We start from the raw sequence: 144,179 nt of genomic DNA on the forward strand, positions 1-144,179 counted from the left end.
ACACACACCAAGGAAGGAAAAGATGCACTATGTCCGTTGGACTTCAGAAACTGACTTTACATGCAACAAATCATACAACTTGTTCTACTCGAGCACCAAAAACATTTGCAATAACCGACAACAAAAGGGCAGATTCTAAAATCCAACTAAAAGGTTGGATGGTAAAAGGCTCAAACTGAAAAGATAGAATGTTTCACCTGTTGGTTCAGACATCAAATTTAACTTTAATTTATAAAAAGGTTTCAGAGGCTTGCTTTATTTAAGAAACAATTACAGAACATACTCACATATAATGAACACGCAGTTAACCACAGTCACTTCTTTGCTGAGGGAAGAGATTCCAAACTGACAAGTTACATGCACAGCATCATCAGAAAAACACAACTACATGTCAGAGTCACTTCTTTGTAAAAAATAGTCTTGGGAGACTCAAACAGGCACATTTGTCAAGTTTAGTGCATGGTTCGTATATAACAGGAATGTTTTCGTTTTGTCTGCACAAAAGCGTACAAATCCTTTAATCAAACAGGTCGAAGTGGCAGTGCACTGATGAGAGGATAATTATCTTCATTTGTAAAACAAGTCGCAACATTTCTCGGACTCTCATGGAAAATACAAATAGGAGAATTAATCCTTCTGTGAAGCTCCACGCCTCAGCTTCATAATGTCGAAATTGTATTTTCAGTACTTATTCAGTTCTTCCTCGGCGACTAAAGGGCTTCTAATGCATGACTGGAATCAGCACACAGTAGACAGTGGAGGAAACGGATTTTGCTTGCTGACAACAAGCTTTTGATGCTGATGAGATATATATCCTTTAATATGACCCTGAAAAATATAAAGAGTTAATAAAAGCTAACAAACAAATATTATTTTTGTATCTCAAATACTGCACTCTGCTTAAGTAACATTGTGGAGTGGAAGGTCAGAAATATATTCAGAAAGGGTAACATCTGTTCATAATACTAATATTTAGCATTGTTCAAGATATTTGCTTTTGTTTTAAATACGCACTATTGTCACAGAAGAATTTATGGTCCACAAGTTGTGGATAAACTAATTTTCGTCCACATACATCTTGAACTAATTTTTACATATAGGGTACCTTGCTTATAAACATTCATCAATCATATTGCAGAGGCAATGGCTGCTGTACAGACCGCAGCTCCCCTCCAGTTATGTGTGCGCTTTATCGGTATCATGAGTTACATTCGCTGATGTTCCATGGGCAGTCTGAAAATGCTTTCCTACCTCTGGAGTTTTCAAATATTTTGTCACACTTTGCTTTGATCACAAGTGCTGAAAAAACTCTAGCCAGTCGCTAGCACCCAGCCAAGAGCAAATGTAGGGCAGAAAACATTCTTGGGTGAAAACAGGATTTAAAGGAGTTTTGATAATCTGCTAAAAAGACTATGGTGCAATTTAAGAAATGCATTTATTTCTCCTCCAAGTACGGTCAATGTTGCTATTTACTGTAATAGCACTTGGCATATGCCCCAGGGCAAAAATTAGGGTGATCATTATTGAACAGGGAACACAGAGAGGGCAAAACTCACACACTGACTTCAGAGACCTTTTTTGTGAAAATCCATTTTTTTACATTGCTATCTCATTCTAATCATTCTCTTTCGTAGTTACCTCACTCCCCTTGTTGAGTAACTGAGTGCATATGAAAGGGTCAAGATGGAAAGTCTTGAGAATATTTAACAGGTGATGTTTGTAGGGTTGACGGTAACAATCTGCTAACAGTGTACAGCCCCCACCCGCCCACCAGATTATAATCATCACTATTAATATTGAAAATCCGTTATCAAATTTTGTTCATCATCCACTCTTTATTAGCTATCAACAACCAGAGTTTTGGCTTAAACAAATTAATCTCACTTTATTACTTAACGTTTTCCGTGACTGACTAGCAGTTTTTCAGGAGCATTTGAAACTGCGTTGCCTCTAGGACTGGATAGTAATGTCGACTTTGGAGGGTGCCAAGACAGAATGACTTCCTAGTATTCACCTTGATCATTTGAAGGGCATCATCCATGTGTTTACCAAACAGGTGCTGCTTATCAAAAGGCATTTTAAAAACCTTGGATTGGACTTCCAGGTGAGAACAGGTGCCTCTCAGCCAACCCTAGCTCTGCAGCAATACTCCAGTGGCAATCTGGCTGAAACCTCTGACGGAGGTTTCAAAAGAGGTAGCGATTAACACAGGAGGACACAATATACCCTTCTTGGAGGACGATTTTCGATTGATCTCTGCAGTCCTATGGAAGATTATTGAAAAAAAAAGTGTGGCATGTTTTACCATAGCTACCTGTCGCACCTGAGCAGGATTGAGCAGGTGTCGGCAATTTCGGACCAGGTGGTGGGAAAGGTGGTAATTAGTTTGCCCGTCATGTCTTCTTTAGTTTTAACATTTTCATTCTATGAGGATAATTTAGGGTACAGATCGGATTAGTAACCACCAGAGAAGCTAATTCAGTCTTAACATAGCTTTGGAGGTAAGTTTGGTACTTTACATTTCTTTTCAAGGTATGCCAGGGCGTGACTCTAAATACGTACTGGCCTAACAGATCACCTGGATATATCCTTGAAATTTAACTCAAACAAATTATTTTTTTGGAGTAGAAGCCCACATATGAAACTTTGGCAAGGTTTTGTCAATTAGGCCAAGTAGATGTGGATGCTGTCCAGTGAGGGAGTCGATAGTGGTAGGCTCCATACTTTGGACTCGGGTAGGTACAGTCATTCTGGGGCAGTGCCCATTTGTCATGCATCTCCATGATCGTCCCCACTGTTATCACTGTCATCACCCTGCCCAAGTGAAGCCTCTAGCTGAGCTGATGGATACAGTTATGACTCCTGTTGCTGGAGACGTGGAGAGGAAACAGCCCCAGTGGCACATGTAAGAGCATGGCATGTAATAAATACTGACGCAGAGTCGGCTGTCCATAAAGGTTCTACATCGTGTGCTTAAAGTGTTCAGGCAATCAGCTGACACATGAGCCAATGAGGGTAGCTGAAAAACACCCAGTTAATCTCAATAAGGCCTAGGGTGCTGCAACCAGTCGTGAACATCATCAGAATCGTCTGGCATGAAGTGAATGTCCAGTTTAGCAGAGGTTAACTGACTGGGAGTCATCGTGGCAGTTAGTCATCATCTGAATCTACTGGTATCAGGTTTCTCAGCTCAACCTACACCATCAGTCTCATTGCTGAATTCTTCATCCTCCTGGTTCAACGAAGGACTCTCCAAGATTATGGTGGAAACAACGGTGTGATATGAACAGAAGATATCTTTGGCAGCAAAGGCAATAGGCTGTGATTTGACTGTAGCAAGTGACCTTACTATCCAATTGTGGAGCAAAGAATCATGCAGGCAGCTGTTCTGCTTCCTGGGACTTCGAATCTTTTTTCCTCAGGACGAGCCAATTTTTACTTACTAACTGAAACTATTTTCTGCCTTGTTTGCCCCTTTTGTAATACCTATTTTTTTCATTTCTTTCTTTTTTGCTCAGAAGGAGCAAGGATCTCCTAATAATTCTTGGCAATTAATATTAGGAGGGCATTTATCACCTAGGAGGATTTCTCTTAAAATACCAATTCAATTTATTTAACGGTCATCACCTGCAGATATCTAAGTGCTACTAAAATAGCAATGGGTCTCTATTAAATACAGATGGGATTTCAATGTGTCCTGGAAAGACACCAGTTGGTTAATAGGTCTTAACGCATCAGGTAACAGATTCCTTCATCTGCTTGACATTGTTAACAAGGTCTGTTGTACCCTGGCACGTTATAAAACGTAGCAACACTAAATCTAAAATGTAAAATTCGGCCCAATAATTCAGTATAGATGGAAATAAATAAAATAAATCAGTACCATGTATATAAGATTGGCTATGATACACTGGACTTCATCAATATCAACATCGTCGACCTGCATGAATTTCAAGGCAATCAGAAAGGCATCAAGTGATAACTGGTGAGTTTTTAGTATCAAGTATCTGCAAAGAAAAAAGAAAGAAGTTACATAAGAATAAGAGGTTGAACACATTCTTGCACTGAAATCAGCCAAGTATGCTATGTGTGTCTAAATATGACTCGGACAGCTTTATAACACTCCCAAGTCATCTACCTGGTAATGGGCAGCCCTGTTGTGGGGTAGTAGTGACTTGGATCATTAGGTTCTGAAAAGGCTTATTTCTAACAGTGGAGTGGGCATTGCCTGTTTTAATGAAGAAGCAACCAATAAATCACCAGTGATCTAGGACGATGACCTGCACCATTAGTGAATGTATTACTGGTATAATATGTGAAGCAACCACTGTGCAGCATCAACAGTGCAGTTCAAAGGCTTTATTGACTTCAAGAGGGATGTTCCTCAGTCAATAGTCACTGGCAGAAAATGAAAATATGCCAGAGGACAACATATGACTAAGTGGTTTGAAATAAGGACTAATATGCAAGCTATATTTACAGATGTGATTATGTTATGCCAGTATGTTATTTTTAACCTGCATAATATCATTGGAATGAAGCAATAGGTATTCTTTGCTGGACATTTTTTCACCTCCATGTCTTTCTGTTGCCCTTTGCCTTCCAAGCAGTGTTGTTTCAATATTTTCAAAGCTAAAGTGCACTAAGAAGCTATGTGGGAAGGGCTGTTTCCCTGAAATTGGGTACACATTTAGTTTTTTTGCTGCAAGCTGCTTTAAACTTAGCCAACTTATCAAACATGGATACATCACCACACATAATTGTAAATTCTGGAACTACATTGAATAACAGAACCTAACGTGATAGGTCTTGCTTTTAAAAATATCTGTCTGGTTTATTAATAAATTGTGTACCATAATCTCTTATTGATGCTGAAGAAGAGACCAGATCATCATATGCTTCGCAAAGCCGAACACTAGAATGTTCAGTTTAATGTGAGTGGGCTCCTAAACATATTGTTTGGGTCAGAGAACCCCACGTGGTTAATAAAATATGTTACATGAGCGAGGATTGGAGGGACAACATAGAGCAAGGTTGCATATAATACAAGTTTTAGACAGCCGTAGTTACTAAATGAGAGTTTGACTGAAGCTCTATAAATTTGCTATCACAAAGTGAGAAAGGGGGAAAAACTCAAAACAACCAGGCTTGTTTTTAACTAAATGAACACAGATGAGGTTTGATCATAATTCTCCTTAAAGTATTTGCTATTATTCCTGAGACTGGATTCCTTGTTAAAAAAAAACAATCAAACAGGTTCCAGGTAAGGTTTAATCAAGTTCTTCATTTCAAATAGGAAGGGCCTTTTACTGTATGCCAAGATGCACATTAATGGGAGCATATGATGCTATAAATATGGTTAATACCACCGCTAGTCATTAGGATTATCTATGATGCACCAGATCAGGGATTAGGGTTGGAGCTAAACACATTGCACCCAACATACTGCTGTATCACAGCGAAATGTCAAGCCTTAAAAAATAAAAATAAAAAAAAACTCACTCTGCGGTTAATAGATATCGAAACCTGGCAATGTTGCCATGCTTGATACACTTTAGCTCTAGCTAAATAGCGATTGTAGCTGCCGACAGAAATACACAAACATCTGGGGATTTAAAATGGTGTGTCAAAAACCAAATCTTTCAGCTGTATTTAGATGAAAATGTATTTTACCAAAACTCCAGGTTTTGATGAAGACATTGAAAATAAAATGCAGTAATGGTACACTGCATTGTCGCAACGGAGCTGTGTATGTGCATGTTGCTAAAACCTAAGTTGTTTGTCATTTTTGGGGTTATGAGCTAGAAATTACTGTTTGAGGCAGGAGATGATCACTGACCAATTATCAGTTGACCAACAGCAAAATGCAGGCTTGATTTGAGGGAACAAGAAAGGGCAGATAAGCTGGAGTGAATGTACAGGCTATGGAAAGTTCACAGCTTTCGCGGTAACATCAGTCAGCGTATGCATGGAATAACACAATTAATTTTACTATACTTTGAAGGAATGTTGAAGAAATATATATAGTCCACGTTAGTCTATGGATCCTACTGCTATCACTGTGTAGACCAACAGCTTGCGTTTTGGTATTTCCTGAGCTAAAGACCTGTTGCAATGGTGACATATAAATTAGCTGGTTTCCTTCTTGTCATTGTAGCTGGCTTTTGTGTGGTTAAAGAAATAGACACAGTACCTGAACACTGTTTAATTAGGAAGCATTTTAGTCATTCCAGTTTCTATTAAATTGCAAATCAAAGATCCACAAGACAACTGTCTTAAGAACACTATTAAAAGGGTGATTAAGGTTGTATTAGCAATGATGTTTTGTTTGAAGTGTTGATTAACTGTGATATAAACCCTGTGTTTGAAAGCACCAGCCACAGTGTTACTTTTGTAGGTGCACATTTCTTGAGTTGAGGACTGCTTTTTCTTCCTGCCTACCACATCACCAGTGATGCTAAGTTATTAAATGTACTTCAGTGAGCCAAGATTGAACCCCCAGGACAAATGTAATTTATAGTTCAGCAGCAGCAGCAAAGCTTTTTCATTTTAACAATGTTTTATTTCAGGGAAAGAAGTGGACGAACACCGAATTTCAACACAGGACATTGATCGGGACTTGGATCACCTGTAAAGTTAGATACGTTAACCATTTGCCAGAATGTATCCTTCCATTTATTTGTTTTTTCAATCCTTTACTTCCTCCTTCCCGGGCTTCCCTCTCCCTCTCCCATACTATTTTCCCACATAACATAACTCTGAAACCATGTAAACCATAGTAGGTACAGACAGCATTCAAGGGGACCTGGCATTGATCATCAGCATGTAGTTCTCAAATGCACGTCTCTTAACATTTGAAATCAGGGTAAAACTTTAAACTAAGAATATAATATTAACTTTGTTATGCTTGTAAATTGTTTTTCCAAAAGCAGCATCCTGTGCGATCAGCCTTCTCTCCTGCTTCCATCACCCATGGCACCTTGACTGAAGTAACCGAGCAATGTTTTGTTTTTAATGTATTTTTATTTTTTTGCGAAGCATGACTATTTAATATGTAATTAAGAGTCAGGCTTCAGAAACAATTAGCTATTTATTTATATGCTATCTATTTGCCAGATTATGGGTGGTCTTCTTAAGATCAAACATCGAAAGGGTCATCCATAACATGACTTTGCCATACAAATAGATGACAGCCTCTCAGGTTTACCAAATCCATGTGCGAGTAGCTTATTCGGTTCAACCTGGTTTTTCCCTTTGCATTTTGGTGTTTTTATTCCTGAATTCATAACGGAATAAGCAGGATGACTGAAAATACCCTAATATGAAGTCCAGACTAGACAAGTTACTCACGCTTGAAATCAGAAAACTTGACAGCACTGCCAAGTATATGCAGAAATACGACTCCAAGAATTGCACATTCTCAAGAGTCAGACTTTGCAAAAAACCACAGGCATTTATTTCTTGCTGGAAAACAAATTACCGCTACTAGGCACAGTTTGAGTGGCCTGATGGATAAATGCATGCAAGACTAAGTGAGAATTCAAACATCAAATAAAAAGAAACTAGGAAATATTAACTTTTCAGTTACATATGAATTACAGATTTAGGGGGTCATTCTGACCCTGGCGGTAATTACCGCCATGGCGGAGGTCGGCGGTAGCACCGCCAACAGGCTGGCGGTGCACCGCTGGGCATTCTGACCGCGGCGGTTCAGCCGCGGCCAGAAACGGAAAGTTCCCGCTGCCCTTGAGAATCCTCCATGGCGGCGGAGCGCGCTCCGCTGCCATGGGGATTCTGACACCCCCTACCGCCATCCTGTTCCTGGCGGGTCTCCCGCCAGGAACAGGATGGCGGTAGGGGGTGCCGCGGGGCCCCTGGGGGCCCCTGCAGTGCCCATGCCAATGGCATGGGCACTGCAGGGGCCCCCGTAAGAGGGCCCCACAAAGAATTTCAGTGTCTGCTTTGCAGACACTGAAATTCGCGACGGGTGCAACTGCACCCGTCGCACCTTCCCACTCTGCCGGCTCCATTCTGAGCCGGCGTCCTCGCGGGTAGGGTGTTTCCCGCTGGGCTGGCGGGCGGACTTTCGGCGGTCGCCCGCCAGCCCAGTGGGAAACCCAGAATGACCGCCGCGGTCTTTTGACCGCGGTACGGTCTTCTGGCGGTTCCCACTTGGCGGGCGGCTACCGCCGCCAGCCAAGCTTAGAATCACCCCCTTAGTCCTCTGATACATATGTAAAATGCTAGAACTTACACTTTCTTGAAAAGGTTCCTGTAAGTGATAATTTTCAGCTTCTCGAGGATAAGGAAGATACCACAGCGAATAAAAAAGGTTTCGTGTTTTGTTAGGGCATCATTCAATAATAGCAAGTTCCCTTCACTGTTTGGGGTTTAAAAATATAAAACATAGTTAGAGAATATAGTGCACAAAAATTACTAGTATTCATCTCACACATGCAAGCATCCAGGCTAATTTCCACAGTACCTCACAGCTTTGGTTACTTCAGAAAACTGCATGAGGTCATACTTTTTCAAAAGCTGAATGGCTGGCATGTGACCCTGGAACAGCAAACAAAAGTAGACATTAATGCTTTATCACTTGTTCAGTTATTTTGCTGCAATCACTTTTTATGAGAAGTCACTTTTAATACTTGCTTTTTCTACACAATGATAAAAAGCACAAATACAGAATAAAAAAACTAGAGTAACGTTTGGAAATGTTGACCACTTACACACTATTTCTCCATTTTTAGTCCTCAGCCTTTTTCATGTACTAAATATGTATGAATTAAAATGGTTACAATGTTTAAAATGTACCCTAAACTACCTAATACAGGAGGGGCTGCCTACGTAGCTTTTCACAAGTGTGTATTGAAACTATCAATGGTGAGAATGTAACCTCTATTTTCATGATGTTGAAGTTCAGCTCACAATTAATACTCTGAATGTGACGAAGCAAGTTGTGTTTTTTTTTTTTTTTTTACATTAGCTTCAGGAGATAATGGATAGTCTAGACTGCTGCTATAGTGGCATTCTTTTGCGCATGTGTGCAGTGTTTTACTGCCACGGAAGCGAGCACACACACAGAGATGAAAATACTGTGCAACTCTAGTAATGTTGCTACAGCCATTCTCTCAGAAATCAACATTTCTTTATTTTAAACGTCTTTATCTTTTATCTTGAAACAACTGCACTCTATTAGTTACAGTTTTTTCCACCTATCAGTCTGAATATGAACTCACCTAATGTTATCCTTTTTTCCCCTCTCCAGTAACACCCCAGTACTCTCACATGTAAACACTTTTAGTCTTCCATTCAAAATCCTACTGGACTCTTTACTCAAGCACTGCTCGACAATCATTTAATATATACACTTTATTTGATGAGTTTCTGTACTGTATACACCAAAGCACTGTGTGAAAATGTAATGAAATACTACAAATAGATCAGCAAGTAAACCAAGATGCGAATGAGTACAACAATGTCCTATAATAGTCACAATAATAATGTGTTTAAAACAACCATCTCATCTCTCCACCAAGCTGGACAATGAGGATAGAGCTTAGTCCATATCATCGACCCTTTCTGTAGAAAGTTTACTTTCTGAACCAGTTCCCAAACCTAAAATTAGTAGGAAAATGTATTCAGATTGGTAAAGACAGATTTCCCTCATCTGGGCTTCTTTTTAATAATTTACTAAGAAAATAGAAAGATTTTACTCGAACCTAGTGGGATACAGGTTCAAACAAGCTAAGCAACAATATTTTAAATTTAAAACAGGATTTGCATTTTTTCATTTAGCAGTTGACGACTACTCTATTTAAAATGAAGCAAATGACCACAAGGAAACATGCAGTTACTTCAGTTGTCTCCCTTTTGCTTCAAACAGGGGTCACATGTATATATAACTCAAGAAAACAGACAAGACAATGTGCTATTAAAGGAGAAAAACACATCAAAAGCAAGGTAGGAGCAGGGAAATAAAAAAGAACCGACTTAATCATAAAAATATTGAAATACTTTCCCTGATCAGTTGAATTTGTATGTGTGCTTTTGACAAGTTAATTCTTCCTCCGTTGTCATTGTGCTCTTAGGTCCTCAAGCCCTTTTCAATAGGAGGTTTGCATGCTGTATTACATGTCATCAAAATAACTTTCTACGTTTTCCAAGTAAAATCTTGCCATTCAAAAACCACTCTTGATTTCAAAAAGATGACATTTCATTATTTTATTCTTGGTGTGCTGCTGTAATATGTTCTGGTTAACTCACAAAGTCTTTTTGCCTTATGATTGTATTGTTTTTGGTGTATACCATTTTACAGAATTCTTTAGGATGCATTGCTGTTCTACGTGCAGCATTCGGGCACATTACAATTAGGATCAACTTTATGAGTGAAAAATTAATACTGCAATCAGGGACATATTGAATTGTGAAATACAATTTGTGATCAATGATTTCCCTGTTGCTTAAGTCTGCAATGTTGGTTTCATGGAACATATACCGGAGAAGGCTCATTACCATATTTAACTAATTCTACCCAAACTATCTAGACAACTACGATACATGAAGACTTTCCCTTTTAAGTAGCACTCATTTAAACTGGTTAAGGTCTATGTTGCTGCTTTAATAATAAACTTAGAGGAGGACTGTATAAAGCTGTACCTGCTAATAGGCATAATTTGTCTATAAAATGCATTTTTATCTTAAAAAGAAAATCAAGTTTATCCTTTTTTGCCCAGTCCAATTGCAGTCACTTCCAGACTACGCAAAACTTCCTTTTACAGTTCCAGATTTGCCACTGTACTCTTACTGTATAAGGCTGCGTAAAGCGGACATAAAATGCTCAACTTCTATGAAATTATTTGCAGACGATTAAGTAAAATCAGCAAAAGCAACTGACTAAACCGAATAAAAAAAAGAAGACAAAAACCATTTATAATAAACATTGTTTTCCATAAAAAGTTTTTAGAAGGAAACATTACCACATATGGACATTAAGAACTCCTATCACATTCTGAATCATGCAAAAAAAAATAAAAAAATGAGTAGAATAAAGTTTTAATGAGGCGCATTATCAATGTCTAAACTCACCAACAACATTTTCACTGGAAGCAAGTAAATGAGAATCATCCTTTTGTTCCTTTGACTGGAGCGGTGACAGTGCTCAAAAGCAAACGTCAAATATTCTTCAGCTACGTGGTAACAAAAAAACTACTTTAGTAAAACAATGTAAGTAAAACCGGCTAACACAATCTGTGAACAAAGTACTATTTACAGCAAACTAAAAACGTTTGTTCTGGTATAAAGGCTTCTAACATGCTTGAAAAAGTTGGCACCACCATTGTATCTCAGATAGGATCCTTCATTAACCTTCTCTGCACCTGATCCTTCAAAGACCTTTTGACTAACAGAACACCGCAGTCACTTTCTGAAGATGTGTGGTCTGCAAGTGTAGGATGCCAGCATCCCCAACTTACTACTCAGTCAACCTGACTCTGTTTTAACAAAACTCCTTAAAACCACTTTCTGACAAATTATTTGATTTAAGTTTTTTCTCCACTGTCCATTGCTGAAGGATTTCAGTTAGTGGTGTTTACCTCTCTAATTTCAGGGCTTTGAAGGTGGAGTCTGTGTCCACGGGCAATGTGAATTTCAGGGGTTATGATCATGCTATGTGTTGCAATTGAAACAGAAACTATGTGGGGAAGGAAAAGAAGCTGTAATTTAACAAATCTAGCACTTGGGGCCAGATGTAGGAAACCTTTTGCACCTCGCAAACTGCTAAAAACGCAGTTTGAGAGGCGCAAAAGGCTGAACGCGATGCACAACCTCAAATTGCGAGTCGGTACTGATTCGCAATTTGAGGCTGCGACTCGCAAATAGGAAGGGGTGTTCCCTTCTTATTTGCGACCGCATCGCCATGCAGAGTTGGTTTGTGACCGCGAATGCGGTCGCAAACCAACTCGCAGTTACCATCCACTTGAAGTGGATGGTAACACATTCGCAAAAGGGAAGGGGTCCCCATGGGACCTTTCCCCTTTGTGAATGCCCCAAAAAAAAGTTTTTCAGAGCAGGCAGTGGTCCTATGGACCTATGGACCACTGCCTACTCTGAAAAAACCGAAACCAAATGGTTTCGGTATTTTTTCTTTTTGCAGCTCGTTTTCCTTTAAGGAAAACGGGCTGCAAAAAAAACCAAAAAACTGCTTTATTCAAAAAGCAGTCACAGACATGGCGGTCTGCTGTCTCCAGCAGGCCACCATCCCTGTGAGTGCCTAGACTCGCTATGGGGTCGCAAACAGCGACCCACCTCATTAATATTCATGAGGTGGGTCTTTGTGACCCCATAGCGAGTCGCAGAAGGTGTCCGAGACACATTTCTGCATCTCGTATTGCGAGTTGCTATGACTCGCAAATTGCAAGCCGCAATTTAATACCTACCTACATCTGGCCCTAAATGCCTTTTCAGTAAAGTAAGAAGAAAAGTACGCAAACATTTAAAACAAACATTATTAAAATATTTTGCCTGTATTTTTGTACTCGAAGGTAGCAGATGCACAACTTGTGGGGGGGGGGGGCACGAAGTATTAAGCTAATCAGAACATGCTGGCTACCCAGGACAACCAATGGAAAGATAGCATAAGATATGGACTTTCACTTGTTGTGGATGTTACTGCACATGTGAACAGTAAGCACATTAGTAAAATATCTTTTGATTGGTGTTTTAAATACTCTTCTGTGCTTTCACAGTTCCAGGATAATGATACCAATAATACTACATTAGAATTTTCCAACCAAGTAGTTGACATATAGTCATTATGCCATTCTGTGAAGCATCTGTTACCTCCGCATCTGTTACCTCCGAATCTGTCACCTCACAGTGCCCCAGCAATAGTGCAGATAAGTAAACAGAGAAAACTCTCTGTGAGGGAGTCAGCCACCCTATCAATTTCCAACGTACACCGAAGAATCTGTCCCCATAGGCAGAAAAGCAGATAAAATAAAGTATGAAGAATACAATAGCAGGTGCAGCCTAGTCTTTATGCCTGTCTTGAATTTCAAAATTTGGGGGCTTCTATCTGAAGGAGTGAAAGAGAAGCTGGTCATACAGGGAGAAGCTGCATCAACTGAGGGGTGCCTTCAACCCATCTGTATCTGATGGAAGAGAAGAAAATCACAGACATGGAGAACAAGAAAGAGGAGAGATCCCTTGTGACCTTATATTTGGTTCCTGGAAAACAAGATTTCAGTTTTCAACACGCTTTATTTTATCAATCTTTGTTAATCCAGTCATGGATGGCTATTAAACAGATACCAAATGTGAGAGTATCAATATGCATATTTAGATTTAGTCTAGTGACAATGTGCAAGTTGTCCATATAATGGTAGAGCCTAGGACGCAAACAACTAAATCGGTTGGTGGTAAAACTAAGTTCAATCTGAAACAACTAGGACATGGGGGAGGCTACATATTAGGTTTATGACATTTAATAATCATGGGAAATTCTGTATACTTACAGCAAGAACTGAAATCAAATCAATTAAGTTCATTGCCTGAAAAGCTCAGTGAGATGCTACAGCAGAACTTCATGGTCAACAAAATGAACACATATTACAGGGGTGAAAGGACAAATACAATGACATCTTAACCACAAATGACCATAGATCTTTGAGAACAGCGACCAGCAATGACCCTTTACTGTGCCCTGGGCTATATGCAGCCTAATGGGTACAGAAGATATTGTTTATCATTATGTATTCGTACAACTGAGTTGTGTAAAGCCCTTTCCAGCAGCTTAGCTGAGAACAGCAATATACTATATATTAGGAAAACAGTTGTTGAAATTACATTAGTAAGTCCAGGGTTTATCAGGGCTAACTAGGATATAAATAGGTCAATGTATGTATTAAGGTTTGCAGTTGTAATGGGCAAAAAAGAGAGTTTAGCAGTGGACTGACCTGGAACCTGAACATTTACAGGCAACTATGAGCTGTTCTGTTTGTGATAGGGAGAGCAGGCTTTTAAGTTGAGTTAATTGGCATGTTATGCTCACAAATTTAGGTTAGTGGCCAGTGAGATATTGCTAAACATACTTTAATAACAGACAGCTGCAAGTCCATCAGCGAGCCTGGGGTGAACCATGGCTTTCCCTTCATTGGAAGTGGCCATAGTTGCCTTGGATTAGATAGAGGTGGTCCTCACATTTCTGATGCTAAAATAAAATAGTGGTATGTGAGATTTAATGAAACTCTTACACCCATTATTTTTAAGGTAGCTAAATTGTAGGAGGTTATCCAGGGTTGAAATGGTTGGGTGAAAAAGAATTATGGATCAAACTCATCAAAGCTCTTGATGGGGATTGGTAAAGCTACAAGAGTGATACTTACAGCGTGCACTAGCAAAAGCTGGCTCCAATTGCTGGTAACAACTGAGATAAAGGATGGACTTCAGCTGGTTGGGTCCAGACCCAAGTAAATCCACTTTATCTACATAAAAAAAAGTTTATTGATCTGAATGCTACCTCAGGGAATGCATTTGAAGCTGAAGAAATTAACTTAGTACTTGTAACACTAGGGTTCTACCCTTCCTGTATCCTATGAAACTGCTTTGCTCACTGGTATGTGAAAAAACACCTTATGTCTTTTGTAGAACAGATGGCCTAATTTTCTAAAGTAGGCAAGCCTACTTTCTAAATGCAACATACTCTTTTTTTAATTCCCTTATAGCTAGCAGGAGATTTCTGGGATTTTTTCAATTGGTGAAACTGATTCTGGTGAAAGGATCTTCCTACTTATGATTATGACTGTTCCAAGAAAATAAGAGGGGAATAATAATAATAACAAAATGAGATGAATAAGAAATATGCTTCAGAAACCACTTGTGTGCAGTTATTTTCTCGCCAATAAAAGCTAGAACTCTCCATCTCCCTCAAACTTTATTCACCCAGTCCTACATTGGGGGCGTTGAACATGAAGGAAACAGATAAAGTCAGAATAACTTTCAATGAGTAGCTGTAGAATGTCTTTTGAAGATGTCCCAGAGACCATCCTACTTTTCAAAAGGTTTGGTTAGCAGTTTTATCTTTGCTAATGGACTCAATAAAAAAAAAAACAGAGGCAACGGTAGGGGTGTACAGTGTGTATAATTTCCACTTTTCATTTCTCATTCTGGTGGCACTGGAAAATCTTCCCTGAAGGTCTACTTACTTCTGAAATTTCTGCTTTTATCTCCTTTTTCCTATTCTCACCCCAATAATAACTAGCTTACGGTGGTTGCCCATTGAAACAGGAGTCAAATTCAAATAGGGTTGCCAAGCCAATAAAGCTTATGAACCTACAAAAGTTCACGTACCTACCCAGTCTTCTCACTATCTTTGGTTGAGAAAGGGGACTTGAAAGCAGAAACTCTCTTTAGAAGTGCCCAGATCAAGCCCAAGATCAAACATTGTCAGGAGCAGCAACTGCTCTAAGGAAGTCTATGCCTGCTGAGGTAAAGACCAAACCACAACCTATGTTCTTCAGAAGTCATTTAAAATCCCTTTTTGTTTTTATTTGACCTAAGATGCCTCCTGTTCATTACATCATTTACCCTATCTTAATCCTTTGCTTCCAGTTTATTGCATATGATATGCCTATTATGTTCTATTTGCCTGAATGCTTTGAATGTGTTCAAATTTAAAGTGCTCTAATGCGGTCAGTGGAGGAACACTATATACAACTATTAAATAAAGTACACCTGTAAGTACATCTGTGACCGCAAATATAAACCTGGGTTTTGTCTGAAATATTTTCATTTTGCTGGCTGAGGTTTAATTCCATCAACAGAATGTTAACAGAGAGTATTGTGTTGCTGTATAAAAGACAAATTGGCTTAAGGTGCCACACTACAGGGCACACTAGGCAGCTAAGTTCATGCACAAATTCACACATGTAAAAATGGATATGAAATTTACAGAAGACATACACATTAACTCTTTACAATGGCAAATTGATTTATTTTTGTTTTGCTTCTTCTCTGGTATATGTGCAGTTTAGGAACGAAATAGTGAAGCTGTTTAATTATTCCACATGTTAGGCTCTGAACTTTAAATTAGCTTGAATTTATTCTACACTGCAGACAATCAATTTCGCGAATAAAATCTTTGTACCATGACAATGTGGGTTTTGTGTTACAGCTTAGATAGCATAAAGCACAAACACTAAAAAGGCACACAGAATGCTTATGCAGTTAATGCTTTTTTGTGACTTTTAGAACGACTGGGTTTCTTCTAACTGCACTCCCAATTACCATATTAGATGCTGTATTATAATTGGTGAGAAGGCTAAATTTAGCTTCGGAGGAGTTAGAGTGAACCTTGCATTACTCTCTACGCCCAGACTTTAACAAAGCTTTCAACACTGCTTTCTTGTAATTGTATCTCCAAAGGGTTTTGTACAAAACTCTGGTGATGGCCTCATTTTTTACTTCAAAAGAGTACACAAAATAAAATTACTGATTACTTGCCATGAAATTATATGACCAAAAATGAAAAAACAAAGATCGGCAAAGCCAATAGGGCTTGCCTTTGTGACCTATTGGCTTTGGCAATGTTTTCCCTAGATGATGCGTAGCACATCTAAAGTTTAAAAACAAAAAAAGTATTCGACACAGTGACCCACGTTATACTGTAAGTGTGCACCACATGTGCACATGTATACAAAAGTACAGTGGGGCTTTTTTATTTTTATTTTTAAATGGGTGGGTGCGTAAAGCAAACACAGAGGAGAGCGGGGGTGAACGTCAAAGCACCATGGGACGTGAAAGCAATGAAGGGAAGACTGAACAGGATGTGAAAGCAATGCGGTGAAGGTTGAAGCAAAAGCAGCAGAGAGGAGCCAGGGTAGGAAGCACTGGGAAGGAGCACGGGCGTGCACAAGGAGGAGGGTGGGGAGAAACAGTCGGGCAACAGAGAGCAGTGCAGGGGAGAAAGGTATACAAGGGAGATGGATCAGAAACACATGCTCTCTAATGAAGTGCCTCACACCAAACAAAAAAGTAGTGATTACAAAACCAAGCAGCAGAAGCAGCAATGCCAGCAAATCAAAGTGCTTGTAAAAGGCAACGTTCTATGGTAGGGACAAGCACAATTTTGACAAGACATGAATAAGAAGCTTGCAAATGAGACAGGCAAGGAAAGCAAACCAATGGTAAGCAATGAGCATGCTCCAAGCTCCTCTATGTTCTTGGTAATCCACAATATGCCTCACAAAAGACAGTAGATTCTCTGTCTACTAGGCTTGACCTAGAAAGAGAAATGTTGAAGACTACTGGCATATCAATAAAATGTATACCCAACACATATAAAACCACGAATTACGTTAGCATTCCATGGCAGCATGGGAAAAGTACATTACAACTATGTTCTGTTTTCTTTTTAAAAGAATGTCTGGCATCTTGTGCTCAAAAACAATAAAGCTATACTGATGATGCTGAGCAACCCAAACTAAGTGGTTTGGGTAGTCTTTTGGCAAAAAGTGAAATCGTGAGCTAGTAAGTCTGCAGAAGATCTCAAGAAGCCTTTTTCAAACTGCAGTGAGAGAAATTTTTACTGCATTCCAACACAAGATGGAGCTGAAGTAAAACAGTTCAAGGCAACTCATGTGAAGATCGCACAAGAACACAGTAAGCAGTTGGTGGAAGTTATATTTTCCAACTCACTCTTGGATTGCTAATAAGTTAGAGGTAATGTTAGTTTTGCATATACATATACGTTTGTGTGTGATAGAGGATGTGCTCTTTTGAATTTGGAATATGAACTGTGCCACCTAATTTCAGTAAGACAGCACCCTATAATATATTTTATACCAAAAGGCTTAATGAGTGTTTTCCTAGTTCACATACCTTGTTTAAAATCACTGTCAAACATAGCCTTCCGTCCAACATAGTACTTGAATGTCAATCTCTGTGCCATAGTGTAATCATCTTTCAAATTTGAGCTGTCAATCGCTCTAATTAAAGGCTTACACAAGTGAAGCTTATTGATCTGCAAGAACAGAAATGTTGAGGTTTGAGTGGAGTATTTAACAAGTGAAAAAATACTACAAATGTGTAAAAAAGACGAGACAGTCACTCTAAATAGGATCACACCTTAAAGTAAATCTTGAAAAGCTGATTCACCAGGAACAACATTCCCCACTTTTTGGAGTCGTCGATGCCAGCTCGGCTGTTAGAAAAAAACATAACACTTAATTATGAGACATATTTCATATTTTAAGAGAACACAGATCATACAGTACTAATAGCAACTGAGGAAAGCAACCTTAATAATTGAGCGCCTTTTAATCCCCATTAGACTAACATTTATTCATTCCATACATATTTATTTAGAATACACGGGAGGCTGCACTTTTTGTGTAATAACCTTCCTCTTATTTTTTATTAGCATCTAGTTGTAGTACACTAGTTATCTGCTATATAAAAAAAGAGAAGTGCATTCTACATTAATAAACTGCTACAGTTGAGTTATGACATTACAATGCCTTTTGCTAAAGCCAGTAAGAAAGGCAGGTCAAGGCACAGGGTAACAACTACTGTGAGGGCCAACTTTTTGGATCTTCTGAACTAGGTTCCCTGAAATAACTAGTCATTATTATAAAGGAGATATTTGTGAAATATACATCTATTTTTTTTTCCCCCATCGCAAGAATTAAATACATGCAAGCAGGAATCCCGCCTGCATGTTAGAACACATTCTGAACTACAGCTGTTTTTCGAAGAATTTACATTAAATTGTTTTTTGCAACAAAGCAGTAGTTGCATATTAGTGTGCTTAATATTGCACCACAACTTTCTGCCTCTACCCTACTTGTCTAAATCAGCAATACCTATTCCATATGACAAACCTAGAGATCAAAGTTTTTTGTTTTTTTTTCTTTTTTTTTTAATTATTTTTTTCATCAGTACAAAATAGGATACATTGTCACTTTCAGAGAATAAAACGAGAAAAAAATAGAAAGAAAAGAAGAGTCAATCAGGCTTATCCAAGAAATAATTTCCCCAGATTAGAGAGAACTTTTTGACATTGCCTATTCTCCTAGCATATCTCATCTCCTGAAGTCTAACTTGAATCATTTTATTGTACCATCCTTGACTAGTAGGAGATAATTCAGACCGCCAGTTTCTCAGCAACAGTGACCTAGCCACCGCCATGGCTATAAATACGAGCTTCTCCAGCCGAGGGGAGAGTCTTGCCTCGGGCTCATAGCCCAGACTCAGCAGGCGAACACTCAGAGATATGGGAACCAACACAATGGATGTTAACGTTGCAAAGACCTCTTCCCAGTATCGCTGTATACATTTACATGTCGCTATCGGGGTTCGATATAGCAGCCATTTGCTAAAAAATATAATTCTATGCCAATTAGCCCCTCGTAGCACAGAGAAATTTAGGCGGTTAATAGTCTCCCAGTATTCACTTGAGAGCATCATGCCCTCCTGACTAACCCATTTCTTCTGAGCTCTTATCCCCAAATCTACTTTAAACTTATCTGCCAAGAGCCTTCTCCATGCCCCTGCATTCCTTACCCGCAAAGGAGTAACTAATTCTGATACCAGTGATTGGATATTAATGATAGAATTAGTATCTTAAAAACCCTCATCAATATATTGTAGGATCTGACCAGCAAAAGATCATTATTAACTGTAGTCATGATTTTCCATGGGGCTTCCCAGTTACCCTCAACCCAGAAATCTCCAATTTTACTATATCCAGCGCGCTCCCACCTTTTCACCGTGATTTCGTTAAGCTGTGTCCCTGAACCTAGAGAAATCTGTGAGAGTGGGGTGTGAAAATGTACAGAGGGAACTGAATATTTTCTAGCGAAATCCACTCTTCTCTTAAGAAACCATTTAAGAATTTTATAACAAACTTTTTTAGGCGATTTGGTCAAAAGGGCTGGGTTACGAATGTTATGCTCTTGGCATATTAGTACCCGAAAATCAATAAAAAACTTGGAGCCCACGGAGTATTCTAACTTAAAGCTAGCATAATAGTGTGCAAAGAAAGCATAATAATAATCTTTGAAATTGGGTAAGGCCAGTCCCCCCTTCTCCTTATCGGCATACAGTATGCTCAAAGCGGCTCAGGCTTTTCGGTTCTGCCAGATAAAGGAGCGAAATAGGGATTCCAGTTTTTTTAAAAAGGGTTGTGTTAAGACACATGGAATGGCTGCAAACAAGAAATTAAAAAGTGGTAGGATTGACATTTTAATTAATGCAGTGCGGCCTAATATTGAGAGAGGAAGAGGCCTCTAACAGGTGAGTAAAGCCTGAGTTTTCTGAAGTAGAGGAGCGAAATTCAGTTCATAAAGATCACTTATATTGGCCGAATAGAAAACCCCCAAGTATCTCTTTGGGTTGAGGTTTACACATCCTCTTAATTCAGGAAGAAGACAATTAGGAGTAGTGCCACAAAGAATGATGTCGGTCTTGGTCCTATTAATCTTATAGCCACCGATTTGCTGAAATTCTTTAAATATATTAAAGGCCGCTTCCTGAGAGGAGTATTTTGTGTCCAAAAACAAAATAATATCATCTGCATAAAGTTTAATTTTCCCCATTGATTTTAGCAGTGCCTGCACCTGAGTGTTCTGTCTGATTTTGATAGCAAGTGGTTCAATAAAAAGGGCAAATAAAATAGGGGATAGTGGGCACCCTTGTCTAGTGCCTCGTTGTATTTGAAGCTGTCCCACAGACCTTGAGTTTACAACAATATTAGCCTCAGCATTTGAGTACAATTTTTGAATTAGAGAGATCACTTGAGTGGGTACCTTGTAGCTGGATAAAATTAAATAAAGCGTGTCCGAGACTACCAAATCAAAAGCTTTCTCTGCATCCAGCAGAAGAATAATGGCGGGGATTTTATTAGTCGTAAAATAATCAAGAGCTTCTGCTAAATAGTGAGTGTTTGTAGCCAATTGTCGACCAGCCACAAAACCATTTTGATCAGGATGCACCAGTTTATTAATTACCCTATTAAGCCTATTAGCCAATAGTTTTGTCATAATTTTGTAGTCTGTGTTTAACAATGAGATTGGACGGTAAGCATTTGGATCCTCCCTATCTTTATTTTTCTTAGGGAAGCTAACCACATTCCCTGTGTGCCAAGTTCTGGGTATTTCCTCGCCTTGTAGTATACCATTTAAGAGGGCTAAGAACTCCTCAACAAATACATTTATGAAAGTCTTATAGAACTCAGCCGGAAAGCCATCCGGGCCACAGGTTTTCCCTGTGGGAAGATCCTGGACTACGTCTAGAAGTTCAAACTTTGTAAATGGTTGAGACAATCCCCTACGTTCCTCCTCTGAAAGAGAGGGAATATTATGGCCCGACAGGAATATCTCGGTGGTCCTGGAATCTATAACTGAAACATCACTATAGATTTGTTTATAGTGCTCCAGCATGATTTGATCAAGGTCCCGAGGCTCAGTGCACCTGGCCCCAGTAATCGGGCATCTTAAAGCGTGTATAACATTGCCAGCGATACGATCTCTAGCTTGCCATGCCAAGAATTTTCCCGTAAAATTGCTTTCTTCATAACTTTTCTGTTTATAAGATCCATATTCTATATCAGCTTTTTTTTTTTAAATCCCGCTAACGCTTTCTTGGCGGCTTCGAACGCCTTTCTATTAATATCCGAAGGGGCCTTCAGATAAGAGATTAAACACTTGTGAACTACATCTTCCAATGCCGCCGTTTGTTGTTTCAGAGCCCGTCTATCAGCTACCTCTTTAACGATCACCCGGCCCCTAAAGTAGGCCTTAAATGCCTCCCAGACTATTGCTGGGGTTGACGACCCCTGATTGTGTTGAAAAAATTCCCTTATTTCAGCCTGTGATGTTTGTATCCACCCTTCTTCCATCAAAAAGCGGAGATTGAAAATCCACCTTTTAATCTGCGGTGGTTTATTTGTAGAGTGGAATGAAATTTCCAACAGTAGAAGGGCATGATCTGAAAGACCAGAATGCAGGACATATTGAGATTGATAACACAGAGTTTCAGAAATCAAAAAAAAAAAAAATCTATACGCGAGGAGCTTTTAAATCGAGAGGAAATACAGGTATATTCCCTTACGTCGGGGGTGTTTATCCTCCAAGGATCACATAATGCCAGCACCTTAACATAATCTCTAAACATCTTGGCTACTTTAGGTTTATACTGTCTCCTACCTTTTACGGTAGAGTCTAGAGCTGGGTCCTCAAGAAAGTTGAAATCCCCCCCCAATAATAATTTTCCCCGTCAACTGGAGAAGGGAGTGAAACAAGTCTATATACGGGGCCGGATCATCCGTCAGAGGAGCATAAAAGCTAACAAAAATGAATCTCTCCATTGCAATAGTACACTGAACCCAGCACCAACGCCCTTCAGGGTCGGAGAGAAAATCCAGCGGTTGTGCATTCAGGGTTTTGGCTAGAAAAACTGCCACCCCTCTATGAGCCGCTGAGGCTGCTGCAAGAACTTTAAAATCGACCATTCTTTTAAACATTTGAAAACCTGAAACTTTATGAAATGGAATATGGGTTTCTTGAAGAAATATAACTGAGGGATTAAGATCAATTACCCTTTTTTCGATAGCGGACTTCTTCCTATGATTGTTTAATCCATTAATATTCCAGGATATGAGTCTCAATGGAAAAAACGATTGTGTCATTTAATTAAATTTTGGGCTAGTGTACCTGTAGCCTCACTAAATCTGGGGACAAAACTCCTAATCAATCGTGACGATCCTTTACATTGACTAAAACAAATCTTAATATCCATACCCCCTTTCCCCCCCCCTCCTTTTAGTGGCCCACCCCTGGAGCCCTCCCGCCTGGACGAACCGGGGCCACATCCCTCCCCCACCCTTTGTCCCACTTCTTTCCTAACAAGGTGCCTTGTCATAGCACCCTGGGCTAGAGGCTAGAGACTAGAGAGAGACATTTTAGAATAGTCTGTCTATAAACTGCGGCAAAAAAAAAAAAAAAAACACCAGAAACACCAGAAACCCAAACACAAACCAAACAACAAAAACAAAACAAAAAAAAGGGGGGGAAACAAAAACTAACCAAAAAGGAGGTCAGGCCTCTGCTATGAGACTGACATTTCTAGTATTCAATAGATCCTTATAGTCTATCTTGCGTTCTTCCCCCGCCCCCGCTTTCTTGTGCCGACTGTTCGGAGTTTTGAATTGCATGCAACAAGGATTTAGCAGCATCCACCGTATGAATAAAGTTTGAATGGCCCTTAAAAAACACTTTAAGTTTTGATTGTTGCACGAGGCCTGCCTGCGCCCCTGCTTTTTGGAAAGCTGGAATCATATATTTTAGCTCTCTCCTTCGATGCGCTGCCGCCACTGACATATCTGAGAAAATCTTGAATGAATAGTCCCCGGGAATCTGAAAAGTTTTAGTTCTAATTGCTTTCTGGAAAATCTGATCCTTAATACGAAAGTCCCCAAAGTTCACCAATATAGTTCGAGGATACTTAGAGTTGGATGATTGAACCGCAGGGACCCGATGGGCTCTCATGATTGTTAGGTCCGGATACTTATCCTCTGACCCTGCTAAAACATGACTTTTTATAAGATCTGTCACCAACTCCATGACCGTCTGAGCGTTTTCGCGCCCTTCAGGGACTCCCGTAAAACGCAAATTGGATCTACGTGATTGATTCTCAGCATCGTCCAGACGAATTTGTAAATCTAGCAGGTCAGCTTGGCATTTTGCCAGAGAGGGTTCTACCGTCAGCCGAGTATTCTCCAGAGCAGAGACTCGTTGTTCAATACCTGAAACTCGCGAGTTAAGTTGCTGGATGTTACTGCAGATCAGGTTCAGTTGAGATTCTGTTCTCTGATTCGCATCGTCCTGGGAGATTTTTAATGCTTTCAACTCACTTAGAATCTGCAGAAGTAAGTTGTCAGCAGGAGCACCGGTGTCTGACATAACTATCATTCCTTGTGCAGAGGCTTCCCTTAGCACCTTAGGCCTGGCCGAATCAATGGAAGAAGCAATAGAGGAGGAAGTGTGGGTAGAAGCTTCAGTTACTGCGTTTGGCCCTGCTTTGTTGATCAATTCTTGTGCTGATAGTGAAGCCGAGTCAACCGGCTGGCCAGAGGAAGTGTGGGTAATGCTGAATAGCAGATGATCTTCCTTACGATTCCTTCCACTTTCAAACAAAAGAAAAAGGGGTCTAGAAGCAGATCCAGTGTTCACTGTTGGATCAGGAGCTATCTCAGAGCCGCTGCCTGCGATCGGCTGAGTCAGAAATGACGAGCCCTTGTTTAACCCTGAACTAGAATCCAGATCCGATGGGGGGGCCCTTGAGTCATCAGACGGACAATCCAGACTAAGGGGGTGCTGGATAAATTGGTTTCTAAGGGTAGAGGGCTATTAGGGAGAGGTGCATGCAGACTAGAGACTGAGTCCATAGCTGAAATTGAAGGAGGGGGGGCAGAGACCAGAGCCTTGTGCAGGTGGTTATCCGAAGGGGCTGGTCGCTTCTGTTTAGTTATGCGGGTCGTCCTAGGAACTCTGGCAGCGGAAGTGCAAAATGTGGGGACTGCCGCAATTCTCCCTCTCTCCCCGAAAAAAAAAAGAAAAAAGGGGGGAGGGGGGGGGGGGTGAGGTAAGACCTCTATCCCAAGAAAAAAGGGAAGGGAAGGAGGGGATTTTTCCCCCCCTCCCATTTCCTCCCCCCCTTCTATCCCCTACTTATCCCCTTATTTCCCCCCCCCCCCCCCAGAATGTATCAACGAAATAAGCCTTGAGCCTTAAGTACTAGGCGATTCCTGGGGGGGTTCGGAAAGCAGACCCACCAAACAAAAATCAAAAGGGGGGGGGGAGAGAGAAAAAATAACTAAAAGGGGGGAAAAGAAGGAAAGGAATCTTGAGTTGGGGATACACGAATATGCGGGAATATAACTCCCTGCTTCTCTCTGCCTTAGACAGTCTATACGAGCCGCAACCTCTCCCAAAAAAGAAAAAAGCCCTGAGAACGTCACCTCTTCTCCGTGTCTTCAATGAAAATTTCTTGCTGTTTCTCCTCTTCTCCTCGTGGACTGGATAGGGTCCTCTGACAGAGAGCCAGAGATATGCGCCTCCAGCAGGCCGTAAAAACGGCAGAAAGATCTTTGGGGGGCCCCCCCACGCTGACACAGCTAGAGAATGCCTGTCTCGGCGTCCCTAGCAACCTTGTCGTCCGACCGGCTTCCCGCTCCAAGGCTTCCATGACCTGACTACAATTAGCGTTCCAGGGCGGCTTTCCGATTTCGAGCCGGCATCCCTAGCAACGGCTCTGAACTGGCTTCCGCGTTCCTCCGACAGCCTGACTTCAGCCCGGCTTCAATCATTATCCTGGGGCAGCTTCCGCATTCCTCATTGCTTCGGACGCGGCGAGTCTAGTCTCAGCGCGCTCTCCCTTGTACTGCCTCCTGCCTTCAGCCGCGGAGCATGACGGGAGCTCTCGCAGCTGCCATCACCAAAGTTTTATTTTTTTATTGAGATTTTGATACAAGTATATAGAACAAACAGTACAGTTTCTTAGGTGCATACAGTGATTTTTACATTTACAGTTATGTTGTGATACTATGCATCTGCTTTGCAAGCATTGCAATTTCAATGGCTTCAATCGATCTGCAACTTATACCTCTTGTCTCTGACCACATCTCATTTTACTCTTTATCCAGTACTCATCTGGGGCTACATATCTACCCATGTCAAGGAAATTCTCCAGAGACATGGTGCCCCAGAATCAGCTATCTCAAGCACAGTTCGAACAATAGCTATCTCAGTGTCTCTCCCATTCTGCAGTGGGTTATTTACAGCACGCGTCCCTCTTAGCTTGCAATTCCAGGTATTTGGAAAGCGTGTCACAAGAGATCAAGGATTTAAGATTATTTTGGTAAGAGTACTGGTTGATGAGGAATAAAATACTCTAGCGTACATTAAAAGGATATTCCAAGTAACCTCCCTCAGAATTCTGTGCTTTCTAAGGGAGCTACTTGGTAACGTGCAACAGCTATATAAAGTACAGTAGAGAGTACTCTATTCAATACACAAGGGTCAAAACCACAACTAAATATAGTATATTTACGTGCACTTTATTACAGTTCTTTACATTACAGGAGCACTCAAAAGGCACATTTTGCAGTTTTCCTATGGGTGAGAGGGTGAGTGAGGGTGAGTGAAAGCGTGGTTCCGAGTTGTTACAGGGTACATGTGGCCAATGTTTTAGGTATTTATTTGCTGCAAACAATTATACATAGTGGTCTAAGAGAGCATGGTACCTATATGTGCAGCAAGTAAGAAAAATAAATCTGCGTTTCACCTATTGGACCAATGTAACCAAAAATGTGTGTGCCAATCCTGGTGGTCAGCATACCCACTACAAATTTGATTTTGATGGCAATAAAAGCTAGACATCCAAGACAGATGAATTGTGGATCATGCACAGCAAATCTTCCAAAGATTCCTCAGAAAATCCAATATTATATCACACTGTGATAGCTCAAGTGTTCTGTCTGACATTCTTAGGAAAACGTATACTCCCATTATAATGAATGATGCAACTTTATGTTATCAGTGTTTGTACAGACCTTTTAATCTATTTCAATGGCCCTGCCTTAGAAAAGGTTGTCAATGGATACTGTTTGGTGTTTGTTGGAGGCTGGCCTGGTTTCTAGTGGGTACCAAAGGTGCTTACAGCTTATACCAGGTCCAGTTATTCCTTATTAGTGAAATGTAGTCAGTGTCTAGAAGCCAGGCTGTCTAGAGGTAGCTGTAGGCAGACCAGCCAAGGCTGAACTAGGAGACATGCAAAGCTCTTGCAATACCACTGCAGTCACACAGTACTTACACATACAAAAGACAATACTCAGTGTTACAAAAATGAAGGTACTTTATTTTAGTCACACAATGCCAAAAATACTTTGTAGGCTATACTCCCTTAGGACGTAAGTAAATAACACAATATACTCACCAGAAACAGGTAAGTACACTGTAGGAAAACAGTGAAAATAGTGAAAAACATTATAGGTTGCAATGGGCATAGGGGGAACACAAACCATATACTAAAATAGTGGAATGCAAAAGTCGGTTTCCCACCTAGGCAAATGTAGTGTTTAGAAGGGCGCTGGGAGTGTAAGAAAACATCAAACGTAAGTAATGTATCTCACCCCAGAGCCCAGGAAACCAGGAGTAAAACACAGCAAGTTTCCTAAAACACACTAGAGGTTGTGATAGAAGATAATGCAAGAACCAGAAGAGACTGCAAGACACCAACACTGGATTCCTGGACCGGAAGACCTGTGGAAGAAGGGGACCAGGTCCAAGAAGCACTAAAGAGTCCAGGGAGAACAGGAGCCCCTGCCAACCAGGATGAAGGTGCAAAAGTGGAACCACCGGTGAGAAGACAAAGTCAGTATTGCACCAAAGAAGACAGATGCGGGTTCCTGGTTGGTGCAGAAGATGTTCCACGCCGGATGGATGAATGCAGTCTGGTTTGCGTCGCTGGATTCTGCCAACAAGCCTTGGCACACGCAAAGCTTGCAGTTACCGGAAAAAGGCGCTGCCCGGGACCAGGAGGGACCTGGTGGCCTCTACCTAGGAGGGGGAGACAGAGGGGGCTCTCAGCAACTCAGAAAGCCTTCAGAAGATTAGGAAGCACGCACAGGAGTCCCACACCACAGGGACAAAGAGGTGCAAATGGAGGCCCACGCAGCACGACACAAAGGATTCCAACGCCGCCGGTGAACCACTCAGGAAGCTGTGTGTCGCAGGATGGAATGCTGAGGGTCTAAGCTGTGCTGTGCACGAAAAACGTCTTGGAAGGTCGCACACAAGCCTTAGCAACTGCAAGGTGCACGGGGGTACTGTCTTGCGTGGGAAGGCAAGCCCTTACCTCCACTAAAGTAGGACAGCTGGACTGTGGGACTGCCGGATTCACTTTAGTCCACCACCCGTGTTGCTGGATCCACATCCGTCTTCTTGAGAGGGGGTCTAAACCACAGGGGGAAGTGACTCTGTCACTCCACAGGAGATTCCTTCAGTTCTTCTGGTGAAAGCTGAAGGCAGGCAGCCCTCGGAGGATACACAACCTGGAAACTGTTGCAGTTGCTGGCAGGAGCTGAAGTTACAATGTTGCAGAAGTCGACTTTGCTTCTTTGTTGCAGTTTTGTAGAGTTCCTGGAGAAGTCAGGGGTTGATCCGTCGGTAGAAGATGAAGTAAAGGATGTAGAGGATTCCTGCTGGAGTCTTGCAATCCAAATCTGAAGAAACACCCAGAGGAGAGACCCTAAATAGCCCTGAGAGGGGGATTGGTCACCGAAGCAGGTAAGCACCTATCAGGAGGGGTCTCTGACATCACCTGCTGGCACTGGCCACTCAGATGCTCCCAGAGTGCCCCGCCAACTTGGAATCCAAGATGGCAAAACCCAGGGACACTCTGGAGGAGCTCTGGGCACCACCCCTGAGGTGGTGTTTGACAGGGATGTGATCACTCCCCTTTCCTTTGTCCAGTTTCGCACCAGAGCACGGACTGGGGGTGGTCTCTGAACCGGTGTAGACTGAATTATGCAAGAGGGCACCATCTGTGCCCTTCACAGCATTTACAGAGGCTCTGGGAGGATAACCCTCCCATGGCTGTAACACCTATTGCCAAAGGGAGAGGGTGTAACACCCCTCTCCTAAAGGAAATGCATTATTCTACCTTCCTGGGATTGAGCTGCTCAAGCCCCAGGGGGGCAGAAACCGCCTGTGAGGTGGCAGCTGCTGGGGCTGCAGTGAAATCCTCAGAAGACTGGTATGGCAGTGCTGGGGGCCATGAGGAGACCCCAGAGTGCATGGGATTGTGCAACCAATACTAGAATCAGTATTGGGGTACAATTCCCAGTTGTTAGACATGTTACATGGCCATATAGGTGACAGCTGCTATCATGTGTGATCCGGAGCAGATCCTGAGGACTTTACACTGGCTTCCGATCAGAAACCGTGCCGTTTTCAAGATCTGCTGCTTTACTCCTAAGGCTCTGATGGCTGGCACCCCGGTCTACCTGCAGGACAACCTGAGGTACTACAGTCCTGTTAGAACACTTAGATCTAGTGATAAGGCACTTCTGACCATTCCTCGAATTCGAGCTTCCAAGTTCGGCGGCAGGGCTTTCCCCTTTATCGCCACGTCGGCCAGAAATCAACTCTCATACCACCTTCACTGCTGTTCCAACTGACAAGTTTAAAAACGTTTTGAAGACTTGGCTGTTTTAGGGTGTTGTGGTGATTCTGTATGGGCTTCGCAACGAAATATACCTTCAAGTATGAGTCGCTGTACTATATCAAGTGGAAATAACATAACATGAAGCCTGTTTGAAATACAAGCAGTTGTATGACCACAGTGTATTATATTATCAGTAATAGTGAAGGTCAGGAGCATTCTGTATGAATTTACATTACTATATAATATTCAGGTTAGACGCAGGTCGGCCCTTCAAAAAACTTAACTGGAAATAAAAAGTTGTTAAGGCGTTTGCACACAAGGAGTGCTCACTAGCAGAGATGTAGCATATCGGTGGAATGTAAATTGTACTTAAGGAACAATTACTGTTTGGGGTTCTAACTTGAAAACAGCTATGTTTTAAGTTCTCTTAGAAACTGTATGCTTCAAATCTTGGCTAATATGGAGTTCCAAGGTTTGGTGGCTTGATCTGTAAAAACAGTGCCTTCTATGAATTCTTTTATAGTAAGGAAGTTGGAAGATCCAATGTTGCTTACCTGAAGTGCAGAATACTATTTTGTTAGCACTGCTTGAGTTTAACTTGCAGGTAAGATGGTCCATTTTCTTTGGGAGGCTCTGTGGACGATGCAAAGTGCCTTGAACATTGCTGACCTAGATACAAGTAGTCAGTGGATTGCTTGCTGAACTGGTGTCATACGTTCTCTGGGGTGAAAGAGTATTGCAGCAGTGTTTTGATTAGTTTTTTTTTTTGTGTATGATGAAATTGGGAGCACAAAGGTACAATCTGTTGACAAAGTCGAGCTTGGTGATTACAAGTGTGAGCACAGCCCGAAGCTTTTGTTAGCATCCAATGTATGGGGAGATGTAGTGCAGTCTTCATTCTGTAGAGGGTGCTCTCTGTGACTTCGTTGATTTGGTGTGTTAAAAAGCCATTTAAGAGCCATCATGTACAATAAGGTACAACATTTTGTCAAGAGTTTTAAGTCCCTTAACAGTATAAAATTTAATTTGGACATGACAAGAACAAATTACTTGCCTTTGGTAATGCTCTTTCTGGTGGATACTGTAGCTAAATGTAAATTACTCACCTTGTGAATTATCCCCTGGTGTCAGACTAGCACCAGAAACCTTCAGAGCTGTTCTCCTGCATGCTGGTAAGTGGTGTTGCATCGCTCTGCGTCGGCATGGGCTGCAATCCAGAACTGATGAGAAGAGCTGCATATAAGTACTAGGCATGTGTGCGGAAGTTAGTTTCTTTCAGAGTCAGAGCCCATCGGCAGACTGGTATGACCAGTGTGCAGATCTCTAGACTGGGACCTTTTTAAATGGAAGAGTGCTGTTCACAGAATGGTGAGGTGGGAGGGCCAGTGAGGAATCTGGATAGAGTATCCAACAGAAAGTTAGTTAACTAAGGTAAGTAACTTGTTTGCAAATTCCTCACCTTGTAAACAGATACCACAGCAGTACCTCCCAAGGTAGAGGGTATAAACGGACTCGGACTAAAACATCCTGTAGGACCGAGCAGGCAAAATGCCCCTCTTGAAGGACCTGTAGAGGCAGTAGCACTCTCTAAACATGTGTACCTAAATCCATGTGGCTGCTTGACAGATGTCCAGGACAGGCACTTCTAGTGCCAACACAGTTTATAGCAACTTTGGCCCTGGTGGAAAAAGACGACAAGCTTTTAGCGGCTTCTTTTTCACCAGTGGGTAGAATATTTTTATCTTGAGAACAGTCTATCAGGAGATGGCCCATATTTGTACTTCTTCACCCTTCTTTGCAGCGGAAAACCCTGCAAAGAGCTTCTCGTCCACTTCTTGTTCCATGGTACAATCAATATATAAATGTAATTATAAACCATACTATAAAAACTTTAAAATTCAAATGATTGAGTCTCTCTTCCTCAGAGATACGAGGTGGTGCCAAGAATACTGGAAAGGTGATGGTTTGGTTGACAAGAAAGGGATTAAACACTTTCGCAAGAAAGGAAGATCAGGTCTCAAAACCAAATTATCAGGGAAGAAGATGGTGTAAGATGGATTTACACAGAGAGCCTGACATTTGGTCACATATCTAGCCAATATTATGGGGATGTGAAAGGCGGTTTTTAAGTTAAGAAGTCTTAAGAAACAAAGACAACTGTGCAATGTGTCAAACTGTGAGCACATCTAGAATGTGAGGACTAAATTCAAATCCCATGGGGCATCACAAAGGGCTTTGGTGCAAACAAATGTTATGAACCTTTCAAAACTTGCGTCACTAACAGTGATTTAAAAAAACACAAAGGCTGATCCAGCACCTGCAAGAAGGCCAAAAAAATCTGATAAACAGCCCTTAACAGTGCTCAAGGCAAGACCTTACCAGGCCAGAGAAAGAACAAACAAAACTTCTGACAATATCGTCAATTAGTTGCATGCCACACCAATCCACCAATGTGTCCCAATTACTGGTGTACACTGATTTTGTGGAGGAACGTCTCACCACCAAGATGACATTGACAGCCTTGGGATGCAGGCTGAAGGAGGTCAACGGTCACTGCTCAAACCCCAAGCATGGAGATGCAAAATTTGAAGGCTGGGCACAACACCTTGCCCTGTTGGTGCAACAGAAGATCCTCCTGAAGTGACAACTTGATCAGAGGACAAAGACTCATGGCTAAAGTTCCAGGTACCGCACTCTTCTAGCCCAATTCTTTGCCATAAGGATGACTTGGGTCAGGTCGTTCCTGATCTTCTTCAACATTCGAGGCAGGTGACCTAGTAGTAGGAAGGCATACAGGAGTCCTGAACTCCACTCTAGATAAAAAGGCGCCTCCTAGCGAGAGCTGCATTGGAAACTCCAGTTTGCTGAAATGAAGACATTGCACGTTCTCAGCAATGGTTCTCCCTACTGCTGGAAAACAACCTGTTCTACCTTCGGATGCAAAGCCATTTATGATCTGCTAGGAGCCTGTGGTTGAGTTGGTCTGTCTTGGCATTTAAAATCCCACCACGTCATTCATTACTAGAGCAATCCCCTGGTGGTCTAGCCAGTTCCAGAGGTAAAAGGCCTTACTGCTTGCTGCAGAGCTACATGGGGATGGTGTTCTACATGAGCCCATTGCATAGCTTTCCCTTTTTGACTGGCAGGAAAGCCTTCAGTGCCACATCAATCACCCTCATCTCCAAGTTGATGAGCAGTCAAGTCTCTGCCTGAGACCAGTGTCCTCTCATATCCACCTCTCTGATATGGCCTCCCTAACTCAGCAGTGATGCACTGTAACCGCCGTCTGCTTTGAGTGAGCGGGTAAGGAGAGGAGCTTGCCGCCGATCCAAATGCGACCCAATAACCACCATTGATGATCTTTTGCCGTCTCCTCTGAAATCTGGATTAAATCCAAAAGATGCAATCCAACAGATTTCTCCGATGCAGTAGCAACTGGAATTTCAGATCCCACTGCAGAGACCGCATGTATTGACAAACCAGCAGGAGGGCAACAATCCTAGCGGCCTCAGTGATCTGCATGGAGATCCAGGACAGAAGCTGAAATATTGGAATTTTAGCCCAAATATCCTCTAGTCTGAATTCCACAGGAAAGGAAAGGAATTGTACCGTAACCAGAATGGCATAGATGAAAGGGAGCATCTGCCAAAGGCGTATGGTGTGACTTCGGTGCATTGATAGTGAATCCCAGCAACTTTAAGAGGTTCGCCTTTGTCTGCAGGTGGTTAACAACAGCCTGGGGTGAGCATACCTTTAAAAGCCAGCCATCGAGGATGGACGATGAATGGTACCCTGACTTTCGTAGATGTGCTGCGACCACCCAAATCAATTTTGTGAAAACCCGAGGGGTACTGGTGAGGCCAGAGGAAGAAGTGCAACATGAAAATGTTCCTGGCCCTACGTCAACAGCAGGTACCAACTGTGGGTCTGCAGGAGGAGGAAGTGAAATTAAGCATCCCGCAGGACCAGCACCACCATCCACTCTCCAGGGTCCAGAGCAAACAGGAACTGGGCTAGTATTAGCATCTTGAATTTGTCCTTCTGCATAAAGGCGATGAAAGGGTGAATGAATATCTAAAAAAGGACAAAGACATCTGTCTTTGTTCAACAACTCAAAGAGGTAGTAGGATCAACACTCAGTCCCTCATTATGAGTTTGGCGGGTGGCGGAGGCTGCGTGTCAAACTTGTACTGTCATCTGACTGCCAGACACCGCCGGCCCTATTACAAGATTCCCACTGGGCCGGCTGCCCGCCAGCCCAGCGGGAAACAGGGCCTTAACATTGGCGTGATCGAGCCGGCGGCAATGTGGCAGTGCAGCAGCAACCACCGCACTTTCCATTGCTCATAATTCGGGCAGTGGAAAGCATGACGGACTGTCCATGGGGGCCCATCCACTGCATGGGCAGTGCACGGGCCCCCAACACCACCATTCAGCCAGTTTTTCCATGGCGGTCCAAGTGCCATGAAAAGGCTGGCAGATTGGGGAGTCGTGATCCCCAGGGCGGCGCGGCATGCAGCGCCACCCTGGCGGATTACAACCGCCAAGACCACCAGGCTGTCGACTGCTGGTAACCTTGCGGTGTCGCCACTGCTAGTCTGTGGGTCGTAAAACCGCCAGACTCCTACTTCCAAAGCTGTAACCCTCTCTATGGCCCCTTTAGCCAAAAGGTCCTGTATTTCCTGCTGTAAGACGGACAGATGGTCCCTCGTCAGCCATCACAAAGGAGGTGAACGGTGGGTAAAAAGGAAGGGAAGGGCATAGCCTGGGATGACAATTTTAAAGATCCACTTGTCCATCACAATGGCCTGCCACCCATGGAGGAAATATCGGATACACAGAGGCGCTTTACTCTGCAGCAGGGCCCTCAGATAAGGAACCAACGTCATCCTGAAGTTTTTTATATCAAGTGTCCTCATCATAATGGAGAACATAACCGCCCCAGTCATAATTGTTGTCATTGTCAGGCTGTGCAAATAAGCTATGTAGAGTTTGGACCCATCATGCGGTGAGGGAAAAGTATCAGGAGTTAGAGGGATTGCAAGAGGTTCTGAGCTAGTCGGCACCTGGTGCGACTTCGGTCGAGGTTGTGGCGGAACTAGTTCGGAACTGGATGGCACTCTAGGGTGTACATGTTCATCAGGCGTCAATGTGAGCAGGACCGCCACCAGGTGATGGTGCCGGAAAGGAAGCAGGCACTGAAGTGAGTGTTGGACCTGGAATGGATCTAAAGGTAAAGACCATGCAGAGGGCAGACCCACTGGCAGAAGTCCGACAGGAGGCCCCCCCTGTGTGGTTCTTTGGGGTCCACAGTGTTACAGCATAGTTTCTTTGAAGGAATCCACTTGCTGGGACATCACCGACAGATATGGAAAGTCAGAGCGTTGGTACCAGAGATGGAAACGGCTCCGACAGAGATCGGGAATGCAACAAAGAGGCATGCTGATGCCCTCTCAAGCTCCCTGGAGTTTGTGATATGTAGGAAAGGGCTCTTTCCCATTTGGACTTCTTATGTTTCTTCTTCGACTTGCCCGAAGACTTTGAACACGATGAGAACCTGACGTGGGAATGACTTTGGGCGGGATGAGGGCGTTTCTTTAGAATTCTTGTGCTTGGCGACATAGTTTGGCTTCATATTCCAGTACAGCTTTCAGGTTCATCTAAGCACAGACACCAGAGGCCTTGGATTAGTGGTCTGACCTCCCACTAAAAAAGTGTGCAGGCCCATCATGGACATTTGTTCGCGACAGTTCCTGCACGGCTTAAACTCTGAGGTTTTAGAGTGTCACATTTACCTTGCATACAGGATAATTTGTTCACAAAAAATAGGAACTGATGTCAGCATGGACAGATGGCACGTACATGTGATTCCATTTGCCATTTCCAGAATGGTGCGACATTGGCGCAGACCCACGATTCCACCTAGCAGCGCACAGGAGACCTAGTCTGAAAGTTTCCAGATCCAGTCTGACACCCGGGTTTAATCATAAGGTAAGGAATCTAAAGTTAAAAGTATCCATCAGAAAGACTTTGATATCAAAGACTGAGACACTCCAGCTAGTACAAATAACTGCTGTACTAATTAAAAATACTGGAGGAAAAGTTATGGTCACAATCGAAGCTGGTATCACAGTCAGTTTTTGGTCATTCAATTGTTATAATGTGACACATAATGGCAGTTCAAAACCTGGTCACAGGCAGAACCACCAGGAAACATGCAGGTATGTATGCTCTTGCAGGTGATCACCTTTAAGTTGTTTAATAGAACAGCATATATTGGAACTAACAAGTTGTACTGCTAATAACGAACAAAATAACCTTCCACTTAGCAATGTCTCAATTTCTATCTGCTCCCCCACAGGCACCCCGATAACTTGGCTAACACATGGTGTAAGGAAATGCCTCCTTGGCATGGTTACCCCCTGACTTTTTGCATTTGCTGATGCTAAGTTTTGATTTGAAAGTGTGCTGAGGCCTGCTATCCAGGCCCCAGCACCAGTGTTCTTTCCCTAACCTGTACTTTTGTTTTCACAATTGGCACACCCTGGCATCCAGGTAAGTCCCTTGTAATTGGTACCCCTGGTACCAAGGGCCCTGATGCCAGTGAAGGTCTCTAAGGGCTGCAGCATGTCTTATGCCACCCTGGGGACCCCTCACTCAGCACAGACACACTGCTTGTCAGCTTGTGTGTGCTAGTGAGGACAAAACGAGTAAGTCGACATGGCACCCCTCTCAGGGTGCCATGCCAACCTCACACTGCCTATGCAGTATAGATAAGTCACCCCTCTAGCAGGCCTTACAGCCCTAAGGCAGGGTGCACTATACCATAGGTGAGGGCACAAGTGCATGAGCACTGTGCCCCTACAGTGTCTAAGCAAAACCTTAGACATTGTAAGTGCAGGGTAGCCATAAGAGTATATGGTCTGGGAGTCTGTCATGCACGAACTCCACAGCACCATAATGGCTACACTGAAAACTGTGAAGTTTGGTATCAAACTTCTCAGCACAATAAATGCACACTGATGCCAGTGTACATTTTATTGTAACATACACCCCAGAGGGCACCTTAGAGGTGCCCCCTGAAACCTAAACCGACTATCTGTGTAGGCTGACTAGTTCAAGCAGCCTGCCACACACCAGACATGTTGCTGGCCACATGGGGAGAGGGCCTTTGCCACTCTGTGGCTAGTAACAAAGCCTGTACTGGGTGGAGGTGCTTCACACCTCTCCCTGCAGGAACTGTAACACCTGGCGGTGAGCCTCAAAGGCTCACCCCCTTTGTTACAGCACCACAGGGGACTCCAGCTAGTGGAGTTGCCCGCCCCCTCCGGCCACAGCCCCACTTTTGGCAGCAAGGCCGGAGGAGATAATGAGAATAACAAGGAGGAGTCACTGGCCAGTCAGGACAGCCCCTAAGGTGTCCTAAGCTGAGGTGACTCTGACTTTTAGAAATCCTTCATCTTGCAGATAAAGGATTCCCCTAATAGGGATAGGAATGTGACCCCCTCCCCTTGGGAGGAGGCACAAAGAGGGTGTACCCACCCTCAGGGCTAGTAGCCATTGGCTACTGACCCCCCGACCTAAACACGCCCTTAAATTTAGTATTTAAGAGCTCCCCAGAACCTAGGAACTCAGATTCCTGCAACCTAAGAAGAAGAGGACTGCTAAGCTGAAAAACCCTGCAGAGAAGACGGAGACACCAACTGCTTTGGCCCCAGCTCTACCGGCCTGTCTCCCCCCCTTCTGAAGACACTGCTCCAGCGACGCTTTCCCCAGGGACCAGTGACCTCTGAATCCTCAGAGGACTGCCCTGCTCTAGAAGGACCAAGAAACTCCAGAGGACAGCGGCCCTGTTCACCCAAGACTGCAACTTTGTTTCAAAGGAGCAACTTTAAAACAACTGCGTTTCTCGCCGGAAGCGTGAGACCTGCTACTCTGTACCCGACGCCCCCGGCTCGACTTGTGGAGAAACAACACTTCAGGGAGGACTACCCGGCGACTACGAGACCGTGAGTAGCCAGAGCTGCCCCCCCCTGAGCCCCCACAGCGACGCCTGCAGAAGGAATCCCGAGGCTCCCCCTGACCGCGACTGCCTGACGCCCAGATCCCGATGCCTGGAAAAGACTCTGCACCCGCAGCCCCCAGGACCTGAAAGATTGGAAATCATGTGCAGAAGTGACCCCCAGGAGGCCCTCTCCCTTGCCCAGGTGGTGGCTACCCCGAGGAGCCCCCCCCTTGCCTGCCTGTATCGCTGAAGAGACCCCTGGGTCTCCCATTGATTTTCATTGGAAACCCGACGTGCGTTTGCACACTGCACCCGGCCGCCCCGTGCTGCTGAGGGTGTACTTTCTGTGCTAATTTGTGTCCCCCCCAGTGCCCTACAAAACCCCCCTGGTCTGCCCTCCGAAGACGCGGGTACTTACCTGCTGGCAGACTGGAACCGGGGCACCCCCTTCTCCATTGCAGCCTATGCGTTTTGGGCACCACTTTGAACTCTGCACCTGACCGGCCCTGAGCTGCTGGTGTGGTAACTTTGGGGTTGCTCTGAACCCCCAACGGTGGGCTACCTTGGACCCAAACTTGAACCCCGTAGGTGGTTTACTTACCTGCAAAAACTAACAAACACTTACTCCCCCTAGGAACTGTGAAAATTGCACAGTGTCTAGTTTTAAAATAGCTATATGTGATTTATTTGAAAGGTGTATATGCTATGCTGATTATTCAAAGTTCCTAAAGTACCTACCTGCAATACCTTTCATTTAAAGTATTACATGTAAAATTTGAACCTGTGGTTCTTAAAATAAACTAAGAAAATATATTTTTCTATACAAAAACCTATTGGCCTGGAATTGTCTTTGAGTGTGTGTTCCTCATTTATTGCTTGTGTGGGTACAACAAATGCTTAACACTACTCCTTCGATAAGCCTACTGCTCGACCACACTACCACAAAATAGAGCATTAGAATTATCTCTTTTTGCCACTATCTTACCTCTAAGGGGAACCCTTGGACCCTGTGCATACTATTCCTTACTTTGAAATAGTGCATACAGAGCCAACTTCCTACAGATGGCAACTAATACAGCAGCATCCCTTGATAATAAGAACAATAATGGGCTCATTTCAAGATATTTATCAGACAAAATAGTTAAGAAAAAAAAAGAAAACACTACTGCTCTTAAAAAAAGAACATGCTCAATATTAAGAAAAACAAGAAAATATGCATGCACAATGGACTGAGCGTTTGAAAGCAAATACATTGGAGACATGCTACTAGATGGTGAGGCTGAATACGTAAACATCAAAATACATCAATATTTTCTTAACAAGCCCCCAGCAAGATAGATGACCCTCCAAAAATCTACCTAAGCCAGACAAAGGTCTCTTTTCTCATGCACAACATATATGAGATTAGAACAGCATTTGGATGGCTTATAATTAGTGATAATAAAGAAAAAAATAGAAGAAGAAAGGCAAATACAGAAGTTGGTAGTAAGGGCTGGGACAGTGCAAGCAGAAATTTTAAATATATAAAAGAAAAATGAAACTGCTGCAAAAAAATCTGCATCAAAATTTACGATGATTAGAAAATCTCCAAATAATAACATCCTGAATTCTGAAAAGATAGAAGGGCATAACTATATTAAGTATATTTTTCATTAACATTGACTTCATCAACAACGTAAATATAGAAATAAATAAATATTACATTTTTTAAATCTTCAGCTTTCAAGGTCTAGGTATCATTTTTGTAATTCATTTTATTTTGTGGTGGACCCTGGGTTGCTATTTGGTGCTTTACATTTAAAAACAGAGGCATAAACATCAATTACTGTTATCATTTTACAGTGAGTTTTTCTGTCTCCTGATTCTTTAGGAATGCCTTGTAAAGCACAGACCATGATCTCTAGTACATCTATTCTCTGTTGAACTCCAACTTCATCATATTTTCTTATTTTTAAACCATGTATATTACTTGAGTTATTACCGTTTTTAATAAACCACCAAATGTTAATTTCCACTTTCCTCAGTATCCTGCATTTAATACATATTTCAGTGTGTTTCCTAGAGCAAGAGTTCAGCCGAAATGGATTAACAGCGAATGTGCAATGGGGTCACTGCATAAACATTTTAAACATTTTGCAGTTGCAACTTTTTTGAATACATAAACATTTTTAAATAGTATGTTTATTTCTCGGACACTATTTAACTTTTCTTTTTAGGCATAGCATCAGTTAAAAAATAATTATAAAAAAACTCTGGTTTTGCAAATAATGAATCACGAAAAAAGAAAATTCTCACGTGTCACTGGCGCAGACTCTGAAGCAACTCATCAGGATTTCTGCTGCCTTTTCCAACATATCCCCGAGTTTGCCTTTTCCTTTCTTTACTAACTGTTGATCAGCCTAGTGAGAAATTAAAACAACATTTACCCTAGACAAGCTATTATAAAGACCTCATTCTATATTTCCAGCACAACAAACTGTAAGATTCTAGGAAGTGCACACCGCATCTTGAAAAAAGCATTTGCAAAGCCAAGAGATCTGGCACTGGCCAACAGCCGAGTGGCTTTGTCAATGCCTGTTTTGTTTTGTTTTGCCATAACTGCAAAACTTTACTGTTGAGGAAGCTGTCGGACCCTCATCTTTCTCACTGAACACCACTAGCTAAAAGCAAAATTATTTTGCTGGTCTCAAAAAACACGTTGTCATTTTATTCCCTTTCACTTATGAGAACTATTTTGTGTGGACATGTGCTCCTTGTGAAGGGGAAGAATCAGTCACTCACAGTGAAGTAAGCCCTTGCTGTATGTTGTAATGGGCTTAAGGAAAATGTGAATGATTTAGTAACATGCCCATGGATGAAAAGGGCCGCTTGAAACTCCCTGTTAGTATATTATACATATAATTTTATTAAATTCAAAAGGTCGTGGCCAACGCCAGACCTAAAAACACCTGGTCAAAATGAACTCTGGAAATTAATAAATACATTTGGTTGCCAGATAACAGTAACAGTAGAGCCAAGAAATTGGAAAAACATCTCCTTTATGGGAAATCATCGGTTTGGGCATGGTTATGCATCTCCCAAAGCAATCTTAATACATTTCAAGGCACATGGCAAGACATAGGTTGAAGACCCCTATTCTGAGCAACTTTGAATTTATTGCCCACTCCCAGCTAATTCAAGCCCTTATGGTGGCAATCAAGATTCAAGTATGTGCTATATGTTAAGAAACAGAGACACACAAAAACAGCTGAAAGCTCAGAGTGCTCAGCAGACAACAGCCAAGAAAGTTTGAACAAGCATTGATGGCCTTTTGTTTACCCCTGAATCTACATTTATGATCTTGGAACAAACAATTGCGTGATTCACTGTCTAACCAACCAGGTCTTCTCATTGTTGGGAACACGCCAAGAGTCAACTGGTGGAAATTTAGTAGTCTACTTGAAATTGTAATTTTAATTGTTGAATATTCCTAACCACATTAATTCCCCTTTACAGCTAGCATTCTCACTGCAGCAATCAAATCATTACTCAGGGGATTTTGAAACCTGATAGTTTTCTCCTAAATGCCTTCCCCCTGACTTCTTTTTTCCTGCGTTCTAGTCTTAGTTAGACTGATCAGCAGTCTTCTTTACTTTCAATAATGTTAGAGTGTAGCAAGGATTCTTGAGCATGCCTTCCAGGATCATCCCTATCATGCCTTCTTTTCAATATTTATGTGTATATTTTTGCTCTATTTGCAAGAGCTATTTCTACTGTACAGGGTGAACTTCCAAATGTAAGCAGACAACACACATATCCATGTCCTCTTGGAAAATGGTCCGGAGAATCCCAAAATTATATCCTTGTGTTCCACTGGATGAAGGAGTGCTTCTTGTGCCTGAACAGTGCTATGGCTGAAATCAGTCCTCTGACACTGAACCCAACTCACTACCCTTTGGCTGGCCATTAAGCTTTAGGATCCCCCTTCCAACTCTCTTAAAGTAAGGAATTAGAGATTGTTTTGATGCTGACATATTTTGCTGCCTACTGCAACCCTATTGCTAAGGGTGTGAATATGAGGCTCTCATGTCTGTGAAAAATCCTCCTGCTTCTCCAAATCAACCAGAGTTGAGCTTACTAGAATCCTCCAACTAGCACTTCATCTATTGCATTATCATGTGTTCTGGTATTTTTAGAACAACTCATTGTCAAGCTCCAAAGACTTCAGAACCATCATACCAGCCATGCCCCACTCTGTACTAGTGATTTCAAATAAAACTCGACCTTAAAGCACTCTGCTGGCTCCCAGTCAATGCCAAGATCAAATGTAAAGTTCTGTGCAATGTCCACAAAACATTCTGGGGCAATTGCTGTGTGAATTTGCAGTAACCTGTTCCTCCCTATGCCCCCAGACTTTGTGATCAATGTCTGCCTGCCAGATCAACTTGACACCTGTTTAAGAGAATGGAACACATATATATTACTGGATGTGCAAGAACCGGGAAACTGAAATGCCTTTAGCAAGAGACCAGAAACCAATTACATTAGGTTCAGGAACCATCTAAAAACTCAACTTTTCAGATTGGCCCTAACTAATCTCAATGAAGTAAAAAGGTTCCAATGAAAGAATTTCAGAAATGGTTTCTCACATGTCAAAGTCTACACTACGAGGCCCTTCCTGCCAACTTTACACATAGTTCTGGGCTTTGTTAAGCATGCTGACGCTGCTTAAAGGAGAAAGGCATGCAATTTAATTCTTGCACTTGCAGGATGGCACTAACCTGTTGCTTTACGTCCCTTCTCCTTCTATATTCACAGGTGGTTGCGCTAGGAAGAGTGTAAAGCCACAATTATCAGTGGTGTACAACCACACAAAGCAAATGATCCACAACTTTGATTTTATTTTCACCCCTATTCTTAAAATGCATTTCTGGTTAGGGCTGAATTCTTCAACAGAATGTGCAGGTGTCTGTTCACTCTGATCAATTCTTGTATTAGAATCATTTGGCCTCAACTTCACGTTGACATGTTTGGAAATATCCTGAATGCAAGCTCATGTTGCATCAGATGAGAACACCGAATGCAGCAGCTCATATGTAGAGATTCCCTTTGGTTTTGTAAGTAACACCCCTCTACACAGACCCCGAGAAGAGATTATCCATAATCTTCTGAATCAAAATCCATAATAAGTTTCATAATACTCTTTACAGCTTTGGAATATATGGGGCATCTGTATTTGTGGCCATACATGGTGACAACCTAGGACCATCAGACTACGTGACCCTGAACTCTGTGTTGGAAAAGGCCTTTCTGCAGTGTCATCCCCAGACGTTTTGCCTTCCTCCTTCTCTTTTTCTGACTTCACTGTTGCTGGCTTTAGGACTCTGCGCACTTTCCCACTGCTAATCAGTGATAAAGTGCATATGCTCTCTCCTTAAAACATGGTAACATTGGATCATACACAATTGGACTATTTAATTTACTTATAAGTCCCTAGTAGAGTGCACTATATATGCTTATGCCCTGTAGATTAAATGCTACTAGTGTGCCTGCAGCACTGATTGAGCCATCCACTTAAGTAACTCCTTAACCTTGTCTTAGGCCTGTCATTGCAAGGCTTGTGTGTGCAGTTTCAATGCCAATTCGACTTGGCATTTAAAAGTACTTACCAAGCCTAAAACTCCCCTTTTGCTACATATAAGACACCCCTAAGGTATGCTCTAGGTACCCCATAGGGCAGGGTACTGTGTAGGCAAAAGGCAGAACATGTACCTGTGTAGCTTACATGTCCTAGTAGTGTAAAACTCCTAAATTCGTTTTACACTGCTGTGAGGCCTGCTCCCTTCATAGACTAACATTGGGGCTGCCCTCATACATTGTGTGAGTGGCAGCTGCTAATCTGAAATGAGTAGGAAGGTCATATTTAGTATGGCCATAATGGTGATACAAAATCCTGCTGACTAATGAAGTTGGATTTTATATTACTATTTTAGAAATGCTACTTTTAGAAAGTGAGCATTTCTCTACACTTAAATCCTTCTGTGCCTTCCAATCCACATCTGTCTAAGTTTAGTTGACAGCTCCTTTGTGCATTCACTCAGACACACCCCAAACACAGGATACTCAGCCTCACTTGCATACATCTGGATTTTGAATGGGTCTTCCTGGGCTGGAAGGGTGGAGGGCTTGATACTTACATGTCAAAGGACAGTAGCCTGCCCTCACACAAAGGACTACCACACCCCCTACTGGGTCCCTGGCAGACAGGATGGAACTGAAAGTGGACCTTGTGCACTTTTAAGAGACTGTTTGAAGTCTTCCCCACTTCAGAGGCACATTTGGGTATTTAAGCAGGGTCTCTGACCCTACCAACTCAGACACTTCTTGGGGTAGACACTCTACCTCACAGACGCTTCTGGACAAGAAACTTGCTGGTGAAGAATCCCTGAACCAGACCTGCCAAGAGGAACTGCCTGGCTGCCCAAAGGACTCACTGGGACTGCTTTTCTGACAAGAACTGCTGACTTGCTGTTGCCATGCTGCCTTGATGCTCCCAGGCTGTGCTGAGAAGTGCTCTCCAAGGGCTTGGGTAGGGCTTGCCTCCTATTCCCTGAAGTCTCAGGACCAAAAAGACTTCACTCCTGCAACTGGACTCCTTGTGCGGCGAAAAATAGACGCACAGCCTGCTAAAAACGACGCACAGCCTGCCCCGCAGTGAGAAATTCACTGCACGCTGAACCGGAATGACGCAGCCCAACTTTGTGAGGAGAAGATCGACGTAGCGTCTGCGTTGTGACCGGAACTTAGACGCACAGCCTGCTAAAAACGACACACAGCCGACCCGGGATGATGCAGTCCAATTTCCAGAGAAGAATCGACGCAGCGCCTGCCGTGCGGGAGAAATTTCCACACAACGCCCACTGGATCGACGCAGCGCTTGTGACTTCGCTCCGCAAGCCCAGGATTCCACGCACAGTCCCCGGGGTGCCAGAAAACCCCGAAACCCAAAGAGGAACCAAGTCCGCACACCGGAAAATAACGACGCAAGTCAGTGTTCGAAGGGGCGAAACCGACGCACACCTCCCTGTTTTCCACACATCGCTTCCTCTGTGGTCCCTTGCGGAGATTTTGAACGCGAACTAGGTACTTTGAGCTTGCAAGAGACCTTTATTGTTTTTAAGAGACATTTACTTGTTTTGCAAAGACTTAAGACACTTTATATTAATTTTATAGTGATATCTCAACATCTACTTATTGCATTTTAATCGTTTTGACCTGCATCTTATCAGATAAATATTATATATTTTTCTAAACACAGTGTGGTGTATTTATGTGGTGTTATATGGTGGTATTGTATGATTTTTTGCACAAATACTTTACACATTGCCTTCCAAGTTAAGCCTGACTGTTCAGTGCCAAGCTACCAGAGAGTAGGCACAGGATAATTTGGATTGTGTGCGACTTACCCTGACTGAAGTGAGGGTCCTTGCTTGGCCTGGGGGTAACCTGCCTGCCAACCAAAGACCCCATTTCTAACACTCTGGCACTAGCAACCACAATAACAGGAACGTCTGGTTGAACCTTTTCAGCTGAATACTGAACCTCTTCAAGTTTGAGCAAATATGCTCTGTAGGAAATGGCATGGTACTACACAGCAGAGCATCATTTTCAACTTCTATTTATGGCTCGCAGTAGAGAGCACTATTCAATTCAATCTATTAATAAACATCACTCCACTAACCAAGCATAATAACACACTACCTTGACTTTGGTAGGACTAGGGCACAATAAAAGCGGTAAAGGTATGCAACAGAAATGATAGTAATATAACATAAGGATAGAGCCAGCTGTCTGACATAAGGAGTAGAATAGGCGGAAATCTACTGAGAGAATTTGGATCCCACTCACAAGCATGTGTATGAAAAATACATACTTTTTTAAAGAAAGTACTGAAGTTCTCTTTGGATCTGTATTTCTCGGCATAGGTACTAAACATTAAATTATATGAATAAGGCCAGTCTGCGCAAAGTTATGAAAATGAGGCAAAAAGGCCCAACTAGTCTAGAAGCCATTTATTTTGCCAGAAATTTGTGGCAGCATTCATTACTCCCAAATGTTTATAGGAGACGCTGCAAATATTCTCAAGTGAGAGAAATTAAATTGTGCTTGTTTTTTTGTAATAGATAAATATTAGAGGAAATACGTTTGTGAAGCCACAGCAGTGCAATTTAATGGGTTAATTTATTTTTCGATGATAGTGATTGTGATTGTTTTTTTAAGATATAAGAAGTCAGCACCTGAATGAGTCAACAAATAGATGCAAAAGGCCATCTAATTGGAAGATGAAGGCAGAGGTAGCTGGTATGCCTGGAGCAAGTCCACCATAATAAATATATTAAAGATAAGGTTTCCCTGCTGTATAGTTTATTGAAAACACCGACTTCGTGTTTTGACTGGGGGACAATGACTCAGTGTTGCACCACAATAGAAATGTTACAAATATATTTCCTGACTCAGGTGAAAATCAGGAATTAAATTTGTAAATTTAGGCTGGTGTAAGGCCATTTGCCATGTTATCAATGTAAAAAGCATGTGTGGTTTTGAGAAAGAGAAATAGCTTGAAATCAATGGCACTTCTTGTCCCACTGATGGAAAAGGGAAGGTAGCCTTAACATAATTACTCTTGGGTTAAAGGAGGGTAAGAATATTTGGTGTTTTATACAAGGGGTTCCCTGGGATTGACTTCCAAGGATGTATTCAATACTTCTCTACTCAAAACAGATGAATGCAGCATATATGTAGAGCCTTAATTAAACGTAGCAAGATGTCTACACAATAAATCCCATGTTAAAACCTGCTAATAGTGAGAAGATGAAAAGAACTGTGTAAGTGCATGTCTTAATAAATGCCATTTAAAGTTGAATGTTAGTGTGCAATAATCTAAATCAAATTCTGTTTAAAAATAGAAGTAAATCATTACACTGTCAATTACTTACACTATTTGCAAATATTCGAAGGTCCAGTGTGACGGCATACAGAATTGGCAAAGCCCTGTGAAGTCAAAAACAGATACATTTATTTTAACTGCATAAGAGTCTAGGCAGGTTTGCAAACGCTGTACTTGAACACAGTAGAATGATTACTGACAAAGCCAATAAAGGTGTCTCTAAATTCTTCTTTAACGTATTTTCAGAATCCATGACGAAAGTCCTAAACTTAGATCTCATCATGCATGACTGGTTGAAAATTGGGAACTCTGAATGTCTCTCTCAGATGTTTGTAGCTTGGCCTCATTCATTTTAGGACCCTAGCATTTGTTTTATTTTTATGACTTCGACTATGAGATAAAGCACATAGATGTTTCTCTAATTATATGGCTTAATACAATCAGAATATTTGTGTTAACTCAATTTCTGTGTCACACACTGGGGCCCCCATCGCAAGTTTGGCGGGCGGACTCGAACCGCCATCAGGCCACCTGTGCGGCCTGAACACCGTCGGCCATATTAGGAGTTCACCACAGGGCTTTAATATTGACATTGGCTCGTAATTGAGCCGTCGCCAATGTGGCGGTGTGGCGGGTGCAGCACCCCCCCTTGCGCTTTCCACTGCCAGTAATTCGGGCAGTGGAAGGCGCGACAAGGTTGTCCATGGTGGCCCCTTCACTGCCTATGGCAATTGCCTGAGCAGTTCAGGGGCAACCATGGGCCCCCGGCAACCTCTTTCCACCAGCCTTTGCATGGCGGGGCAACGGCCATGCAAAGGCTGGCGGAAAGGGGACTCGTAATCCCCAGGGCAGCACTGCCCTGGAGGATTACAACTGCTGAGATCACCAGGCTGTCTGCTGGTGGCAACCTGGCGGTTTTGGCAGTTCAACAGTGGCGGTCAGGCCGCCTATTTGGCAGTGGTCCGTCCGTGACCCTGGCAGTCTGGTGACCGCCAGGGTATAATGAGGCAAAAGGTGTTCTATTTTTAGCTTAGGTGCTTATTATTTCCATGAGTTGCTCGCATTGTCTATGACTCTGGCAATTTTTATTTGGGTATATGCTACTACTTACCTCAGCCCGATGGACATCGATTAATCACATTTTAAGTTTTAGATTCTTGAGTGACTGCTGGAAATGGTTCTACAATGACTTTGCAGGGGCCACTGCTGCACAGCAACCTTCCATAGCTATACTCTGGGCTGATAAGAGACTGCCACACTGACTCTAGTTCAACATTTCTGGCTCATTGATTTTAAACAGGGATAGGGGATTTTTTTAATTGTATTATTCTTTTTTTTGTTTACAGACGTTTTTAATAAACCTGCTCTCCAGAAGAGGTTCTAAGGCTCAAAAAGGGCTCTGCCATAAAAAGTTGAAGGCAATCTTTCAGTACTTAAGAACTGAGATTTAAAGATGCTTTTTTGCTTTTCTTGCATGCGTGTTTCTGCGGTCTCAGAAAATATGACATAAGGAGTGGCAAGGAGTTTGTACTAGCCTTTCCACATAGTATCTTGTACATATATTTCAAGTCTGTAATCCAAAGAATTATAACACATGGTAGTCATCCTGTTTATTACAGTGGATTCAGTTGCTCATTAAGTGATTTAATTATTTTTGAATGCTAAAATACCTGCAATCTCTATATAATGAAATCTTTCATACTAGTTGCATTATACAATTTATATAGCACTTCATACTGCTGTGGAGCCTATAAAGCAAAATTAATTCACATTCGCATTTTCAGAGCTCATGACAGATAGGCTGTTGTCTGTAGCTACGATTATACGGATGGTGTTGGGTGATGTTCTCAATACATGCTGTGTCGAACTTCTAGCTGTGCATAAGCAGGAGGTGCTGCAAAAAAATGTGCGACTTAATGCAATTGTGTGGGCAGATTCCTACCATTCCTATGTTCATTAATTTTTAGTGATCTGTGCCACAGAATTAAGGTGAGAGGAGCCCGTTTTGAATGCTCTCCGGAATCTGAAGTGGTTGTCAATTCGTATTCCAGCCAGACTTTACTTGCATTTTCAGACATTTAAACTGACAAGTCAGTTAGTGACTGACAATAAGTACTGTGTTTGTGTTGGAGGAAGAGGGGACCAGTGCTGCGGACGGATCCATTTGCGATGCACATGTCTTTAAAGATAATAGTCAGGCAGTGACTGCAATGGGTTGATGAAATATGGATTCCAAAGAGTAAATTAACAATTTGCTTTACAGGTGGGTTTTGGAATCTCTACAGGCTGCAAATCAGGTGGAGAGGAGCTCAGAGATATATATATTCATATACTGTTGCGTAGTCTAGAAGGCAATGTGGTAAAGCAAGGTTGACTTTTATTCTTTGAAGGAAACACAGCTGCCCATGCTGGGTAAACTGGTGTGCCCAACTCCATGTGAAAATAGTATCCAGACCCTGGCATTACATAAATCTAGGCCTGCCCATGCTAATGTGAGGTCCAGGACCTGGTCTGTGACATGGAAGGTTGCACAAAGAGTGCCCTCATAGTGGCACTGGACCACTGTCCATGCCAATGGTGGTATCATACAATGATGTGGTAGAAGCCTACCTTGTTTTGGGAATCTGTACTGTGGCCAGACCATTTTTCCAGTATCAGTGAAAACTTAATCTACTGACCCCCTCTTGTTATGTGAAACCCAGAACTTTGCAATGCATTCCGTGTCATGTTGAGAGTGTGTAAGTCCAGTAACTGTGTGTGGTCAGTATGTGAGTGGGATCTATTTTGGATACTCTTGAATTAGCAAGGCACAAGATGGAAGATAAGGACAGCTTCCCCAGACAGTGGAAGTATATTGCCTGCATTTCTGTGGCTGAGGATGGAGAGCCAGAACTTTTAGTGAAGGAAGAGAGAGACACGGCTTCCCTTGAAAATTAAATGATGGCCTTTTAGAAAAGGACTGCTCAGTGGCGGCTCACCCAATATGGCGGAGGAGTGGCACCCCCGCCAGCAGCAGCAAAACTTGAACAAAAAAAAAGAAAACGATAATAAACCACGTTTATTATTGTTTTATTTTTCAAGGGGGCGGGCCATGGCGGATGACAGGCATGAGGGGGGAGTGGTGTGCACTCCCCTCAGTGCGCATGTGGATTTGGCCGGCTGTCTCAGGACGGCCAAACCCCCATGAGCACTGAGCTCTCCCAAACCCGAACTGTGTTGCAGGGTTGGAGACAGCAGGCACAGGCTCCCAAGTCTACCTGGGAGCGCAAATCAAGGGCGCTCAGGCCAATTCTGACGCTGCTCTCACGCTGCCAGCAGCAGGAGAGCAGTTTTATGACTGGCCGCAGGGCAGGCTGGGAGTCTGTGCCTGATGAGCGGTGATTCATGATGGGCATTTAAGTTTTTTTTTTCCTGTTTTGTCTCCCCCCGCCACTTTACCCCTACACCAGCCGTGACTTGGACTGCTAACTAGTTCTTCTTGATCACTGCCATTTGGTAGATGGCAAGGGTAAGCGGTGTAGCTGTAGTTTCTGTTGTTCAAGGTTTGGAAGTTTATAGGCATGCCCTTCCCTTTTTTCTGTCTGATTACTCCTTTATGAAGGCCGATGCCAGCATGGTGCAAAGATCTCACACTTCACTGCGCCCACGTTTGGGATATTCTGCTTGGGGCCAGTCCCAATTCTATTCGCTATAAGTCTTTGAACAAAGACTGTGTCTCAGGTGCACCCTGAAAATTACATTTCAAAATAAAATTTGAAAGAGAACTATACAAATGAGATTCAAGTCATTCCACTTTGTTTCAGTCTCACACTCTTCTTGACTAAAGAAATGAGTGCTCCACAGGGCACTCAGAGCTTCTGTGTAACCAGGGTAGGTGTATGGCAGATGGCCAGTCTACCAGAGGTGAGGGGACATCATCGGAATTGTTCACTTTCTGCTTGAAGAGCTGAGGATCTATCTCAAGTGCCTAAAAGCCTGCCTGTTGAGAGAGGGTAGAAGTGTCCTGGCCCAGCAGATTGACAGGTTGACCAGGGGAAGTCATGTTGTTCCCAGCATGAGGAGCACCCAGAGAAAGACGACCCAGAGAAAGACGACCCAGAGAGCAAAGTTAAGAGTGGCCAGTATCATAAATCTGTCCCCCGCGCTCTCCGTGCGGTTCCCATGTGAGTTCTATTACTATTTTCAAAACTCAAGGACCAGCGCATTACCCAATAGTACACTGAGGGCTTAAAATACTGGTGCTGCTGACACTGCAGACAGCCACCAAAATGGGATCCCGATTGGCCCGGAGGCTGCAACTGCACAAGCTGGGCACCTGTGTGTAACCAACCGCTAAGTTCATTGCTGTGTAAGAAGAGTGCCACTGCACAGACCCGCATCACTGATTTAATACCACAATCACTATCCTGAAGCACAGCAGTTGCCACAGCTACGTCCAGAGGAAAGGTATTGCCATCATGGGGCAGGGGTATGAACAGTTTCCCTCCGCAGTGTTAAAACTGCAACAATAAATTGGAGGCAAATGTAGCGCTTAGGCTGATCCTTTGATGAGAGACCAGCACATGCAGACTAGCCTGCTGCATACGCTTGGGACTTTTGCTACAGCAGTAAGAGACACTGAAATGAGTTACATATCTGACTAGTGATAGTATTTGAAGGTTATTTGCATCTGATCGATGCCTAAACCTTTAGAGTGCTGTGGATTGTACTCACAGAATCTGCACCCTGCAAGATTAGAAGTTAAATGTAGACTTTATAGGGATATGGGGCAACGGTTAGTCATAAAGGCAACAGAGGAGTCAAGACTGTTCTGTTAGAGAAAAAAAGTAATCTAACACAGGACAGAGCCTGGGACTCCTGTGTTTTTGAGTCTGCAGCAATACAGTAACAGTTTCACTACATGTATTGCTTTGGCATTGGTGGCTAAATGCTGCAGCAGGAGAAGATGTTGTATATGCTATGGGCAGTGTACATCGACACTGCCTTGTTTAACCACCTCATTAACCTTTTTTTTCTAGTCCAGATTGAGGGTCTTAACATCAAACAAAGTTACAATTATGCCAAACCTATGGTCATGCTGTACTTAGACGGTTGTTGATAATTTGGTTGGATGACTTTTATAACCAAATGTTGTTAGCTCCTTGCTATTTCAGAGTAGTCAGGAGATAAGTAATAAATGTTTTATGCAACCAGGTAAACCTCATCTTCATGAAGAAATGTCTACTTACCAATTTTCCTCTTTGTGTGCTTGAAATGCTTTGAGGAAAGATGTATTGTGCTAAGGAAAACATTTCATGAATCATTACATGAATACAGCATAGCAATCTGTATGATCACAAATCAGTAATCATTAAAAACGACTGCAGTTAAAGCCAATAGTTCAGGATGCCTATCGATAGTGATATGTTTAGTATCTGGGTAGCATGTAAAGCTTCATCTCCAGTCTAAACAGCCATGCAGACTGCACTTCAACTATTCCATTCTTTCAACCTTACAAAACGTCTTTAAAATGTGCACGCCACCTTTTTTTTTTACTGTATTTCATGCTTCTCTTTTAAGTGAAAATGTTTGGAACTATATTGCTTGACTCTGTCCATACACTTATAGATAGCAAACTTGCCCTGTCATCTTGTAACTTTCTTCTACTTGACTGTAAAAAAAAAAACTAACCACATTTAGAAAGTCAGTCCTCCAAGTGATAATCTAGTTATCACCTTGCTTTCAATTAATAATACTGACTGTGTCAAACCTGTGTAAAACCATCATACAAATCCCAACTTCAATAAGAAAACCTACAAATTGAAATGCTCAAGCAAATCATCAAATTGTAAAGAATTTGGCACACTATCAAAATGATTATGCACTTGACAAAACATTATCTAAGTATTTGCATACATGATCACCTCCCAAATCAAACATATAAGATAGATAGACATAACAAAATTATCTCATGGCTTAATCAAAAGGGCTTCTGGAGCTTACGACAGAAGGCAAAATATTTAAACACAATTGGGAAACTGCAAGCTCACACCAAACAATAATGAGCACCATTCTACAATATAAAATTAGTCATGCTTTAGATATTCCACAAAAGGGAGACAAACTGAATACAGAATAACTCAAACAGCAAAGGGTCTTGTAACTTTAAAACTCTGCAAGTAATACTACTCTATCAGGATGTTATAACACTTATGTGAACCACAGAGACTGGAGTCAAGGTAGCAACACTTTAGTAAATTTCCACTGGACGGTTCCCTGCTTGGCTTGGTCCTGCCACACCTGGATGGCTGTGGAACATTTCTTGGATATATACACTGTGGACAGATGCAGAGGTGATTCAGCTGAATCTCTTGTATTATGTTATTCTATAGGTCATTTATTATGCGCAAGTACGCCCCAAGGGGTCTCTTGGCACTAGTAAGAGAAAAACTGACAGAAACAAGGAATCAAGATTTAAAAAAACAAAGGTTTCATTTACTTCTGAAACATGGAAGGTGAGTGGTTGTATGTGATGGAAGCAGAGAGGATTAGGAAGTACTTGTGTAATCATCTCCCTAACCTGTTTTTGAATTATGATGGTGGCCATGGGGGTCCAACCCATCATATAAGCCCATTTCTGAACTAAACAGCATTGGCAAAACTAGTATGTCTCACCTTTTGGCTTTGCCAATGCAGTTATATTTATTTTGGCAATGGTTTTTGGCAATCTCACTCAGCATTGGCAAAAGATTTAAAAAAAAAAAAAAAGGTATCTGCCAATGCTGAATAGTTGATGGCCAACCTCATCCTACTTGCCATACAAAAACCTGTGCATCCTTAGAAACTAAAACACAGTGGCAACTGATGTGAACCTGCTGCGCACTGATCAGTGATCAGTGACTGACAGTGACCACAAAGGAAACAACTCAATTGTAAATGCCTCCTGAAACTGGAGAGCTGGACAATCTCTATAAAAGGATGTAATAAAAAGTATGCAATACCTGAAGTTCTCGGCAGAAGGCACTGTAGGCAGGGCTTGGAGAAATAACATTATAACAGTAGGCCTACCAGAAGGAATAGAAGACCAGAATACTGATCTGCTCCCAGAAGACTTGCTCAACTCCATAGTAGTCCCCATTGACTTTACCAAATACCACTCTGTAGAGAGGGTACACAGAGCTCCAATTCCTCCTCCTTCGCCAGGTGCCCCTTCCTCGCCAATAATAGCCAAATGGATCAACTATCATGACAGACATTACAATTCAAAAAACACATCAGCACAGCTCCTATGCATTTGAAGGTACAGCTGTCTCGATTATCCCCAGAATTCAAGGTGGCAGTACCACAGAGAAAATCCTTCCTTGCAGTCAAGAAAAGACTCCATGAACTACAAAGCATGTACATACTGCTGCTCCCAGCCAAACTCGAGATAAAAGTCAAGATAACGGCTGATGAGAAAACCCACTTTTTCATCGATGTGCAAGATGTCTGGGAATTGCTTGAACAACATGGTAATTATGAAGAGGTCTCTTTTTGATCTTGACCAAAGACCACCTAACTCTGCCCAAGATATATCAGACAGACCAGAGAGCCTGGAAAGTCATCCCCTGACAACCAGATTACAAGAATATTCATCAAGTTAACTCAGGGCAAAGCAGCCTCTTTTTATTACAGTGATTATAGGCTTGTGTGTATACGTATATAGTAAACCACTGTGGGCTCTCTCTCAGGAGTAAAGGCTGTGGTCAAAACAGTGCCTACGCATTCAGTTTCTGAATATACTACAATTAGGAATTTGGTTGACTGAAGATAAACAATATTATTGCAAACATTTAAGATATCGATTGGCTGTGTGAATATGGACATTAATACATGCAAGAATACCCATCAACTTACATGAGCACACAATCGACTTGTTTGTACAGTGATTCTAAGCATGCCTGTTTGTGTATGTAGAAGGCCACTGTGGGCTCTTTCGCAAGAGTAAAGGCTTTTTCCAGGACAGTGCTGACAGATTGCAGTTTCTGAATAGACTACAACTAACAATTCTTTGTACTGAAGCAAAACTGTAGTTCATGAAGGTTGTTTGAAGGTCTACAGTTCAACACACTAGATAGGCAATGTCCAGGCCAGTCAATTACCTAAGCAGTGAGAGATGCATTTTTTTAATGGGTGTTGTGCTATTGCAGGCCACTTCAGTCATCATTCTTATGCAATAATTGTGACATGAGCAGCAATGGTTAATAAAATTTAAACATAAATGCTGTGTACAGTTCAAAATGTTGGGGGCACCCGGGTTTTATTTTCTACACCAGCATCGGGCTTTTTATCAAGAGCATCACAGCCATCCCCTGACAACAAGCAGAAGTTAGCAGAGTTAGCTGTGGAGGAAGCACTGAAAGACAGCAGGTCACTGCTGAAATCAAGCAAAACATGAGGGGTGACATGTAGGCTTGAAGATGACACAGAAAACTCCACAGCCAACACTCAACTGGACAGAGTGCTGACCTAAGGGATACAGATACAATTATTTTATCCTAGCACGGATACACAAGATGCAAGTGATGTGAAATAGGAATGCATGACACTAGCGGCACATAAGCAGTCAAGCTAGCGCTGGGTTGCGTTTCTTGTTTTGATAAGCCAACATCATTAGATGTGCAGATTCTCATTCATTACAAGGACATGTTTAGTAGGCAGTGGATCTGAGCAGGTAGCCTCCACACCCTTCCTGTTTTTCAAATTTCCTTTCAACACCATATGACTCTAAAACCTAGGGGTTTATCCTTCTTGACTAATGACAATGACATACACTGATTACCACCAACTTGAACACTACTGGGCATAGTTTGCTACAAAGGATACTGCTCACTGGGCTTCCTACTAGCAAGGAGTGAGCGAGACCACTAATACTTATATCCAACTAGGGACGTTCTTCTTTTTTTGGAGCTGTTTACTGAGTTAACACTTTGGATGCCGAAATTATTTGGTTTAGACCTTGCATTTTTTAAGCTGGGTCCTAGACGGGGAGTTCAACTAGATGATGCAGATGTCAAGAGGAGAGGGCTGGGATCCCTGAATTGGGTTGGCCGTTAGATTCCCAAGCAACAACTGGGGAGAAAGTCACTCCATGACTAAAATAGAACAGTTGCTTGAAGAATAAACACAAAAGATTCAATGTGATAGAGTGGGAACACACTGGGCAAAACACTCCCCCCTCTGAGATTTATTCAAATTAGGCAGGAGTGGTACAAGACAAAAAACAAACACAACACAGAACGTGAGAGAAATGGCATCCAGGAAAATGTGATTAATAGTGCTTTCAAACTTGGAGAGCATAGGCACACACAGAGCTTTCCACCAACAGATGACTCTCCAGATTAGAGCATGTTATATTACAAAAAATAATGGGGAGAATATTTGTCAACAATTACTCCTCCTATGCCGGAGGGGTTCTCATCTGGGTCAGACCAGGACGACAGATAGAGAAACAAGTAAGTCACTGTGCAGGAAATATTTAATGGCTAGTATTAATTTGTATATATGCATCCAATGTCTTCACTGCTGACTTTCTACAAACAGTGATGCAGCGAGTGATTGACTTTGAAGGAACACAGTTGCGACTGGTGACTTTTGAAAATGGTGGGGTATAAAAAAGATGTTGATGAGTATCATGGAGTGGATGAGTTAAATGTGGCATAAAACTGCCAGTAGTGGGTGCAGTGGGGTTCCAACTGTTCCCTACTCCCATGAGAAAATGCTGAAAAATAAAGGACACATTTTACAATAAATTTTGATAAAGAATTTGGTCAAAAAGCTAAACGGGGAAAAGACATCTCTGAATCAGCACTCTTAAAACATTTTAAAACGTGAACGAGTAATGGATGGAAAGCTGTAATTAGAAAACATCAAAACAGTCAAAAGGACATAACCATGTAAATGTAAAGTCCAGGAAGCAGCACACACTATTTTTATATTCTTAAATGAGGATTGCTTAAAGCTCAGCTCTAAACAAACTTGACCGAACTAGACCACAGAGAAAGTCGTTTTTTTTATCATTTACTGATGGACGACACTGGCAAAAACACAATAAGTTATCATCTCAGTTGACTTTTTGAGGAGACAGCTAATTTTAAGTAGCAAGTGTGGAGGTCTTGGCTCTGACTGTACAGTAGGGTGAACATGCCTGTTAGACCTGGCAGCTTTTTGGCGTGTCTCCCCTGTCTTTTTGCCTTCTGACCTCCTGGTTTTGGACTCTGTTTTTGCTGGTTTATTGTCTCTGCGCACTTTACCACTGCTAATCAGTGCTAAAGTGCAAGTGCTCCCCATATAAATTGTACTGTGGATGGGTTTATCCATAATTGGCATATTTGATTTACTAATAGTAACTTGCCCTAGAGGTGCCCAGGGCCTGTGACTCAAATGCTACTAGTGGGCCTGCAGCACTGGCTGTGCCACCCACATTAGTAGCCCTGTAAACATGACTCAGACCTGCCATTGTGTGTGCAGTTTTAAACTGTCAATCGACTTGGCCAGGCCTCAACCTTCCCTTTTACTATATGTAAGGCACTCCTAAGTTAGGCCCTAGGTAGCCCCAGGGGCAGGGTGCAGTGTATGTCTAAGGTAGGACAAATACTAGTGTGTTTTATATGTCCTAACAGTGAAATACTGCCAAATTCGGTTTTCACTGTGAAAGGCCGATCTCTCTCATAGGTTAACATGGTGGCTGCCATTTAAAGGCGCTCCAAAAGATATTTATCTTTTGGAGCGCAGATTCTCTTTGAGAGCAGATAAAAATGTGGAGTTTAGGGCCTCTGAGCTAACAATTTAAAAATACATCTTTTAGTGAAGTTGGTTTTTAGATTGTTAGTTTGAAAATGCCACTTTTAGAAAGTAGGCATTTTCTTGCTTAATCCATTCTGTGACTCTGCCTGTTTGTGGATTCCCCGTCTGGGTCAGTTTGACAGTTGGGCTGTTCACACCTCTCCTCTAGACAGTGACACAAAGGGGCCTGGGGCGTAGTCTGCATATCTTGATTAGCCATCTGTGCTGGAGGGGAAGAGTGGTCAATTACACCTGAAAGGACTATGCCTGCCCTCACACAATACCTCTCCGACCCCCTGGTGAGTGTCTGGGGCCTGGCCTGGACAAGGAAGGATCTTGCAAACACTTGAGACTTTGCTTTGAAGTTTGCCAACTTCAAAGGCAGAACTGGGTATAAGAAGAAGACCCAAAACCCCAGACTGGTAGAATCTTTCTGGAATCAAGAGGAACCTCTGCCCAGGAGAAGAGCTGAAGGAGGAGTACTGTCCCTTTGTTGTGTTGCTTTGCTGGACTGGCCTGCACTTGCTGCTTCTGCCTGAAAAGAGTGCAAAGGGTGAACTTTGCTGTGTGTCCTGCTTGAGAAAATCCTCCAAGGGCGTGGAGTAGAGCTTGCCTCCTGTTGGAAGTCTCAGGGACACCAAAGAGTTCAGTTTCCTCGACCTGCAGCACTGGGAACTGTGTGTTTTGTGCTGTTCAAGAGGAGAAACCAAAGCGATGCCACCAACGACGCCGCTGGCCTGCACCGTGACCTGCCGACGCCACACGGAGTCGCATTGCCCCGCTTTGTACCACGACCCTGGTCTCCCCGACGCGTCATCGACAACTTCACTGAGCCGCTGCTCGCATCGCGACCTGTGGGCCCTGCACTCCGGCATCGCCTGCTCACACCGCAGCCTGGGCATCCCCAATGATGCCGCTCCTGCTGACATCGGCGCCGCTGCCTGCACCATGGCCTGTGGACACTGTTCGTGAGGTACACGAAGCACCGTCCCGTCCCGCGCCGCAGCCCCGGTCCACCGACGCCAGCACCATCAACTCCTGTGTTGTCACCAGGCATCCTGCTTGCACCGTGGCCTGTGGACACCGTTCGTGAGGGTCACAAAGCACCGCCCCGTCCTGCACCGCTGGCTTGGGCCTACCAACGACAACGTTTCAGCAACGCCGCCGCCGCCGCTGCCTGCACCACCCCGCTTCACATGAAAGGGAAATTATTGCAGCAGGTTGAATTATTCAATTATTTATGGATAAGGCTCGACAAACATAGATCCTGGAATTCCCATATTGAGAAAAGTGAAATTGTGCTGGTACATTCTGCTTCTGCTATTATTAAGAGGGTTAAGGGTAATTATGGCATGCTGAGAACTAATGGTGACTGCACCAACAACACAATTTGAAACAGTATTATATTGCAGCTCCACCATGCTTAAACACAAATGACTATCTAATCATCAATCAAACTGTTCCGCTAGGAATTAACATGCATTTTCTAGAGGAAAATGTTGGTTAACTATTAGATCAATTCCCTCACGTGCCCAAATACAATTATTTAAACAACATTGCATTTATTTACAGAGGTGTGCAGCACATTAACAGCCACTATTCTACAAGAGTATTTGAACACTGAAAAGATACAGCAGTGCTGAATTCCACCACAGGATTACATCTTTCTTTATGTAGTGCTAGGTAGTGACTGAATAAAAGATGGACCAGGAAACTGAGCATGCACATACTTCCTCGCATGGCCTGTTCTGCATATGTGTTAAGTGGCCAGAGGTGAGCAGGCTTCACTCTCAGTGGCAGCGTCCTCACCTTGGCGCACAATGATGTCTGTTGTGCTGTGCAAAAGGAAAGTGCAACTCATCAGACAGACAGTCACAGAAACAGGGTCAATCATTGTGCAGCTTCAAAATAAAGAAAATAAAGCTACACAATCATTGGCCATGTTCTACTCCTACTGCCCCACTGCCTTGTGTGTGGGACTCTGGACAGACTGTAGGTCAACCAACCAATCCGAGGTCCCTCTATTGTTTGCCACATTCCTGTCTGATTTGCCAAACATATTAAATGAGGCCAGGGATGTATGCCCAAAAATGGATGAGACGCATGTTTTTTGTTTACTATATGCAGATGATCTAGTGATGGTTGATATGAGTTGGGATTGAAAAGAAAATGTGAGGTCTAAGTAAAAAGCTTACAGTTAATATGGATAAGACGAAAATAATGGTGTTTGGAAAAAGAAAGAGGTAATTTTCCTGGTACCTGGGAGGTGAAAAGGTAGAAATGATTGATAAATACAAATATATGGGTATGTGGTCTGACTCTGAAATTAAGAAGGTGAGAACATACGGAGTCACTAAAATCCACTGCATTATCATCAGTTTGCAGATTAAAGCAGTTTAGTTGGAAGAATGGAGCCCTGCCTCTTCGCCCCATACTCCCTGCCTTTAATGCCATAGTGCAGTCACAATTTCAACATGGGGTGGAAGTTTTAACTTTTGCTGGGAAATCAGTAGAGGGTTAATGTGTGAAACGGTGGCTTGCACTCCCCTCCTCAAGTATGATCAAGGCTATAAGAGCTGAATGCCAAATGATGGTGTGGAGTTGCATGGTAATGCAAGCTGCATTGAAATTTTGGTTGAGACTGCCTGAAGAGGGTATCCTCAAAATTGTGTGCCTCTGTAACAGGGAAATAAGGAAAAGTGATTGGAAATGGGCCTCCAAAGTGAGAGGTAGGCCAGAGAAGAACTGTGTCACTTTGGGTTTAGCAGCCGATCAGTTGCGCAGAGAACAATAGATCCCAAAGTAGGGTTTGTGCGCCATGGTAAATAAAGGTGCCAGGGAAGAGGATTTATGTTATCTGGAGGGTAAAATATCTACCCAGTTCTTGGCGCATAGCTGAAGAAATGAGAGTACGTTTTCCCTATATAGAGACACTGCCGCACCCCAAGTTAAGGAATGCAGTGTTAATATTTAGAGTTGGGCTAAACCTGTGCTATATATGGTTATGAAAATAAGAACCATAATGAGGGATAATATGGGCCTATGTACATATGGCCTCAAAGTAAAATGTAGCAGGCAACATATTTTATTGGACTGCTTGTGCTTTTTAGATGAATAGAAAACATTTGTAAAGCCTATTTCTAGGGAATACAATGTTATTAACCCGGATCAGGCTCTCAGCTTGTTGGCAGAGATGAAATTCTTAAACGTGGTATGTGCCTTAGGCTGATTTTTAAATGAAATATGGGGTTCCTTAAGTGGGCTCTCAGAAGCATTTTAAGTGTGAGAAAGCTGATATGTGATTTTTAACTAATCTAGGATTAGTTTTTACAAGGATCAAATTATTTTAATTACTAATCAAGTAATATGGAATATACAAGTGCTATGTAATATGTATTTAGGTTTAGGAATGGCTTGCACCTCTAAAAAATATACTGAGTTACACCTTTGGGTGTTGTGAGAATTGTTCTTTTGTACTGTACAATGTCGTCCTGTGTGTTTTACCAGAATTATGAGACATAGTGATATTTCTATTTTATATCTTGAATTGTGTAATGTGTTTTAAGTAATGATCTAATCGTGATTTTAATTGACTTGTGCTATGTTTCAGCCCTACAGCCGAATAAAGCTTGTTTTAAAATGAAACTGAACCAAACCGAGGTCTCTGGCTGACAGTTATTCAACCAATATCACAATATTTCAAAGCAGTCACTCTCCACTCTCATGGAACGGCAAACTGTTAGATATGAGTATGTGGTCTAAGCACACTCACTGCACTTCTTCCACTATACTGCTTTATTTAGGTCGTCCTTGCAGATTCAAAGCCTCCTACTGAATTTATAATGCAAGACAAGCTCACAATTCAATTAGTTTATTTATTTTTTTAAATCAATACGGTTCTAAATCTTTGCAATAAAATGCAAGAAATTTCCAATGTTTACTGCAAGAGGTTTGCCCTGCTGAAATCAAACTATAAATGCAATTAAGCAGCTTGAGATATAAATGGTTTTTATCTTTACAAATGAAAAGAAAAATATCAAACAAAATAAAGTATAGCACATAAAAATAAAAAATAAAAAACAGTAAAGAAAAGGATATTGGACTACTACTGTCTGGAACTTGTATGCCTCTATAAAATCATGGTTTGCAACAGCATATGTACACCTGAAAAATAAAGTGTGAGAGATATCAATACCATAATAACATTTCTGGATAAAATAAAACATATTGTCAGTATGAATTGCAGTCGTACATTAAATGTCAAAAACTTTAACACCAGCATGATCTCAAGATGCACTTCAATGTAATCACTGTATGAGCTATACATCAGTATGCATCAAACCAGGCATTCCATTGGCACTGATCATTTAGAATGAATATGGGATTTTTTTAAAGACAGCTGATATACATCACAATCTGCAACAACAATGTTAAAGTTATTATAACTTGTGTGCCTGGTGGAAGAGAGAGAGGAAAAAAGCTATTTTGGGCAGGCAACATCTTTATACCTTCAAATGTTGATACACCAACTAAATTATCTATGGTGAGAAGGATGGAAGTTGTTCCAAAGTGGATCAAAAGAGTAACAAGAATGAGCTCAATGTTTCCTCACAATCATACCTTATGTTTCTTCAAGGATATGCCCTTAGGTGATAATGTATCACCTCCTTTCTTCAGGACAAAAAGCCCATCTTCCCCTATTCTTGATGTGCATCTGAGCTAAACTGTTCTAATGTGCCCCAAACCCTAACATGCTTCTCTAAAGACTTCAAGTATTTGTCATGACCTACGAATGACCAATGTTCAAAGTATTATTCGGATGGTAGTGTGTTTTAACTAGCTAGGACACTTCACATTACTGGCTTGTGGGATCCTCAAACAGAGACTGCAAATGTTATTTGCACCACTGTATGTGGGAATATATACATCTCGCACATACACATATACTTCAATACTCTAACCTATATTCTTACTTTTTCTGTTCCATAGTGAATGAAAAAAATATGTGCCCCTACAGACATAAGAGTTGGCTTTGATAATTTGAAAGAGGAGTAGCCAAGCAATGTATGCAAAAATAACTAGTTCTCAAATTGGACAAAAGCATAGGCAAAAGTGATCATTTAAAGTACAGTTTTTTTTTTTAAAGCAGCAAATCCAGAAAATAAAGCTTACAAACTGTGCGCAGAATAGGTAAGGGAGATTCACAGAAGACTCAAAGAACGGGGCAATAAGAACCACAGTTGCTACTTTTGCTCTACTGGAATTGACACTGACAGCCACAACACCCAGTGAGGGAAAGGCTACATCTTTAATGGTTTTAAGGTGTGGATAAAAAAATAAAAAAAATCGGTGCACAATGGATGCTCAAAAGGTGGTTTGTTGGGAGTACTGCCAGCGCAAGCCCTTTAAATTTTTAACCAATGTAACTTGTGCATGTGTCAATCCATACTATGGAATGCCCATTTCTAATGATGACTTTGAGGGGGGGCATACAGAACTGAATCTTCAGTGGGTTCACATTAACAACCCAGCAATCTAGAGCCAACTGTCCTCTTTCTGATCCACATGTAATGCATGGCATGTGAAATTATGAGAATGCAGACCTGCAGCTGCACTGCCATTTGTGACCCACAAGTTAAAGTTAAATTGTTGGTATCTCTAGACCCTTCTAGTGGGAATGTATGCAGCTCCTAAATCAACAGGTAAGGCTTTTAATTAATATCCACGTTTCAGAACTACCAGAGTGGAGTAAGCACTATCCCAAACCTTAATACTCAATTGGAGACACCAATAGATACCCATTTCTTGGCACAGCAGAATATTTTATGGGTCCTTGTGAATTAGTGACCCTAATATTTGGACTAATGCGGGTTAGGATGCCCTATGAAAGATGGTCATATAGCTCTGAACTTTACCATTACACCTAAAAATGATTTAGTCTTTTTGGCCTCAAGAGACACAATTGTAGCTACATAAAACAGCACAAATGGGGTTGCTGATCTGTCTCACAATATACATGAGGCAACAATATTTTTCTGAGGAAACTGACAATACTTTAGTGTGCACTAAGACACTGTTAATGAAAGGTTTTTATCAAGTACACATGACCCCTGTGTTCACTCACAACCTCTAGATCTGAGGAGACAATAGAATATTTTCAGAGTGAGATGAAAAAACATTCATACATTTTTACATTCCTTTGAATCCTGGACGATAGTAAACATAACACAGGTAGGTCCTGGAAGAAGAAGTCACAAACATAATTTTAAAACACTCAGAATTCATTTACAAATCCTGATACCATAGTAACCCAATGAAAGTTCTTCTATGCAAAACAACATTAGGTTTTAGCCAAAGGATACGATAGTCGTAAATTTAAACAAACAGAATTATATTTGCAAAGGCTAAAATTGGGAGACAATGGGAAGATCCACATCTGCTTTTCTTCTTGATGCTCTGTTTTTTTTTAAGGAGCAGTTTAAAATACTTACAACTACCAACAGATCTTATAGCACATGGAAGTATAAACTACAGAGCTCCTTCTAATGGAGACAGGACTTGTAAAATAATTATTTACTGGATAGGTGGAAACAGCTTTTGAACAAGTCGTCCAAAGCTTATCAGAACTGGCTGAGGTTGTCTTTTCCTACTTTTCCCCCAAGCCAAAGGGAACATCTGTTTACTAAAGAGGATAGCAATGTCGAATACTTGACATCAAGCTGAATTTTCTGACTCTCTTCTTTAAGAGGTCTTTGTGCTTCTCTAGAGACAGGTAGATCACAGGATCAAGACTCAGTCGTGCTGTCTAAGGGTTTCACCCTTTTCAGGTTGATAAAATGAGTAGCACTAAGTAGAGTAATAGCCCCTTTCTCGAGCAGCTAGAGACAGTTGAGTTTTCGTTGCATGTTTAAAGTCAACTGTGGTTATTGCCAGGGGTTACATTAACAGTCAGATGCATGCTCACATAGCTGGCTCCTCCAGCCTCAGGAACATGTCCCTAGTGGATAAATTAATGTGCATCTGCCAGAGTATCCTCTATTTGGGTGGTAATGTGGAGTGAAAGAACACTATTGCAGAGTCCGTGCTTTGGGCATAGAGGCCCCATCTCTCTTTTGCTGGCTGTGCAATGATGTCAGTTAGTAAAAATGGTGTCACTACCTCTGCACAAATACATTTCTGTCCTGTGGTAACGGAGCTTGGGGTCTCCTCATTTCTTACTTGACAAAACTTTCTAGAGACACGTATGACACCGAATTAGAGGCCTTTGTTTTTATCCACTTGAAGTTGGTGTTTACATTTTTGTACATTGATAGAGGAAGATGATAAAGTGCATTATATAAAGAAAAGACCACTATTGGGCATTCATTTGGCAGAGGCTTTTCAAACTTCTAAGCAAAACAGTATCACAGAGGCTTAAGTGCCTTCAGTCTTGAATATCTCAAAAATTGTGTCTGTGTAAACAAGTTAGGAGTACCAAGGGAAACGTTTGGAACTCTTGGGGTTTCAAATACAGATACCTACACCCAGATTGAGGTCATAGAAAATCCACCAATCAGTGAGGAAAATACACTCTTTCCGGCCTTTAAAGAAATTGGTACCAGGCCCACAATCTGTTTTACTCTTAGACATAGGTGACCACTGCTGTTTGAGAACATAGTTCTAAGGCTACCATGCAGCTGAGCAGGCAGATGAAAACCAGGTTCAAACTCCCTAGAAAAAGATATTGGCTATGTGAGGAAAAGAAACAACAAACTCTGTCAATACAGAACCAACACCAAAGATCTTAAAGTCAAAACAAAAAAAACCTCTGTTTTGAAGTTAGTCAATAATGCCTCCCATTGTATCATGATCTGGAATGTTCCTCAACTGGATTTGTCTCCTTACCTTAGGTGAGCAGCAAATATTTCATCAAAAGGGACTTCCAAAAGTTGCTGACATTTGTACTCTGGATTTGAAAGCTGCAATACAAAGCAAAAGTGAGCTTGAGTACACACTTTCATACAGCACAAAGCAGACAAGCATTGGCAATGCCAATATGTTTGGTCTATGAATGAAAGTGTTACTGATGGGTGTAGACACAATGGGTCCGCACAAAAGTGCCTTTTTTTTTTTTACGGAGGGTGTATACACTCAACAGGTCACCATTCATGCACACTGGCACTCATGTTTGCACTTATGCATCCACTCATCAATCTACTGACTCATCCTTCCATTCACTGTCACACTCACAATAAACAAAACCACTCAGACAACAAAATATGCAAAATAAATTAAAAGACTAGAAATAGAAAAAAGAAAACATGCTGCCTTCTAAACATGGTGGGCATATGTCTGCAATAACAAAATTAAACATAGCAGGAGGTATCCGTCTTGCAAAGCTATTGTAAATAGTCTATCATTGTTTTAAAGTTAAAGTATGACCACCATATTTAGAACCAATGTGTTGGCCATCTTGAAATGATAAAACAGTGATACACTATGGACAAAAGCTTTGCATAAGGATTTCTTTGTTTAGATTAAGTGGCCCTGTGCAGTGCGGCAAACTGCAGATGAAATCAGAGGCAAGCAGCCCATTAGCACTGCCGGGAGCTGTAGTATCCTGTTAAGAAACGTTCAAATGAAAAGAAGAGAAGAAAATAAATGAAAGAGGAACTATGAAAGGAGAACTGAAGAACGCTCCTATTCAGGTGAAAGTAAACATGTGATCAGAAAATACCATCATTCACAAAGCAAAAGGGCCAATGGCTTAAGAAGACTGAATCATTACCCCATGCAGTTTGCTATCATGAATAGGAGCAGAGTGCAAATGACACTCAGGCAGACCAATGGCAGAACAGAGAGGACCCAAAGGCCCTCCATGTATGTGTATCGATTTATCTTTATATACATGGTTGTATTAATGATTTAATAATTTATTCTATTACAAGATCCTGGCAGACAGGCAGGAAGAGATTCTAGCAATATTTATTTCAGTGCAAATCTTCTCCCTATTGGGATTGTTTAAGGCAGTAAAACACCACAATCATTCCATGACATTTTCTGTAACAAAATATCTATATTTAGGCTTTAAAACAGATAATAATCCACAATGAAATGCCTGCTGATTTTACCATATGCTTTAAACAATCAATATGTTGAGTCTACTAATGTATTTACTGTAACTTTTCATAGTAACCCTACCAGGCCTGCATGTGTTATCAATGGCTTATCACAGGGGTAACTAGCACCAAAATACTTGCCTACCGTGGTAATCTGTGAGATTGCATGTAACAAAATACCTTTCCCTGGGATTTAAAGCATGCAGAGCAATACCAATCTACTGTTAAATGCCAGACTTTAATATATGCTTTTCACAATTAATATGTCTGGTCCACTAACTTTATCATAACCTCTCATTATAAACAATCAGGCCTATCACGTTTATCACTAGCTTGTCACCATAAGCAACTCAGACCGCTATGCTGCTTCATAAGCCTTCCCACAAGGCAACCAACAGGTATACTGTTATAAAATTACAAATGCACAAAAATCCAGTTGTCAAAACAATACAAAATCCCCACTACTAGAGCCTAGTAAGGATTATCATGGTGCAAATCATGTAGCCCCAATTTGTTCAGTTGGGTCACGAGCATCAAATCCTAGCCTACTACAGGTTGTTCTATGTAACAAAATGCCCGCCTACAGGATTTACCACAGTAACAATCCACCCTTAGAAGCTGTTTGCCTTTAACACATATATTTCACTATAAGTAAGGCATGCTCGCTTTGTCATATCTTTTCATTATAAACAAACCACACCTAAGGAATCTGGCATAGCTTTTCCCTCTTAACTGATAAGGCCTCTACCCTTTGCCACTGGCTTGACACTATATACCAATTAGGCTTACAGAAGTGCACAGAAGCTGGCAATCATCAGGTATACATTTACAAAATTACACATAGATATACAGTACTTTTGGCAAAACAATAGATATCCCCTCTCAACAGGGCCTAATAAGAATCATCATAGTGAAATTCTATTTCCAGGGGTTTCCAGAATGGGCGACTAACACCATAACCCTTGCCTACGACGGTGATATGTGAAATTACACAATCCACTGTTAGATGCCTATAACTTTATCAAATACTTTTCACAATAAATAAGCTAGATCTACCTTCTTTGGAATAACTTTTCACAACAGACAGGCCAGACCAACGGCATCAGGAATAACATTTCCCTGCAGATCAATCAAACTAAAACAGTTTTCACTGACTTGTCACCAACTCCAGCCTACTCTACTGAGCATACACTTTCCCACAAGGCAACCATGAGGCATACAGTCATACAAGTGCAAATACAGAGAAAATTACATTTGGCAAAGCAAAACAGTATCTCACCTAATAGTGTTTAACAAAGGTTCTCACTGCAAATCTTCTATACTCATGGTTTGTGAGAGAGGGTAACCAACATTTAAATCATTGCCTATCAAGGTAATTCTATAAAGGATTCCATGTAACAAAAAAAACTATATGTAGCCTTTAATTCAGTGTAATAACAATCCACCCTTAAATGCCTATTGACTTTAACACATGCTTTTCACAACCAATATTTCAGGCTTACTGCTTTTATCATAATTTTTCCTAATAAACAATCAGGCATACAGACTTTATCATTGGCTTGTCACTATAACCAAGCCGATTGTACTGCACTAAAGCTTTCCACTAGGCAATTGTTACAATCACAGATAGATCCTCGGTAGGCAGGTAACGTAGGTTTTATGACGAAGTTTATTTGAAGAATAATGTCTTAGGGTTAAAGGTGTTATCTCAAAGCCATATCAATGCCCCACCAGGAACAGCATCCTGCTGCTCAGCTCTCTCCCTCTCAAACTGACCTGTCGAGGCATACATAAACTTTCTATGACATCACACACACCCTAGCTGAGAAGCAGGTATCAGGGAAACTATGGAGAGAGAATACAGTATACCTAAATCAGGATACTACACATTTCCTCCTTTATATAATAATAAGAAATACATAATGGGTATTTTTCAAACCTCAATGAAGAAGTAAGCAAAGAGTCTCTTACAACTCAACAGCATCTTGCGCATAATAACAGAGCATATTTCCCCTGCCCCCCCCCAGATCTTATCCTTGGGAATTTCAGCATTAGGACCGATAATAACTAAACTTATTAACACCTCATTAAGTGACGGCACTGTACCTGACCACTGGAAACAGGCCATTGTCAAGCCGCTCTTGAAGAAAACTAATCTAGATCCTAAGATTCTGAGCAACTATAGACCAATCTCATTACTGCCTCTAATTGCCAAACTTGCGGAGAAACACGTATACTCTCAGTTATCCACACTTCTGGAAGAAAATAAACTTTTACACCCTACTCAGATGGGTTTTAGACCTAAACATGGCACAGAAACCGCACTGATTGCCATCACAGAAGAAGCAAGGAAGAGGATGGATAAAGGTATGGAAACCGCGATTATCCTCCTTGACCTAAGTGCGGCCTTCGATACAGTTGACCTAAAAATCCTCATAGACAGATTGCGAGGATGTGGAATTGCCTGTACCGCGTTAGACTGGATTTGCTCATTTTTATATGGGAGGTCATTTCAGGTACTTGAGAGAGAGTATATCTCTAGGAGCACCTTCAGTAGCTGTGGTGTTCCTCAGGGTTCGGCTCCAAGTCCATTACTTTTCAACATCTATATGCGGCCACTAGCAGGTATAGTCGAGCCTTTCGGACTGAATCTGATATCATATGCAGATGATACGCAACTGATAGTCTCCTTTTCCAATGCCCGCCCAGATATGGGCTCAGCACTAGGTCCTTGCATGAAAGCAGTTGCAACCTGGATGTCTGAAAGTAAATTGAAGCTTAACGATGACAAAACGGAAGTCATGTTTTTTGGAAATAAATTGCCCCCATTCAACTCCAGCCTACTGAGAGGGGTGCCTACCCTCCCACCACCTAAATGTCTCATTAAAAGCTTAGGGGTATGGCTGGACCCTCTTCTCTCAATGGCCCAACATGCGAATAGAATAGCAGGAACTGCTTTTGCTCTGCTAAGGACCCTGAGGAAGGTTTTAACTATTCTGCCATTCTCAGCCAGAAGAATGGTTGTCCAGGCACTGATAGGCCCTCGGATTGACTATGGCAATGCTTTGTTTATAGGCTCTCCGAAATATGTAATTCAAAGATTACAAAGGGTACAAAATGCAGCGGCTCGTATGCTACTAAATATTCCTATACAACATTCGATACGGCCAGGAATTGTCTCCCTACACTGGCTACCGGTAGCGGAAAGGATTCAGTTCAAGACCCTGTGCCACTTTCATAGATCCATATTTGATAAGGGACCTGAAATGCTGAAAACACTGGCACAGGTTTACATTCCAGCCAGGCCACTTAGATCCTCCTCAGCTAATCTGGCCATAATTCCAACAACGAGGAAAGCCAGATGGGGAGGAAGATCGCTAGCATACCAAGGCGCTTTGCTTTGGAATAATCTCCCTCTCAAGATGAGAGCAAACCCTCAAGAGATGTTGTTTAGGAAGGAACTGAAGACTTGGCTATTTAAAATTTAAATCTCTTGTATAAACATAAACAGTATGTCACCGCCATGGCAGTATAAGCGCTACGAGGCCGTTGGGCAGTTAAGCGCTATATAAACCATTATAACATAACATAACATAACATATTTCAACCCACACTGTAGTACCCAAAGTAAAGCTTTTAACCCTCACTGCAATAGACAAAGTAAAGGTATCTTTAAACCTACACTCATCCCTGAAACTCATGGCATCTTGGGACCATAGAAAAGGGTCTCTTACGCCCCACACTCATACCCAAAACACAGGGCATCTTGTGACCACATAAAAGGGTCTCTTTCACCCCACATTCGTTCCCAAAACACAGGGCATCTTGTGTACTCTGGTAGCAAATCATAAGAAAGGTATCTTTCTACCAGGTAGCAGTTCTAAAAGGGTATTTTCCAAACATACTCACGCATAACCACATTAGGCGAAGGGTGTCTTCCAACCCTCACTCATCCTTGTACAACAGAATACTACATAAAATTAGAACCAAATCACAATCATGCATAACAAAAATAGGCAAAGGGTAACTTCAAACCCTCACTCATCCCAAACAACAGGATACAATGTAAAATTTAACTCCATAGGTGTCTTCTGCTCACCCTCTCTCAAACAGTAGGCAAATGGTATCTCTCAACCCTCACTCATCCTTGTACCACAGGATTCTATATGCACTTAGAACCACTCATCCCAAAATAAAGTACTTTCTCACTCTATATAGCGATATACCATGCAGGACCATGGGCAGTACACATACACACACCCTCTCCTGCAATTTCAACATGGCATGCATAAAATTCAACTCATTATGCAGGAATGATTAACAATTATTTCCTGAAAAAATGAGGGTTTACTCACCTTTATACTATACACGATAGCACACACATACATGCTTAAGACACACACCCCTACAGCATATACTCAGAGGACAAGGGCCCAAAGTTTGCACTACACCAACATCAGAATTTAGCATTTAATTTCACAAATAGTTAAATATTCAATAACGCAGCAAACACTACAAAATCAACACTAAACTAAAACTATCCTTTAGGAGGTAACATCTCAAAATAAGTGCAGAATCTCTAAATACATTAGCATTAAAAAAAATCTTTCTGGCTCGTCACTCTTCCTTCACCCCGGTGAGCGACCTCTCACCCGAACACAATGCCAATACTTCACAGCACCAAAATGCGAGTTCACCTGTGTCATGGGTGAGAGTCCCGGTGCTGAGCACAACATAGAACACCAAGCCTTCAATAACAGCTGACAAGAAAGCGCTAATTCAGTCATTCCAAATGGGGCTGGTGTAGCGCTGACAAGAAATGTGCTGAAACTTCCCCCCGAACCAGTGTAGATTCATATCTCTTAATAATGTTGCACGCCGCTTAGACGTGTTTTCATAACCAATGATGGTGACGCCGTTGGTGCAGATGCCCACTTGACATTGGCTTGAAGATCATACGTGCTTTAGTTTACTTGTTGCACATGGTGAGTCGCTCTGAATGGCCCTCTGAATCTTCTAAGGCATGCTGATGCGTTGTCAAGCTTCATTCTCTCAGGAATTAGAACTTGCTTTGTAAACGTGCTGCCCGTCATGACACTTCAATTCCCATTGTCCTTACGTCTCAACATGAGCCTTTATTACTTTATTAAATCTGGCCACACGTGCGCATATCTCTATGGAAACAGCCTTCTTCTGTTGCACAGCCATTCTTGCTGCCAGTTACTCACCATGAATCTGTATAACCCTTGTTGGTAACAGAGTCACAATACAGAGTCAGCATATGTTTGAATGTTAAGCAGGCCCAAAACGCCCTTCACACTTGCGTTGACTGTAGGCTGTCACATGTAACAGACACTGGTGGGGCTTCCAGGGCATTACTCTTCACTTTAAGCTTCAATTTCTTCTACCCTTGGTTTCTTCAGTATTTTTTTAATCTTCATCTCTTTTTTTTGTTTCTTGTAGCCTTTACCTTTCTCTCCGATCTCCTTTCACGCGTAGGTTAGTTTCTAATCGTTGCCCTTGTTGCAAACAAATCTGGGAGGTAACGTAGGTTTTATGATGAAATTGTTTTGAAGAATAAAGTCTTATTTACAGGTTGTTGGTGTCATCTCAAAGCTATATCAATGCTCCACCAGGAGCAGCATCCTGCTGGTCAGCTCACTCCGTCCTACTGATTTCTCCATGCACACATGAACATTCTATGACAGCGTACAAAACAATATATAGCCCCTCTCAAAGGGTAGGTGCAAAGTCAAACTCTTGCCTACTACAGTAATCTGGGATATTCCATGCAACAAAATACCTATCTGTAGGCTTTAATATCCAGTGATAAAAAAATCTACACACAAATGCCTATTGAATTATGCATACTAGCTCACGAGATCTTATCAGAATTCATCATTTACCTATGGCATTGTCTTCCCACTCAACACCTTACCGCACACTATTCCACTGATAATCACTGCTTTCTCTCGTCAAATAACTCTCAAGGACAGTGCCCTTCCTCTCTCGATCTTAGACTTTGGATACTTTAATGTGCCAACTAAATATGCCAGGCCTAGTGCCTTTACCATACCATTTCTTAAAAACAGATTAGGTCTGTAGCCATGATCACTGGCTTGCCACTATAACCAACTCAGTCCTGCTGCACAGATTAACTTCGCCACAAGCCAAAAAGTATACATGCAGTCTTTTGGGGAAGCACACAGGTTCAGCCCAATCACATCATGTATTTCAGGGGGCCAACATGTGACTTGAACCTAAACACCTCTTTCAGTAGGATTCTGAAAGCTCTTTTTTTGTTAATCACAAAAGCTTATTACCAGTTGCACCGTCAGGCCAGACCTAAAAATCCATGTAGGTTAATGGTGGCCCTCCTCCCCTTTGTGCTACTTCCAGAGAAGAACCCCATAAATGATCTTGTTATCTAAGACACTTTAACAGCATTACAATATAATATGTATGCCCATTAAGGTTCAAGCCCAGGCAACTGGATAAAACAAGAAACCAATCACAGCCACGTGGAGGGCAAGCATCTTTTTTTTTGAGTAAGCACACAACTTATGCCTAATCAAAACATGTACTCCTGTCTCCCAAAATCTGGATGAAGCCAGAGCCCTTTTCCTGGTGATCCTCACATAATTATTTGGCATCAGCTGCCTTGTTAAGCCACACCATAATAAATGTGATGTTACAGTGCAGTGACAAAAGATGCGCTGTAGGGGATGAAGCTGAATTTACTGCTTCTGCTAATGAGTGGCACGTTCTCCTATTATTATTACACATAAAAATAAATCTATACAATATGAAGATCCCCTGGCTTTCTAGTAAATTTATGGCAGGGAAAGTTAAACTTTCTTGAACTATAAGAGTTGGCTGCAACCTTGTCTCACAGGAAATTGATATGTCGAGTGCCTGGCAAAAGTTTATTTTATTATTGTTTTTAGAATGCAACCGTGAACAAATCTATCAAAGACTTTATGCAACAGAAATACAGGCAATACCTGTCGTCTAAGTGACTTTTTCAATGCTGTGAAATACATGCAAGTATTATAGTTGCACCATTAAGTAGACAAAGCCTAAGATGGTGAGAGTCAGTGCACTGTACCCGAGAATTGTGCAACAAGAGAAACAGGAGGAGTGATTACCACCTAAGTAGTAAGCCGCAAGGTGACAAGAGGAAAGCCAATCCCAAAGTTAAATTGAGAACAAAGTTTGGCAAGATATAGTGTGCTAAAAACTAGATAAAAACGTCTAAGTGCATATTGCACAAATAGTTGTCGCAATAGAGCACTTTCACTACTACGAGAAAGGTCGTTGATTATTACTTTTGTAATTGTTGCACTCATGTAATTACTAGAATTTCTAAATAAAGCTTTTTTCAAAGGGTTAGCGAGTAGCGTATTGTGTATTTCTATTTTCTACCCATGTGAATAATGGCTTGATAGTGGCCATATGGTGGCACTGCGAGCCTTTAAAAATCATGTGAATTACAACTGTTGTTTTATTGGATATACTCTGATATCATCTACATATACTATCATTACAGCTCGCATAACTATGGTTGAATGGACATTCTTTCCAAATTTGATATGTTCTTCACACACACTATGATCTCTTATCACTGTCTCTTTATGCACACATGTACCGACTTTTAGTTTTTATTCTTTTATCACCAATTTCGCCTCATCAATCTCACTTTTTCGTTTCCTTTCATCACCCATTTCAGCTTTTCTATAGCTCTAACTCAGTAATTCGTTTAATGTATTATTAATTCATTCATTTTAAGTTGGCGACCTACATGCTAAGGCCTCTCTGGCTTAGTCGTGTTTCGCATTCCATGCTGAGACACACCGTTTTTCAGCCATGAAACACGTCAGCTCGGCTCTCTTCGACGCTCAGCCGGGAAGGAGCATGGTAAGAGCTTACTTGCGTTTAGGGTAATTCCATTTTATTTAGGTGGTGTAAATGCTCTTATTCTGCAAAGTGGACAGTGATCTGACGTACTTATGACTCAAATTTTGAAGACAACATTTGCAGTTTATACTAGTACACTAGGGACCCATAAACGACGTCCACACACTCTACCATTCCCAGCTTGAACTTCTTTGTACTTTTACCCACTGACACTTTTTCTATAGCGAATCGCGCTATTTTGTGTTCGATTAATAAAGTTCAGTACTTGCACAGTTTTAACCTCCAATTTCTTTTCCCCCCATCTTATCTTTTGTTCATTTATAAACTCCGTACAGGAGTCAACATATTTGCAACACTTCTACCTTACAGTCAATTTGGGCAACTCTGGTTTTGCTTTGTTGTATTTTGGGGACTATTCTGCTCCAGCTTTACTTTAGAAAACAAGATTTTCCCTTGCCAGGTTGTGACATTGTTACTGCAAGTCTGCCCTAACATTTTGTGGGAGAAGTCTTACCCTACTACTCATTTCAGGAACTTCGATTTATAGCATCTGACTAAACTCTCCTAATTCGAGGCTATTGCAATTTTTCAGTAAGTACTGCCTCTATATTTTTGCATATACTATTTCATACACTACCTTACCAATTAAATAATGATATCAACATGTTTCCATAGATTGTGGAGTGGTCAATCATCATTTCTTCTTGTATGTTTTTTTTAAGGGACAGAAAGCAGTGAAACAATTGTTAACCTTTTCTTATTTATACGAAGGGTAGGGTTGATGAGAACATAACTCATACACTGGTGATGATGGTAAACACCACCACTATTTGGGCTGGCTGCACTTAAACGTTTTTATGCCGTTTGCATACTAGATCTTATAAGACTTTATTTACAATTTACGCTTGACACCCTACTGCACACTACTCCGCTGATAATCACTCATCTGTTTTCTCTTGCCACACAACTCTCGGGGCCAGTGCATTGCCATTCCCGATCTTAGGCTTTGGCTAATTTAACGTGCCAACTAGAATACTTGTGTGTATTTTATATCCTTGAAAAGGGCACTTAGACAAATACGTGTCAGCTGCATCTCTCTCATATGAAGTCTGTCTGTATACACATCTGTTCAAAGAATTGTTAACAGTATTTTAAGTGTTTCATTACATCTGGTTGCAATATTATCTCACTGGTACTGTTTAAAAACAAATTTTACTGTACATACAGCTATATAAACGGACACAGAGTTCATCTGAAAACACAATTTTTGGGGGGACTGAAATAAAAAACTAAATATATACTTTATGTGGGCGTTTGATGAGTCAATAATACCACCACTTGGGATTCTAATTTTGAACTGCTGCGGGCCATCCAATAATCATGACAATTGTGCCGCAGAAACAATCACACAGATTATATACCAGGGATTTGGCTGTAAGGTGAGAATATGAAACTTAGTTCAATAGGTTGCAGAAGCAGTGGCTAGGGTATATGTCAGCTTTACTTTTGGAGCATTTTTATTAAATCGGTTTTACATTGTTTTGTTTTTTTTAACTTTTAAGACTCAGATTTTTTTTAACTTGCATTCAGGATTCTGTATTAATGAAGGAGGGAGGGCAGGAAACCATACAGATGTTTTTTTGGTGCCACAAACCATAGAGTCGCCAGAAGGTTAGCGCTCTTGTGGTTAGGCATGCAAGGCAAATTACAGTAACTGGGGTGCTGGCACGCAGGTGAGAGAGCACTGCACCGTAGGGAAACTGGGTTGCACTTTCTGATTGTTGGAGCATTTTTTATGAAAGCTGTTTTACAATGGTGTTTGTAACTTTTAAAACTCAGATTGTTTCGACTTGGATCAAGGATTATGCTTTAACGAAAGAGGGAGGGTGGGAAACCCTAGAGACTTCTTTTTGGCTCCACTAGCCAGAGTCGCCGGAAGGTTGGATCTCTAGTGGTAAAGCACACGAGGTATATTATGGTGGATTAGGGCCGCAGTGAGGACGCCACTGGTGCACCAAAAGCAAGTCCATCTGTGCCCGTCCATGCCCGAGCAGGATCAGAGGCCAGGTACCCTGCCCAAACATCCATACACCCTGTAAGCTATTCTGCACAGCAACTTTTGTAACTTAGGCCTGCACAAAGGAAGCAGATATGCAGAGCAATATAATTGTACGCACATTAACGCTCAAGGAATAATGGAAGATGGTTCTTGTTAACTGTAGGTCCCTACCTTGCCACAAAATAGAGGTCAGAATGATGTTAGAAAAAGAACAGCAAGATATTTTATCACTGAAACCTGGCTCTGTGAGAGCGGAGGTCCAGACATTCTGCTAGCCTAACCATGCTGGCAGAATAGGAGGAGGAATAGCCATTATCTTAAAAGGCAAATATAGGTGTTTATCCACTCCTTTATCAATCCCTGACTGAAACGATTTCCAGTTTACTATAACTCTATACCCCACCTGCACTTTCACCGCGGCTTTCATCTATAGACCTCCTGGCACATGCACCAAATTTATGGAAGCCTTACTAGATGTGCTAGCCTGCCTGGTCATCGAAAATGTTCTCTCACTATTCTAGGAGATTTCATCATAGACCTAGATGAGATCAACCATCCAGCTACAGATAAGATTAATATAGGTTTTGGAGGCTGTTCAGCTAATACAAAAAGTAGGTGGTACTATGCATGAGAAAGGACATGCCCTTGACCCAATTTTCAGCAATGACTCAAAGATTCAGGTAAATGTGGCATCTCCTCTGCCATGGACAAATCACCATATACTATCGAAAATTCCTCATCAAGAGTCATTATCAACCCCTCCAAGAGATTAGATCACAGGTGGGCTAAAGTTATACCCTACAACTGGAGGTGGCCTTGGAGGCTACCTTACCTATATTAGGGGATCACCCAAATGAGGCCTAGAGGTGCCAGGAGGAATGGGTATTGCAATCCCTAGATGGATGCATTCCAGTGCCCAAGATACTTTACAACCTAAATGCAAAAAAAAAAAAAAACATGGTTTAATAGCCACCTTTCCGGCTTGAAATAAAATGAAAGAGACTGGAGAGGAGATGAGGCCCCGCTAAAAACAGACCACAAATCTGCCATCAGGAACTACCACATTGAAATTAAAAAGGCATAGGCCTCTTATTTTGAGGAGAAAATTATTCAGGTGTCAAGTTCCGCAAAGGAATTAGTCAAGATCTTTAAACCCCTTAATCTTGCTGATCAGGGAACTATCCTCTGCCGTCTTCTGTGGCGTGATGCAATGAGATAGCAGACTTCTTTTTTTTTAAAGAAAAAAGGAATCGGATCTCTATGACTCATTACAATGTAATCTAGCCCACATTTCCCTTGAAATTGCTAGTTCTATGGCTTCCTCGGGCTCAACACAACTGGTGTTTATACCAGCCATCAACGAGAGGAGGGTTCTTGACCCAATGCATAAGGTTAAATCTGGCTCACCTCTGGTCCCAGCTCTGCCGCATATTCTGAACAAGGGTCTGCTAGTATTACTTCCAACTATAGTTAAGGTACTCAACCTTTAACTCGCCTAAGTGTAGTTCCAAAGAAATGAAACACTCAGTTATTAGCCCCATGCTAAAAAACATAAATAAAAAAAAGCACACTTAGACCCCTTCTCACCTGTCAACTACTACAAAATCCAAAGATCAGCCATGAAAAGGCTGTACCAGTGGCACCAGAGGCACCAGGATCATCCTAGCTGTAAAGTGTAATCATTCTGATCTTGACGCTGGGTTGTGAGGTTTTAGAAAACAAGGTTCAATACACTCTAGGCCTTGATGTTGCTAGGAGGCCTTTTCGAAAGAGTCTATTCAGTGAATAATGTCACAATAGATCTCAAAATGCAAGCAGACATGAAAAGATCATTCTGGAATGCCTACTGCAGGCAACTGTTAGAGATGTAGAAAAAGGTAGAGAACTGTTCCGTTTCTCTCTACTGGATTGCCCCTTTAACCCACAAACTCTCCCCCTTAAAACACCATCCCTATAACCCAACATTACCTAATTTTCACAAGCCTATTTCAGCAATCATTCATCTGAAACCACATATACCCACTAATGATCACACCAATCTTAATATAATCTATCACAAAGTAAATGGAGAAAATGGATGTCATTTTTTTCTTGAGTGCACTTAACTAATCCCATTGTGCACTGGATTTACCGCCAACCTTGGGTCACAAAGTAGTGTGCTACTAGTTGTAAAGTGCTTCAATGACTAGTACGGGGTAGAAAGTGGTATATAAATACAATTACAATTGACATGACCTCCACACCTACAGCACAACTCATAGGGCCTGCTTGACGGAGAGGTCACCTGAAAAACCTCGGCTTTTTGCTGCCCATGCCTTCCCACTCAGTCACACAACCCCCACGACTAGAGCAGATGAGTATTCCACACCAGTCAATATGCATCTTACATCCTGCAACAGAACATAATTGCACCACAGATGCAGTCACATCAGTTGCAGAACAGGTACCCAGGAAATCACTTGCTGGTTTCCCACGGACACGGGGTGTGGGTGCAGAAAAGAGCTCTAGAAATGGTGTCACAGGAGGGGTATCACTGGAATGATGTGAATCTCAGTTTTCCAGTGACACCCAAACTTTTGTCAGCTGAACAGCGGGTCATGGTCACCTGGTGCTTTCATAAGACACTAGGAATTATAGCACATCAGGTGGGGAATCTGTATTGGGAGGTACAATGGAAAGATGATTATACAATTTACATTGTTTAAAAAACTGGTTTTAATATATAATGTGTTTAACTTAGCATGGAAAACACTGTAAAGTAGGGAAAACGATGCATAACATTGGCATTTCTGCTGCAACCTAGCACTTACAGGTATAGTAGCAAATCTACTCAATGTCAGGACAAACCGAATAGGAGGGCACGAGAAGAAAAAGAGAGAACAGATGTTGCACAACACTTTGCATATCAGACAAGCAATATAATGATCAATGTAGTAACAGTAGGGAGCCAGGCGAGGTATGGCGACAAGGCCTCTAAGCCTCACCGTTACATTAGCAAAAAGAACTAGCACAAGTCACTGCAGAGAGTCATGATCATTCAACAGTAATCACAATAGTTTTTCGCCTCACAACAAAGATGCTATGATAGAAAGGTCAAATCAACAGACGAAGAAGAACAAAAAATGGACAGCTGAGTTTGGGGAAATGTATGTAATCTATAATTGCAGACAGTAGGAAAGAGGCGAAAACATTTTGCACCAAGGCTCAGGTTATCGGCTGTCCAGTGGCTCACTCTTTCATACCAAGGTTTCACTTCCATGATGTATGCAGACATTTTCATGTTTCCAAGAACTTCACAAAGTTGTTTCACTTTTATGGACAACAGAGGGCAGGCTAGAGGGGTAGAGTCAGCAAAATAACTGCAGGCAACAGGGGGCCAGAGTGTCCCCAGATTACATGTGATAGTCGGCAGGGGCAACACGCGGACCACAAGGGCAGCCCACTGGGCAGGGCAGCAAGCTGACCATAGAAGACAGGCAACTGTGGAAAGTGCCAGCACACGGAAAACAGAAGGCAAGCAAGTTGGCCAGGGATAGCAACCTGACCATGGAAGGCTATTAATATGTGTCTTTGCACTTCTTCAGCCTTGCAGATCTTTGTTTACATTTCCCAGCTGCCTGGCCACTTTGAGAAAGTTTCAATAATAAGTGGTTAGCATGGAAGCTAATCTAAGTTTACATAGGATTTATTGCAACTCCTAAAACCTCAAACTGCACCTTCCTGGTTGCCCCTCGTATAACTCTGAGACTTGTCTCCTTACTTTTTAAGGCAGCAACTACAAGTAGGAACACATTTATGTATAGTACAATCAGCACTGGCACAGCTCACGTCATGTAAACATTTTTTTTTTTTAATGTTAAAGCTAGATAATCAGCTTCTTCATTCTAAAGAAGTTAAAATGCATCTTTATAATATTTTTTGCCTGATGAACATACATTCAAATAGTTTACCCAAAAAAAGATGTTTACCTGAAGCCTTGGATTTGCAACATGAGGATGCTTAAAGGACACAAGTTCTGCACAAAACAGTCCATCTTTGCTTTCAATTGCTTCAAGTACCTTAAGATAAAAAACATGTTTACATGGGGGTGTTTCATTTATAATACATTTACAAATACAGTGCAGGACTACACATGAAAGCTAGGCCCCTGTCCTGTGCTTTTATGGCACACATTCAAATGTGTTTGAGGCTCTGGTCATGTGCACACCATACTTAGCTAGTCTGTATAAACCCTGCAACAAGTGCTTTTGGACTTCACCCAAACACACAGGAAAGAGTTTAAAAAGTAAACTGCCCAGCCTATCATGGGGGGGGGAAGTGTCTACCCGTGGCCAAGCTGCTGACTTTGGAACCTGGGGCCTTGGATTCTAATCCTCGGTTTAGGACTAGACTAGATTGCCAACAATCTGATTTTATTCAAATCAATTTAACCTCCTCAAACCACAATTAAAGCATATTCATTTCAAACAAATTGTAACAGCAACATATTTATTCACTGAAAAGGGAAATATTAGACCAATGGTTAGTGATCATCCATGTATGTGTCACTCAACAGACCATTTCAGACTGTCCATAAGTATCAGTTTTACATATGTATGTAGTATTTGTATAGTGTGAGCCTACCCAAAAGGCAGCAGACTAATGTACAGTGTCAAAGGCAGGGATACAGTCAAACGGTAACTGGATGGGAAGCTGTGTTCTGAGAGTAGAGGTGGACAGTTACTTTGTTGTGATCCTCTAGAGAAGAAAGAAAGCTTTAAAAGACACATGTACATTCTCCTTTGAGGCTTGATGAGGTCCCAGTCATAATCTCCTTCATTCTGTCCTGCAATAGAAGAGATAGCACCCTTTCCCCTGACTTCCATTTCAACTTCTTTTCCTTTGCCATCCACCTCTCTCCTCCTCTATCATAAAGACCAATGGTCACCCTTATTGCATGCTCCCTCTTTGCAAAAACAGAGACGTTTCTTACAGTTTTAGGCACAACACATTTTTCATTGTGTACGTCCCTGGACTACAAGTGTAGTCCCACAAAAGGAAAGAACCTGCATTTCTAGGTTGAGCATAGCAGCTAGCAAGCTCTGCTTTTACAACAACACACTTTACAACAACACACCCACCTCATGTCCATCACTTTAACTTGTTTGTGGGCTTGCCTTTAAAAAAATCCTTTGATGACATTGGTAAATGCTTTACTTTTGTCCCGCCTTCGGGCGGTTTTGTTACCGCCTTGGCCATCGACCTTGTTACATGGATAATTGCACTTTTTCCGATATGTTTGACTGCAAGTGAACTTCTTTTTCCTTTTGTGTTTCTCCTTTGCGCTCACGCTTATGGCGGCCACAGTGTTTTTTAGTTGACTTGGTTATGTTAATTGTTTTGCTTTACATTTTCAATGTATATGGCAAGAGAAGTCCAGTTAGGAATTTACAACGCTAATAGCTCTAACTCGAGCAAACGCGAGACCCTTGCATTGCGAATGCTTGTCTTTTTTATATGCTATTGCATCTTATCAATGTTCCAGTTCAGTGTTGCTGTTGCACTAATGGGGAATTCCTGCAGCTCACACAGTGGGTTTTTGCTACATTCGTGCCTCCCTGAAAGCTGCTCGTCGGATGGGCAGGATCGGTATCCTTCCTCTAAAACCTAGCCCCATCATTGTGCTGAATAATTCAACATGTATTTGCCATTGCCCTAGTTTTCACCAACTGCTACACGGGATTGTGTCTGATGCTTGATGACTGACACCAATGCCTCTTTCTCACAGTGGGTTAATTCTAGAGTCTAAGTGCATCCACAGGATTTTAGTTCTGTTTTTGGAAGCCATTATACCATTTGCAGTATCCCCTAAGCGCCACTCTTTGTAGAGTCTTTGGGAACCAATACCAATTGACAGTGCAGACCTGACCGCATAAATTACAGTTTGTTAGACTCAGAACATTTGTTAGAAATCCAATCTAGTACTTAGCATCTGTAGTTGGGCTTTCCCCCACTTCACTTTTTTAACCCTCTGCGTCAAGGTAGCTAGTACTGAGTTTGGGGTTATAGTGTGCTTGGAGGGTGGAAGGGTAATATACATCCTATGCTGGATCTTGAATTAATCAATTTATACCTTGTGTTATTGTGCAATACTACTTTACCGTGACAGCTGCATCTTTCTCCATTGGCTGTCAGCCAACAGAACACATAAATCTAAAATCAGCTTTTACTCGGCTGTTCTATCTGGCATATCTATTGCACCCATAACAGCTCGATAAACTGAAGTAGCTTTCACCCTTGACCTAGTAGTAAATGTATACAACAGTGGCCTATTGGGTGAAAGTTCCAGAAATTCACTGATACCCAACTGTAGGTAGTGTTTGTTGGCTGTACCTGTGTATGGATCTGTAAAATCCATGTAATTCTGATGTGACAAAAGTTTTTTGTATCTGCCTTGAAGAAATCAGCCAGTGTCTGCAACACCCGGAAAGAGAAGCATCAGAGCACTGCCACCTCTTATGATTAGGGCCTGAGTGCATCATAGGCCCCTTGTGACCAGTCGTTTTACTTTTCATATCAACCCTTTCACACTATCAACAGGAGTGCTAACCAATGAACTGTACCAATCTGTCAACACCAGTGTTGGCAGAGCAAATGGGTCTCACGTTTTGGCTTTACCAATGCTTCTGCCTCTCTAAAAGGACAAAAGTGTTACTGCAGACACCAATCACCATAATAAAAAAAAACTGGCCATTAAAGGATGATGCAGTGGCTGACCAAGTGCAATGACTTATTTGTGTGCATGTGTAACCACACATGCACACGTCATGAGCAGCTGTACATTCAGTCTGGCGTACCTTAGTTTTATAAAGTGATTAATGCAAGGGTATAGATCAGGATTCCCTTTAAAAGTGTGGGACGTGACACAATAGAGCCACCAGGTCCTGAGTAAAGCACTGGATGAACAGTAGAAACCTGAAACATGTTGACCCTCTTGTTGGTTGTTTGAGTGATAGTTTTCGTTTGTATGCAACATTTGTTTTAAAGCAAATAAGAGTCGCCGTTTCCAACACAATTGTTATTGATTTTTTTTGTCTTTTTGTTACAAGCCTCGATGGGACTCCATTATACTGAGATGTGCAACTGAGTTCAATAGGCAATGCATTAACATATTCTGGGTTCTGAGTATATGGATCCAGTATCAGTGTTTTACATTTGAAAAAACAATCAAGGAATAAGCTTGATGGACAGGTGTATCTAAGCTATCACGTCTTAATAAATATTTTGTCTTACAAATGCTAAACATGTAGATGTGCGTGTGGTGGCAGATGATGGATATATTTATTATTGGAGCTACTAACTCCGATGATGTAGCACTTTGGTTAGGAGGTGATTTTAAAGTACGTACAAACACACACCCACACCCTCCCCAACATCCCCCCCCCCCAGACGAACCCGGTTACATTAATAATTTCACAATTGCCGACACGTATGACTGTGAGAAAACTTCTTTTTGTGTCTTTCTTTCGCGTTCATGCTCATGTGAGCCATGACACTTTGAATTGGCTTGCTAATGTCAACTAATGTTTTACATTTAATTTTCAATTTATGAGGCAAGAAAAGTCCAGTTGGGAATTTACAACGCCAATAGCTCCAACTCAAGCAAATATGAGACACATTGCATTGCACATGCTTGTTCCTATATGCTTCCTGGTTCCCACTGAAAGTATCTGTCATTCAGTCACAACATTCTTACTATATATATTCTAGAAGCAGCATTTGCTTATCTGTATTGACGGTTGGAAAGAGTGTTATGCAGAAATGGCACTTTTCGATTTAGATTCCTAATAACTTGGAATCCAATAGGCCAATTTGCACCAAACTTTCCAATTGGACTCAGAACTTGCAAAAGGCTGCGCACAGTAGGATCTGTGCCCTGCTTCTGCAGCACTACAATCTGCTGTACAGAGACCTGCACAGCATATTCTGAGGGACGTTAGGCCTTTTGAATAAAAAAAAAAAAACATATTGACAGAAAATAAAGATAGAAGAAATGTATACATTTAGAGAACAAGCATTTTCAATGCAACGGGTCTCGCATTTGTTTGAGGTAGAGCTATTAGCGTTGTAAAGCAAAAAAAAAACGCAGCGCGATCTCGCTATGTAAAATGCAGCGCAATCGCGCTGCGAGGAAAATAAACAGATAAAATAGTCCGGACTCCAGGCTGAAAACATCGAGCCTCGTATGTTTTTGGTACTTTACCGGTGCTGTGTAGGTGGGCTAAACACCGGAAAAGGCATGACGTATGCATGCCTTTCACAAATGAAAGCAAGTGGATTTTAAAAGGCAAGCCCACGAACCAATGTAAGTGACTAACGTGGCATGGGCGTGGTTTCAAGCCCAAGGGACATAACAGAATGGACGGAGCCCTTTTTGCTCGCCCATAAAAAGGGTGATTGTGGAAATAACCTTTTTTGGTTCGGTTTTCAGATTTTTGTTTTCAGCCACAACTTAACAAAACATGAAAAAATCACCTCATGTAGTACATCATCATATCCTTTTCTTGATCATCATTTTCTGCAGGATTTTTCATACAAGAAAAGGCAGAGCACACTCTTCAATTCTGAAAACAGCCTGTGATGTTACCAGATCTTGTGTTACCAAAATTCAACGCTGTGCATTTCTGTCAGATGCTTTGGCACACTATAACTCTTGTACCAATGTTCTCCTTGCCTAAGGACTACTGGCAAATTCTCAGTGTTACTTGTTGCATGTTAACAAATGTTAGCAGACTTAATTGCACTGGCCCCACGGTATCATGCTGCTTCTCTTCTACAATCATGACTTTGTCATCATCCTCTTCCCAAACCCTTAAGTTCCACTAAATTAAATTTAAATGTGTTAGAGAAAGCTGTTTTTTTTCAAATCAGTCACTATAAACTATGCAAAACACTTCTCTTAACAGGTTAAAAACACCCGTTTTCAGTGCAAGAAGTAGTAGAAAAACTCTGTATAATTTTCAGAAACAGGTTGCACCTTTTTACCCAATGAAAAAAACTCTGTTTTACACGTCACAAGATTTGTGGATACAATTTTGATTATTGCATGTTGCAATCACTGGCAGGTGTGGGACTTTGCGTATAGACTTCACAGTTCCCAGAACCTATTCATGAAGCCACGAGAGAGAACGTTTTCTCATCCAACTAGAGTTTTTTTTTTTTTATCTCTTTATTGGGCTTTGTAATACAGTAGAAACATAGATTAGTAATGGAAGGCACTTTGGGATGCACATCATATATAAAACATTCAACAACATAGCAGAGTGGGCGCGAAGACACAGTAGGCACAGCAGCATGCGCAACTCCATCCAGCAGGCCATGGTCTGAGTGAACATAAGGAGCAGTGTTACATGGTTAGACATACTTTTGGGGAGGGAGCCTGAGGGGGCAGATCAGCGCATGTGCTAGGGCTTTCCACAGTTTGAGATCATCTTGTAGCTTATCATCAGTTCTGACCAGTGACATTCTGATCTCTTCCGTCATGTTGTCCATACCGCCATGTTGAGTATCCATCCGCAGTTTTCCGGGGTCTTCGGGCTCAGCCTGCGGACTACCATACGTAGGGTGACCAAACATCCTGGATTTCCCCGGGCAGTCCAGGTTTTCAGAGGACTGTCCCGGTGTCCCAACGCTTTTGTTCATTTCACATAAATGCCCCGGTTTTTGGGGCAAAGGTCAGGTCAACCTGCAAACGCTTCTGTTAATTTGAAATAAATGTCCCGGTTTTTGGGACAGAGGTCAGGTCAACCTGCAATCAGAAGTGGAAAGTGTGCTCTCCTTTCACATGCACCTCTAGAGTCTTAAATACTTCTGCTGCCTGCTCTCGTGTTTGCAAGTATGTATATATGTATACACACACACTTTTTTTCTTTTTTTTACAGGGCAGGCTAGATAACAAAAAAGTGAGGCTAAAGGCTTTAGTCCTACTTTTATGTCTAACCTGCCCCGGTTTTTTCTTTTCAAAATCTGGTCACCCTAAACGTATGGCATTTTGCCAACAGAAACACGTGTAAGTTTCACAAATCACTTTATGATTTATATTTGGTCTTGCTAACATCAATACTTAATAAGCATGCTGATGGGGACATTGGTACTGTTAAATGACAAATGTTCAGAGTATACAGCTACCTCCCTCCTCCAAAATGCAGCCATTTTAAGACATTCACAGACCAGATGGTAATAAGTAGCCTCCGGATAACCGCACTTGGGAAAATGGGGCAAAGCATCTTGCTGTGTACATAATTAAAATGGAGTGAGCAAAATCTAGCTTGAGATCTCCTTTATTATTAGTAATAGGGTTTATTTCCATTGTGTGTCTGAGAAGGCCAGATCACAGTCTGCCTCCCATTTTGAGCACAAGTGCAGTGGGTGTTTGTGTCATCTCAGAAAGCTGAGTATAAGTGTGATGACTCTGCATCTGCAGTCCCACGAATCAGCGGATGTAAGCTTTCGGGTTGTGGAGGGGTCTCCTCGGAGTCCGGAAATGTTGTGCTTTATTCCCTTGATAGCATTATATTGTAGGTACAGTCCTGTGATAGTTGAAAGCGTGTCTTGGCAGTTTCCCAAAGATCCTCTGGCGTAAGGGAACACCCACCCAATCTCCACTCTGACACGTCCACAGTACTTTCCAGGATGGCGAATTGTGGTACACACTATAAAAACAAGATTGCAGCGTACAAGACACAGCTTTCCCAGCAATGACAGTACTTTTGTCATATCGGCGCCATGTCCTGCACCATAAAGGTTGCCTCAGAGCTAATGCTGCGCAAGCCCTCCCCCACTGTCCAGCCCCGCAAGTCTGCCGTCCGTGCTGGCAGCAGCATTGAACCATCCATTTGTATACTTCAGTTGCGCTGCCAGGTAATATGCTTACGTACCCTGAACCCAGAGTCCCTCTTCCTCATGCGTGCAGACTGGTGTGTCCACTTTAACTCTACTCCTTTTTTTATCCCATTTGAGTGTCCTTAGTAGAGATCAAAGTGTCATAATATTTTTCCAGGGAATTATGTAGAACTACACGGAAAGAGACAAAGGCATTGAGGCAATACAATCATTTTAGCGCCTGGCCACCAGCAATGGGAGTGAAGACTAGAGATCTGTGGAGCCCCAAATGCCCTGAATTAGTGTCTCCATGTTCAGTTCATGCTAGGTGTGCTCTGAGGTAGTCACCATTATCCCCAGATACCAGACCATCTGTGTTTCCCAGGGAATCACCAGGGAGGAAGCTGCTCTGAAGGCACTGCTGAGAGCCCACTATTGGGTACACTGGCGATTTCTGTGCATCAAAGTCGTCTAATAAAGTAAACAGGTGAAGCAATGTCTCCGCAGGGTTCCAGAAGTATACAAGCACATCATATGCATACAGGGATACAAGGTGCTTCACTGCTCCCACCTCAATGGCCCAGTCTGACAGAATGTGTCTGAGCTGAAAGGCCAACAATTAGGCCCCCAGAGCATACAGCAAAGGGGACAGCGAACACCCTACTGTGTGCAATGTTCCAATTCTCATTCTGCTGATTTGTACTCATTCATTTTCACCCTGGTGACTGGGTTAGTGTATTGTAATTTGACCATTGCTATAAACGACGGACCACGGTGCGGGGCCCACAGGACTCCAAACGTGTAGTGACAAGACAAGGTATCGAAGGCCTTCTCTGTATCTAAAGACACCAGGGAAATGGCCTCTAGATGTTATGTTTTAGCAATGACATGGTTTTTTGTAGAGCTGCTGATAATATGCATGAAAGATGTCATTTATCCCCTCCTTCGTGTACACAATCAAGTCGTTAGTATCTCTAATGGCCATTATACATGTTGATACCGGCCACCGTTTCAGGTGCCAGGACAATAGTCTGCCCATCTTATCACTCTCCCTGTGCAGTACCTGGAGAAATATACAATTCTGTAGCAGTTCCTTCCTCCATGGTTTGCTGTGTGATAGCTGAGCTTATAGCGTCTAGCCTGAAATCTCCCCAGCAGCGCTCTGCTGGCTCATCAAATCCCCTTCTATGTCACAAATTTCCCAATCCAGGGCTCTAATCATTGATGGCACCCGGGAACCAGTAAGCCTCCAAACCACCAGCTTAAGGATGTCCCGCTTCACCGCACATGTGCTACCCATATTATCATTAAAATCAAAAAACTCCGAGATCGTCTCTCTCATGGACTGTCTAAAGCCTGCGTCATGTAGAGCCAAAACCGGTAGCTGCCTCGTGGGTATGCGTGTTTTCTATGCAGCAACAGAGTAGGTTGCCCTCACAGGTGGAGTGGTCTGAGACTGTCCTTCCCATGTTATATATCTCGCCTGGCCCCTGCCCACCAATATGTCGTCCAATCTGGAGTAAGTGTGGTTGGGGGCTGCGTAGTACATGTACTCTTGTTTGTGTGGATTACATTGCCTCCAAATAGCCACCGAGTCCAGATCTATCATCACCAGGTCAAGTGAGGCAGACATATTTTGTTTATATGTAGGGTTAGGAGTGGTGTGGTCTATGCCGCCATGCATAGTGCAGTTACGTTTGCAATCCAGATCAGCGGTTCACGTGTATATGGAATGAGCCTCAGTCCAAAGTCAGGGAAGAATTTACTGGTATCAGTGTGCAGGGCAAAGACACCAACCAGTACCAAGCCCTTGCCATTCAGCATGCCCTGCAATATAATATACCAGCCTTCGCCATCAGGGTGCAGCTGGTGATGCAGAGTTGTGTACATCCATATGCCCAGACAGCCATATGCCTACCCTCCTTGCGTGTGTGCTACAGCTAGCATGATAGAAGCGCCCTTTCCACTTTTGCGTCAGTGTGTGTGCCTCTGGCAGCAGCAAGTGTGTCTCTTGCAGGTAGGCCACTTTTATATTCAGTCTATGCAGATATATCCCCCACCCTCAGTCTCTTCCGGTAGTGGTTAAGGCCCCTGACGTTTCACGTTAGTAAAGTAATTTCAGCCATTGTCTACAAACCCGTGTGTGTGTGTGTGTGTGTAGAATAACCAGATGTTGTAAATGCCTTCCAGGCAATTAAAGTATCACTTTCTGTGATTTGAAGATACAGATGCGACAACTTCTAGATAAGTAAAAACAATATAACCAATACAAACGTAAACAGCAAACAGTATATAACAGGTGAGGGGGTAGAATATCTTAGGCACACCTGTTTGTGTGATGAACGTGGGGCCCAGGCCGAGGGAGGCATGGAGTTTTCGTTACATATGCCTCCATATGTGTCCCAAACCAAAGACAAACTAACAGTTGGCTGTCCCAAAGTGATGAACATAAATGTCAGTAGCTGAAATATCTGTAGGCGTGGGAGGAGGTGGCACTACATCACCGGGGGGAGTGCCAGCCACTGTGACAATTAACAACACGTCTACACAGGACTCACCAACCAACTCCAAAACAGACTCCAGACAATACAGAACTCAGCTGCCAGGCTCATCCTAGACCTCCCCAAATGAACCAACATCACCCCCACCTCAGGAGCCTCCACTGGCTCCCCATCCAGAAAAGATGCCAATTCAAGATGCTGATACGCACCTTCAAGGCCTCCCACAAACAAGGACCAGCATGCATCAACTACTACCTGAACTTCCACCAACCCTCCAGACAGCTGTGCTCCTCCTCCCTCACCCTCGATCACACACCCTGCAGCCGCTGAAGCAACATTCAACAATGTTCCTTCTCCCACCTTGCCGCCAAGTCCTGGAACAACCTTCTCATCAACCTTTGAACATCACCCACCTTCCTGAAATTTGTAAAGGGATTCAAGACCTGGCTTTTTGACTGACTCCAGCAAGAACACAGCACCTGGATACCCTCACAGGTGATTTGCTGTGCCCTACAAATCAGAGTTGATTGATCCTTCTTTTCCCTGGCGCCATGCTCCGTCTCTAGCCAGTCCCAGGCTTAGGATGCCTCAGTGATGAAATGAGCCTTTCTCTCATGCAGGATTTTCAATGTGACTGGGTAGAACATCATGTAATTCATGTTGCGGTCTCTACAGTGCCTTTCACTGCCTCAAAGGACCGTCTGAGTTTCTGAATGTGCAATCCAGAGATAGCATGATGAGTGCCTCTATAATGAGCAGGATGCCAGTCTTTTTCATTACCCAGAGCAGCGTATCGAAGTACCTCTAGCTGAGCAGGCGAAAGATGATAGTTACTGTGGGGTGGGAGGGTGCTGCATTCTGCCGTCTGTACCAATCTAGAAGAACCCCAACAATCTTTTTGGCTGCCATTGTTATTGTACTTATTTCTCAAAAAAACGTTCCAGATAGTCTCCCTCAGCGTGCTCTAGTAGCCTGACCTGGCGCACATTATTTCTCCGTGCCCTGTCCTTTGGGTCTTTCACCTGGGTTACCAGGATTTTGACTTGGCTCAAGAGGTTGTTTGACATCTTAGTGGCATCATGGAGGTCCCTCACTGTGTCGGCAAGTTATTGTTCCACATGCTGCACCCATTCCATGAAGCCTGCACCAGGTTCAAGTTGATCGCCACCGCATCAGTCGCTCTTGCGAGGTGCTCGTGTCCAGAACCACCCAGAGCACGTCTGGCAAGGTGGGGGTGTCTATAGCCTTCTCGCCGTCCACTCAAGAGCACTTTGGCAGCACTAGTATGCCATATTTGTTGATGGGCATCGGCACCATTGCCCCTTTCACCATGGTAGCCACCTTAAAGAGGCCCAAGTTGAGGACTGGCACTTTGAATCACAGAGTCTGCACCCCAACTGTAAGCACAGCGTGCCCACTAATTTGGCTGGGATAGAGTGAGGCCACCCACAGCATTTGCTGTTGTAGCTCCAGGAGTCCACCACGTACAGTGGGGGTTGTCCGCACGATGCCCTGGGTCACCAGTCACATGTGTCCCTCAGGGAGACCTCTGCCACAAGTGTAGCAAGGTGGGGGAACCTCCAGGCAACACAAGCCATGCCCAAGCGGCCCTGAAATCTCACAGGGAAACCACCTCCAGATTGCACTACCAGCAGCCAACTCCATCTGGGGCAACAGCTGGAGCTCAGCTGCAGCGGGGGCCCATATGGCACCAGGCCCAGCGCCCCCTGCACTAAGGTGATGCCGCATAGCTCGCAGCTCTCCTCTCCTGGCCAACCGTCGCACAGTCCAGGTGCCACCAAGGCCACAATCAATCGCGTCCAGCAGCTGCTTGGGTACATCATTGAGGGCCAATGTTCTCTGTGGCCACTGAGTTCAGTCGTGCTGCACGCTCGTCCAGATGCCCGCAACTGCCTGACAGCTCTCAGTGAGTCTCCAGTAGAAGGCAGGACTTCACGGGTTCCTCTCTTGCCACCTCTAGTAGATGCTGCAGATGGCACAGGCCTCAGTCTGACTCAATCAGTAGGCCCAGTTACAGTTCCATCTGCAGCAATGTGCTGGAAAATCTTTACTCCCCTGCGGTAGCTTTCTCCTCCACAGAGAATGAGTGTCAGGTGTGATGCTTCAGGTTGAGGGAGATTTAAACATGACTGCAGGCCAGCGATTAGGAGCCGTCATGGAATGCATCCTCAGAGCTTTGTGGCTAGCCTATGCCTCCTTTATCATCCAACTAGTGTTGAGTAATTTTATGATGTTATCATCTGAGCCTCTATGGATCCAGTATTTTGGACAATCTGCAGTCTAATGGCACAAATATACATTAATAACCCCTTTAGATCCATCCAATACCTTACTGTAATACAAATACTTAACTTACTGAGTGAATTTAAGCCAAACCAAGAAAAAATGCATAGCCGGAGTAATATTTTACCTTCTTGTCATTTTCGGCCTAATTCTCTTTGGAAGATTTTGTTGTAATGGACAGCAAAATTACTAGGAGGCTTTACAAAAGGACCTCCTCCCTTTAGATCATCCTAAATAACGTTTCCCATTGACCATTTTGCATCGAATTTGAAATCGTGGAACTGGGCTTGGCTGGGATCTATCAGCAAATTTCACACCACATTTATTAGCATGTCTTAAAATTAATTTCATGTGCACGTTTCAAATCAACTATTATCACAAATCAGCTATAGCTCAGTCTGCCTGATAGATGTGTTTGCATGCACACACACAGACCTTTTTCACAGAAAATGTATTTATCTGTATCCCAATCCCTACTTAAATTTACCAATTATGCTGTCTACAGAAACAAAACCCCATGCATGCTCATGGGTTCAAGCATGAAATCTCATACCACATCATAAATGTAACTAATGACATTAGTGAAGTTCCAAATGATGCCTCTTTTACACATTTTGTTGCTGCTAGTGAAAATACAGTTGTTTCTATAGGAAACATTACAGGGACTTTTATATGCCGAGGTTGGTAAATATCCTTCCAGTGAAGGATATGTATTCCGAATGGACGTTAGCTAATATTATTATTTATCTACATACACACAAATGACGTAACAAACCATTACTGATGCAACAATGGGACGAAGAAAAGACCAAGACGGTGCAATAGATCAACACCAGCATTTTTCCCATTCCCACAACTTAAGAGAGATCATTTTGGGACCAGCAGTCTACTGTATGACTCTGTAAATGAGTGATACTCAAAGTACGGCCCAGGGTCCCCATGCGGCCTGCATAACCTTTACATGTGTCACCTTGAGCAACAGCAACACTAGGCTGCAGTGTACTGTTAATAGCACTAACATTAAAAATACGTTAAGTAAATGGGCAAGCATTTATTTAAATGTTAACTTCAGTTAAAGAAAGGAATTAACTAGGACGTCCTGAACTGCTTAACTTAGGAACACCTTCATTTGTGAAGCCATCTTGCAGCAAGCGTGTAAAAATATGATAAAGTCCCTTCAAAATTCAAGAAGTGCATTTCATTAACATACAGAACTTTTCACCTTGGTAAATCAGTGCATTGAGAAGTACTGTTTTAAAAAGGCGATAATTTTCAAGCACGAATTTAGAAACATTCATGCTTTCCCACCACTCAGGCAACAATGCCAATAGTGAACTATGACGCAAGTCAGTTGTTATGTGCACCCTTTCTGTGGTTCCGGTTGCTATCATACGTCAACATCATAACTTATTAAATAAACACAGGAGAAAAGTTTGTACAGCGCACATCCTGAAGTCATGTATTTCGAGGTCCTATTATCTGTGAAAATGAAGGAAAATGAGGGACAGTAAAACGAAACAATTGTCTAGGATCACACAATTTGGCCAAGTGGGAAACCTGGGAACGTTCTCGGGGTTTCTGTTTCCAAGTTGTGTAATACAATTCAGCCTGTAGATGTACATGCTTCACTTCCCCTGCAGCTGTAGGAGCAGTTCATAAACCAAGTAATGGGTACCAATGCTGGGCCAAACATTTCTTTACATACTCCAAGTGAGAAAGACAAACAAAAATGTGCATACTGGTTCTTGAATTGACCAAAGCAGTTCACAAACAAGGTCTCAAATGTAAAAATATTTTGGGACCAAACAGCATTCACTAGAGTTCTGAGGCATGTCCTTTACACCCAAGTGGTTGTAGGGGAGTGCAAAAGAAAATGTTATTGAACTTTGAACGAAAATAAAATACAACTATTGGGACTCTTCCCAATGCCTTTACACCCTTTACCTCATTAACAAATTTTCAGAAAACTTTCAGAGTTCAATTTTAGATGCATGCATATTTATTCTTGGAAAGAGCATGCAGATATTTTGAACAGGGCCAGAGTTATCAGTGATAAAAAAAAAACTAAATTATGGAGTGCCACTCCCTCTGTAATATACGTATTTTATGAGTTGGGCATGATCGAATACTCTTCTTAACCAAGACTGTTGAACCACCTTCAAAGTACACAGTAGACAGTTTGTAGAAATATAGAGCGGAAAGAAAAAATAACAACACAAAATTGAATGTCTTGTGTACCTGTACCTAACTTGAAATAAATAGAACATGCTTATTTCCATTGTTTATTTCCTTTAATAATAACAAGTGATAACATGCGGTGAAGTCTCACTTTCATGACATACAGAAAGAAGAGAAGACTCTACCATCACTTAGGTAGCAAAGTACACAACAGATACGTGGGTGATTGGCAAGTGGAACCAAAAGACAGCATTCTCATTGTGCAAACTGCATCTACAGAGACTGCATATGAGCACAAATGACTGTCCTCTCCCACAACTCACTTCACTCATATCCTAATTCTGAACTAATCCCTATCCCAGGCCTTGCACTCTTCCCTACGAGAAATCACAACTACACCGGTTAAAGACGTGTATCGCTTAGCTTCCACCAAGCTGAGTTCAGTCATGCTAATCATGTCTTACATTTGCTCAAATTGAATTTTCACTTCAAAAATGAAAACCTGTAGCCCCAGTAGACTAAACCAGTTGCACAAAGACAAAAGGAACAAAAGTGAAGGATGATACAGGTAATTAAGAAAAAGGGAATTCTTTAGGTTTTGCTCCAAATGCAAAGGCACTGGGTCAACCTTAACAGTCATATCAATTTATCATAGTCACTCCTGACACAGATTTTAACATGCTGTTTTCTTAGCTCAAAATACTAATTAATACATTAACAACAATTCGGGGGGATGGGGTTGGAACCAAGCAAGATGGTTGCCTCAACATGTTTCTAGCGGGCTCCCTCAAAAACCTGCACCATCCTATAGTCCCTGTGGCTACATACCCCCATTACAAGTTGTGGAGTGTGCGGGGACACTTCGGGAGCCAGGGCCGGATCTAACACCTGCGGCATGGAATACCTGGAAGGATCACCTTGGGCTTGGTCCCCCGCTTTGCTGTGCAGACTTGGCTATCTAAAACGTGACCTGAGGCTGATCCGAATCACACTGAATACACCTTGGGCAGCGGAGCCTAACTGGGGCCGCCGCAGCTGAGACATGTTGGCAGGAGGCTGGGCGGATGCGCAGGCCTTGTGGCGTTTTGGGCCTTGCGCCCCCTTCCGCAGCAGAGGGGGGGGGGAAGGGGATACTGAATATATTCTTAAACTCGCACACTGCAGAGCCACCTGATTGTTGGAGCGGTTGGGTGAACTATCTAGGTTCAGAGCCGCCCAGGCCACGGACGTTGATAGTGCTTGCCGCCTACATTGCGGAGGGCTGGGTATCCTTCCCCCTCCTGCCTTCGGGTCACTAGAGCAGCCCTCATATCCTTGGACTCATGCTTATAGGGGCAGTAGACCCTGATTAATGAGGTGAAAAAAAACCTCCGCTTCTGCGTCTTTCCTGCTAACAGGAGGTCCCCATTGACATTTACAGCACCTATAGGCACTTGCACTGACTCACAGAAGCCTGCTTCATGGTGTGATTCATGTGGATGACCAGTAAGGGGGTGAGTGGACCCTGGACCATTGCTGGGCCACTCCCACCTGTCAGAGCCCTGAGGAAGAAGTGATTGCCCCCCCCCCGTTAGGAGCTCAGAGTGGGCATGTACTTGCTTGGGGCCCTCCTTGTACTGCCATATGTCGAGCTGTGGGAGGCCCGCCTCTGGGACAATTGTTTGCACCATTGGCCCAGGCTCGACGGTGGACAGTACTTCTTGTTCCTGGAGCAAAATCAATGGGAAGAATTGTGGTCTGCCTGGACGGTACTCTTGAGGAATCCAATTGTGTGTCAGACACTGGTGAGCCCTTTCATTGTCACAGGGGAACTAAGATAGCATCAATAATTGCACCAACGGGGGCCTTAGGAGATCCTTAAAAACTCTGACGCCCTTATGATGGGATAACAATATGGGTACGAATGGGTCCTGGCTACCTCTTGTCTGCTTAGGTACTACCTTGGACTTGCTGCCTGGAGACCCGAGACCCAGGGACCTCAATGATTGTGGCTGCCCACTGCAGATGGGACAGTAAAGTTTAAATCTGTTCTTGGTCACTGTGTATGGTGGTATACTGAATACTTGCTCTTCTTGTCTAGTGGGGGAAGTGGGGTTAATACTGTTGTTGCCTTGCTTTCTAATTCTATGTGTAATTAAAGGGGAAAACTGTTACGTTATCATTTTTGATGATCCTTGTCCTAATAGTGTTTGCTTTAAATGGCGGCCTGCGGACTCATTGATGGCTCGCCAAGGGGGCTTGCGAGTGCAGTTTGAGTGCCTTCGACCTTGCTGCACCTGCGTGATGCAGGGCTCTCAGCGGAATGCAAGATAAAGATTGAAGCTGTGGCCTCCATGAGTTGGGTGGGGCAGTGGGCTCTGGTATTTAGCCTAACTTTACTGGACTTACGTTGTTTAAACACTCTGCCTAGTGGAGGAAGGCTGGCTTCTGATATTCTTTCTGAATGGTCATATTGGGGTGGGGAAGGGTTTGCTCTACCATGTCGGACCCTGGAATGCTTTTGCTGAATGGAGCGAGTGTGGAGTTTGGTGTGACGGGTCGGGACAGAGGAAGGATGCTCGGTGTCCCATTTATTGATGAATGGATCATAATTGGAAATTTCTAACCTGGAATGGAAGAGGTCTGCGACAGCCCGTTAGGAGGAGGAGGATACATGCGTACTTGAAACGGTATGGAATTGCAATCGTGCTCCTTCAGGAAACTCACACGGGGGATGTATTGGGCAGTTGCACAAACAATGAGGGGGTCAGATCATTGCAACCTCTTATTCCAGCTATGCAAGGGGAGTGTTAATATAGGTAGCTCCAGGAGTCTCCTTAGTGGCTCAGAGGTGGTGGTTGACCCAGAAGGTCAAAACATTATTATATCTGGTGCGCTGGATGCCAGGGCACTGTGCCATATAAATGTAGATGATCCAGATTTTTATGGAGCACTAATGCGAGATGCTGCAGATCAAAAGGGCCCAGACGTAATTGTAGCTGGGGTCCAAAGCTGTGTGTTGAATAGTGACCTTGATCGCCATCCCCCTAGAGCAGACACAAAACCATGGATGACAGGGGCACTCCATGAGGTAATGCGGGCACACTTGGACCTCAAGATGTTAGGTGGGAGAGCAGTGCAATCCCTTGTGGCATGCCTACTAATGTTACATGCCTGCGACTGGAACTTATAGCAGATTAGACTTTTGCTTGATGACTGGCACTCTAGCAGATGATATGATTTCTATTTCCTATCTGGCACGCAACATCTCTGATCAATCCCTGTGGTTGGTGTCCTGTGGGACTAGCAGGAAAGATTCTGGGGTGCTGCTCTGGAGGATGGGGGCAGAAGCCCTAACTGACCTAATATTTGCTCAAACTGTTTACGAAGTACTAGAACATTACTTTGAGGAAACCTGAGACAGTGCTAGCACCCGGGCTTCAGAGTGGGACGCCATGAAGGTGGCTCAGTGGGGGAATGCATTAAGGAGATACAGGGAGTGCAGAATTATTAGGCAAGTTGTATTTTTGAGGATTAATTTTATCATTGAACAACAACCATGTTCTCAATGAACCCAAAAAACTCATTAATATCAAAGCTGAATATTTTTGGAAGTAGTTTTTAGTTTGTTTTTAGTTTTAGCTATGTTAGGGGGATATCTGTGTGTGCAGGTGACTATTACTGTGCATAATTATTAGGCAACTTAACAAAAAAAAATATATACCCATTTCAATTATTTATTATTACCAGTGAAACCAATATAACATCTCAACATTCACAAATATACATTTCTGACATTCAAAAACAAAACAAAAACAAATCAGTGACCAATATAGCCACCTTTCTTTGCAAGGACACTCAAAAGCCTGCCATCCATGGATTCTGTCAGTGTTTTGATCTGTTCACCATCAACATTGCGTGCAGCAGCAACCACAGCCTCCCAGACACTGTTCAGAGAGGTGTACTGTTTTCCCTCCTTGTAAATCTCACATTTGATGATGGACCACAGGTTCTCAATGGGGTTCAGATCAGGTGAACAAGGAGGCCATGTCATTAGATTTCCTTCTTTTATACCCTTTTTTGCCAGCCACGCTGTGGAGTACTTGGACGCGTGTGATGGAGCATTGTCCTGCATGAAAATCATGTTTTTCTTGAAGGATGCAGACTTCTTCCTGTACCACTGCTTGAAGAAGGTGTCTTCCAGGAACTGGCAGTAGGACTGGGAGTTGAGCTTGACTCCATCCTCAACCTGAAAAGGCCCCACAAGCTCATCTTTGATGATACCAGCCCAAACCAGTACTCCACCTCCACCTTGCTGGCGTCTGAGTCGGACTGGAGCTCTCTGCCCTTTACCAATCCAGCCACGGGCCCATCCATCTGGCCCATCAAGACTCACTCTCATTTCATCAGTCCATAAAACCTTAGAAAAATCAGTCTTGAGATATTTCTTGGCCCAGTCTTGACGTTTCAGCTTGTGTGTCTTGTTCAGTGGTGGTCGTCTTTCGGCCTTTCTTGCCTTGGCCATGTCTCTGAGTATTGCACACCTTGTGCTTTTGGGCACTCCAGTGATGTTGCAGCTCTGAAATATGGCCAAACTGGTGGCAAGTGGCATCGTGGCAGCTGCACGCTTGACTTTTCTCAGTTCATGGGCAGTTATTTTGCGCCTTGGTTTTTCCACACGCTTCTTGCGACCCTGTTGACTATTTTGAATGAAACGCTTGATTGTTCGATGATCACGCTTCAGAAGCTTTGCAATTTTAAGAGTGCTGCATCCCTCTGCAAGATATCTCACTATTTTTGACTTTTCTGAGCCTGTCAAGTCCTTCTTTTGACCCATTTTGCCAAAGGAAAGGAAGTTGCCTAATAATTATGCACACCTGATATAGGGTGTTGATGTCATTAGACCACACCCCTTCTCATTACAGAGATGCACATCACCTAATATGCTTAATTGGTAGTAGGCTTTCGAGCCTATACAGCTTGGAGTAAGACGACATGCATAAAGAGGATGATGTGGTCAAAATACTCATTTGCCTAATAATTCTGCACTCCCTGTATATGATGTTAAAATGGAGCTCACAGACAGACTGGATATGCATGAGAAAAGGCTGGGGGTGTTGGAGGGAGAACTGGTGACAAATCCACAAAAGCTGGGAGAATGGAAAGATACTAAGAGAGACTTATTGGAAACGTGGGACAGACTTGATAAACATGTGCACCCTCCTACAGGCAGCGCATTTATGCGGATAGTGATAGGGCTGATAGAATGTCAGCCATGCTACTCCGTACTGAAACCCAGAAGGCCCCTGTCATGGTGGTGAGGGACTCCCAGGGCCAGGAGGTGAGGTCCCAGCTGGGCATAACCAACACTTTCACGAAACATCTGCAGAGAGTGTATGCGAACATCGCAATGTCCTTCAGGCTAGCGGGATGGAAAACTCTGCAGATTTACAGATGGCCTGTTTGGTACAGGAACATAGGACATAATTAGTTGCACCCTCTACAAAGAAAGAAATAGTATCAGCAATTTGTGCATTTAAAAATCTCTAAAGCCCTGGGGGGGTGGCCTACCTGCTGAGTTTTACCAAAGAAAGGTTGGCCTTTTGGCAGACCGCTTGCTGGTGGTGTATCAGGAAGCTCTTCAATGAATTGCCAGATTCCATGAGAGAAGCACTCAGTCACGGTACCTAAGCTAGACAGGGACCTCAAAAAGGTCTTGTCGTATCATCCTGTCTCTATTGTGGATGCCAAACTACCTAACAAGATTTTGGCAAATAGAATGCTTGAACACATGCCTGCTTTGGTACATGTTGACCAGTGTGGCTTTATCCCTCACATAAATACATTATGCTACTTAAGAGGGCTGTCCTTGGTACTACACGAGCCCGAGCTATGGGACGATCCTTTGTGCACTGGCCCTACTCGATATAGAACAGGCGTTTGATTCCCTATCTTGGAAACACCAGTGGCATGTCCTGCGCAAGGTCAGGGTGGGAGATGTATTTATTAGGTGGGTGCAGTTGTTCTGTGGCGAGAATGCGAGTTGGCAAAATAGTGTTGCCTCAATTTCCCCTCCAACAGTGGACAAGACAGGGGTGTCTGCTGTCACTGCTACTATTTGCGTTGGGCGTGGAGCAGCTAGTGGGTCGGTTGCATTCTGTGATGTACTGCTGGGGAGTGATGATGGTGGTACCACACACGTGGTCTCCCTATATGCAGATGACACATTGGTTTATTTGAACCAGCCGGAGTACTCTGTCCCTATTCTGTTATCGACCCTTGCAGAGTTTGGAGAGGTCTCAGGACTTCAAGTTGACCCCACCAAATCAAAATTGTTCCCAGTAAGACTACTAGGAGTATCCCAGCGATAACAGCTTTCCAAATTGCCTCTACTCTGGGAGACCACCAGCGTGAGATACATTGGTATACAGCTTGCAAGAGATTCAGGAACATTTGAGTACCTGAACATAGTAGAGTTCTGGAGGGTCTTCGGTCATCAATTCGGTTTTTGATTTCGCTCCACCTCTCTCTAATGGGTAAGGTGGCGCTGGAGAAAATTATCATATTACCCCGATGTCTATGTGTTTCAAGGGCCTTGTTTGATATTCCTAAAACAATATTGTCTGGGACTACATAAGCTTATTGTAAAATTACTCTAGGCGTCTGGGAGGGAAAAAGTGAGCCTGGCAAGGTTAAAACAGCTCTAGAACCGTGAGAGGCTGGAACTGCCCAATTTGGAGCATTATTACATCACAGCGCAGCTGCAACATGCAGTGCATTGGTTGGATGCGGGGGGAAACTGGGAGAAAACCTTATCTACGGCACCTATAGTGACACTCCCCTTCCTGAACTCCTGATGCTGGGGGCAAGAGTTCTTCAATCATTCTCCTTTGCGATACATCAAGTCTGTAGGGTCTGACAGTGGGAGGTGAAACGAGTACTGAGGCGTGCCCCCTATGTGCGGGACATGCCCATTTGGTCTTTACTGCCCTCCCTTCAGATGACTAATACAATGTAAATGGATGGGTGGCGAGCTGGAGGTTGCACCACACCATGAGATCTGTATCCCAATGACAGATTTATCAGATACAAGATGCAGTGGAGACCTTTAATCTAGGTAGGGGGCAATTTCTATTTTTTGCAAAAATTGCAGCCACAGCCCATTAAATATGCCCCACATTCCCTAAAGTTCCCAGTGAGTCTTGTACCTTAGTCACACCATTGAATATGGCGTGAGGATGGAGACCGATATCCTTCATATACAGAACACTACGGGATGATGTTCCCGACGGCATGTTGTAAGTACAGAGTAGATGGCAGGAGGTGCTGGGGGGACAAATCGCAGCAAATGAATGGGAAATTGTGCATGCGGCGGTAGGAACCACCACAGCCAATGCACAGTTCAAACTCATACAATATAATATCATACAATAGGACCCGCAACTAAACAACACATTATCTACCCTGGGAGGGCCTCGGTCTGTCCGCGTGCCGTGCTGACACCGTAGACTGCCTGTAAATGATACGGGGCTGTCAGGCACTGGATACTTACTGACAGATGGTGATAGAACGATTGAATGCAGTCACAGGTTGGGTGGTCCCGAGAGACAGCAAGCAATGTATTCAACGCCTACTTCTAGTAAGAAAAAGGGCTTGAGGAGAAAGTTTCTGGTGCAGGGATGAGTCCTGGCCAAACATAGAGTGGCTATCTACTGGCTCGCCCCAACTCCTCCTGGACCGCAAGAGTGGGTGAAGGATGTGGTAGGATGGGCAGTGGCAGAGGAGTGTTGTATGCGTAATTGTAGTAGGGATAACAAATTAGTGGACTACTTACAGGCATGAGCTGCTATGCTTGCTGATCTATTTGAACCAACAGACACTAGACCTCCTAGATTCATTGTTCTTGACCACAGAGGCTACATTACTCTGCTGGAAGGCAACACTCAGATTCCTTGATCAATGGTAATTGATAATATGTGACATGAACAATAATTTTGGTGGCCTGCATACGAGATGAAGTCCTAGAAAGTGGATTTTATACTCTGTCTGAATGTTCTCACTTGACTCTGCATCTGCTCAATTACTCATTGTACATTGCCATGATACAGCCTGGGGGTATTATTTTTTGGGAGGTTCGGTTGGGAAGTTCCATATGAGACTGTTATGCTTGCCTTATTTGCTATTGTATGATAATATGACAATAAAGAATATAAAAAAAACTAAGGAATGGAGCAAACAGCTCTTTCTTCAGTCCGATTTACATAAAGATTTCTGTACTGAAGCAAGGACAAAGAAAACGCACTGTGAAAGAAGATTAAAAATCATCTGAAGTGTCTGTACCTATGTATAGTTTTATGTTTCAAATAGATATTTTGTAACAAGTAACTCCTGGTCAACTGAAAACCTTTGTGAATAAAATGTAGCAAAAAAATTTACAAAAATTAAACACACACAACAAAAATTATTTTATGAATATTAAAGAAATTGCATATTTTGTTGGGGTGATGGTTACCCTTTTTGGATGGATGAGCCAACCTGACCCATTAAATTCCTAGATACAATAATCCCTGCCCCCCACAAAGCTGTGCTTTAGTATGTACTACCAACTATGCCTTCTTTCTTTCATTCAGCTGTCCTTCTCTCATGGCCAAATAAGGTCTTAGCAAGGAAGTTTAAACTGGAAGATATGCATCTTCTGCTGTGATCAGCAGCCAAGCTGATGAGACGGTAGCTGCACTGTGAATAGCAAGCAGGGCTGACACCTACCAATCTAACTTTGGGGACCTGCATATGTTTTAAAGAAGATAACTCAACCAACCTTGAAAACAATGTAGTGAGACTAGGAGGTATATAAACAAAGAGTAAAACAAGTAGGTGGAAAATGGGGGCAAAAAATAGATATTGCAATAAATAGAGCATATAAAGTGCATAACATCAGTCAAGAAAAAGAAAACTGACTCAATTGGATAAAAAAGGGATTAAGCAATATAGTAAGACCCTTGCATAGCAAGGATATTAACTCTGGCACCTCTTAAATTGCAACCTCAGAAAGATTCTGGCCTTGCCAATTTCAAGAAACTAATTTGCCATAAGCATAAACTCAGCTGTGGTACTCCACAAGGCCGTATCTCATCGCCTTACTTATTCAACACCTACATGCAGCACCTAAACACCCTTTTGGACCCAACTGGGGTCTTTTTTTACATATACACTGGCAGCAGCAAATTGGCCATCAACCTCCAAAGTCTGGCCTTTATCAGGTGGTGGATGTCTAATAACCTTCACAATTAAACCCTAGCAAAACCAATGTCTTACTGACATTTGAGGCTCAGTTTGCTTGGAGTAATAATATCAGACTTTTAACTATGAGTCAATGCAACTTTCCATATGTGTGCGAAACTTGGACATTGACACTGACCAAAAATTCTTGTTTAATGTCTAAGTAGGGAGCACTATTTTCCGCTTAAAGTTCCGACCAGAATCTAACCCTTGAACAAGGATCACCTACATATTTCAACAGTGAGCACACTCACTCACATTTGTATGTCACTACTTTTGTTTCACCGCAACTAAAAAAACTGCTGCATTGTTTACTAGTGCAAAACGATTTTACATGACTGATAGCAGGTGTTTTAAGAAGGGAACCACATCCAGTCGGTTTTGTAGACGCTGTACTGAATATCAAATAGTAAAATAATTATTTTTAAAGTCTGACCACAGTCAAACAGCCATGTTCCCTAACTCACTAGATCTTTATGCCTCAAGGTTTATCTCATACTTTCAAGTACGTGTTACCACCTCTATCTTTGCTTTCCTCACAGTTCGCAAAGCCAAATGCAATACCTGACAACATTCAGAGTGGATGGTGACATAAATAGGCAATGTGGGCTCCCTGTTACATAGATTATGGACGTGTAGTGTGCAGTAAGGATACATTGGCATAGTTAGAAATCACTTTGGAATAGATAAATATCAGTACCTGCTGTAAATACTGATTTATTGTGATGTGCGCCATGAATTGGAAGAAAACGAAGATCGAAGACAGGGAGGGTTCGGTTCTGTGAAGACAAGATAACAAATCTATCAAACTCCTAAAATTAACTTTAGGGTCAGTACTTTTACAGTTTGAGATCAAATGCCATTACTGTCTTCATCCAAATAGAGTGATTCTGCATGAAAAGAACAAAATGACGCTGCACAACACAGGACGAAAATAAACAGCTTTGTGAGCCGCTAGAGAAACCCTTTTATAAAAATTGTACTAGAGCACCATTCTGGTTAGACCTCCTCATTCGCTACTGCTGATACTGCTATCTACCATTTCTAGCTTTATAAATGTCTGTAAGGTACAATGTAAGTCAATTATAGAAATAAAAGTTTTATTTCAAGTCAGAAACAGCAGAGTAAAAGTACAACAAGTTGCAAAGGATCCTCTTGCACACCCCACAGGATTCTAACCATTCCACATTTTAACATCTAACATTCTAAGAATACAATAACTGCATGTGCTAGCGCAGGTGTTGTAATAAACAACATTGAGTGTTTATGTATTTTGAAATAAAGTTTATGTAGAAAATGTAATAACGTAGAAAATATAATGTACGCATTTGAAAATGTGATCACGAAGAATGGCAAGCCAATGTTAACGAAATGTACTAATCAATGATTAAATAGTATGAAATGCTGAATATATGTTAGACTAATGCAGAAATATGTCATCTTAAGGGTTATGCATTGAGCTTTAGCTTTATTAATTGTAGGCCTTAACTTATCAAGTGTCTTGGCCTATTTTGCCAGGCCTCATGTAAAAGCTGTATTTATTAGCGTTTAATAAAAATGCCGACCAAGTAAACTAAACTGTGAAATGTCTATTGTATTGTTTAAATGTGCTCATAACTGAAGCTTTTTGTGTGAACCGACTGCTAGGAGATGATGTTCTTGCTAATTAAACATTTTATGTGTAATGTCTGTGAGACTGACTTTCCCAGGACAAGAACAATAAAGTTACTGACTAGAGTAGAAGCTGCAACAATATTGTTACCTGACAAGCCAGATGATGAGGACATCGCAAGACGAACCAATCAACAATATGAGAACGGAGAAATATTATAATTCATAGATTTAGGATAGTAGTTTTATTAGACAGAGTGTGAACATACGATTAACTGACCAATAGGTAATTAGGGGATAGTTTAGGTAACTTTAATATAATAACGCTGCAGAGAGAGAAGACAGTTCATTCTGCCCTTAAAGACACTCACTCATTCATTCTGAGACATTCTGCCCTTGGCTTCATGCAGCCCTTTTGCCCATTTTCTTCCTGACCAAGAGGTTACTATTTTCTTGTCTGTCTTTCCTAGAGGCATGCTTAACTTTAATGCTAAATGACTTTGCCCTTTAATTTCTGATGCTGAAGCTTGATGCTTGCTAATCGACTGATGTCCTGAGGATGAAGACTGATCCACCCTGAGGATAGGTATATTTGGAATTGTGATTGACATGCAGATTTGGTTTTTCTTTCTAGGTACCAACTGCGTTGTTTTGATAGAAACATAGTTCGATGTTTTCCAAATTTGTGTTACTTAATTGTTTTGCATGAAGCCCAACATGCTGATGCTAATCTGACCTTGGTTAAGGATCGCCGACCTATGAAGACAGTGCATTTGACTAATGTTTGAATTTCTCTGCTAAACTTCATATACTTCATTTCATTGACGCAGCTCACTTTGCTATTGATTTGCACCATAACTCTAGAATGTGCTGTAGTTCAAGCTTAGATTGCATTTCTTCCACCGTTTTGCACAACCAGTATTGTTTCTATATGTGTTTCATTTGATTTTGCGATTAATCTACATGACCTTAGCATTGTTAATATAGGGAAATATACATTCTAAACTTTACTAAGGGTGTGGTTATTCAGGACTGAAAGGTCATGGTGTGTGACAATTACTGACTCCATTGATTACTGATTTATTGATTACTAATTGATTGTTGATTATCATGTAAGCAATTATTGATTATGTACTGGAGCTATGGTAAGAACATCTTAATTGCGAGTCAAAGGGTTCATCGACCTATTTGCGTCCCCTTGTAAGTTTACTTATTAAGGTCAGGCGCGATAAGACGTGCAATAATAAGGCATAACGATGTCATGTCGCTAACATTGGTTATGTCAAGAGTTCGTATAGGGTAAGTAAGCCACATCAAAACACCTTGAAACTATGCGGGTTCATGAGAGACCTCCCAAGAAAGAAAAGGTATGCTAAATAGCTCAAAGTTGTATTGAGGAAGACAACTTGCGCTTACAACTTTCAAGATGATCAATTTGTCAGTTGCTGTTTGTGACCTAAGTGAGAAATTAATAATTTCGAGAATGGTTGCCCAGAAGGGAGTGTAGGATACTACAAGTTAGCAGGTGATAAGAGAAGTCATCAAGGTTCGCGTGAGTTATGGCAAATAGATCAAGGAGGGCACCCCTTCCAGTTTTTCCCTTCACCCTATATATTATTCCGGCCCTGGGATTGTATTTTACATTTATAGTAATTCATTTTTTATTTTAAAATTAATATGAACTAATGGGAAACCCGTGACTGGCAGGGAACGTTATGGATGAGGCACTGACGTTTCTGACAACCTGACTATGGCATCACTTTCAATTATAAACAGCAATAACCAACTTTCTTCTAAAACAACATTAAAAACTCACCTATTTCAACAATCGTAAAGCGCGTTGAAACTTCTCTCGAAGCAAAGAGCCTACGGTCTGCACGCTAAAGCGCCGCAAACAGGAAGAATGTTTTGTACCGTAGGTATTATCCCCCATCTATCTAAGGAAGATCTTAAAACATCCTGGTTTCTTATGGGTTCACAACCTGCGCAGGCGAAGTGAGATAACCTGCACCCTGCTTTCAAACTAATTCACAGTCTAAGAAGCGGAACTAAGATGTCTAGGGAGGTGTAACTCCCTAGAAATGCCTTGTAATTAATTCTCACCGAAAAATAGAAGTCAACCACTCCGAAAAAACCTTGTTGCACCGGAAGAGATCACCCCCTTGCGCCGGAACAACAGCACCAGCCGCAAGTGAGCCGTCTCTCTTAGTGTTGCACGTTGGTTCTGTGGAATCTCAGTCTGTCAAATGTTTTATGTGCGTGTGTATGAAAAAGAGGACCGATTGTGGAAAGAAATGGAAGCGGAGAATGCCACGTTGCAGCTGACAGTTTATTTATGTAAAGGCAGCAACGTTGTGTACTACTTCTTGTTAGAGAGTGCATCCCGTACCTACGAAGGAATATATCACTTAAGTCTTCTATGCAAATGCATAATATTTTTAAAAACTGCATTTTATATTTGACAAACCAGTGATTTCATATAGAATAATTATCTCCCAATCAATTTCATGAATGTTAGTAGTAAATGTATTTTTATAATAATATGTACAATACACAGTATTTGTACAAGCCAAAACATTTGACAGCAGGAAAGAAGACGATTTTGGAAGATAAATTAGGGAATTTATATCTCCCATTGACGCGAAGTTAAATGCTGCAATTATAGGCCAGCGAAAGTTAATTATGGTTTTAAAAAACTGGATTCTATGTCAGGACCGGAGGCTTCGTATTATGCTTCTCTCTCAATGCTTTATTTTTCCAGCAGCCAATCACAAGAGAGTAATTAAAACAAAACATATCCCAACATTCAAGGGAAGACGTCATAACCATAGAGATCAGTACTGTATATAAACTACCGAGGATAAAGCACTTCCTCTTTCTTTGCTGCTGCCGCAGCCAGTTAAGTGTTTTCAATTTTGATCGCATTTGTGGCAATTGTAGTTTGCGCGCGTTCATAGTGTTGTGGCACTGTGGAGCGGGAGCGGGAGTTTCGCTAGAGGGGTTCCCCCCCCCTGGCGAGGATCGGAATTCCGATCAGGAGTACCGGCAGCATTTTCATCGCACGCACGCTTTGGCGCGCGTTCATTCCGCTTTGAATTGCCGATCGGCTCATTCAGAAATTCGGAGCCTGACAGCAATTCGGCGCGGTGATCGCGGGCAGAGTTCTTTCCGTTTTGGCCCATTCTGAACAACGCTAGCGCTCTCCACCTGGCCGGTAACTCCCACCTTGCTCTGATTCCAGGCTTGGTGATACTCCCTGACGCCCTGGGGCCATCTGGTCGGCCCAGGGTTGAAACAATTTTGCATAGGCTTTGCCTAGAGTGCAGCAGGCTGCTCCCTCCACGCTCAATTATATTTTGGTGCCTTATAGCCTGCTGGGGTTCCGCACTCCCCCTGATTGTAGTCCTTGACTACTCTGACTGCAGTTACCCATACTGCCCTGAACATGGCGCAATCCTTCGCCTATGACGAGGAAGATTATTATGGCGAAGACGCCCCTTCTTTAGAAGAGTCCCTTGTGGGTGCCCTGGATAATAGCGTTCAGCTATCTGTCAACAAAGCCTTGGCCAAGGCTTTGGGTCCCCTGACTCACCATTTTGAAAATTTTGCGCGCCAGAAAGGTTGGGTTCCCTCCAACCCACCGACCCAAGATGCCCATAAAGACGCCCCTGAAAATCTCCCTTCCACCTCCAAGGGCAAGTCAAAAAAGCAGAAATGGGCACATTCAGAGCTGTTTGACAAGCTGGCCGCCACTATTCATTCAGAGCATGGTTATAGCTCACTCAATTTGCAAGAGGTCCAGGATTCAGACTCCTCTTCTAATATTTCGCCAAATGCCTCATCAGATTCTGACTCCGATTCTACGCATAGTGTCCATTCAGCACCTACTAAGCGCAAGAAGCGTTCTAAGTCCAAACATCAGGCCCCCAAGAACCCTCGTCTTCTTCATTTTAAACCTGAGGACATTGTTCATCCTCGTTCCTCCAGCTGGACTCCCCCTCCAGAAGTAGCGTTGTACATGCAGGAGCATGTTAGAGCCGGCTTCGATAAGGAAGTTCGAGCGAGATTAAAGGCAGAATGCCCCAGACCAGAGCTGGAAGGCAAAGTCACCGATACCCCTGATGTAGACCCCACTATGGTGACTTTCCTAAAGAAGTGGGCTAAAGACCCTAAGAAGGGCTTGGATCGGGCATGGAGATCATGCCAGGATAAACTTCTAGACCTCACCTGCCCACTAGCAAAAATCCTGGAGTTGGCTTATGTCTCTAAAGAATCGAATGCCCCTATTGATCCTAACATTCTCATGGGTTGGGCACAACGCTCCATCTGCCTTTTGGGGAATGCCAATGTGGCGATTTCATCTGAACGACGCCGTTCTATTCTGATGCGTGTCGATCCCCAACTCAACGAACTAGCTTCTTCGGAAGCGGGGCAAGCCGCACAAGGCCTCCTGTTCGGAGCTCCCTTCCTCAAGGATTTATCCAGATTTGCGGCTACATTTAGCTCCATGGATAAGGCGCAGCTTTCCCTTAAGAAGGTATTCAGGGAGACTCTTTTTCGTAGGGCCGGACGCGGTCGGGGCCGCTCGTCAGACCGTTCCTTCTATCAAGGCCCCAGAAGAGACTCCTTCTCCCGTGGCAGGGGTTTCTACAGGGATCAGCAGGCAGACAACACCTTTTACCCCACACGCCCCCGCGCAGGGAGATCTCGTTTCCGTAGAAACGCCTACAAGGGTCAGCAAGGAAACTCCCAGGATGCCTCCTCTGCAGGTGAGACTTATTCCTTTTTCGGAGGTACTGCTGGGGGGCAGGGTCCAAACATGTCTGGGGGAATGGCAGAGAATAACCAAGGACCCTTGGGTGTTGGAAACCGCTCGAGGTTTCAAACTGGAGTTCTATCGCTCCCCGGTGCAACGTTTTATCCCTCCCCCTCACCGTTTTTCTCGTCCCGACCTAGAAATCATGAATTCGAAAATTCTTGCTCTTCTCAAAAAAGGAGCTATTTGTCGGGCAGACCCTCATCCGCGAGGGTTCATCAGCCCCATTTTTCTGGTGGAAAAGAAGGGCGGCGGTTCAAGATTAGTTCTAAACCTCAAAGATTTCAACGCCTGGATAGTTTACAGGCATTTCAAGATGGAGGGAATCCACCTCCTGAGAGATGTTCTTCAGGAATCAGATTGGATGGTTCGTTTAGATTTAAAAGACGCTTATCTAAGCATACCAATCTTTCCTCCTCATCGACGCTTTCTCCAGTTCTTCTGGATGAACCAATGTTTCGAGTTTCAGGTTCTCCCCTTTGGGCTTTCCTCCGCACCTTGGTGCTTTACCAAGATGATGCGCCCAGTAGTCGAATCCCTACGGGCCAAAGGAGTTCGCCTGATCGTCTATCTCAACGATCTGATCATTATGGCTCAAGACCTGTTGATTCTCCGGGAACACTTGTCCTGGGCAATCAATCTTCTTCAGAGTCTGGGATTTCTCATCAATCAGCCCAAATCTTGCCTTGTCCCATCCCAGCAGATGGAATTCTTGGGGTTCCAAATAGACTCTATTCGTTCCCTTCTGATCCTTCCGGCCCAGAAGATCCGCAACATCAAGAAGGAGTTGCGTCTTCTGTTGTCGAAACAGTATGTGTCTTTGAGGAGCTTAGCCCGGATGGTAGGTCTTTTGTCATCCTCGATTCAGGCCATCTTCCCGGGCCCTCTTCATTACCGGGCCCTTCAACGTCTCAAAATTTCCCACCTTCAGAAGGGCCTATCGTACTGAGACAAGATTCCTCTGTCGGAGGAAGCCCGATCGGAGATCCAATGGTGGCTGGACCACATGGACGCTTGGAATGGTCGGGCGATATTCGGCTCTTCGCCAGATGTGATACTAGAGGCGGACGCCAGCAGGTGGGGCTGGGGAGCACGCTGCAGTGCTCTGTCCACGGGCGGTCGTTGGTCCCAGGAGGAACTCCGCCTCCACATCAATTGTCTGGAACTTCTGGCCGGTTCTTTTGCAATTCGGAGTCTGTCTCCCCTGAAATCAGACTGTTGCATCCTTTTGAGGATGGACAACATATCTGCGGTCAGATATGTGAACAAACTGGGTGGTACGAGATCTCCGATTCTTGCTCAGATTGCCAAAGAGTTTTGGCAGTTCTGTCTTCAGCACCGCATTTCAGTGATTGCGGAACATCTCCCAGGAGTGGACAACACAGTGGCGGATTGGAACTCCAGGTTTCTGCGGGATGGCAGCGACTGGAGGCTCCTTCCTCAGGTGTTTTGTCACCTCCACCAGTTGTGGGGTCCCTTTTCCATCGACCTCTTTGCCTCACGCCTGAACCGACAACTTCCGTTGTTCTTCAGTTGGAGGCCGGATCCGGAGGCGACAGCCACGGATGCCTTCCTTCAGGACTGGTCTCTCCATCTGGGATATGCGTTTCCTCCTTTCAACATGATTCCTCGAGTTCTATCCCAGGTTCGACGCCAGCGTGTAGGGATTGCTCTGGTGACCCCCCTTTGGAGAGCTCAGGCATGGTTTCCGCTAGCTCTCGAGCTGTTGTGCGACTTTCCGCTTTTGATTCCGCACCAGCTCAACCTGTTGCTGGACCCTCTGGGGAATCCTCATCCTCTGATGTTGTCAGGCCAGCTACAACTAGTGGCATGGAAACTTTCCGGAGACAATGGCTTTTGCCAGGTATTTCAGAACAAGCTTCAAAGCTTATCCTCCAGGCATGGTCCTCTGGTACACACAAACGATATGCCTCTGCATGGAAGCGTTGGGTTACTTGGTGTTCGGAACGGGATTCCGATCCCATTAAAGCAGATGTCAATCTAGCAGTCAACTTTCTGGCCTCTTTGGCAGCTGCAGGCCTCGCGTACAGATCTATTAACAATTATCGATCTGCCATATCGGCGGGCCATGTTCCGGTGTCAGGTAAACCTATAGGAGAACACTTTGTGGTTTGTAAACTGATGAGAGGTATCCGGCTTACTAATCCTCCCCTCCCGCGTTACTCCTCCCTTTGGGATGTTAACGCGGTCCTGTCTTTTATTTCTTCTTGGCCTGACAATGAATTCTTATCTCGTAAACAATTGTCGGCCAAACTTACTTTACTTCTATGTCTTGTTTCATGTAAAAGAGTATCTGACATTAAAGCTCTGGATCTATCGGGAAGGAGTTTTACTCCTTCTGGAGTTTCCTTTTCGATTTCCCGTCGTACTAAGACAGGTACTTCTTCGATCTCCTATCCCTCTTTTCCTCATAATACTAAACTTTGTTTAGTTCAGTGCCTGAAAGCTTATGAAGCATCTACAGAGGGATTCCGGAGAGACCCCGGGGGTCAACTTTTGATTGCTCTTAATAAACCTTTTAATCCCGTTTCCTCTGCTACTCTAGCGAGATGGATTAGGTGGATTTTGTCTGAAGCGGGCATTGACGTCTCCGTTTTTGGAGCCCATTCGGTCCGTGGAGCTATGGCTTCGAAGGCTTTTTCTCTTGGAGCCAGACTAGAAGACATTATGAGAGCGGCAGACTGGTCCGCTGAGTCTACTTTTAAGACTTTCTATTATAAACCCATTGTGGATATCGCGTCAATTGTGGTTAGTCAGCTTTGAACTAGCAGAATACGAAGCCTCCGGTCCTGACATAGAATCAAAAATTTTCTAGCTTTCGCGTCAAGAATTTTCAATTCTATTAAGGACACGGAGGCGAGGATTATCCCACCCGGATTACAGAGATTAACATACTTAAGAGTTAAGTATTTTTTATGTTTTACTTTCACTGTGATTTGATTGTATGCCCTCCCTTTGTATAAGAGTTTATGATCTTTTTTCCGTGGTCTATGACTAGTTTTGTTTGTGTCCTCTAGGTTTTGAACAGAAACAATGAGGACCTGGACATTCGTGGGAGTCTCGGGCTGTTTTCCGTTGGATTCCTGGTCCCTTTTTTCTACATGGTTCTTGGATTTCATTTGGATCCGGTTATTGACTGTTATTGACTGTCTTGTTGAATTTTGTTCAGCATCCGCAAAGAAAGAGGAAGTGCTTTATCCTCAGTAGTTTATATACAGTACTGATCTCTATGGTTATGACCTCTTCCCTTGAATGTTGGGATATGTTTTGTTTTAATTACTCTCTTGTGATTGGCTGCTGGAAAAATAAAGCATTGAGAGAGAAGCATAATCCTCGCCTCCGTGTCCTTAATAGAATAGAAAATTCTTGACGCGAAAGCTAGAAATTTTTTGAGTTTCGAGCCTGAATCCGATAGGTTGGCACGTCTGAGCATTCTCTTCAGGCTGACACCCCACCTCCTCCAAACTTGCATTAATTTCCTTGAACCTGACATCTCACCATTCTCGGGATACAAAATAATTTTGGTACAAATGCAAAGCTCTTCATATAACCATTAGTAGAAGGCAGAGACGACTTAGGCAAAGTGGGTAATTGTCCTTCCAACTGGGCCACTGGGAAAGTGAATATTTGTTGTATTTGACCTCTGTCTATTCTACTTTTCGATCTGAACCTCTCTGCCTGCCTCTACTTCTGCCATGTCCATGTCTTCATAAGGATTTTTGGTGCCCCATGCAGGACACATTTCAACTATTTTTGTGTGACCCTGTTAAAGATTAGCATACAATCAAGTATTTTTAGGTATCATTCATACTTGAATTAGTAGGAAATGAGGAATAAACTTGAACGTTTTTCTGTGTAGGGCCCCTAAAATATGTTTTGGCCTGAGCCTAAAAAATACTTAAGATGACACTGATTGAAGGCTGTATAATGGAGGAAGCTGCAAGGCACTGGCTTTGCTAGGCAGTGCTCTAGCCCACCAGAGGACACCATAATCGGGGACAGAAAATGGGTAGGGCACAAGTGCAATGGTAGGTAGGGGTAGAGCCAGAAGGGGACACAAAGGGATGGAAGGGGAAGTGGATAGGTACAGGAAGGAGCGGGCCACGGAATAGCTGTATCCTGAAAATGTAATAAAAGGGAGAGACACATATCTCATACTCCTCACGTTCTGTTTGTGGTACTGCAAAATCACAGGCTACCTCTTACAACTTGTACACAAGAACCTGAAATATCTGGGTATTCAAATGAGTACCAAAAAAACTGAAATATCTGGGTGTTCTTGTAAAACCTGGCCTGAAACATATGGAGCATGAAAATATGTTCCAAACTACTGGAGAAAAAATATAGCTGATTTCTCAAGGTGGTCAACACTACTGCTGTCAATGTGGGGAAATGCCAAAATGGTAAAAATAACTGTATCTCCAAAATGCAACTAGCCTGTGGGATGTTGTTGATGAAAGTGCCCACAAATTGCTAGAACATATTACAAAACTAAAGATTTTGCCCTGAAAGGAGACATGTCTGCAACTGAAATCCTTGTGGAAGGTGCCCACGTGTCATCAAACTGGGTGGCTTATTAATTGGCTCATTGGAAATAGTGTTGCCCAAATTACAGAACAAAGTCAGTGAGTACAAATGAAAGAAGCCACACTGTTCACTGTTGAGAGGCTTGGAATTCTCTATTGCAGAAAGTGGAAGTGGAAGAGATGAAGAATCTGATTATGTATTCCACGGCACATGTTTGGCATCTGATACACAAACATAGACATCAGTGGTAGTGAGGGAGCAGATCTTATCATTTGCGAAAACAATACATTCAACATTAACATGCAGAATTAAAATGTAGGTCTCATAAGAAAGGCGAGTGCTTTAAGCTGCAAAATTCGTATGAAACAACCACAGTTACACGTATTTAATTTGAATAGCCGAGGGCTACATTTTTTCAGCAACTGACCTAGTTCAAACGTGTGAAATGTAATAAATGGTAAAAACTAGATGCAAAGTTATACAGTGTAATGAAAAGAATGTGTATTCTCATAACAGAAAATAACAGCCGTTGATAAAATGAAGAAGACTAGTTATTTAGTAGAATAGCTGAGAGTGCTCTCATAGACAAAATGCATTCTTTTAAATAGAAGTCAAATTATATAACGTGAAAAAATAAGGGCATTTGACAAAAGATGAATGTGGCTACACATTTTTGCTGTTTGCTGTATTGTATCCCGGAAAAGAAATGAAGCAATGTTCAGTTTCCAAGAAACCTCGCAAGCTGCCTTGATGACTGAAGATTGGAAAAAGAAACATGTTGCAAAAGCTTAAGATTGAGGTGTTTGTATAAATGCGTGTTCCTAGAGTTCCTAAACCATCCTCACTTGCCACTTACCCTGAAGGAGTCTATAGAGCTCAGGCTGAGACTCTTCTGACCTTCCTTGAACTTCTCTTTAAGGGAAGTTGTGTTCTGATTGATTCTGATATTTGAATTTGATATACTTTTACCTCTCACCAGAGAGCTCTTTATGGGTTCTGACACCTTTTTCTTTTATGCTCCAGTCTCATTTTAACAATCCTCATTCTTAGAACAGGAATTCTTTCCTTTATGGAGCGTGCTTACTGAATTTGCTTAGGAAATATTAATTATCTACTCTGCTTATTGATTAACCAATTCATTATTGATTACTTTGAAACTGGTCAAATAAAGATGAGCATATTAAGAGGCTTATCAATAAAGCTTTTGAACTCTCATCAAACTCATTATTGCCTGAGAAAGCTGAAACTGTGATGATAAATTAACTTACGTTCAGCTCCCGGTTAATCTCTTCTAACGTCAAAGATCCATACGGCCTAGCCACTGGGACGTCACCTTGATGAGTTGGTAAGACTTTCTCATAAACTGGTAATTGTGAACTGGATGTCCCAGCGCTCCAGCAGTAGGTTACAGGTTGGCACTCCTGTAAGGAATAATGATAATGGCAGACTTTTGTGATCGCACAAATCAGGTATAATTGTCTGTTATTGAGAGACAACAATCAAACACACTTATGGAGGTATGTTTACTTAAGCTTAGGCTTGAGAGATACAAAGCAGTCAGCTTCCAAGTATGCTCTACCAGACGCAGCTGGGGCAATCTTTATATACTGTTTGAACTACATTGACGCACATTGAAATAGCTAAGTCAGACGTGTGTGAAGGCAGTTGATTTTGTAAGTTAAGCTGTATTCAATTACAAACAGGAAGCTTAGCAGAACATTAATACATTCTCATGGTATGAGGACAGGTGCTGTTTCGACATCTGCTGTTATTGTCCTTTCTTATCCATTTCTTATCCACCTGTTCCCTAAGTTTTGAAAACAAAGGGGAAGCTAAAAAGCACAAACAGTTGTCAGACTTTTAACCACTCCTCCAGCATACGTGCAAAGGCCAGGGTTTGTACAGCTGTATGGCTCATTAAATCATGGCAAGAACACAACACAGAAGAACAGTTATTCAAGATCACATTTGTGCTCCCACACTTCTTTTTGGGAAAGAAGTGGAGGGCCTATAAACTCTCAATTTGAGGGAATGGTTGAAGACCTGAATCTTGGATGTCAAGTATCTTCTCAAGGAGAAAGCCTGAAAGCTTTCCACACACTACGATATGAATGAGGAGGCAATTCCTATAAAGCTGTGCTCCTCCAAGAATTTGATCATGTGGGTTCAGTTGCAAGCAATGGGTTGGCTGTATTTCATGTACATTTCCTTTTTTTACTTTTGTATGCACCATTATAGGGCCAAATTCATCTGTTTGGCCTATCCAGCCTCAGAGCTGCTCTGATATTTCTTTTTGCAAAAGAGAAGGTGGCGTGCTGGCAGGTTGGCACTCTTGATCAAAATTGTGCTTAGGTTGTTGACTACAACCATTTTTATAGCAATAACAAATGTATAAGCTGTATAAACATTTTTGGCATATCATATACTTATCAAGCCATCCATGTGCACCCAAAGGTCTAGGTCTGAATTTCATCATAGTAATACTTTGTATCTGGTTCTAAAGGCACTGTCACATATTCACTCAAGGAATGCCAAAGCTCAGCACTGACTTCTGTTAACCAGTTGACCAGACTGCATTTACAATAGGAGTTGTCAATACAAAAACAGGGGAATTGAACCATTTCTTTGGACTTGCTTGCCAACGGGATTGCTGTCTTCACAATCACATAATCTCCTTTAACAGAGAAGCAGATCTCCTCTGTGAAAAACTCAGGTAGTGTTGCTACCCAAAGGCATCTATAAGAAAAACAATGAAACAACTGGGTACAACAACAGGCATGCTCTCATTGAATATGCAACAAGAAGAATGAAAATCCACGACTATTGTGTGTCACTACATGCTCATCTCAAACCAGGTGAACATTGCATTAACAAACACTGGAGAAGTTTAATTACAGCGGACCTCAAACATAAGAAGCCACTGTTTGCCCACAAATGTGTTTGAAATCTAAGGGACTTCCTGGTACGTTCAAGAACCCAAAGGAAAACTAGCTGCGAAAATCTAATAATACAATGAGGCCTTCTACAGATATCAGGCCATCACCAATGCAGACGCTGCAGCAAGTGTCACCTCACTAAGACCATTAAGAAATTAAACCTTGGTTTGAAGAAAGAATGGATCCTATATAGACATATCAATTGTAACTCTTTAAATTTGATGTGCCTTGTCGGCTGTCCGTGCAAGATGCAATATATCAGGATGACATGGAGGAAATTAAAGCTATGCATTGGAGAACATGTTGTAGTTTATGGTGTAGGACAGTGACAACAAAGATAGCCAGCCATTGTCATACTGAACTGAAAATTATTTTAGTTGCACTGTACTTGGACAAATACAAAAACGTCCACGACTAAATAAGGTCCTTCTGGAAAAAGAGCAGAGATGGGTGTACACATTGTGAACAAATAAAAAAGGACTGAATGACGACATGTCTTGGTTTAGGCTAGGTAATGGGTAGTCTGGCAGTGGTTGGTCTTCTATCCCCACCTGTACAGACAAATAGAAACCATAATAGACATCCATGTGATTTTTCTGCAGGAGTCCTGTATTATACTCTGTGGATCACAGTAAAAGAACTCAACACACAGAATTTTATTTATGACGCTGAGAGGGCCCCAACACCCATTTTAGAGACCTCTTCCAGCACAATGAATTCCTAACCAGGGCTCAAAGTAAGGGCTATCAAAACAATGGTTTTCATACTTGTCCATAGTGTTTGAAATGAACATACTTTTTCCAGTTAACATATACAGTGGTTATATACATAATGAGGTGGAACAAGAGAAAAGATCCATACTCCACGATCCACATCCACGTGTCTCAATGGTTAGTGTATGACTATTATGCAATGATGTGGTAGTCCATCCTCTGAGTCCCTCTGCACAAATCCCTGCTTTTGCCCCCGAGACCCAAGCATTCAGAAGTTATGGGACTGAAATAAGGTACAACTACTGGGCAATCCTCTGCAGTTGTGAGTAGCACACATGTCTCAACTGTACTAAACAAGCATTGGCAAAGCCAATCCGTCTTGGCAATGCAGGGCACCATTGGCTTTGTCAATGTGTTTCAGCATTGTATAGACAGATGGTAAGTGTTCCTAAGGCAGATGCAGCACCCAAGTGCCCGTAGCAGTTCCACCGTTACTCCTTTGTGTGACCACGGGCATACATAAATAAGGCATCCCAAATTAAATTGACCATTTGATAGAGAGCAAAACACAATATGAAATGTGTCAATTCCCTTTAATGAGTGCGGCCAAAATTACCTAGTAATACCATGATACTTATTTTGTTTACCTATTAAGAACAGAAGGTACTGTCTGCATTAGTGCAATTCATACTTGTGACTTGCATGTTACACACAACTATAAGAGCCCCAGATAACTTTCTTGTCTTCAGAAAACTACTCAAGAGTTGGCTCTTTCCTTCATATCCACCTTTTTCAAACAACTATGAACTGCATATGCCTATGTGGATACATTTTTTTTTCAGATTATATGTATATTTCTATTTATTTATAGTTTCTTTGGAAAATATGTATTGCTACTATGTCATAACAATAAAATACACACACACTCTTTAAACCTGTCTGACTAAGTATTTTTTTTTACCCATGATTCTAATTATGTATTGTATGTGCATATGTGTGTGTGTATATATATATATATATATATATATATATATATGTGTGTATGTGTATATGTTGTTTCTGAGCTTGGCACGTTCGTGGATCATTGCATGGCTCCTGTTTTTTTTTTGGGTTGTTATACGAGATATCTATGAATTCCTGCTCTCATCTTATCACACTTATCTACTCATCACTCTTATGTCATGTCTCTATCAAACTATCCTCCATTCTCACTCTGACTCATCCCAAATCCCTTCTACCACTTTCATCTCCTAAATATCTCTGCCTAAGCTCTTCCCTCCACATCTAACTCACCAAACCTCACTCTACCTCTGTGACCTCCCACACAACCCTACTAAATTCTCCTGCATTCATCTCACCCTGCTACTATGCTCTCCCTAACCCTTCCACATACTCTTCCCCCTCCACCCCCCTTTACTCATCCCAAGCCTTTGGGTTGAGTAAATGAAGGATATACTCCCAATTAACACCTCTGGATTTATTTCCTCCTCCACCCCTCCATTACTCCAGTCTAACTAACAAACTCTCATATCCGCGGCTCAAATTAACTCATAATAATACTAAAACTGTACTCAATATTTAACGATACTAATCCATCACTAATTCTTGTTGGGTTCTGGAGTAGCGTGCTACTCATCAAAAAGCGCTTCGACGCCTCGTCAGGGTTAGTAAGCGCTATATAAATACGATTACAATTACAATTACATGCCTACTGCAGGCACTCAACCCACTGAGCTATTCGACTGGCTGGCTTTTACTGATCATATGCTTTTAACCTGTAATTCTGCAACATTACAAACCAGGTGTTTGCTTATGTACTGTGCGCTGTATTCTAAGTCTCAAAACGCTTATTATACAGATGCACTGCAGCTCATAGGAGTGCAGTTGGTGGTGTGTGGTGCTTTACAATGGCCATCCAGGGAATTCAAACAACCCCTTCCTGCAGCCTGTTTTATTAGTAATCAGCGAGTCCGTTAAGACGTGTTCCTGTTTTTGTGTTACTATCTCATATACAATGTTGCTTTTTTTGATAACCTAATTTTATTGGTTATCAAAAACAACTTTTAACATCATAGCTCTTTCTGACTGCGCCCTTGCACTTCTCTCTGACCCTTTGAGTTGCCCTCCCTCTTTACTGGCACTAACTCTTAGTACAAACCAATTAAGGCTTTCTGTTTTATGACATAGTTAAGGTGTAACCAGGAAACTCAAGCCTGTCTCGTTGTTAAAAACCCCAGCTAAGGAAATTGTTCATGGAGATTGCAAACACTGTTTGCTGACACATTTGCTTCATTACTTTGTTTGATGTAGGAAATACAAACACGTTTACGGATTTTGACCTCTCATCCCTGAATTTATGAGATTAACAAATATAAGAGCAGACCACAACAGGGGCTACTCCTCATTTTAGCTGAGGAGCGTCGCCCACTCCTCAGTCAGACAGGCAGCGGCAAATAAAATGATAACAAAACAATGTTATTATCATTTTATTTGCCGCTGTCTGTCTTACAGCTTGGAATACAGGGCTGGCGGGGCCAGGTCATAGGAAGGAGTGGTGGGCACTGTAGAGTGCGGAAGTCCAAACAGACATGCACACTTACATTTCTCCATCCTGGCTGCGTTGCACTGCCAGGCTGGAGGAATGGCACAGGCTCCCTGTGCCTGAGTGAGTGTCAGACCACCCCACTCATGCCAATCCTGGTGCTGCTCTCATGCTAAATTTAGTATGAGAGCAGCGTCTGGATTGGGAGCCTGTGGTGACTGCTGGGAAGAGAGGCAGCAACGGGCAGCAGGATCGGGAGCAGCAGGTACCAGAGCAGCAGCGGCAGGTACGTTTTAAAACTTTTTATACCCCCCGTTAACCCTATTTGATCACCCACCCTCCGCCGCACCATCCTTGATTGGCGGTAGCTGCCACTGGACCACAAGCAAAATATTAAAAAGAGAACTTGGATAAATATATCTCCACGAACTCTGATTGGCCATTTCTTTTCAAAATATATTACTATAGTTAGTAAAAAAAATTGAACTAAAATTAAATGGTATTGCAGTAAAATCGAAATCATTTTATTATCATAATTTTAGTTAAGTTTACACTATTTCTATTATTTGTACTGTACTAAACAAGATACATCACACATTCTAGGCAAACATTATCTTTAGAAAGCCCTGTTCCTGAGATCAGAACTCGCTTGTTAGTATATTACAAATAACGAGTTCTGATATCAGTTAGCACTCACTGGCAGGAAAAACACTCACACAGAGTGTGCAGTCTTTGCTCTGTCCCGGTGCCTTAACTCGTCAACATCTGCACTTTGCAGAATAATACACCGCCTTTATAAACACTGCAACAGTGTCCCTAGTCCCAAGGCAGCCAGTGACAATTTCAAAATGTAAAAGTTTGCTGTGTTGTTGGTATTATACAGAATAACATAGCTCCATCAAGGAGATGTCACCTTGGAGCTCTGTATGGGTATAATGCATTCAGTTGGCAGCTTTGGGCCTTGTAGGGCAGATATTGCTCTAGGTCCTCTTCGGAGCCCAGCACTTTATAGGGCAAATATCTATTTGACTTCTACCAGAGATTTGTAGATGCGTAGTTAGTTTTTTTTAAGACTGTTAGGTTTCACTTTTCAATCGAGGAGTGTTTATTGTTTCAAGTTACATCCATGCAAACTCTTGAATGTGGATGTTTATTTGTAATTTTCATTTTCAGTTTACAAAATAGGTGTGGGTGGGTGCAAGTGTGTATATCTGTGCATAAAAGTACAAACTGTTTTAAGCACATCTGACAAGGAATATCCAAGACCTTCTTTTATTCACATTAAAGCAATCTTTAAAATGTGTTTGACTTCAGCTCCAGTAGGTAGTGCTGTTCTTCGTATAAATCAATGTCTCATGCATCATGCCTCAGTTACTCACTCTTTGGCACTGGAGCACACTTTTGTTGTTTTTTGCAGCTGACAGAGCGCACTGGAGGCTGAGCGCAAGGTCTTATGGGGCAATAGAAAGCTGATCTGATAGAAATCTGAGTGTGAGCTCATGCTGACACAAATTACTCCAGTGTGAAAATCTCTAATTGATATGCCCGCTGAATAAAAGAACTCAAAAGAGATTATTGACGCTGCACTTTCCTCCACTTGTAAAAAAGTAAAAATATTTCAAATTTACTTGGGAATTTTTGGCTGTTTTGAAGGTCGCTGCTCCACTGCGACGGTCTATGACTTGAACACGTGTGGTACTACTGGGGTTTGGAACACCTACAAGCAGGACCAGCCTGGCTCTAGGAGCGAGTAAAAACTTGACCGCTCCTGGGGGGTGGGGGCAGGGATCTCTTAAACAAAGAAAAAAAGAAGTCCCTAAAACAACATTAAATGGGAGGAGCGGATCAATAATAATAAATGGTCCCTGCTCTCGGGGAGGAGTAAACACAGTTACAGGCATGACAAATGCATGCCATGGAAAATGGATTGAAAGAATGGGAGAGCAACTATGGAGCCAGCAAGTGGGAAACCCAGGGTCCTCCTGAAGACCACAAAGTGGATACCGCATGTCTCTTTGAGACAGCTCATGCGCTATCTACAGCTGAGAACTAAAATGAAATGTCTGAAAAATTACGAGCGATTTAACAATAGTCGTGGGCTTGTCTTTTCTTTCCACTTCAGTGTGTGACGTGAGGATCTAGCCTGCCTGTAACACCCTAGGGAACACATTTGGCTTAATTCTTAAGTATGTCAATCCATTATTTTTCTGATTGCATTTCTTACTACCATTTATATTGGTTCATAATTTGAAAGCCACATCATTAGAAGTCTACCCGTCTCTTCTTTTAGACCTACATATTTGGGTAGGACATAGGAAAGACCAGTAGCATAACAATGTGGACTTCACATTCAATTAAAAAATGTGGACTGTTTAAGAGTGCTGCGGTATTTCTATAATTGCTATCTGGACTTCACTTTCTGCTAACACCAAGCAAGAGTGAGTGGCTAAATGATAACAATTACATGTATAAGGAGCACAGGAGTTTCCTCCAGGTGAATGCATCATCTTTCATCACAATCTAATGAACACATTCAACTTTGCACTGAGTCTACATGAGATCACGTTCAAGTTCAACCTGTGCAAAAAATAATATTGGTACTAGTCATGCAGGCAACAATAATGTATGTTACCCATTACCACAGATTCAGTTGCTTTCTCATTCCCAGGCTTCCTTAGATGTACCACACCAGAACTCAATGGCGATGTAGAGTGTGTGAGTGCACTCGTTAAAGAGTGTAAGTTCCTCATGTATGAATAATTATGAAAATCTTATACTTCTCAAAAATCTCGACAAGACTGTAGCTAAGGGGTTGGTATGGTCCTGATGAAAGCCAGGTGACCGACAATGCTGAGCTTTTAACTGGCTGAAACATATTGGACAGTGGATGTACAAGTCAATAACTTCCTTGTACATCATCCACTCTGTTTTTAAATTGCCAAAGGTGCCCTAAGTATAAATTCTAAAGGGGTACACCTGCAGGTTATTTTAACTATTCTCTTCATAGTGCTAACTTCAAAAATCTCTGCCTCCAAAAGTGAGGTTGAGCCCACCCAATAATGCTAGATGTACCAGGCGATGACTCAGTGATGAAGCATGCCACACATTTGTGTGGGTGAGTGTCCATTTTCATTTGCAATCAGGAAATAGGTTCCACATAGGTCTTCCCTGGAAGGGCTCATCTATGTTATAGAAGTTATTCACTCAAACGTTGAGATATCCTTTTGCATAATCTTTTCTCCCCGTATCCCCATAATTTGATTTGGCAATTCAAATAATAGTCATGAATACAAAACAACACATTGCCAAAAGGTTCAAGAACATTTTTTTTAAAGAAAATTGCTAAATTTAGATAGATCATAAATACCAGTCTAGATCACTGAAATAGAGATGGTGGAAATGTAGATAACCCTTAAAGAGCCAGCAAACTATATATTTTATCAGGGACTTCTAAATGGACAAACTGGTAACCATGGTTAGCAGAGAAATGTCCCACAAGTTTGGCAAAAGACTGCATTATGGAGCTAGTACCTTTAATTCGGAAACTTTCTAAATTGGTCTTTACAATCAAGTTCAATGACTAGTAAATTAACGCCAGAGGTCTAGCCACATATTATCACCTTGAACGTCTGAGAAGAGCCAGCACCTTTTAAAACTGAAGAGTGGAGCTAGTATAGCACAGTAATTATTGGAGGCTAAATAGACTGTGTGGTAGCACAATAGTGTTAGCCGACTATTATCTGATATAAATAATTTATGTCCTAAACACTGTCTACAAAAATACCGCCTTATCATAGTTAATAATAGAAAATCTATAGCCATAGGGACAATGGACCATATTTTTTAAACAGTATTTATGATACAATATTTTTATCATAAGATATTTTTGTATCTGATATTCTGACATCCAACCAGATAGTTATGGTGACACACTTCTTGGTTGCACTTCCAAATGTGATGAAGCACATTACATCCTACGTATTTTCTCCAATTTAGGTTGCACATGTTAACTTGGCATCTTTTTCTGAATATTACTTTTTACATGGTTTTACTCTTGTGCGATGATGCACTGAGAAATCACTGTACATGCAGCTTATTCCTTGTAAGCGTTGCTGCCGTGCACTCTGTACACTCTGTCCAAGGCTAGACCCACAGAACGCCATGTCCTTGTATCATGATTGTCCGTTGGAGACAGCTCTAAAGTTACATACAAATTATCGCATCAGCTCTGCACTTCTGACACAGTGCGATATGAACAGTGCTTTTATTATATAAGCTGCCTCTGTGCTACATTTGGCAGAGGAGCACTTCTGCTGGGATCATCCTGGAACACAGTGCACTGTGACCGAGATGCTGCCTTGCAGACTCTGAACTCCATCCTGCAACGGGCGATAGCCCACACTACATCAAACCAACTTCTTGGCACATTACACCAGGTATGGGGGAGATGGTTAGGCTATCCCAATGGATCTGGCAGAGGGTACTCTCACTATGCTCTCGATAGTGTAGGTAGTAACAGATAGGATCATGACAACAGTGTAACATTATCATGGTTGAATTGTTTATCCTTTTTAACATTCTCATTATGCTAGTTACCAAGGTTTATTTCATCTGCCTAATAATCGCAGCTCATGCTTTCTGTACAAGACTATCTGGGTCATTACTAGTTTGGCGGTCCCTCTGCTGGACCGCCAAACTCACAGTGAGGACGCCACCTCCATGGCAATGACGTCCCACCGTGCGTATTACAATGTTGCCACCAGCCTGACTGGCAGGAACATTATAATACGCATTCTCAGCAGGCTGACCGGCGGGAATAGTGTCAGGATATTGGCCACGGCTGATAGACAAGCAGACAGTGCGCATTTCAACGGTGCTGAACAGGGGGGGCCCTGCACTGCTCACAACATAGTTGTGGGCAGTGCAGGGACCCCCCTGGGGCTCCAGCACTTCCTTTCTACCAGCCTTCTCATGGCAGGCTCCCTGCCATGAGAAGGCTCGTGGAAACAGGGATTGTAATCAGCCAGGCAGCTCTGAGTTCAGCGCCGCCATGGCTGGTTGCAAGCCCGACCGCTGTCATGCCATCGGGAACCATGTTCTCGGTGGCTACGGCAGTCCTTTGGCAGTCCAATCGCCAACGTCATAATTTGGCGGTCAGACCTCCAAAGCTGCAGCGGTCTGACCGCCACCACAAGCTTGGAACTTGTAATGAGGCCCTATGATTATTTCAATAAATCATGAAAAGCCATTTCTTATATTTTTTTATTTTACCTTGGACATACAAAGGAAGAACCTAAGGCTAGATCTGTTTCTATGACTTCCTTGAGCGTCCGAGTGGTCATGTTCGAGATTGCCGATCCCATCTGGTACCTTGGTAAGGTTAAGGGTTAAGATAGGGCACTGTGAGCTAGCTAGGAATTGTATCAGCATGACTGATTGTATAGACGGGCTGAGTCCATATATCCTAAAGATGGTATAGATGGATTGAGTCCATATATCCTAAAGCTCATGCTGACCTTATGTGCAGTCCTGCTTAATTCATAGGAACAATATAACATGGCACCACCAATGTTCACTTACTTATTTAACAGGTCTCCTCAGTGGTTCTTGCGTGCACCCAAGGTCTCCTTTTCACCTTTATAAGGAGACATCTGTAGTGAAAGAGTCTTATCCTCCTTGGCTTAATAGGAAGTACCTATTTATGCCTATAGGTTGTTCAAGCTTGAAATTTTAAAAGGATCACCCCACTATAGTATTTCCTCTCTGAATGTATTCATTAAAGTGCTGACTGTAATTAATATTCCTGCTAATTGTAGACATGCTATTACAGTACACCTACTGGCACAAGGGTTCCCAAGTACAGGTGAAGGTGTTACCTTTGTGGTAGAGGCGCACAAAGCATATAACTATGAAGTTTTTATTGTTGGGTCAATTTTCCTACAGCAGATGCTACAACACAGACATTTCACACATACACTGAGGCCACAATACGTAATCAATACAGAACTTATCAATTAGAAATAGCCTTAACTTTTCAGGAACATCAAAATTGGTTTCAAGGTGCCCTCCTACATCCAGTTCAAAATGAAAGACTAGGTCCCTGCAGCAATAATGTGGCAACATAGCCAGTTCTAGCCCGCTACACACCATATCCAAACTTAGCATCGTTAAATGTCGGTGAACTCCATACCCTGTACACAGGTCTGGTTAGGCTATATAACAGAGCTTGTTATGCATGCAATAACAACTGCCCCAGAGAGGGCTGTTCAAGCTGTGCAAGCACAGCTCGAGCTGTGTCTGCTGTTAGGACTCGCACTGAGACACGCATGCTTCTTGCTGCACCCTCACAAAATAAATCAGCATGTATGAAGAATGATGAAACATGTCATGAGTGTGTTTACAGCACAGCACTTCCCTGTAACTTGTGAGGAAAACTACATTGCATGTTTGTTTATATTGATAAAAGCAAGTGTTGTTCCATTTGTGAACTATGTGCCAAGTGGTTTATGGAGACCTCGAATTCCTTCATATGAATCATCAGAAGTGTTTGATGACTCATCACCAGAATTCCTTCATATGACTCATCAGAAGTGATTGATGACTCATCACCAGCATGTGTCTGATGACTCATCACCAGTCTATAAATAGAACTGCCAAGGTGTTTCCTGTGCTTGGCTTCATGTCTTCCTTCACTCGCAGGTGTTCCCGGTTCAGATGGAGTTTCCGTGATTCGTTCTGGAGTCGTCATTTCAGTGCAAGGCTTCACCGGAGCTTCCCTCTCTGGAGCGGATTACTTTTGCAGCGGCTGGAGAATTTACAAACAGTATTCCATCTCCCTCAAATAATAGAAATCATTCCAGTATAAGTCGATTCGTGAGTAATACCCCTCTTGTTCCCCCGTTTTCAACCATCTCAAGGTTAGTGATCTTTTGGTGCATTATGAAAAACATTAGTTGATGCTGAGAAACCTGTCATACAAGACAGCTTGAGAAGTATTTTTAAAGGCAGCATTGAAGTTAAGTGTTGTGAACTCCTCGAAGCATCGGTCGATATCTATGCAAAATTAGACGTATATTCTGATTATTTTTGGAGCAAGTCTATTGTGTGAAAATGGATGATAAAAGACAAATTCATAAGTTTGATTTTATAAAGATTTTGTTGTGGGATACAAAAGCGTGTTTAATAGTTGAGCATTCAAGTGCTAATAATTGTTATTTTGCTGAAAGACTCTGTGATATTTGTAGTTATTTTGTTTTTGATTTGTTTTTGGTCTTAGAAATTCCAGCACCAAACCCTGAGGCAACTTTCTTAGAACAACAGTGATGCTGCTTTGTGAACCAGTGTTTTTGATTCTCTTCCCTTCCCAAATCCATGTTCCCCATCACTTTCCCCCAGAGACTATTTGCTTGTACCCTGTTGAGTTCAGATATGAGAGAATAGTGTTTAGGGGTGAGGGTTTTATTCTCTTCGCTCCTGCGGAACCTGGAATTCAGGTGAGTGGACATGGTCTTGTCACCTGCAATTAGCCCAGTCACTATTAATGCAATTATAGGTAAGGTTTCCACCAGACAGGAGAATATTCTGTTTTGGTTTGCACAAAAAACAAACCAGCTTAAACCAGTGATTCCTCATAAAGGACCCCAAGACAAACACAGAATTCTTACAATGTGTCCACGACTTGGTATTGTTCCCCCTATAGAAGATTGTGCAACTTGGGTACATAGTTTGCTGCTGTATGTAGCATAACACACTGTATGCCGTCTATTGCTGTTTTGCCCGAAGTGCTAAAGCAGATTCAAAATGAATATGGGGCTGCCCTGCCCTGGATTTGAGGATGAAATTAATTGGCAATTTTGCCATTGTATCCTCAATTATTTTTAATAATATTGAAGGAGAGGCAGCAGTGCTGGCCATATGCCAACGCCTCACGCAGATTTCTGCTGTTGACCAAGAGCTCGAATTATCAAAAATTATTGCTGAAACATATAAATCTATAGGTTGAGGAAAAGTTGGGAGCCAGGACTAATAAGCCATAGCTTAAAAGCGGTATTCAAAAAAATATAGAGTTAAAGATATCAAGCCACACAAATATAGAGGTTTTGATATAGTGATACACAAATATCGTGATGCAGGGATATTGTTGATAAAAATATTGATTTTCTCAGGTAAGTAATATTGATGTTAAACATATTCTTTTTTAATTATCTTTATGTATTTTAGTATATATTTTAATTGTATGTGTTATAAATTGTTTGTATAATTATTGTTAATGTTTTTAATATAGCTTGTAAATTTTTTGTTGTTTTTTAATGTAATTGAATTAATAATTGTAATTTTAAGTGTTGTACCGGGTTGTGGGGTTTGTAGGTGTGTTGGTGGGAAGTAAATTAGTTATAATGAATTAATAATACATTTTTATTATTATTAAGTATTTAATTGATAATTATGTAATTTGCGTAATTAATTTATTTTTTAAATCGTGTTTTAGGTATGGGTTATGAGGTTTGTAGGGGTAAAGGATGGGAAGTTAATTAATAATAATTAATTGCTAAATTCATTTGAATTATTATTGATGATTTAATTTAAAATTAGTTATGTAAATTGTGTAATTCATTCATATTTTAAGTTATTTTGTAGGTGCAGGTTGTGGGGTTTGTAGGAGTAAAGGGTGGGAAGTTAATTAGGAAATAATTTATTGATAATTATTAATTATTAATGTGTTATTAATTATTTAATTTAGAATTATGGTAATTGTGAAATTATCATATTTGTTAAGATATATTTTAGGTGTGTGTTGTTTAGTTTTTAGAGGAATAGGATGGGAAGTTATTTAAGTAATTATAAATTGAAAATTATGTATTAATTTATTAAACATTTTTTATTACTTACTATGTATTTTATTTCCATTACATTATTATATTAATATTTGTTTTCTTAAATGTTTTAATAATTATGTAATTTATTTTATTTTTCTTGAAATGTAAACATATAGGGGGTCATTATGAGTTTGGCGAACGTTTTTTACCGTCTGCCGAACCTCCGACAGGGATGTTGCCCCCACACAGTTTACCTCCCCGCTGGCCCCATTAAGAGTTTTTTACTAGATCAGCGGGTGGAAACCTGAGTTTCCACCTGCTGGCCTAGAGGGAAACAGCCTACAGCATTGTCTCCGTCTCGTAATCAAGTCGGCAGCAATGCTGTAGCGAGCAGGGTGCACTGGCACCCTTGCAATGTTCACTGTCTACAAGGCAGACAGTGAATATTGGGAGGGTGATGGCGAGGGGACCTCTTCACTGCACATGCCAAATGCATGAGATGTGCAGGGGCTTCCCAGGGGCCTCCTGTACCTGTTCTCCACCAGCATTTTCATGTGAGTGTAAGTGGTTGTATCGATGTATGATTGTGTGTGTGAGTGAGCCTATGGTTGAATGAGTGGCTGAATCATTTGCTGTATGGGAGACGGAATGGATGTGTAAGTTGCTGTATGGGTGAGCAAGTGACTGTGTGAGCAGCTGCATTTGATTTTGTTAGTGGCTCTGTGAATGGCTGTATGTGTGAGAGAGTGGGTGTCAGAGTGGTTGTCTGGATAAGTGAATTTGTGTTACTGTATTGGTGAGTGACTTGGTGAGTCAGTTACTGTATGGGTGAGTCAGTGAGTGTCTGAATGGCTGTAAGTATAACTGAGTGACTTTGTCAGTGAGTATGTGGGAGAGTCAGTGGCTGTATGAGTACCTATATCCTATACTAAGGGGGTGTTTCAGTTTTTATATAGGATAGTAAATGGACATGTGAGAGTGTTTGTTGTTCAGTGAGCTGCTGTTTGTGTAAAAGTGCTGCTGATACTGTTTTATACTTTATTCAGTATTTACATAGCTCTGAAGTAGTATTGTAATAATATGATTTTTTAAAATTAATTTTGGAATCGTGGCACCATTCGCTGTTTCGTAGAAGCAGACTGGCGAACCTCTTTGGTTTCCATTCCGATTATGGGACCAGAATGAATCTGCAGTTCGGATCCGCAATATATATATATTTTTTTTTTAAAGAAAATTACATTGTGCACCCCATTCCTCCCCATATAAACAGAAGAGTCAACATATTTACAACTCACAAACATATTTTATTTATTTACAATAGAACACAAAACTTATATACAATTTTCGTGGAACGTGACCCCAGTTCAGACAGAGGAGATGCTCGATGTGTAAAGAGCAATCTGGTATTTCATTGCTTACTTTTGAACCACACCTAGTTTGGGGTAGGGCCACTCCCTAAAACAGTTATTCTTCTGCTACCTCTTGAGGGAAAGGCATCTCAGCTGTGATCCTCCTGCAACAGAAGTTTCCAGAATGGCTGAAGGGAGTGCTACACCACAACCTGGAGAGTCTCAAGATATTCCTGAAGAATTTGATTCTCAACAGGTGCCTTCTTTATCTAGAAAAGAGAGTGGTGTATGGAAATGTTTTACCACACCTAGTGGGAAAAAAAGTCTGTGCAAGAATTGTGACATGCAACCTCTGTGAAACAAAATCTCTCTTGTGGTACATCAAAGAAAAACAGCCACAGAATGTCAAGTATGTGGACACTTCTGCGCACAATCCACAAATAGGCACACCAACAAATGAGAAAAAACCACAACACTGACATATTCCAATGCAGAACCTGGTACATCATCATCTACCCAAGCTACTGCTCAGAATATCAGTATGCCAGCCACATGCACCAAATTAGGTCAAATGGAGACATCCTGCAGCATCTGCCATAATCTTGGGCTTGCAAAAGTAAAAACTTCTTTTTGCGGGTAAAAAATCCACTGCTGCAAATTCTTTTTTGCACAAGTTTTTTTCTTCAAACTAGAAGTTATTGCACACTGTTGTGCATTCATAATGCAAAGATATTACATTTAAGTTTTCCCAAGCCTCCAATACATTTTCTGAAAAAAACAAAACAAAAAAAAAAAAAAGTAATTAAAAACTTGTTCTTGTAAGAACCACCACTAAATCAATGAATCAAACAAAGATCTGTGTTCAGGTCTTTATTACTCATCAGTATTTACATACCTGTGTAAGTGCATATATAACCTTTAATTTCCATGTATGCGTTTATTTATCAGTTTCTGACTAGGTGTCTCAATCTATCCATAATTGTGTCCCTGGGTGTGTTAGTGTATGTGTAAATCTGATCCTGGGTATGTCAATGTATATGATAGTGTCTACCTGTATGTTTGAATGGAAGAATTACTATATAACTGACTTTGTTAATTTCTGCTTTGGTGTCCGCCTGGGTCTCTCAGTAAATGCATCAGTATGTATCTTGGTGTTTTAGTGTGTGTATTAATGTGTCTCTGGATGTATTCATCTATACATCAGTGTGCATCTGAGTGTGTCAGTGCATGCAATCATGTGGGCCTGGGTTTGTCAGTGCATGCATCATTTTGCATTTGGGTGTGTCAGTATATGCAGTGTTATCTGTACGGCTGTATCAGTCATTGCATAGGTTTGTTCATGTCTGTGTTAGTGTATGCATGAGTTTCTGCCTGGCTATGTCAGTGTAAGCCTCAGTGTGTGCTTGTGTGTGGTAGTTTGTACATCATTGTACTCCTAAGTGTGTGAGTGTCACTCTATCCATCCCTCTCTCCCTCGCTGTCTCAGTGTATACATCACTGTACATCTGAAGTATTCTCTGATTACATCAGGGTCCACTTGGCTGCATCACTGCATGCACAAATATGTGCCTGGATCTGTCAGTAGATGCATACTTGCATCCCTGGATGCATCAGTATATGTAAGAGAGTGTGTCTGGATGTATCACTGTATACATCAGTGTCTGCCTGGCTCTCTCAGTCTGTAGATAAGAGTGCATCTCTGTGCCTCAATACACGCATTGCTGCATACCTAAGTGTCTCAGTGTACCTGTCAGTGTATCCCTGGATGTGTCAGTGTATACATCACTGTCACCTAGCTATTATAGTGTATGCAAGACAGTGCACCTGGGTGTCTCAGACAATGCATCAGTTCCACCTGGTTGTCTCTGTGTATACAACAGTACATGCCAGGGTGTGTCACTCTACTCATTAGTATGCGTCTGGGGATGTTAGTCTATACATCACAGTGTGCATAGGTGTGTTAGTGTACAGATCAATGTGTGCCTAGGTGTGTCAGTGTATGCATCAGTGCATCCCTGATTGTTTTATTGAATCTATCAGTGTGATCCCTGGTCTATGCCTTGGTATATTAGTATCTCCATTGATGAATACACAAGTGACTTTATGACTAATTCAATAGATATGAAACTGACTGTATCTATTCCTTATTAGCTATAAAAGTACCACTATTCTAGTAGAGTGCATTATACTTGGCCATAGGCCTCTACAACCTTTTATCTCAGTCACTAAAACTCAGAACAACATGTTTCATCTTTTAATAAAAATACACTCTCTTTATAGTCTACATCCATCTCACTTAAGGAAGGACTTTTCTTATAACACACAGTACAAACCTACTTCAACACATTTCTAATGTCAAGTGTACTTAAAAATAAAACTGTGTACTTATGCTCCCAACTAATACCCTAAGCCATATTTAAACCACAATTTATATAAATAAGAATCTATATTATCAATACACAAAACTACATATTGCATTCAGTATTTACATCCTAAATACATCTCGTACTGCACCCTATGTACTTACATTTTCTATGTCTTCATCAATATACAAATTGTTGTTAAAGTCTCTAAATGAGTATAAGTCTCCCTTGATATTTGTATTATTTTCTATCTTCTTAACAGTATACATTAGACAGTATACATATACCTTAACATACCAAGTGCACTTTTAATACAATACAAATTTTAAACACTTTTTCTCTCTCCTAGAGATACAGCAATGCCTTCTTCTATCTACATACAGTATATCTAACCCCTTCACCTTCTACAGCAAAAAACAATTCAGCCTGCTCTCACCCAACCCCTTTTCTTACCTTTTCAAGTAATATACTTCACTCATATCAATGTTTAACTCATAGTGAAATAACCTCAATCATCTCTCAATACATGTCTGACTGCATGAATTCAACATTGATTTTTTACATACCCATTTCTGTATAGACAAACACATTACATTTCTACAACTCAATATAATATTTTTAACCATTAAATTAGTCATTCGTGCATTCTCAATACTAGCTTCAGCATACATGAGGGATCACTCTAATATACTGATAGAAACTGGAAACATCCATGAGACCTCCTATCCAAGTTCAGCTGAATACCTTTCTTATATAATGAATTACTTACATGAATCACAAACCTGGTATTTATATATTTTATAGCATTTTGTGAACACACTGCTCACTTTCTTCAACCTAATATTAATTGTTCCATATATTAACACTTTCTTAAATAAAGTACATTTCATTACACATACCTGAAGATTCTCTTTATTGTGCTCTACGTTTCTCTTTCAGTTTCAGTTAGAATTTCCTCTTACTGAACACAGCTCAGAAAACCAACCACAAGAATGGACGTCCACTCTCATAGCAGGCAACCACTAATGGCACCAGCTTCAACTCTTCTTTCAAGGATTCTGAGTCAGTTAACTAATCATCATCATCAACAAATGTTTATTTAGTCTTTAAACAACATAAAACCCTTCTTTGAAACACTTCCACATACATACAATAAAAATCTCCCAAATAAAACATTTAAAATTAACATTAAAATCTTTTACAATCCTCCTCATATAACCATATGGTAATAATCACTATAAGGACGAGCCTTAAAAACGTTTTACAGCAATCAAAAACCTGCCAATGGCACATGCAACATCAAAAAATTGCATCTCCGTCAAGAAAAACTGCTTGTGCACGATGTCTAAGTCCATAGTTTATACAAATTGGCCATAAAAATGTTCTCCATAGGTGTAGATCAGTCTAACAATCCATTAGAATGTGCACAATATCGCATTTAGTTCCCAGGCCACAGGTGCATTTGCCCGCAGCAGCCATCACAGTCGATTTTAGCTCAAATGAACAGTTACCAGGGTTAATTCCCACTCTTGCCCTTAATAATTCATATCTTATCCTGCGATTCGGTAAGGAATCCAAATAAGGGAACCAATCTTCCTTTCCCCATGAATTTAGCATAAACTGGACAGAACTTCCCTACCCCCACCAAATATTTTCGATCCTACTCTCTAGACAATTCCTTGCCGTGTATTTGAATATCCTTCTTTGAAACTTCCAGGTCAAAATTCTCCAGGCCCAACTTTACCTTCATACTCCTACAGATATCCACCAACCTCTTCCTAACGCACTTAGCCCATTTCATTTAACTTTTCACAACCTCATGCTTGCATCATAATGCAACCTTTTGCTTTTCTCCCGCCCCCAAATGACCCCAAAATCTTATTAGAGCTGCTTGAGCTAATACACACCAAGATACCAATCCCATTTCCAATCTCACAGCCTAAATCATTGCTGATGCTGGTAGGGACATGATATTTTTCAAACATTCCCCCTCTTCCTTGTCCCAATAAGTTTTCCCACTCACACACAATAACTCAGCTCCATACAAACTCTGTGAGTGTATCACGGCAGTATAGGCTTTTAATAACGGCCTATGGAACATCTTACCATAATCCCTGTTAAATTTCTTCAGGCCACTTATCGATGAAAGAGCTTTTACTTTTGTTGCTTCAATATGTACATCCCACCTCAGGGATGCCCTGAACCAAACCCCCAGATACTTATATTCGTTCACCTGATCAAGCTTTGTGTCCCCCAAATACCAACTGCATCCAGTGATTTCCTTCCAATACACAACCTTTTTGTCTTCTCCTGAGTCACCACTAATTTTTTCATTTGACAATAATCTCAAAATGCATCCAAATGCGTTAGCAAACCTATCCCTTTCTGGTCAAATATCATTAAATCATCAGCATACTAAAGGCATGCCACATGATGGCCATCCATTTTGGGGCTTGCACCCCTTTCCCCGACCAATGCAGTGGCAAATCAGTGATAAATAGGGAGAACAAAAGTGGGGCCATCACACATCCCTGACGTAACCTATTGGTGATTGGTATTTTCTGGGATAGGGTCCCACCTCATCTATAATAACTCTAGCCCAATTTAGCATGTGCAATTCCTGAATTAACATCAACAGGCTCTTTGGTATATCCTGCTTAATCACGGTTTCCCAAAGGCACTTACTATCTACCAAATCAAAGGCTGCATGGAAATCCACAAAGTAACAAAACAACCTACCCCCTTGCACTATTCACTTCTGAGCGACAGACCATTAGGCAAAACAATGATCAATAGTTGAGTGACCCTCTTCGAACCCAACCTGCTCGGGAGGAATGATTTAATTTATAGCGGCCCAGTCCTTAAGACTACTTAGTACATTTTTCGAAAACAGTTTTTCCCCAATATCCAACAGATTAATCAATTTGTAATTCTTTGGGTCCTTTACATTCCCTTGTTTATGTATGGCCTAATAATTGCATCCCTCCAATTTACAGGTACCTGGCCTAAATCCAATGTTTTGTTGAACATTCTGCAGAAAAAAATCCGCCCACCAATCAGAATGGATCTTTATTATAGCTCCCTTTCATGTTAATACAATGATATACAACGTCTCACTGGTTTGTATAGCTAACCCTTTGCAGTGCTCTTGAAAAGTTAGCCAATAAGATGTGAGTTTCGCCGGATCAGCGGATCCACGGCAGTGCTCAACGCAACCCCCCTTGTAACTTTGTGGTTGGATCCGCAGATCCACTGGGAAGTTTGGAAACTATTTTTTGATCTTATATTAAAAAAAAATACATCCATATAAACACTTTTTTTAGAACACAAAACCTAATCATAACATTCAGTAATCATTGTGAATCATTACTGCCTTTATTTCTATGGTAAAACAAAGTCAGATTCTAGTCTTTTTTTCTATTCCCTTTCTCCTCATGCTCTTCTAGCTCTCTTACCATGGTTACACAGTCTGCAACATTCTGCTGCACTAGGTCACAAGTTCATAACAGTTTCTGATTAGAGCATGCTTAGTTGCAAGCTACATTTAGCAGGTGTTGCTAAACCCAATCTGACATGTACTTACAATTCACATACCTCGCTACCTACCCTCACCCAATTTTTTTTAATCTACAATAGTCAATGGAATCACTTCATCCAGACTGTACTTACTACCCTCCATTGCAACTGATTTTCATTTCGTACCAGCCTCATCCAGCTGCAGCCATCTCCTGTGTGCTTCTACAGATTACCTCCAAGATGCTCAGAGTGTGGATTGTAGTTCACAGCTTTGTGTTCTGGACCAAAGAGAGTGCAAAACGAAATGGTATTGACAGGGACCTCGGTTTGTCTAATGTGAATATTACTTGGATTTACCAGGGAGGATTAAAATGGCATCACTTACTTCCTTTGGTTGAAACTATTAAGGATTGCCAACATCCAGATCTTATGATTGTACACTGTGGTGGCAATGACCTAGGTGTAGTCACAGGAGTTGGTTTGGAAATCCTAATGAAATAAACCTTTTGAAAATTTATGACACTCTTCCCACACACTGCCTTTGTTTTTTCAAACATTTGCCAAAGGCAGAAGTGGAACTGGTCAACTCAGTTCTGCCCACAAATAGAGAAATCAAGGAAACATGTCAATAAAACTTTTTGAATTTCTCAGGGACCATAACATGATTTCTATATACCACAACAACTTACAATTTGATAGGGAGGGTATATACAGAAATGACGGAGTTCACCTAACAGAGAAAGGCAGCAAACCTTTCCTGCATAACTTGAGAGACTGTATCCTCTATCATGTGCAGTAATCACCTACACATCATAAACACAAAGGCTTTTTTCAGAGCCAATCTATTACTCGTATATGTATATATTTCTATTTATACACTTCTTTTTTTTCAAATCTCGCTCAGATCCATGAATGGCCCTGCGGATCTCGTAAAAGGGAAAAAACACTTTTTTGGATGCGAGGGTGGGTGTGAGAGTGTCTATCTGAATGTGAGAGTGAGTATGAGTGTGTCTGGGTGGGATAGGGAGTGTGACATTGTCTGCCTGAAGGCAAGGGTGGGTGTGAGAGTGTCTCTCTGAGTGTGAGAGTGAGTGTGAGAGTGTCTGTGTACATGTGACAGTGGATGTATCAGCATCTCTGTAGGTGTGAGAGTGGCTGTCACAGTGTCTGCCTGGATGTCAGACTAGGGGTGAGAATACCTGTCTCAGTGTGAGGAAATGTGTCAGAGTGTGTCTCTTGGTTTGACACTACATGTGAGAGTCTCTATATGTTAGTGTGAGACTGAGCATGTGAGGGAGTGTGACAGTGTCTGCCTGGATGCAAGGCTGGATGAGAGAGTGTCTCTCTGAGTGCAAGAGTGATGTGAAACTGTCTTTGTAGATGTGACACTGGATGTACAGCATCTCTGTAGGAGGGAGACTGGGTGTGACAGTGTCTGCTTGCAAGTCACACTGGGTGTGAGAGTGTCTCTGTGTGGAATACTGAATATAGAGTGTTTCTATAAGAATGTATTTTTTTTTGTAACGTATCCTGAGCTCTGCAGATCCACACCGGGGCCAAGCTGGGCCCGGTGGGTGGATCCACAGATCTTGCAAAGCGTAAAAAAGAATGCATTATTAGTCCCATCACCTCAACTACATCATCCCATGGGGTGTGGGAACCTGTACCTTGACCTCCTCAAATCAACCGCCCCCCACATTTCAGCCCCGGGGACCATCTACCAAAAAAAGAAAATGGCGGCTGCACCATTTCTCTCAGGTTGTAGGCAGCCAATCAGATTCTTCCTGTGCCTCTTGGATTTGCGGTGGATCGCAAAAGATCCACGTCCCTATATATCTATATTTTTTGTCCTTAAATTTCTCTGAAACTGCTGAACTGATTTGTACCAAATCACAAAAAGTGCGATCTGCAGAACAGAATCTAGCTTTGTTCCAAATTTGGTGTAATTCTGTTCAGTGGTTCGGGCTGTAAGTGTGTGTAAAGGTCCTATGGAAAAATAAATGGGGAAAATGTGTTATGGGAACCCCCCTTTTTTCGGCCCCTGCTTGACAGATCACCCCGCACTTTCTAGACAGAAGCTGAACTTAGCAAAGTATAAGTTTTAAAAATTTCGTGAAGATTCGTTAACCGGCACCAAAGTTATAGGCAAAAGAAAAAACCCTCTGTCTATAGAAACTAGGTTCTAAATATAACTACCTACTAGCGACCAGAAGTGTATGTATGTCTATATATATATATATCCAACAGAACACTTCTTCGAATAAAGAAGCAGCGGCACTCCCAGCTAATGTGCTATGAAAAAGACTTATTATGGCTGAAGCCAACCAACGCTTTTCTGATAGCGCCATGTTATTCCTTGTTTTAAAAAAAAGAAAAACATTCAACAAAACCGACGACGGACAAAAACTAAATATTGCTTAATCTGCTGAAGAACATGGCTGCCATCTTATAATGTCTAAGCATTGTGAATAACTTCATAATATCCTGATATAGCAATTTCACACATAACACTGTGCCTTTACTATGTCCCCACAATCATGCCAGGATCAATTCCAATCCCCCCAAAAAACTTTTGTAACAAAAAAACAAAATTGGTGAACTTTAAACTCACTTTGATTATAACCATTCAGCATTTTGCCACCAATATGACTTCCATTCCCTTAGGAAGGGGTTAAATCAAGGACAATAGACACAAAATGATACCAAATTTAAACTTTCGTTCCCTTTACATTACTGTGTGATAAATATATGTACTTGTTATATTGGTTTGTCTGAAAAAAATTATAAAATTATAAAATACATTAAAATTATTGTTTTTGAATAGTTTTACATTATATAGATGTATATAAATGTACACTCATACATACTTATGTGTGCGTTTAAATAAGTATATATTAATATATATTTTTAAATATAATTTAAACATTTAATTTATATTATATTATTAATAATATATGTGAAAATATTTAAGATTTACTGTTTTAACTATTTATATATATATAGATATATATACATATATATATATATATATATATATATGTATATATTAAAAGTGATATTAGTGTAATACAATACTTTTTTTCAATATTTTTGTACTTACCTTTATATGTAAAGGAAAATGATATTTTTGTGATTTATATTTTTAACACAATATTTTTGTATCACAATATTTTTGGTTTTGATAAAATGTCAGTGAACCCTTAAAAGCAAATCTGATACAGATAATACCAAGCAGACACCTGACTAATCAAAAAAGCACTGGGACAAAAATAATAAAAAAAAAAAAACAGAAAGCTCATGGCGGATCTCCGCAACTGGAGTCTGCTAAAAAACTTTATAATTTCTGTAACCGTGATACACTTAAACAGCCTCATAGGTATCAGTATACTGATACACGTCGTTTTCGTTCCTTTCAAGACTCATCTGACAAACGCTTGTAGAGAAGGAGGTGCCATGAATGTAGGCATGAAGATTATGAGAAACCGAAAGCAGACTCACAATGCTCATATGACATCACGACCAAACACTATAAAATGCTTCAATCACTTCTACATTTTGTAAACTTTCATAGATCATACATGCCAAATTATACACAACGTGTTAAACCATTGTATGATTTAATTTGTCATGACTTCTCCAGTATATAGTGAGCACCAGAACACAGAACAATTCTCAGAACACTGCAAACAGAGATGCTTGCACCCAGACACTTACACACTCTTGTCAACTCAATTAACCCGGTGATCTGCATAACTTTGGGTTCCAGTGGTTGTGCACATGTCACCTCTAACGAGGATGATTCTGTGCAGATTGCTTATAAATAGCATTTTATATTCCAATGCTGAAATGCGTTTTACATCAACAAAAAAAATACTGACAGCAATTCAGACAACTGTTATAAAGGAAAGACTGTTGGCTCAGGGAAAACGCATAATTGTTGTAACTCCCATTCCAGCCTTAGAGGCTGTCACCAAAGCAAGCATTCCTAATGCAAAAGCGTTACATCCATAATGGATACAGTGGGCCACCTCCTCAACAGCTACTGATTTAGGCTATGTTTTGACCCCTCTTTACAAAAATAAGAAGTTCTCCAGTATGAATAAGAATAACCTGTGTCCAGTGATCTTTAGCCTCTTGATCAGTATGATTACATATTATAAACTGATGGCTCAGCTCAGCCCGCAGTTGTCACAAACAACAAAACTCAGCCACTTGTGAAGCAGAATGTGGCTAATTCCGGCCAATAAAAATATTCATGCAATCATTAGGGGATTGAACTGCTCAGCTGGCTGGTTGGAAAGCCTTGATTTTGACTCTGGAAAATGCGGGTCCTGAATACTCCACACTCATAGTGAGGGAAATGTATTACTATGTCCAGTCTTTCAAGAAATTTACATTGTGGGCACATGAATGGATTCAGAGACTCTAAAGGAAATATTATCAAGCACAAAGTGCTTTAGGGAAAAGTGGCTCATCTTGAGGATTGCTTGCCATGAGCTCATGTAATTCATATATTGAGTCATCAACTTATGGAAACTATAAGAAGCATGCTTTTCGAATTGGAAAGTCATATTGTATTTGAAACTGAAGATTTATATTTGAATTCTGCTAATTATAGTGAAATGTTTTGTTATCATCACTATACTCATTATTATTTACACAGAGCTAGTACTCCACATGTAGTTTTCAATTACATGCAACGGGAACATTGCCCAACACCACCAGTGGGTAGTTCAAAAATATATTTGAAAAAGTTTGCATATTTTTCTGGTCACTACCCTTTAGACCCCACTCCCTATTATTTTAGGCTTAGCTGTTCCCCAGCTAAGAAAAATAGGCAGTCCCAAATAAAACTCATGCAGGTTAATTTATTTCCCAATTGACCCTACAGGGCTGTGAATACTGAAAAGACAACATTGATATGAAATTGACTTGGGGAACATGAAACTAGCAAGTCCAGGGTATCGATGCCGTATTTAGAGCCTGTCTTATCTCTAGAAAATTATTTTTCTGAACAAAGCAGTGAAACAAACAACTTGCATGGGTCTGGCAAAAATTAAAAAAGTAACACACCTAGCATTCCCTCCGTTGCACGTTTTGACAATTGGCAACATTTTGCACATTTTACAGAAGAACAACTAAATTCCATGATCCAGAATGATACATATATTTCCTCAATTTCAGGTCCAGACGGGTGGTAATGTGGCCAGTCAACACTAATGGTTGCTATTCCCGCTTTTTAAACTTCTCCATGGGTTTTAAAGCAAGCAGGTCAGACCCTTGGTATTTACAGTCACAGCATTCAGGGGTAGTTACCACCTATAGCGTAGGGAAGTTATGCCAACAGTGGTTATAACATTCCACATTAACTACAGTTAAGGAACACTTTCTGATGACATGGATTTAAAAGATTTCTTGTTAGGTCTTAGATCCACACTTTCTAAATGTTTCTTATATGACATTTACAATGAGGTTTGAAAAATTACTCAGCAAGCCGCGGCCAAACTTTTAAGACAAATTGACTGGGAGAATTTAGAAAAATCATTTGCTGTTGTGGATAATGGCATGATTACATTGTTGACTCACATTTATTCTTTAATTAAAATTTTATTATCTGCATTATATATATAATAATACAGAATGGCATGTCTCTCCTTCAGGCTGAGCAGTCAGTTGAGATCAATTATGCAACTGAGTTGGACATTGCAAGTTTTAAAATCAAACAGTATGCCATGGAACTGTCTGACCGCAACAGAGTTGTTTTGCCATACAATTTAAAATATATATACTAAGACTAATGGCGAAAAGAGATTCAACTTATACCATGTTGAATATTGAGCGTTTAGAAAAATTGTCCGTTAAGGTAGCTGAAACACCATCTGCTGTGTGGTGGATCCACTGGTTTATATCATTACCAATCTCTGCATTTCAGTTTACATCTTGCCTGAAACATTTTAAGTTGGCAGATGTTAAGCTATGGGGGAGAATTTTGTTCACAAGTCTTGGGTTTTACCTTTTGATTACAAATGTGTGAGTGGGGAAAATAAAGTCTTCTTCAGTGGAAACCAATGTGAAACTTTGTTTGGCTATTCCTTAGTTTGTTAAGAGATGACACAACATGGCGTGTGTAATGCGTCCATGCCAATTTTTTTCGTGTTATGTGAAGGGCACCCTAGTCTCCTTAATTTGGCCAGTGTTACTTTCAAATGGAAGTTATTTGGTCCTGAACCACTAAGAATGTTGTGGGATGAAGCCAGGTGTTCCATATGTGATGACAATTTCCAGGGCCTTGACCTGCTGTGATACCATGTTAATCCCACACACACATGGTTAGGGAAATTACCTTGTGGCCTTCCATCCCTATTATAAATGTTAACTTTGTTAATTTGAGCCAACTGAAAGCCTTATAGTTTCAAAAGGATAATGCTTTAATATCTGCTTGATAAACATTTGATCTTCAAGTTGCAAGATCTTCCTCTGAAGTTCAATCACTATTGTGAACAAACTTGCTGCAGCATTTTGGTGTACTTGTTCACAAATATTTAATGCTTCAAATATCACTGGAGTAGAATACTTTTTTAAAGCATTTGGGTCTGGCTTTGTGAACACGTTCCAGACTGTATTCAGAGTGATAGCGTCCATTTTGCACCCTTTAGCTTCCAGTATTTGCGGAGGCATACTGGTTGTGGTCTTCCTAGTGGTCGCTATTTTGGTCCTATTTTTGTTCTGTCACAAAGGATATTCTTCCTTGAGGCCAAATAGTGATAAACATGCCACATGTCCTGCTGTGTTGTGAACACAGTACTTTGGAGTGCTTTTGCTCCATGACCTGAATGTGAACTGGTTGTTGTTCTCTTGTGTGGTTACAATGTGTAGGGCATGTGTTCTGCTGTCTGTTGTGTCCTTTCGACACTGGACGTGTGTCTGGCTATGCAGTTGTTCAATCTATGGAATGGATGTGGATCTGCATATACATCCGTTGAGGACCTACCTTCAGTGCTGTCCAATGAGGCTGCCATTGCTGCTGGATGCTTACTATGAGCCATTGTTAAAAGTTGATACGGATGCTTTGGCTTCTTGATTCCTGGGATCTAACTCTTACATTGCAGTTACACTACCGGCTGTCATTCCTTCACCATCTGCAGATTGGGATGGATATGACCATGTTTGTTCATGAAACTTGCTTCTGAGGCCACTGTGGATCTGTCATCTGTGGATGCGGGTTCCTCCCTGAACCCCATTGACTCTGGACCTGGAACCATTTGAGAACCTCCTAGACCTTTGATTTGGCCCCTTGTTTTTAAGCAATTCATTTTTATTGTTTTTTATTGGCTCTGTGTGCTTTTAATTGGCATATTTTTAATATGGCTTTTATGTGCTTTTATTATTAAAGTATATACAAATTTCACATGTTTACATTTACAATCATTCAACATTTATATGCTATTGGCTAGCTTTTATGATGTTATGTTATTTGTTAGCTAAATCTCCCACAGCCAAGGGGAGGGTGTGGTGAAGCACATTAGGGCCCGCACAGGAACTCCATGTCAGCATCTGCTGCCCTCCCCAGCTCCTCTGGCTGCTTCTACCTCTGCCTTTGCCTGGGATGAACTGAGAGCCTCCCGACTCTCAGTTCGAGGCCCTCCTCCACCTGCAGGCTCGTCCCGGCGCCTCATCCCTGGTGGTCTAGTGACCATCACAAGTAATTATCTTCTCTCTATCTCTCTTTCACTCTTGCTTTTTTCTGCCTTTTCACTTGTTTTTCCTTCTACTTCTGTTTTCTTTTCATCTCTCTTCCATTTCTCTGCCACCCTCTGGTGCCGCTCCAGCCCCT

At 41.8% G+C, this 144,179-nt stretch overlaps 1 protein-coding gene across 2 annotated transcripts; it reads right to left on the reverse strand.

The window, feature by feature from the left end:
- Positions 1-204: 204 nt before the first annotated feature.
- Positions 205-106,956, reverse strand: PCID2 (PCI domain containing 2). 2 transcript variants are annotated; one of them, XM_069204990.1, is made up of 15 exons: positions 106,850-106,956; positions 103,836-103,914; positions 80,003-80,092; positions 64,845-64,918; positions 61,059-61,124; positions 51,386-51,427; positions 46,207-46,261; positions 39,527-39,630; positions 18,127-18,202; positions 17,881-18,022; positions 11,092-11,192; positions 8,486-8,559; positions 8,255-8,380; positions 3,884-4,007; positions 205-828 (listed from the first exon to the last, which is right to left on the reverse strand). In XM_069204990.1, the coding sequence occupies exons 2-15, from the start codon at positions 103,869-103,871 to the stop codon at positions 739-741; spliced, it is 1,200 nt and encodes a 399-aa protein (XP_069061091.1). In that variant the 5' UTR covers positions 103,872-103,914; positions 106,850-106,956; the 3' UTR covers positions 205-738. The 2 variants fall into 2 exon arrangements, with proteins under 2 accessions (XP_069061091.1, XP_069061090.1); XM_069204989.1 differs by having other exon boundaries at positions 106,563-106,892.
- Between the last annotated feature and the right edge of the window lie 37,223 nt (positions 106,957-144,179).

The sequence above is a fragment of the Pleurodeles waltl genome, chromosome 8, assembly GCF_031143425.1.
Source record: "Pleurodeles waltl isolate 20211129_DDA chromosome 8, aPleWal1.hap1.20221129, whole genome shotgun sequence".
NCBI classification, from domain to species: Eukaryota; Metazoa; Chordata; class Amphibia; order Caudata; family Salamandridae; genus Pleurodeles; species Pleurodeles waltl.

Excerpts from the sequence above, each read along its gene's own strand:
- PCID2 (XM_069204990.1), bottom strand. The coding sequence starts at position 103,871 with ATGGCGCACATCACAATAAATCAGTATTTACAGCAG. Across the intron at positions 46,262-51,385 it reads GCACACAAAGAGGAAAATTG|GGCTTTGCCAATTCTGTATG; the intron begins GTAAGTAGACAT and ends TTGACTTCACAG. Across the intron at positions 18,203-39,526 it reads AGAGTCTGCGCCAGTGACAC|CCGAGCTGGCATCGACGACT; the intron begins GTGAGAATTTTC and ends TTTTTCTAACAG.